Source organism: Heterodontus francisci, chromosome 1 (assembly GCF_036365525.1).
Source record: "Heterodontus francisci isolate sHetFra1 chromosome 1, sHetFra1.hap1, whole genome shotgun sequence".
NCBI lineage: Eukaryota > Metazoa > Chordata > Chondrichthyes > Heterodontiformes > Heterodontidae > Heterodontus > Heterodontus francisci.
In genome coordinates, this window is record NC_090371.1 from 58,560,457 (window position 1) to 58,704,635 (window position 144,179).

The 144,179-nt window shown below is 42.7% G+C and overlaps 1 protein-coding gene across 1 annotated transcript; it reads right to left on the minus strand.

The window, feature by feature from the left end:
- Positions 1-1,740: 1,740 nt before the first annotated feature.
- atp8b1 (ATPase phospholipid transporting 8B1) lies at positions 1,741-88,691 on the minus strand. Its single transcript, XM_068031017.1, has 27 exons — positions 88,505-88,691; positions 84,514-84,605; positions 84,186-84,299; positions 82,623-82,721; positions 79,055-79,116; positions 76,602-76,674; positions 76,453-76,523; positions 73,115-73,197; positions 71,276-71,434; positions 70,713-70,801; positions 70,419-70,615; positions 69,668-69,876; positions 66,079-66,122; positions 61,157-61,313; positions 58,814-59,002; positions 54,620-54,732; positions 47,606-47,770; positions 46,349-46,460; positions 37,079-37,154; positions 29,809-29,932; positions 26,568-26,850; positions 22,020-22,243; positions 16,045-16,128; positions 15,493-15,738; positions 11,066-11,204; positions 8,878-9,008; positions 1,741-2,903 (listed from the first exon to the last, which is right to left on the minus strand). The coding sequence occupies exons 1-27, from the start codon at positions 88,683-88,685 to the stop codon at positions 2,676-2,678; spliced, it is 3,744 nt and encodes a 1,247-aa protein (XP_067887118.1). The 5' UTR covers positions 88,686-88,691; the 3' UTR covers positions 1,741-2,675.
- Between the last annotated feature and the right edge of the window lie 55,488 nt (positions 88,692-144,179).

Sequence of the window (144,179 nt, forward strand, 5' to 3'; positions counted from 1 at the left end):
GCAACCTGGACCTGTGAATTGCCACCTTGGCCAGGCCCAGGAGCAGACCGACGAGGAGATCCTCCTCCCGGCCCAAGCCCCTCCGCACCGGGTGCCCAAAGATCAGGAGCGTGTTCTAGATGCCTGACCAACAGAAACAATCTCTCAGCTTCTACCCTATCAAGCCCTTTCAAAATCTTGTATGTCTCAATTAGATCTCCTCTCATTCTTCTAAACTCCAGAGAATATAGGCTCAATTTACTCAGCCTCTCATCATAGGACAACCCCCTCATCCCAGGAACCAAATTAGTAAATCTTCAGTGCAAATATATCTTATGTTATCCTCTCTTAAATGTGAAGACCAAAACTGCACACAGTATGCCAGGTGCGGTCTCAACAAAGCCCTGTACAATTTTAACAAGACTTCTTTATTCCTGTTCTCCAATCCCCTTGCAATAAAGGCCAACATGCCATTTGCCTTCCTAATAGCCTGCTGCACCTGCATGTTAACTTTGTGCATTCCTTCATCAACACTTACCAGTTTCACACCTTTTAAAAAATATTCTGCTTTTCTATTTTTATGACCTAAGTGAACAACTTCACACTTCACTGCATTACACTCCATTTGCCATCTTGTTGTCCACTCACTTAACTTGTCAAGATCTCTTTGCAGCCTCTCTACATCCTCCCTGCGCTTACCTTTCCAACGAGTTTTGCATCATCAGTCAACTTAGATACATTACTCTCTGTCTCTTCATCACATCATTAATATAGAGTGTAAAAAGCTGAGGCCCCAGCACTAATTCTTGCGGCTCCCCACTATTCACTGCCTGCCAACTTGAAAATGCCCCATTTATGCCCACTCTCTGCTTCCTGTTAACCAATCCTCTATCCACGCTAATATATTACCGCCAACACCATGAACCCTTATATTGCCTATTAATCTTTTATGTGGTACCTTATCGAATGCAATGTTAAGACTTCTTTAATAAAAGTTTCCAGCATCTTCCCATTGACTCATGTTAGGCTAACTGGCCTGTTTTCTCGCTGCCTCCTTTCTTGAAAAGCAGCGTAACATTTGCCAACTTCCAATCTGACGGGACCATTCTTGAATCTAAGGAATTCTGGAAAATCATAGCCAGTGCATCCACTATCTCTGCAGCTATCTCTTTTAGAACCCTAGGATGTAGGCCATCTGGTCCTGAGGACTTGTCAGATTTTAGTCCCTCAAGTTTCTCCAATACTTTTTCTCGACTGATATCAATATCCTTAATTTCCTCACTTTTTAGCCCCTAGGTTACTGCCCGTTTCTGGTATGGAGAACATCGCTCATTATTCTTAACTCTGGGGGATATAGATCTTGTCCATTCAGTCTCCCCTCATAGAAAATCCCAACGCAGTGGAAAACCTATTCATGCATTTAAACAGGGTTGCCATTGCACTTTCGATTAAGTTATGGTGGTGGAGTTAGAAATCAGCTAGAAGCAACACCAGGGAAACACCTGCCCTTTGAAAAAATGTCAGACTGAATTCTTAAAGGCTTTATTTCAGGTAATTGATCAATTTATATTACAATTGTGCTCTTTTATTATGAGCTGCTCTGAAAAACAGAGGTAGTACATGTGAAATAAACAGCTATCACAAAAGGCATTATCTGACTAACTTCAAGTTACCTCACATCTGTGAGAAGAAACTAAAGATTCCCATAATCTTTTTGACTCCCATGAGTTTCTAAAATTTGAGCAAGCAGTGCCAGTGTACTTAGTTGAAAATCTTGTAATTTTTTGGGATGTGAAGATCTGTAACAACAGCACTATGCTCAGGCCTAATGGCACACATTTGGATTTTCCAATGGCCTTTCATGATGAGTTGATATGCTGCTGGAATAATTAGCCAGAAATTAATAAATTTTAAATGTTTAATCATTCTTATTTAGTACAGAAAAAAATCCTAAAAATATATGTACATACACATATTCTTTAACTTATGACAAGGCAGAAATAATAAATTTGTTTAAAAGTTAACAAGGTGGAAAATTCAGACTAAATTTCTAATTTTGAAAAAATATGTAGAAGAACTTCGGATCCGAACATAAAAATGGCAGTGCAGATTTTTAATGTTGCTTTTTCGAACATATATTTGAGAGTCTTGCTAAAATAGTGGAAAATAAAAAGGAAATTCATGCTTTCATATTTTGAAAAGCTCCAAATAAAGGGTGAAAGGTTTAATATTCACAACTGGTAATAAAAGTTGGTTAACTTATGGAAATCTGCATCTATGTAAACGTTAAAAACACATCTCATCTGTTCAGGTATTCATTGCAAGCCAATAAAACAAAACTCAATTTTCTTTATTGCTGTTCTGTGAAAAAAGCCCTTGTAAATGAAGATCCTTAAAATGGTGCCCATATTGCAGTGGAACAACTGATGAGCAGTGCTGGAAAAGCAAGTCATCCCACTTTCAGGTTTAAATATACTAGTGGTTGGCTTCTGCAGATCAGATGGTCCTCGTCTGGTGTGCGCAAATTGGAAGGATCCTCAATCTCGCAATGTACAAATATGAAAGTCTTACATTAAATGCATTGCAATCTTCCTCCAATATAGCCTGAGAAATATATCTATTTAATCAATGTTTTCCTTTCTGTAAAGTTGTTTTTGATACAAAAAGTCTTAGCAGGCAACAGCATGGTGATGGTTTCAGCTTGCATTTGCACCTGCTGTTTCATATGTCCTACTGCTGACATCTGGTTCAGAGCGTGGGCCTTTCTTTCGGATGCTACGACCTGAAGAAATTAAATCAGCATAGCCTTGTTGATGTGAAAATGCATAGCCTGATCGACGAATAGATGCATTCCGGCGGAAAGAACTCGGCCTACTTGGCTTGGGCAGAAGTTCAATCTCATATTTTTTGCGGTTCATTTGAATCTGTCATTAAAAACAAAACAATTGTTTAAAGCACTGACACCCATTAATTGAAGAGCTTACTAAGAGATTCAGGTCTGGCAAAGCCAAGACAACCTACATCAAATATTTGCTGTAAAGTCACAATGTTGTGCACTGCAAAAGCACACAGCAGCAAGTGCTGCATAAGCAGCAGAGACAACTGTAGCAACATGGTTTGTCACATTATTAGTTCGTTTCCTTCTAACAGAAGACAAAGTTGTACCAAAACTAGGTTAAAGCTTCAGTCATGTTGGTTTCAAATGCTTGTTGTCATGCAAGCCCCCACCTGCCAAGAATGAGGCGCATTAATTTTGCCACATGGACATTAAATTTCAAATTGTTGCTGGGATGAGGAAAAGGCCTGTGACAAGGGGTTGCCAGGCGCCTGGCTGGAAAGACATTTTTGCATATTAACAGACAGTGCTTGTAGACAAAAGGAGCTATTCCCTGCTCCAATTCAATCCACAAACAGACATGGTCAGACCAGTTAACTGGCTGTTGCAGAGTTTGAACGGAGAGCCGGCAGAAAGCTGTTTTCTCCTGGATTGAAATGACCTCTCCTGGCTGGCTCGCCACAACCTCTCCTGTCTGCTCCCATCTCTTTCTCACGGAACTCCAAAATCCACTGAAAACCCATGAACCCCAAGAGAGAAAGTCTCCTACAGTGAACAAGATTTAAGAAGAATACTGGGCCCCAACAAAAAGCAAGAGCTACCTACAATCAAGGACACTACAGTGAGCTCAAAGAACTGTAACAACTCTTCAGATATTGCCTCAAACTTTTGCACTTTATTTTTGTTCTGCTCTTTCTATCCTTATCTATAACCAGGGGGCATAGATTTAAGGTAAGGGGCAGGAGGTTTAGAGGGGATGTGAGGACATTTTTTTTCACCCAGAGGGTGATTGTAATCTGGAACACACTGCCTGAAGGGGCGGTAGAGGGAGGAACCGTCACAACATTTAGTCAGTATCTAGATGAGCACTTGAAACGCCATAGCATACAAGGCTACAGGCCAAGTGCTGGAAAATGGGATTAGGTGCTTGATGTCCAGCACGGACACGATGGCTGAAGGGCCTGTTTCTGTATAACTCTATGACTCTATCTGAATGTGTGTATCACGTATGCATGTTAGCATGGGCGTGTCATATATCCATAGGCATTAACCAAATTAGAGTTTAAGTTTAATAAATTTCAACTTTTCTTCTTCAAACCTGAGAAAGCCTCTTTGTGCTGGTTTCTTTGCCTTATAATTGGAAAGCGGTGAACAAGGGGGAGCTAAAAACAGTGTGTATAAAAATAAAACCCGGTTATGGTAAGACCAGGTGAAGGCTGAAAGGGAACCCTAGACCACTTTCTCACCTGGATGTAACATTGTGCTGAGACAATCATTGGAGCAGTTGGCTTCCAATTAGCTGATGTAACATTTTGATTCTAAAATCTGAATGACTACATTTATAGGGAACAAGGATTCTTTAAGAGGTGCACATTTTAAATCTACTGGTTATCTCCACTCTCCCATCATCCTCACCACCATCAAAAATAAACTGTTCCTTCTGCACCTCAATATTTTGGTCACCTCATCACTCCGCTTATTTCGCAGAAATTCTGGCAATATCCTTTGTTTTTCAACCCGTTTGATTTTATTCATTTTTTATCCTTCCCTTTCTCTCCTTTACCCCAGCTCAATAGTTCCCGCATAACCTTGCTTTTTATTAACATATGAACACTTCATCCTTCCTTCCATATCCGAGCATCCTGGTCACTAACGATTTGTTTTTCTTCCTCCCACTGTGACAAAAGTAGCATTGTACCCATGGAGTTTGGAAACAATTATTTTTCCACAGAATTCAGGTTAAATGGAACAATTTTTTGATTTTGTGCCCATCTGAAAGTAGCATACATTGACCATGGTTAGAAATAGTGGACAACATACATTTCCAATGTGCTGTGCCAGGTAAGGTTCCTAGTCAGAAGCGCAGACTCATCAAATTACCTTTATAGTCTTTTTATCTAAACCAACTGAGTTGTAAGCCTGTACATTCCTCCACGATAGGAAATATAAGCAGATGAAATAGAACAGCGAAGCCTAAAAAAGCACAGGAAATTTTTCTTCTCCTCCTCCCCAACCAACCCCTTATAGCTATCCACCCCTTTGCAACATAGAAACAGGAGTAGGTCATTCAGCCCCTCAAGCCTATTCCATTATATCTTTTGTTAACCCATCTACCCACTTTGGCTCCATATCCCTCAATAATCTTGCCTTGTAAAAAAAAAAATCTAGAAATCTTTGAAATTTTCAATTAAACCAGCATCCACAACTTTTGGGGGTGGGGAAGATTTCCACTTTGTGGAAAAGTCCTTCCTGACATCATTCCTGCCTAGTTCTAATTTTAAAATTATGTCCCCTTGTTCTGGACTCCCCACCAGAGGCAATTGTTTCTTGCTAGCTACACTATCAAATACTTGAACCATTTTAAACACTTCAATTAGACCATCCCTTAATCTTCTATACTCAAGGGAATACAGGCCTAGTCTATGTATGCTGTCCTCAGAATAACCTTTTTAGCCCCAGTATCATTCTGGTGAACATGCACTGCACCTCTTCGAAGGCTAATATCTCCTTCTGGAGGTGCAGTGCCCAGAAATGAATGCAGTACTGCAGATACAGTCTAACCAGAGCTTTGTACAACTGCAGCATAACTTCCATCCCTTTGTATTCCAGTTCACTTGAAATAAAGGCCAACATTGATGGTCCTATTGTGTGGAAATGAAATGATGGCAGGGAGCAGAGCACTGCACCTGGGCCAATTTCTATGCCTTCCTGCCACTGTACTACTGACTGAAGACAGGAACTAATAGGTGACAATACCAGTTATGCCATAGGCACAAGTTAGTGAAAGAGGAAGAATTCCTTAATTTTCCTTGACAATACTCAGGTTGGTAGCCTCTAGTTAGGCTCTTCCTAAATTATTTAAGGCAACAACATCTTCAGGGCTTTCAGTCTCCTTTATATTCAGCCCCTCCCTTTACTGTTCTGATGCAAGGTCACAGACCTGAAACGTTAACTTGGTTTCTCTTTCCACAGATGCTGCCTGACCTGCTGAGTAATTCCAGCACTTTGTTTTTATTCCTCCCTTTTCTGGTCCTGCTGCAGTGCCACTTATTGACTGAAGCAGACTCACTTTGTTGAGCTTCGGCAACTCGCCCTGCATTTTTAATGAAGCCCAACCTAGGAAAATGTGCCAGGCTTGAGAGTGGAAATCCTGAATAACCCACCTCCAGTCACAAAACCACCCTGGAGGAAATTCCAGTAAATAAATCAGACTCAAGGGGCTAAATGGCTCCTCATATTCTTATAGTCATAGAGTCGTACAGCAAAGAAACAGGCCCTTCAGCCCACTGCGTCCATGCCGACCATAATGCCTATCCATACTAATCCCACCTGCCTGCATTAATTCCATATCCCTCTATGCCTTGCTCATTCAAGTACCTGTCCAGATGCCTCTTAAATGTCGCTATTGTTTCTGCCTCCACCACCTCCTCAGGCAGCTCATTCCAGATACCCACTATTCTTTGTGAAAAAATTTACCCCTTTGATCCCCTTTAAAGCTCCTCCCTCTCAACTTAAATCTATGCCCTCTAGTTTTAGTCACCCCTACCATGGGAACCAGACTCTGGCTATCTACCCTATCTATGCCTTTCATAATTTTATATACCGTTATCATGTCCCCTCTCAGCCTCCTTCGCTCCAGGGAAAACAGATCCAGCCGATCCAATCTCTCTTTATAACTCAAGCCCTCCAAACCAGGCAACATCCTTGTGAATCTTTTCTGCACCCTCCAGCTTAATCACATGTTTCCTGTAGTGCGGCGACCAGAACTGCACACAGTACTCCAAATGCGGCCTAACCAATGTCATGTACAACTGTAACATGACGTCCCAACTCTTGTATTCAATGCCTCAGCCGATGAAGGCAAGCATGCCATACACCTTCTTCACCATCCTGTCTACCTGTGTTGCCACTTTCAGGGAACTATGTACTTACAAAGTCTCTCTGCTCAAGAACACTCCCCAGGGCCCTGCCATTCACGGTATATGTCCTGCTCTGGTTTAACTTCCCAAAATGCATCACTTCACACTTGTCTACATTAAATTCCATTTACCGCTCCCTTGCCCACTTTCCCAGTTGATCTATATCCTGTTGTAACCTTAGACAACCTTCTTCATTGTCCCCTACACCACCAATTTTGGTGTCATCTGCAAAATTACTAATCATGCCCCTTACATTCACATCCAATTCATTAATATATATGACAAACAACAGAGGACCCAGCACCGATCCCTGCGGCATACCACTGGTCACCGGCCTCCAATCTGAAAAACAACCCTCCACTACCGCCCTCTGCCTCCTATCACCAAGCCAATTTTGTATCCAATTTGCTAGCTCACCCTGGATCCCATGTGTTCGAACCTTCTGGACCAGCCTACCATGCGGGACCTTGTCAAAGGCCTTGCTAAAGTCCATGTAGACAACGTCCATCGCCCTGCCCTCGTCAATCCTCTTGGTCACCTCCTCGAAAAACTCAAATCAAATTCCTGAGACATGATTTCCCACGCACAAAGCCATGCTGACTGTCCCTAATCAGACCATGCCTTTCCAGATGCATATAATTCCTGTCTCTCAGAATCCCTTCCAATAACTTTCCCACCACTGATGTAAGGCTCACCGGCCTGTAGTTCCCTGGCTTATCCCTGCTGCCCTTCTTAAATAAAGGCACAACATTAGCTATCCTCCAGTCTTCCGGTACCTCACCTGTGGCTTTCGATGATACAAAAATCTCTGCCAGGGCCCCAGCAATCTCCTCTCTTGCTTCCCATAGCATCCTAGGATACACCAGGTCAGGCCCTGGGGGTTTATCCACCTTAATGTGCTTCAAAAGCCTCCAACACATCCTCATTTGGAATGTTGATACGCTCCAGGATATCGGTGTTCCCTCCCTTGAACTCACTAGCTTCCCATGGTAAATATGGACGAGAAATATTCATTTAAGACCTCGCCCATTTCCCGTGGCTCCACACATAGATTACCACACTGATCCTTAAGGGGACCTACTCTCTCCCCAGCTTCCCTTTTACTCTTAATATACTTACAGAATCTTTTAAGATTCTCCTTTGTCTCATCTGCCAGGGAAATCTCATGGCCCCTTTCCGCCCTCCTAATTTCCTTCTTAAGTGTAGTCCTGCATCCCCTATACTCCTCGAGGGACTCGCGCGATCCCAGCTGCCTATACCTGACATATGCCTCCTTCTTTGTCCTGACCAGACCCTCAATATCCCTCGTCAACCAAGATTCCCTAAACTTGCCAGCCTTGCCATTCCATCTACCAGGAACATGCCGGCTCTGAACTCTTCCTATCTCACTTTTAAAAGCCTCCCACTTGCCAGACATCCCTTTACGTGTAAACAGCCTCTCCCATTCAACTTTTAAGAGTTCCTGTCTGATGCCATCGAAATTAGCCTTCCTCCAATTTAGGACTTCAACCTGAGGTCTAGTCCTATCCTTTTCCATAACTATCTTGAAGCTCAGAGTTATGGTCACTGGTCCCATAACTTCTCCCCCACTGACACATAAACCACCTGCCCATCCTCATTTCCTAATAGGAGGTCGAGTGTAGCCCCTTCTCTAGTAGGGCCATCCATGTTCTTATGAAACCTATTCTGCTGCCGCAAAGAAAGGAACATAAACATAAAGAAAATGTCAACTTAAGACTCTTTTTAAAAAATCAACTTCACAAATGAATTCAAGCAGTTGCAAACACTTATTCTAAAAAAAAAAGTGACATGAGAAGGAAACTGAATATCTAAAATGTTATTTTCTGAAAATGGATTGAAACATATTTTTCCTAAATTGAGTGATGATAAATCATAAGTTTTGACAACCAGCTTGTTACTTACTTTGTCAGTCTCTGATGGGTTGACTACCTGAATCAGGAAACGAATTGCAACAACAGGGAGGAGACTGATTGCCACAGTTAATATGATAGTCAGCCATAGGTACGGCTGTCGAAGAGCATTGGGAGCAGCACCTAAGTGAAGAATAAAGTCTAAATTACTACAGAGTTAAAGACCAAAACTAAAGTTTAATTTAAGACTGCTTTTCTCATGTTGATCAAATTGCAACAAGCCCTTTTGCTCTCGGTTAAGCGTTAAAACCTTTGGACCGCACCAGATATTTTTTAAGAGGAGGCATGCAGCCTAACAAGCCTATCCTCCAGTCTTCAATTTTAAATATTCTTTGATCCATAAAGGTAATTTGGCACCAGCCCTGATCAGTGGTGACACTAGCAGCTTTGAATCAGAGGCAGTGGGTTCACATCCTGCTCCAGAGACTTGAGCACATCTACTAGGTTGACACTCCAGTGCAGTACTGCAGAAATGCTGCAATATCAGAGCTGCTGTCTTTCAGATGAGATGCTAAATTGAGGATCCACCTGCCCTCTCCAGTGGCCATAAAAGACCCTATGGCATTACTTGAAGAGAAGAGCTTTTCCTGGTGTTCTAGCCAATATTTATTCATCAATCAATATTAGTTGAAGACGTTATCTGGTCATTTATCTCATTGGAGTTTGTGGAAGCTCGTGCATCAATTTACCGACATTACAACAGTGACTACATTTCAAAAGTACTTTGAGATATTCTTTAGTTGTGAAATGTGCTGTATAAAAGCAATTTCTTTCGTTTCTTCTCATAAAAGATAGGGCAGCACCAGAGAACCACAATTTAGGCAATAATCATGAATCATCAGGAACAGGGCATATTATTGCAGATGCAACTGTACGGTACTATCACTACAAATCTAAAATGCCTCCCATTACACTCAAACAGACATACATGCTGCAGTTTACGTTGGCACAGTTCAGGTATGGTTGGATTTTCATGCATTCCAGATCTTTGCAGCAACAAATCTGTTAGCATCCCTGCATGTATAGTAAAAAAAATTTTCTCCATTTATTTTTGCACTAAGATAAAATTAAGGTAGCGAGCCACATGATCTGAAGCCTGGGCTGAGTTAGATGATTTCAAAACAAGAAAGTTACTGAGGTATAATAGTTAGCTTCAGTGTTCCTAGGCTAGGGATGATGGTGGTGGGGATGAAATCATCCAAGGATCCTATTCCTGGTTACTGCACAGTGGCTTTTGCTGCAAGTCTGTTCATTTAGACAGGATAGATATTGGTTATTATGGCCTAAGAAGGCAAAAAGCTTGAGTATATTGAATGTTGTGGCACACATCAATAATGATCAACTGGGCAAAGAAACTAGCAACAAAAAAATCATAGGGCGGAAGATCAACTCAACAAGTAAAACTATGTGGAGCAACATCTTCAGGGGAGGAAGGAGCTATTAGTGATAAAATAAAACACTCATCTACAAAGGAAACACATTGTAATTCTCACTTGGTTTTCTCTGTAGGCAGATGTGTAAGTGCATGATAATTAGGGGGCAGGCAGCTCCGTGGGCCATGACCTGCATGGCACTACATGAACAAATTTCTCCCCCACTATACTTCATTAGAAATCTATGTACAGTTTAATTATTGTGGCTCAAATGTTGATTTAAGTTTTGGTGCATTTAGTGCACATCAATACAAAGGATGATAATACTGCAAAATGGATACTTTTCCACACCTACCAATTGTCAGCAACAGGCAACAGACCAACTGCCAAGCAAAACCCACTTCAATCTGCCTAACACTGCATTTTATCTACATCAAAAAGAATCCACTTCTCCATCCAGTATGACACTGTTATTTCCTGGGCTAAACACCCACATTACCAATCTTGGCAAAAATTGACAAAAACTACAAAGTATCAGACTGAGCCTCAGAAGGCATTTAAAACAGAATTGAGACTGTCCAAATTAATTTCTTTACACTTCCTAAAGTAACATTAGAGACAGAGACTTGTCTGGATGAGAAGTGAAAGAGAAACACCTTAAATTATTGCACCTCACTAACTGCTGTAGATATTGGGTTTTAAAAATTTCCAGGGATGGGAGGAGGCTCGCTTGGAGTATAAACACCAAAGGTATGTGTTGGGCCGAATGGCCTGTTTCTGTGCTGTAAATACTCTAACTTGACTGACCAGTAAAGGTAAAAACCGATGGGAATATGATGTGGATTCCTGCACTGTGAAGGTCAAACATGATTGCAAAATATAAAACGATACTTCCGAAAACTGAAAAGGCATTAACAAATGTCCAGTAAGACGTGTCCAGAGCAATCTGCAAGAAAGAAATTAATATATATATAAATACAAAAAGGATTACATGATATAAAGTTAGTGCATTATGTAAAATGTATTGATTAATCAAATTTACACTATGCGAACATGTCTGTCATTTTTTGTGTATAATACAATTGAAAACAAGAAATCACTGAAAGGATGAATATTTGACAATGACGTTACTCAGATCACTCCTGCAATTCATGCATTGATTTAGATTTTAATTAAGTGTGTATTGACCTATATAATATTGCTTACCTTGCAGAAAACAATGACCTGGAATTTGAGGTAGAAGTAATGGTGAAGTGATCAGCGCTTGCCGTTATTAAAGAGTAAATCAGATAGCAACATTTGGCTGCCGCACATGTGCAGTTAAATGCGGCAATCAAGAAGTTGCTGTCTGAGTTGCCCTGCTCCTCCAGAGGCTGCGCTATACTGGTATCTCACCCAGAGACTCAGCACTGAAATACACCAATGGTGTGAAGTTGCAGTACTTTTCAGACCACAGAAGGTATACAGTGGGATTCCCAGGGGTCAATGATAGGATCACTGCTTTTCTTGATCTGTATTAATAATCCTGACTTGGCTGTACAGGGCACAATTTCAAAATTTGCAGATGACAAACTTGGAAGTATTGTGAACCATGAGAACATGAGTGATGGACTTAGAGAGAACATAGACAGGCTGGTGGAATGGGCAGACCTGTGGCAGATGAAATTTAATGCAGAGAAGTATGAAGTGATACATTTTGGTAGGAAGAATGAAGAGAGGCAATATAAAATGAAGGGTACAATTTGAAAAGGGGGTACAGGAACCAGAGAGACTTGGGGGTATGTTTGCACAAATTATGAAGGCGGCAGGGCAGGTTGAGAAAGTGGTTAGAAAGGCATATGGGATCCTGGGCTTTATAAATAGAGGCATACAGGACAAAAGCAAGAAAGTTATGGTGAATCTTTATAAAACACTGGTTCAGCCTCAACTGGCGTATTGTGTCCAATTATGGGCACCACACTTTAGAAAGGATGTGAAGGCATTAGAGAGGTTCCAGTCTTCATCCAACTCGATTCACTCCACATGTTATGGATAAATGGCTGAAGGCACTGAATACTGCAAAGGCTATGGCCCTGACAACATTCCAGCAATAGTTCTGAAGACCTGTGCTCCAGAACTGGCCGGGCCCCTGGCCAAGCTGTTCCAGTACAGCTTGTAGGGGGAAAATTGTGGCCGATGCAGCTAAATAAATATACACATATATACACACACAAGATGAAAATGAAGCCACATATTGTTACAAAATGGAGTATTTACCCAAGGTATTGTGGGACAAGTTAGTTAGCTTGCAGTCTTGAGCATGGTACTGCTTAGCAAAGGCAATTAGGCTGACCAAAGAGGGCCCTTCATATCAGTGCATAAGGCAGCTGCTCTGTCTAATTGCAGACTGCACAAAGCAGCTAGGAAAGCAGGCCTGACAGAGGTAGAAAGATTCATTGTGAAGACTCAAGGATAGTTGATAAGGGGTCCTGGTAAACATCCTGAGATGGTCAAGGGCATACCACAAGCTATCCCCACAATCACATGATACCTAATTAGTAATTTTATTGGTAATGAATGTAATGTATATAATCAATAACCGTTATGATCGGATTGTGTCTAGCCGGGTTGGGCTGAGCAACTGTATATCCGTTGTGGATTTTCCTTTGTTCAGTGGAGAAGCGCATGGTAAGCCCAGCGTCTTGCTCTCCACCGGTGTAAAATAAACCTTTTGACGATTGGAACAGACCTGAGCATTGAGTGGTTCATTTTAGTCAATTCCACTTTAACACAGCTACAACACTGGCATCCACCCGACAATGTGGAAAATTGCCCAGGTGTGTCCAGTACGCGAAAAGCATCAGCAAAGTGATGGAACGGGTCATCAACAGTGCTATCAAGTGGCACTTGCTAAGCAATAACCTGCTCGCTGATGTTCAGTGTGGGTTCTGCCAGGGTCACTCAGCTCCTGACTTCCTTATAGCTTGGTCCAAACATGGACAAAAGAGCTGAACTCAAGAGGTGAGGGAGAGTGACTGCCCTTGACAGCAAGGCAGCATTTGACCAAGTATGGCATCAAGAACCCTTAAGAAAATGGAAGTCAATGGGAATCGGAGACAAACTCTCCACTGGTTGGAGTCTTACCCAGTACAAAGGAAGATAGTTATGGTTTTTGGAGGTCAATCATCTCAGTCTCAGGACATTACTGCAGGAGTTTCTCAGGGTAGTGGCCTAGGCCCAATCATCATCAGCTGCTTCATCAACAACCTTCCCTCCATCATCAGGTCAGAAGTGGGGATGTTCACTGATGACTGCACAATGTTCAGCACCATTCATGACTCCTCAGATACTGAAGCAGTCGGTGTCCAGATGCAGCAAGACCTGGACAACATTCAAGCTTAGGCTGATAAGTGGCAAGTAACATTCGCACCACACAAATGCCAGGCAATGACCATCTCCAACAAGAGAGAATCTAACCATCTCCCCTTGACATGCAATGGTATTACCATCATTGAATCCCCCACAAACAACATTCTGGGGGCAACCATTGACCAGAAACTGAATGGAGTAGCCATATAAGTACTGTGGCTACAAGAGCGGGCCAGAGGCTGGAAATTCTGTGGTGAGTATCTCACCTCCTGTCTCCCCAATGCCTGTCCCCCGTCTACAAGGCACTTCCACTTCCCTAGATGTGTGTAGCTTCAACACCACTCAAGAAGCTCAACACCATCCAAGACAAAGCAGCCCGCTTGATTGGCACCTCATTCACCACCTTCAACATTCACTGCCTTCACCAACGACACAGTGGCAGCAGTGTACCATTTGCAAGATGCACTGCAGCAACTCACCAAGGTTCCTTTGACCAGCATCTTTCAAACCCGCAACCTCTGCCACCTAGAAGGGAAAGGGCAGCAGATGCATGGGAACACCACCAACTTCAAATTCCCCTCCAAGCCACACACCAACCTGACTTGGAACTATATCGCCATTCCTTCACTGTCGCTGGGTCAAAATCCTGGAACACCCTTCCTCACAGCACTATGGGTGTATCTACACCACATGGACTGCAGTTGTTCAAGAAGGCGTCTCACCACCACCTTCCCAAGGGCAATTAGGGATGGGCAATAAATGAGGGCCTGACCAGCGATGCCCACATTCCTTGTAAGAATAAAGAAGAAAATATTTACGAGAATGGTTCCAGGATTAAGGGTCTTCAGTTACATTGGAGAAGCTGGGCTGTTCTCTATAGAGAAGGTTGAGAGAAGATTTGATAGAGGTATTAAAAATCACAAGGGGTCCAGACAGAGTAGATGGAGAGAAATTATTCCCATTGGTGGAAAACCATAGAACACCAAAATAAGGTGAATGGCAAAAGAACCAATAGCAACATGAAGAAAATCTCTTTTTATGCAGTAAATAAATACCTAGGATCTGGAATGCACTGACAGAATGTGGTGGAGGTAGATTCATATGTGGCTTTCAAAAGGGAATTGAATAAGCACCTGAAGAGAAAAAAGTTGCAGGGCTGCAGGGAAAGGGTGGACAAGTGGGACTAGCCGAGTTGCTCTCGCAGAGAGCCTGTGCGGATACTATGGGCCAAATGACCTCCTTCTGTACTGCAACCATTCCCTGATTCTACTATCCACTGAACACACCAGAAAAAAAATGAGAGCTTCAAGTGTAACAGTGTGATTAGACTTAATTCCTGCCAAACAAGCTCTCCAGCACTGACAATTAACATTTACAGATCGGAATTCTCATTTGTTCAGATTTTAATTACTGTTGGAGATATATAAAAAAAGAAATAAACTTTTAAACTTTTTCTTTTATCCTGCTCAATTCCATGTTTCTTTCCCTCCACTTTAAATATGAACAATCTCCTTGTTCTTATATTCTGTGCCTTGGCTAATAAAGGAAAGTATCCTATATGCTGTCTTAACCATCTTTTCTACCTGCCCTACTACCATCAGGAATCTGTGGACCTACACTCCAAGGTCATGCTGATCTGCTACACTTCTCAGTATCCTACCATTTATTGTGTATCTCCTTGCCTTGTTTGACCTTCCCAAATGCATTAGCTCACATTCTGTGGATGATGTCCCCACACTCGAATACACTGCTGACAAAGAATAGCCCCTTGGTTGAGGTATTAGAGGGCAGTTACATACGTGAAATCTTAAATGACCAAGGCTCCCAATCTTTGGGGGAGGAGAAAAATGGAGATGGTGGGGGTAATCCATGAAATATCTCCTTACCTGGAAATTGACAGTTATGATGAGCGATGAAGCTGTGGTGACTGCAAATGACTGGTAATCTGTTGGTGCCTCACCATCTTGACCCATTGTTTGTAGGAAGGCTCCATAAGGTATGAAGAAAATGATCATGGACACAACAATGCCATGAAGCAAGCTGACAAAGAACTTCTTGAAATTGAAGTAAGAATCTTTCTGTCCAGGTATATAAAGTGTTGGAAACCGAAGACTCAACTTGTCGGTGACATCCTAAGGACAAGGGAAAGGGAGAGAGAAAAATTGAGAAAGTGGAGTGAAACTGTAACAACATTACTAAAATAAAAAGCAAACTATACTTTGGAGAATGCCAGAAGAATATGACAGATGTGGTCCATTTCAGTCACACACTTTTTAGCTTTACGTGCCTATAAAATGAGATTTGCCTATTTGGTTTGAAAGGGATTTGGAGTTTAATTTGTATTATGCATTGCTGCACAGAATTGTCTACATGAGCACCAGTACAATTAATAAATACACATGAATTATATTGAGATTGAATGGATGAATGGAACATACCTGATCAAGCACCCCAACAATCAATACTGGAAGACTGCTGTACAGAACGTTGTATAGTGTGATAAACCAATTTTCATATGCAGTCTGTGCACGAGAAACAGATAACATTAGATTTCTTGAACTATCTAAATAATGATTTCTTTCTGAAACATAGGAATGCATATTTATAAGTGTAAAAAAACACTTCAAGAAAGGAGGTAGAGAGAAAACAGAGAACTACATGTCAGTTAGCCTAACATCAGTCGTTGGGAAGATGCTGGAAACTATTAAAGATGTCTCAAAAATGCACTTGGAAAAGCATAGTATGATTTGAACAAATCAGCATGGTTTTAGTTTAGTTTAGAGATACAGCACTGAAACAGGCCCTTCGGCCCACCGAGTCTGTGCCGACCATAAACCACCCATTTATACTAATCCTACACTAATCCCATACTCCTACCACATCCCCACCTGTCCCTACATTTCCCTACCACCTACCTATACTAGGGGCAATTTATAATGGCCAATTTACCTACCAAACTGAAAGTCTTTGGCATGTGGGAGGAAACCGGAGCACCCGGTGAAAACCCACGCAGACACAGGGAGAACTTGCAAACTCCACACAGGCAGTACCCAGAATTGAACCCGGGTCGCTGGAGCTGTGAGGCTGCGGTGCTAACCACTGCGCCACTGTGCCGCTTACTAAAGGGAAATCCTGTTCGACAAATTTATTAGAATTTTTTGAGGCTGTAACTAGTAGGGCAAGATAAAGGAGAACCAGTAGATGCAATATACCTGGATTTCCTAAAGGCATTCGATAAGGTGCTACATAAAAGATTAATAGGCAAGCTAAGGGCTCATGGTGTTGGGGGTAATAAATTAGCATGGATAGAGGATTGGTTAACAGACAGGAAGCAGAGAGTGGGCATAAATGCAGCATTTTCAAGTTGGCAGGCAGTGAATAGTGGGGTGCCGCAAGGATCAGTGCTGGGGCCTCAGCTATTTACACTCTATATTAATGACTTGGATGAAGAGAGACATGGAGTAATGTATCTAAGTTTACTGATGATACATAGGTAGGTAGAAATGTAAGCTGTGAGGAGGACAGAGAGAGGCTGCAAAAAGATATAGATAGGTTAAGTGAGTGGGAAACGAGATGGCACAATGGAGTATAACGTAGGGAAGTGTGAAGTTGTTCACTTTGGTCGTAAAAGTAGAAAAGCAGAATTTTTTTTTTAAAAAGGTGTGAAACTGATAAGTGTTGATGTTCAGAGAGACTTGGGTGTATTTGTACAAGGAATCTACAAAGTTAATATGCAGTTACAACAGGCTGTTCGGAAGACAAATGGCATGTTGGCCTTTATTACAAGGGGATTGGAGTACAGAAGTCTTACTAAAATTGTACAGAGCTTTGTTGAGACCACACCTGGAATACGGTGTACAGTTTTGGTCTCCACATTTAAGAAAGGATATACTTGCACTGGAGGCAGTGCAGGGAAGATTTACTAAATTGGTCCCTGGGATGAGACACCGAGTAAATTGGGCCTACATTGTCTGGAGTTTAGAAGAATGAGAGGCGATCTAATTGAGACATACAAGATTCTGAAAGGACTTGATAGGGTAGAAGCTGAGAGATTGTTTCTGCTGGTCAGGGAATCTAGAACGCGGGGGCACAGTCTCAGGATAAGGGGCCAATCATTCAGAACTGAGATGAGGAGAAATTACTACACTCAAAGGATTGAGAGTATTTGGAATTCTCTACCCCAGAGGGTTGTGGATGCTCCATCGTTGAATACATTTAAGGCTGGGATAGATAGATTTTTGGTCTCTTAAGGAATCAAGGGATATGGGGAACGGGCAGGAAAATGGAATTGAATCCCAAGATTCGCCATGATTGTATTGAATGGCGGAGAAGGCTCCTATTTCTTGCGTTCTAACAAAAATGAGTTGCTAGTCATAGCAATGATCTGGCAAACTTTGAAAAAATTGGAGTGTGGTAAGAAAATAAAGTAGACAAGATTAATAATCCTACCAAACAGGACATTAAGCTAGACAGTTGCCCTGTTTACCACACCACTTCGAACAGAACAATTAACTCAACATTTGAATATACATTGCTGTCATTGCAGACACAGCCATGTCTAGAAACCTGCGGCGTGAAGTTGGGATCGGTCGCAGCCTTTCTTTGGGTGCTCTCTGAAGGTCAAAATGGCATCTGTGTTCCTTGCACACAATTCTGAGGCGAGGAGCACCGAAAGCCATGTGGTAATGGCGTTAGCACATGTGCAGTGAACGGTCACTGGAAGTATCCAGCAGTGCCATTTTGGAACTCAACACCCCAGCCAATGCCCTCTCAACCTTGCACAACTGAACATGCATTCAGCAGTAGGAAGCGACCATTGACAACTTACTGAGGTTAGTTGCTGGTTAGTTTCTTATGGGTGTTGCTTTGATTCTACAAGTGTTTGATGCTTTTTATTGTTTAAGGTTGCAAGAGTGTACAGGGAGTAATGCAGCAGGTTCTCGAGGAGAATTTGCTGATTTGAAAGTTTCTGCACAAGCCAGTTGCTTCCAGACGTGCCCTAGTGGATAATATGCTTGGAATACAGCATGACTTAGAGAATAAACAAAGACTACAAAGAGTAGGTGAAGCTGCTGAAAGAGAGAGGATGAGAGGGAGAGAAGAGCACCCAACAGGAACCCATATCCAACAGGATGTTCAGGGGGCAATTCCTCAGTGAACAACAGTGTGCGCAACATCTGTGCATCACTGAAATGTGCCACTTGTTGCAGCCAGAACAACCAACTCAGAACAGGTCAAGGGCCGCATTGTAAGTGACTGTGAAGGTGTCCGTGATGATGAACTTTTATGCACCTGGCTCTTCCAGGCTGGAACTGGTGATATTTGCAACATCTCGTAGTTTGCCGTCCATTGTTGCGTGAGAGGTCACTGATGATCTCCATTCATTGAGAGATAACTACATTTCATTCCCTCATCAGAGAAGCAGGTGGAGCAAGCATACAGCTTTGGGAGAATTGCAGGCTTCAGTATGCCATTTTTGGCATATATCTCACTTTGTGGGAGCCACATGTCTACTCTACCCTGCACCAGAAATGAAAGGAATTCTTGTCCCTCAATGTCCAGATGATATGTGACCATTGGCAGAAAAAATTGTTCAGGTCAATGCCCAGTGCTACCCCAGTAAATGCAGTCTGAACTCCCCATTCAACAGTCCCACACCTTACCTTCCTCTCTGTCACTGACCATCACAGCATTCGCTTGGCCACAATGCAAAAGCCACCACAAAATAAACATTCCAAACCAAATTTATAAATGAAATCATGCCATATTACACACAAAAGTCAACTAATCATCCTTCTGCATTCCCTTTGTGCCTTTGGCTGTCCTAGTGCTCCTACACAGTGCTACCCCAGTGGCTGCAGCATGGAAAGCTGCTGCCTTTCAGTGGAGGAGACTGGGGATTACCTTGGAGGACAACCTCCTGCAGTTCTGGGCTTAGAAGGCTGGCTTCAAACTGCACCATCTCAACCTGGGCAGCAGCCTGGGCGGGCTGGCTGACTGACAGGCAACAGCAAGGGCTATAGTGGAATGGCAGTGGCAGGAAGACAAATGCAGTCATCCTGAAAGAGGACAGCAGGTTCATGATCCACAATGCCACTACCACTACCCCAGCCAGGGCTGTGCTTTAGCCATCCCAGTAATCTGTAGGACAGGTTGCTGGAGAGTGCTGTGACACCTTTCAAGCCCCTTTGCATACTGTAATCCACAACCATGATGGCAGAAAGCTAACTTTGTGTGACTGCAGTCTGAGCTTGCATGATTTCAGTCTGATCCCCTACTGTAGCTCTGAGACTTTTGGTGCAAGCTGCTTGTGCTGCCATGGGAGGCGAGGTGACATTGGTTATCAGACACTGCATCACAGTTCAGCCCACAAGGATGCTTTTGGAGTTGGCCACCACTTCCATGCTGAAAAGGATGGCCTCCAAGCTCTGCACAAGTTGGTGCTGGACTCCTCCATACTCCTTGACATTGACAGCAGACTTTCTAATGTATCAAACATTTTGGTGTGTATGCCAGTCATTGTTTTTCTGTAGGCTATCCCATCCAAGTTCTCATTTGAGTTCTCTGCAGCAAAATATCTGAGATCTCACCCTTCAGCAGGTTGGCATCTGTACTATCCTTGCTTCCTGTCCTGGCTGCAGACTACTCCTGCTTGGTGTCTCACCAACTGCAGATCCAGCCTCTAAGCTATCCTATAATTTACATGGAGTGTCAGTATCTGAGCTGGTGGCTGAGAGTGTGAAATTAAGGGACCTATGCGTCTTCATCATCATTCACTTCTTGCAGTTCTTCCACTGCCTTGCCAGGTTGGACCTCAAGTACCTGAAAAGGAAAAAGGCACAAGGGTAATGTTGTGCAGGAAGGGGTGGGGTGGGCTGGATAGGCAAGTAAGAGGTGCATGCTTACGCCATCTGCAGTTTGTAAGGAGTAGTATGTTGTTGCCAGGGTGGGACATGCGAAGCGGATTAGGTATGAGGATATCATCTTCAATGGTTTCAGTACCTCCACTGACCATGGGCTCACCAATGGCCATCCCAATAATGGCCAGCAGCATCTCCTCCGCAGGTACCAGGACATGAAGGTTCACCCGCCCCCCTCCGGTTAGCTTCTGCTGCCTCTGGTTATATGCCACCTCATCCTGGAAGGGAGGGAAATGTGTCCAAATGTTGTGCAATCTGTTTGGTAATGTGTCCATCATAGTTGAATAGTTGGTAATGTGTGCAAGCTGTGAGTGTAAGGCTTGTAGCAGTACTAAGTGTGTGAGGGTGAGATGGAGCACATGTAAGAGTCCTAATTGAGTGAGATTGTTGGTAGGCAAGTGATTGAGGAGTGGTGAATTGAGCAGTGGCTGAGGCGAGTGATAAGATTATGGCATTTAAAGATACGTTCACTGACCATGATCACTCGTGTGAGGGCATTGAACTTCTTGCGACTCTGCATCTAGCTCCATGGGGCTTGACTCCTGGCATTGACCCCCCCTGCTACCTGCACCCACAGCTTTCTGAGCATGTCTGGAGGGCCCCCTACTTTCCACCTCCGCCATCAAGACCTCCAGAGCATCATCTGAAAACCTTGGAGCCCACTCTCTCACATGTTGCACCATTCCTTGCCGATTCCCAGTCAGATTCATTTCATGCACAACTGGCAGCACCTGCTCCCCTTTAAGAGATGCCAGCTAGCTTTAACTGGTGTTTGCCATTCACGATACTGCTCCAGTGTCATGCCAATCCACAGTACCGCTAGCTCTGGCTGGATTCTAAAATCTTTTTGCAACAGCAGGTCGCAAGAAGTTGGCGTGTTACCTTCATTGCAATCAACAGGCACAGGTGAATCACACATCGCGATCTCCACGGCTGTTTTCAGAGGTCATCAAATTTAACCCCCATAATGATCAATGTACCCTCCCCACAAGTACTGCACAACTAAAATATACAGTGCCTTCACACATGTAAAACCTCAAAGTTCAATAAAAAAAATTAGGAAACACAGAATAGTTTAGACATATGTATACAAAGCATCACTTGAGTCCCCTGAAAAAAATACAGATATTTCTTTTGGGATGGTAACTTCTCACACATATTTCAACATCATGGAATTCCCTTTACTTTCTATTACAGGCATGTAAATACTTGGCCAATTAAAATAGTTACAAAGATAACTGTAGTAATTGAAGTAGTAAATATAGAAGACCACCATGATGGCCTCTCTATCCATTGGTCGCCATTATGAAATTCTTCCCTGCTTTCAAACAGCTTAATAAATATTTGTCTCCTTCTGTTTCTCCTCTCCTTCCCATTCAGTGAACTATGATTTTCACACACTGTAAAGCAGTGTGCTGGAAGTTGTTGCTACTATTAGTCATTTATTCATAATTATGACAGTCTTTTGTATCAGACTAAATAATTGCCTTTACCTGTGCAGAAAATCCATTGAAAAAAGAGTACCAAAAGTGAACCAGGGTAAATGCAAAGTTTTTGTAGAAGAAGTAGGTTAGAAACTTGCACATCCGGATGTACGACCACCTCCCGTGGACCAGGAGCAGTCTCTGCAGAAAACGAAACTGCCCAAAAGCATAGTCACTCGACATGACAGCCTGCATGCCTTCCTGTCCGCTGATCCCTACACCAATATGAGCAGCTGGAGCATGGGACAAAAGAAAATTGCTGGTCATTGCCATCTTCAAATCAAGATACCGAACCAGTTTCATTTGATGCAGTTTTTTAATAGTAAGTTAATAGCTGTAAAAACTCGTCCTGTTAATATAATTTTAACTTTGGAAATCCACGTGAAAGGCTAAGATCAGCAGACACCAACATTGAAAAGGAAAGCAGGTTAAAGTGGTCAGTTCGTTTTGTGTTGCGGGGGAGTTGCGCCAATTTTGAAATGTTCTTAAAATTCTTACAATCTGCATACCAATCTCAGCAATTTAAAAAGTACACATTAAAGTTCACTTTTTCAACATAAGAAAGCATAAAACAACAAAAGGCCATTTAGTTTATCCATTGACTTCAATGGAATGGAAAATGGAAGAGGAGTATAACTGATATCAGTCATGTAACACCACCTGCAAAAGTTAAAATTGACCCAAACCTGCTCTCACCTCCACTATGCACTGTGAGCTTAATCTACACCCATTAATCCTCAAAATGACTGAGCATAATACAGACATGCATCTCCAACAGTCTGCACCCTGATCTTGTAGAAATGGGGTCCATGGAAGAGTGAAATATTTACTGATTGCAGTGATTTTACTCTATTGTACCCGGAGGGAAGTAACGTAACCTGGGGAGATGCAACGCAGAACTAAAACAATCATATAAAGCATCCATCAGTTACCAAAAAAAACTCACTTCACTTCAGAAAGGAATAAAACTAGCTTTTTAAAAGTCAGTTCACAAAACAGGAACCTTGAGCACTTGATATAGTTAAATAGCAGATCTTTATTCATACCAGTCACATAGAAGGGGAAACTGATCTTTGACTCTAGCACAAATAGGGTAAGAACGAATCTCCAGTTTACTTTCGGGTGGGTATAAAATGAGCTGCAAATTGTCATCACCCAATTTGATGCTGCTGCTGAAGACTAATATCACCCCCATAAGTTCTTGGAAGAAAAAGACTTTGAATCTTCGGGAATAAAAACAAGAAATGCTGGAAATACTCAGCAGGTCTGGCAGGATCTGTGGAGAGAGAAGCAGAGTTAACGTTTCAGGTCAGTGACCCTTCTTCGGAACTGGCAAATATTAGAAATGTCAAAGGTTATAAGAAAGTAAAGCAGGGGTGGGGCAAGAGATAACAAAGGAGAAGGTGTAGATTGGACAAGGCGTAGATTGGACAAGGCCACAGATGAGCTGACTAGAAGGTCATGGAGCAAAGGCAAACAATATGTTAATGGTGTGTTGAAAGACAAAGCATTAGTACAGATAGGGTGTTAACGGACTGAAGATTGAACAGCAGCAAGTACAAACATGAAAAAAAAACGGTGGGTAAGCAAACTGAACAAACTAAGACGAAATAAAATAAACATACAAAAAAATGTAAAAAGAAAAAATAACTAAAAATAAAAGTAAAATGGGGGGCCCGCCATGCTCTGAAATTATTGAACTCAATGTTAAGTCCAGCAGGCTGTAGTGTGCCTAATCGGTAAATGAGAAGCTTCTCAACGCCAACTCACAGACACTTCTTCCTACCTCCCTCTGGACCGTGACCCCACCACCAAACATCAAGCGACTGTCCACAGGACTGTCACTGACCTCATCTCCTCTGGAGACCCTCCCTTTGCAGCTTCCAACTTCATAGTCCCACAACCCCAGACAGCTCGCTTCTACCTCCTTCCCAAAATCCACAAGCGGGACTGTCCCGGCAGACCCATTGTGTCAGCCTGCTCCTGTCCCACTGAACTTATTTCTTCCTATCTTGACTCTATCTTTACTCTGCTGGTCCAGTCTCTTCCCACCTACATCCGTGACTCTTCTGACGCCCTACATCATTTTGACAATTTCCAGTTCCCTGGCCCTAACTGCCTCCTCTTCACTATGGACGTCCAATCTCTCTACACCTCCATCTCCCACCAGGACGGTTTGAGGGCTCTCTGCTTCTTCCTTGAACAGAGGCCCAACCAGTCCCCATCCACCACCACCCTCCTCCGCCTGGCTGAACTTGTTCTCACATTGAACAACTTCGCCTTCAACTCCACTCACTTCCTTCAAGTAAAAGGTGTCGCTATGGGTACCCGCATGGGTCCTAGTTATGCCTGTCTTTTTGTGGGATATGTCGAGCATTCTTAGTTCCAGTCCTACTCAGGCCCCCTCCCCCAACTCTTTTTCCGGTACATTGATGACTGTATCGGTGCAGTTTACTGCTCCCGCCCCGAACTGGAAAACTTTATCAACTTTGCTTCCAATTTCCACCCTTCTCTCACCTTTACACGGTCCATCTCTGACAATTCCCTTCCCTTCCTCGACTTCTCTGTGTCCATCTCTGGGGATAGGTTGTCTACTAATATCCAATATAAGCCCACCGACTCCCACAGCTACCTCGACTACACTTCTTCACACCCTGCCTCCTGTAAGGACTCCATTCCATTCTCCCAGTTTCTCCGTCTCCGACGCATCTGCTCTGATGATGCTTCCTTCCATGACAGCGCTTCCGATATGTCTTCCTTTTTCCTCAACCGAGGATTCCCCCCCACTGTTGTTGACAGGGCCCTCAAACGTGTCCGGCCCATTTCCCGCACCTCTACCCTCACCCCTTCCCCTCCCTCCCAGAACCATGACAGGGTTCCCCTTGTCCTCACGTTCCACCCCATCAGCCTCCATATCCAAAAGATCATCCTCTGCCATCTCCAGCATGATGCCACTACCAAACGCATCTTCCCCTCCCTTCCCCCGTCAGCATTCCGAAGGGATCATTCCCTCCACGACACCCTGGTCCACTCCTCCATTACCTCCACCACCTCGACCCCTTCCTATGGCACCTTCCCCTGCAATCGCAGGAGGTGTAATACCTGCCCATTTACCTCCTCTCTCCTCACTATCCCAGGCCCCAAACACTCCTTTCAGGTGAAGCAGCAATTTACTTGTCCTTCTTTCAATGTAGTATACTGTATTCGCTGCTCACAGTGTGGTCTCCTCTACATTGGGGAGACCAAACGTAGATTGAGTGACCGCTTTGCGGAACACCTCCGCTCAGTCCGTAAGCATGACCCAGAGCTTCCGGTTGCTGGCCATTTCAACACCACCCCCCCCTGCTCTCATGCTCACATCTCTGTCCTGGCTTGGCCGCAGTGTTCCAGTGAACATCAACGCAAGCTCGAGGAACAGCATCTCATTTACCGATTAGGCACACTACAGCCTGCTGGACTAAACATTGAGTTCAATAATTTCAGAGCATGACAGGCCCCCCATTTTACTTTTATTTTTAGTTTTTTTTTCTTTTTACATTTTTTTGTATGTTTATTTTATTTTATTTCATCTTAGTTTGTTCAGTTTGCTTACCCACTGTTTATTTTTCATGTTTGTACTTGCTGCTGTTCAATCTCAAGTCCACTAACACCCTATCTGTACTAATGCTTTGTCTTTCAACACACCATTAACATATTGTTTGCCTTTGCTCCATGACCTTCTGGTCAGCTAATCTGTGGCCTTGTCCAATCAACACCTTCTCCTTTGTTATCTCTTGCCCCACCCCTGCTTTACTTACTTATAACCTTTGACATTTCTTATATTTGCCAGTTCCGAAGAAGGGTCAATGACCTGAAACGTTAACTCTGCTTCTCTCTCCACATATGCTGCCAGACCTGCTGAGTATTTCCAGCATTTCTCGTTTTTATTTCAGATTTCCAGCACCCGCAGTATTTTGCTGTTATTATTATTGAATCTTCGGGAGTTGTATAAAAAAGTACTGCTGCCAGTCAAGAGGTCCTACAAGGATATCCCAATGTCTTCAGGCACTTAGTAGAGAAAAAAATACTTTTTCTATTTCCCCCACTAACTACCGATTTAGTCTTCTCTAAGTTGTTCAATTTTGGTGGTCTTCTGCAGTAGAGCCCTTGATCAAGGTTTCTCAGTTAAAAAACAACAAAGTAATTTTTTTTTCTGAAGTAATTTAACAAATCATATTAAGTCTAATTAACATGCACTAGGGAATGTGAAAAACAACTGGAATATCATGTTTTTAAAAAGCCATTCTCATGCTATTTCAAAAGAGTTATAAAATAAAGCATTAGTTAAATCTGTTGCAGATTGCCACCATTCCTCAAAAGGATGTTGTATCAAGCCTGTTAATGTACTGGTTCGAAACTGAATCGATAATATAAAAGCTCCATTTTCTTTCTTGTCTTGCGAAAATTCCATTTCACATGAGAGATGGGCCAGTTTTTTGCTTCGGAGCATTCAAGTAGAACCGAAAGGAAAACAGCTTTGCAAGAGATCTTTATGTGAACAGCCCTCCCTGCACTTACTTTTAATCATGTTAACATCATTAGCGCCATCTCCAATTGCCAGGGTAATGGCTTTCTTGTATTTTTTCACCAAGTTCACCACCATGGCTTTCTGTTTGGGGGTGACACGACAGCAGACTACGGCAGTGCATTGGCAGGCTAAATCCACAAAATCTTTCTGCCGCTTTTCTTTAGCGGTTTCATCTTTCTGATCCTTTTCTATTTGCATCCTCTTCTCGTCCTCTGTTTTTGGCCGCCTGAACCATTTGTTTTTCCTTCTTTTCTTTTCTCGGAGTATTTCATTCTGGAAAACAAGTGCACCATGGGAACATAGACACAGGTTTCAGCCGTTTATCCCCTCAAGCTTGTTCTGCCATTCAATGAGATCATGGCTGATGTGTGACCCACCTGCACAACCCCACCTTTACACCATTTCCTGTGATATGTTTGATTAACAAAAATGCAGCAAACTCAGATTTAATATTAACAATTGACCTATCAACTGCTGTTCGCAAAAAGTCTTCCTGAACTCTTACTCTACTTTGCATGTAGAAGTGTTTCCTAACTTCACTACTAAAAGGTTTGATCCTTTAGGCTATGTTCCCTAGTCCTGGACTCCCTACTGTCCCTCCTTATCATTCAAACTTGCTATGGCCCTTGACACAATCTGGATAGTAAGGGAAGGAGCCATCAATGTTAGGTGATGTAGCATCCTCAGAAATACAAATCTACAGAAACTGGCACTGGAAATGTGAAGTGAAAACAATCTCTGCAATACAGGGATGATGTGTGGAGACAGTCTGCTTGGTGAGAGAGACAACCTTGTTCAAATTACTCAAGGCCAAATCCACCTCCCAGGATCAAGTCACCAAAGGAAACTATGCTGGGTAAATTATCCAAGCTAGATGTAAACACCAATAGCCCTCCTACCCATTTTTGTTCTAATCTCATTGGCTCAAGGGAAGAAGGTGGTATCACAGGGATAAAGTTGGCGTTTTATTGGAAAATTCTTCATGTATTTTGTGCTGACACATTGGACTGGATTTTAAAGAGGCCGCGACTTCGGGATCTGTGGCTGGAGGATGCTGGGGGGCAGTGTGGCATGAAGATTGCCCCCTGCCATCGCTTGGCAGCAGGACCGTAATTTAACTATTTAAATAATTCTACCTATCTGACTTAATTGCAAGCCCGCCTCTGCCTCTGATCCTGTTGCAATCTTTGTGCTGACGGCCAGCACTCCCGTGCCTTCTGATCCCCGTCTGGTGAATCAAGGCACCACATTGGTTGGGAGGGGGGAGCAGGTCAGTTTTTCTGTTAGGGGGTGGATGGCGGGGGAGCAGCACTAAAGTCTTCCCATTGGTGGAGGGGATGGTGGGAAGGGGTAAAGTTTACAGTTGATGCACTTTGCGGGGGGGGGGGGGGGGCGGGGGGGGGGGGGGAAGGGAGAAAGGTCAATTTTTTTTTTTAAATTCATTCATGGGATGTAGGCGGCGCTGGCCAGACCAGCATTTATTGCCCATCCCTAATTGCCCTTGGGAAGGTGGTGGTGAGCTGCCTTCTTGAACCGCTGCAGTCCATTTGGGGTAGGTGCACCTACAGTGCTGTTCGGAAGGGAGTTCCAGGATTTTGACCCAGCGACAGTGAAGGAACGGCGATATAGTTCCAAGTCAGGATGGTGTGCGACTTGGAGGGGAACTTGCAGGTGGTGGTGTTCCCATGCATCTGCTGCCCTTGTCCTTCTAGTTGGTCGAGGTCGCGGGTTTGGAAGGTGCTGTCTAAGGAGCCTTGGTGCATTGCTGCAGTGCATCTTGTCGATGGTACACACTGCTGCCACTATGCATCGGTGGTGGAGGGAGTGAATGTTTATAGATGGTGTGCCAATCAAGCGGGCTGCTTTGTCCTGGATGGTTTCGAGCTTCTTGAGTGCTGTTGGAGCTGCACCCATCCAGGCAAGTGGAGAGTATTCCATCACACTCCTGACTTGTGCCTTGTGGACAGGCTTTGGGGAGTCAGGAGGCGAGTTACTCGCCTCAGGATTCCTAGCCTCTGACCTGCTCTTGTAGCCACAGTATTTATATGGCTACTCCAGTTCAGTTTCTGGTCAATGGTAGCCTCTAGGATGTTGATAGTGGTGGATTCAGTGATGGTAATGCCGTTGAATGTCAAGGGGAGATGGTTAGATTCTCTCTTGTTGGAGATGGTCATTGCCTGGCACTTGGGTGGCGTGAATGTTACTTGCCACTGATCAGCCCAAGCCTGGATATTGTCCTGGTCTTGTTGCATTTCTACACTGACTGCTTCAGTATCTGAGGAGTCCCGAATGGTGCTGAACAAAGTGCAATCATCAGCGAACATCCCCACTTCTGACCTTATGATTGAAGGAAGGTCATTGATGAAGCAGCTGAAGATGGTTGGGCCCAGGACACTACCCTGAGGAACTCCTGCAGTGATGTCCTGGAGCTCAGATGATTGACCTCCAACATCCACAACCATCTTCCTTTGCGCTAGGTATGACTCCAGCCAGTGAAGGGATTTCCCCGATTCCCATTGACCTCAGTTTTGCTAGGGCTCCTTGATGCCATACTCGGTCAAATGCTGCCTTGATGCCAAGGGCAGTCACTCTCACTTCACCTCCGGAGTTCAGCTCTCTTGTCCATGATTGAATAAAGGCTGAAATGAGGCCAGGAGCTGAGCGGCCCTGGCGGAACCCAAACTGAGCGTCACTGAACAGGTTATTGCTAAGCAAGTGCCGCTTGATGGCACTGTTGATGACACCTTCCATCACTTTATGAAGATCACTTTCGGCTGATGGGGCTCAGCCCAGCTATTTATAAAAGCCACCGCACTTGGAATCATGGCGGCTCTTCGGCGTGCAGCCCGGGCTTCGGGGGAACCTTCATTTTGGCCCGCCACCACTTTCGGAGGTGGGCCTATCGAATTCAGCCCATTAGGTGTAATTTTAAGCCAAAGTGCTGGAGGGAAATACATAGGATTGGGTAGAACGCTGGTTTTATTCTCTCCCAAGATGATTCACTGTTGACTTCAATCAAAAATAAAATTGGGTGGGGTTAAAACCAGTATTGCACCCTATCTGGTCAGTTTCTTGATGGGTGGATTATTTGAATATTGCACCTACCACTTACCCCCCAACTATGTCTGTTTGGGCTGGAATCAGCCCAGGATTACACTGCTCACTGTTTACTTAAGTGGATTTACTCTCATTCTGAAGAAACACAAAATATTAGCAAGACTTATTACATACCAGCCAGGCACCAGTGATTACCAATGCAGGTGTTGCATTATCATGGAAGACCGTGTTTGTGTAAGAGTTAACGTCTCCTGCTACCATGTTTGTCCTGTTTCTTTGCATGGTATTTAGCATGTCACTGAAAGATCAAGTAAACAAATCTGAGTTATTGAATCGTACAATTCTGATAATAAGTAGGAAACTTTTTTTTTAAGGTCTTCTGAGGAAAGGAGTGTTCGATGACAAAAGACCTTAAATCTGGCACCAAGCTCATGGTCTACAGGGCCGCAGTTTTACCTGCCCTTCTGTATGTGTCGAAAACATGGACACTACACAGCAGACATCTCAAAGTGCTGGAGAGATATCACCAGCAGTGTCTCTGCAAAATACTGCAAATTCAGTGGCAGGACAGGTGCTCCAATATCAGGATCCTCTCTCAGGCCAACATCCCCAGGATTGAGACACTGGTCATGGCTTGTCAATTAGGTTGGACAGGCCACATTGCCCGCATGCCTGACACAAGACTTCCAAAACGAGCTTTCTACTTCGAACTCCGTCATGGCAAGAGACTACCAGAGGGCAGAAGAAATGCTACAAGGATGTCCTTAAAACCTCCCTGAAAAAATGTGACATCTCCACTAATTCGTGGGAATCTATTGCCTGAGACCACCCAAAACAGAGAAGAAGCATCCGCGAAGGTGCCAGTCAGTTCGGATAATGTCGACATGCCCAGGCAGCGACCAAATGCAAACAGCAGAAGGAGCGCATGGAAATTCAAGCATCCCATTAACTCGCCTCACCAAACACCACCTGCCCCAACTGTGGCAGAGTGTGCGGATCCAGAATTGGACTATTCAGTCACCCAGGGACTCACAACCCTGGAGTGGAAGAAAGTCATCCTTGTTCCCGAGGGACTGTCTAAGAAGATGACATAAGACTAAGTTCCTATGCTGAGTTAGCTGGAACAATGTCAAGGCCACTGGTGGGAATGGTAACATAGTGATCCCATTACCGGACTAGTAGCCCAGACTAACGATCTGGAGACATAAATTCAAAGCCCACCATGGCAGCTGAGGAATTTAAATTCAATTACTTAAATAAATCTGCTATTAAAAGGCTGCTATCAATAATGGCGACCATGTAGCTACCAGACTGTCATAAAAACCCTGGTTCACTAACATCCTTTGCACTGACACTAGCACTGGGGAAAGAGTTGCTCCATGCACTAGGGTCTACTTAAGCAAAGCTGGGAACAGTGTCCTGGTGAATTGAACTAGGGTGATAGGACTTTAAATGAATGAAGGGAGGCAGGATTCAGGAAAGGTTAAGTTCAAAAGGACTAAAAGAAATGTCAAGGCTATAGCGTAGAGAATCAATTTGGATCAAAATTAGTGTCAGTCAGGAAGGAACAAAGGTTATGGGACATTAGTGACATCAGGGAAATGTCGAAAAAAGTTGAGCTAAAGGCATTATATTTGAATACATGAAGCACTTGCAACAAAATAAATGAATTAATAGCATAGATAGAAGTAAATGGGCTGAATCTGGCTACATGATTGCAGAGTGGCCATGGTTGGGAATTAAATATTTCATTATACTTGACTGTTAGAAAAGATAATCACAATAGAAAAGCAGCAGGGGTGGGGGTGGTGGGGGGTGCGGTGTGATGGGGAGGTGGGTAGCCCTAATAATAAAGGTTGGGATAAAGACAGTAAAGAGGAAGGATCTTAGCTTGGAAAACAAAGATCTACAATCAGCTTGGGTGGAACTAAGAAACAAGCAGTTTATAAGCCTCGTAACAGTAGTTCAACTGTTGGAAAAGCAGGAAATTAGAAACACATTTAACAAGTGCAGTGCAGTAATCATGGGGGAGTTGAATCTTCAGATAGACTGGGCAAACCAAATTTGCAGTAATAGCATGGAGGACGAGTTCATGGAATGTATGACAAGAAAATAAATAAAAGTTTTCTAGATCCGTATGTTCATGAACCAACTGGAGAACAGGTCATTTTAGATCTAGTATTGTGAATTGAGACAGGGTTAATTAATAGCCTTGAAATAAAGAGGCTTCTGTAGCAGAAAGGTCATAACATGATGAATTTTATAATAGCCTCGAGAGTGATTTAGTTAAGTCCAAAACTAGGGTCTTAAATCTGAACAAAACAATTTAGGTAGGTAAGTTTGCCAAGGTAGATTGGGAAACTAGATTAAAAGCTATGATGGCAGATAAGCAATGGGAAACATTTAAGTAATTAATTCATAATTTGCAACAAATATTCCCTTAAGGAATAAAACCCCCACAGGAAACGTAGTCCAACTGTAGCTAACAATTAAAGACGTTAAAGATAATGTTAAATTAAAGGAAGAGTCTTCTCATACTGCCAAAAGGAATAGTAAGCCTGAGGAATGGGAGGATTTTAGAATTCAAAGGATGCCAAAAGGAATTGATAAAGAATGAGAAAACTGGAAATTAGAGTAAACTAGCAAAGAGATATAAAAGCAGACTGTTAAAGCTTCTATAGGTGCATAAAAAGGATGAGATTAGAAGTAGTAAACTTGGGTCCTTTATAGACAGAGACAGCAGAATTCATACTGGGGCATAAGGGAATGGCAGAGACACTGAACAAATACTCTGTATGCACCTTCATGGAGAAGACACAAAAAATAACTTTTTGTGCGTGTCTTCTAGAATTTAAGACAAAAAAATCCCGAAGCAATGGGGAAAGCAAGGGTCTAGTGAGAATGAGGAACTTAAAGAAATCAGCATAAGTAATAAATAATATTGGAGAAAGTAATCAGACTAAAAGCTGAAAAATCCCCTGGACCTGATGGCCTACATCCTCAGGTGGCCATCAGAGATAGTGGCTCCAGAGATAGTGTATGCATTGGTTTTGATCTTACAGAATTCCCTAGATTCTAGTACAGTCCCCATGGACTGGAAGGTAGCAAATGTAACCCTACCATTCAAGAAAGGAGGGAAGAGAGAAGACAGGGAACTATAGGCCAGTCAGCCTGACATCAGTAGGGAAGAAAATGCTAGAATCTATTATAAGGAATGTAGTAACAGGGCACTTAGAAAATCATATGATTGGGTCAACACCGATTCATGAAAAGGAAATCATGTTAGTTTTTTGAGGATGCAACTAGCAGTGTGGTTAAGGGGGAACCAATGGATGTAGTGTACTTGGATTTTCAAAAAGGATTCAACAATGTGTGACACAAAAGGTTATTACACAAAATTGGGCCCCATGAGATTGGTGGTAACCAATCCTCAAAACCTGCTAATGTACAAGACAAAAAACAGTGAGTAGGAATAAACAGATCATTTTTGCGTTGGCAGCCTGTAACTAGCAGAGTACTGCAAGGATCAATGCTTGGGCCTCAACTATTTACAATAGATATCAATGACTTAGATGAGGGGACTGAGTGCAATGCAGCAATATTTGTTGATGATACAAAGTTAGGTGAGAAAGTAAACTGAACACAAAGGCCAGAATTTTATGTTAGGCCGGTGGGCAGGGCCTCCACCCCAAGAGTCGGGGGCGAGTCCGCCTTCACCGGGCCTGGGAGCCATGCAGAGATTTTATGTGGCCCAGGCCCTTAATTGGCCTTTTGCAGGACTTCCGCCCCTCTGAGGTAGCAAGTCCTGCCTCCAGGAGCTGCCAGCCAATCAGCGGGCCGGCTGCTCCTCAGTACTAGCAGCGCCACCGAGAGTGGTGGCCACTGATGGGACTGCACCCAGCTGCAGGAGGATCATGGTTACTGGCGCCAAAAAATGGCTGTTTCGGGCCTCACCAGGGACAATCAGCTGGACTCCGGCGAGCGGGATGGGAGTCAATCAGGAGGAGGTACACCAGTGTGGGTGGCAAGAGCTGCTGTGGGGGTCCTCTGTGGGGCACAGAGTGCCCAATCAGGAAGCCCCCCCCCCCCCCACCGAAGTGCCCAGGTATTACTGGGCGGCTTCCACAGCTGACGAAGTCCCGTCTGCTGCTGGTAATATACGAGAAGGACTGCATGAAGATATTTCACAGCAAGTCATTTTTAAACAATTGCCCTATGAAAGAGAGATTTAAGAAATTGGGTGGAGCATTTGGGTTAATACAATGCCATCTCATGGATTTTTGCATTTCAAGAAGAGAAAAGAGGAAAAGTTCTGCAGAGGGAGGCAGGTAAGGAACTTGGCCAGTCTACCAAAAGAAATTAGTTTAGCAGAGCCACAGCAAGCATTAGGATGAGTCAGTGATAGGACTGACTGGAAAAAAATGAGTTACTTAGCCCACTGACAAGGAAAGTGGAGCATAATAAAAACAGAAAATGCTGGAAATACTCAGCAGGTCAGGCAGCATATGTGGAGAGAGAAGCAGAGTTAACGTTTCAGGTCTGTGACCTTTCATCAGAACCGGCAAAGGTTAGAAAAGAATTAGGTTTTAAGCAAGTGGGGGGAGGGGGGGTGGTGTGGTAGTGGTGGGGAAAGAGAACAAAAGGGGAGGTGTGTGATCGGGCAGAGGGCAGGAGAGATTAAATAACAAAGCTGTCCTGGGACATGAGCAGTGTGTCAATGCTTGTGGTGAAAGACAAAGCATTAGTCCAGAGAGAGAGAAAGTTCATAGTGGAATAATGAGCAGCACTGTCTACTTGAAAAATAGGAACATGGTTAAAAAAAAACTAAATTAAATTAAAATATAAAATTTTTTTTAAAAGGCCAGTCATGCTCTGAAGTTCTTGAACTCAATGTTCAGTCCGCAAGGCTGTAGAGTGCCTAATCGAAAGATCAGGTTCTGCTCCTCGCTCTTGCGTCGATGTTCACTGGAACACTGGAGCAGACCAAAGACGGAAATGTTGGCATGAGAGCAGAGGAGCATAGTTTATGACAGGGAGGGATGAAATTCAGCTAGGTTACATTTTATTTAACAATTTCCCTGGAACATTTTGACTGTAAAATAAAGCAATTTAATCATTCATATCTTGGAAGATTGCAGTTGTGCAAATGGCACATACAAGTTTATGGAAACCAGTTCACATAAAATTACGACTGAGTCACACTATTGTATAACTAAATATTACTGTCAGGAATTCACCTGTAACGTTAAGGAACACAAAATCCACTTACATGAGGGATCAATAACACTAAACCCAAGAAAATGTTTGGGCAGACCAAAGATGTGCAATTTTACATATTTATATCAGAAATGCATTTCAATATGAACAAATAGGAAATAGCATAATAGAGAAGCCTGTCCACAAGATTAGTGTAAACTGATGGATTCTGGATCAAAATGAATTTGCAAACTATTTAGAACAGCCTAATTTTCCCTTTTTAAAAAGCAATGGAAATATATTGAAATGAATAAAATGATGCATTGTTTTGCAACTCAAATTTAGCCCAATAATTATTTATTTGATCCCAACTGAAGAATTCAGGTCTACTGCTGGAAATCCCAGAGGTGAGGTGAGGTGGAATGACTGCCTTCGACATCAAGGCAGCGTTTGACAGTGTGGCAAAATTGAAATCAATGTTAATCATGGGAAAACTCTGGTTGGAGTCACACCTAGTACAAAGAAAAATGGTTGTGGTTGTTGGAGGCCAATCATCTCAGTCCCAGGACATTGCTGCAGGAGTTCCACAGGATGGCATCCAAGGCCTAACCATCTTCAGCCTACCCTCCAACATATGGTGAGGGGGTGGGTTCGATGTTCACTGATGACTGCACAGTGTTCAGCACCATTCACAACTCCTCCTTGGGCTGGTAAATGGCAAGTAACAACATAAGTGCCAGGAAATGACCATCTCCAACAAAAGAGAATTGAGCCATCTCCCCTAGACATTCAACAGCATTTGCATTGCTGAATTGCCCACCATCAACATCCTGAAGGTCACCATTGACCAAAAACTTAACTGAACCAGCCACATAAATACTGTGGCTACAAGAGCAGGTCAGAGCCTGGGAATTCTGTGGCTAGTAACTCATCTCCTGACCTGCCAAAGCCTGTCCACCATCGACAAGGCACAAGTGAGGAGTATGATGGAATACTCTCCACTGGCCTGGATAAGTGTAGCTCCAACACCCAAGAAGCTTGATGCCATCCAGGGCAAAGCAGCCATTTGATTGGCACCTCAACGAACCATTCACTTGTGCCATCACCTGCACACTGTGGCAACAGTGTGTACCATCTACAAGATGCACTGCAGCAACTTGCCAAGCTTCCTTCAACAGCACCTTCGAAACTTGCAACCTGCACCATCTAAAAGGACAAGGGTAGCGATACATGGGAACACCACCACCTGAAAGTTCCCTTTCAAGCCACAAACCATCCTGACTTGGAACTATATCGCTGTTCCTTCACTGTCGCTGGGACAAAAACCTGGAACTCCATCTCCAACAGCGCTGTGGGTATTCCTACACTAGATGGACTGCAGCGATACAAGGCGACAGCTCACCATCGCCTGCTCAAGGTGCAACTCGCGATGGGCAATAAATGCTCGCCTTGCCAGCGATGCTCACAACCCATGAAGTCAAAAATGTACTGGCTATCTGCCACTAAATTGATGTAAATCTTCATCCAATGGATGAAATTACACATTACAGTAGATTTGGCCACAGATGCTGGGCTGCCCATCTATCTTATTTTAAAAAAGAATTAAATTTCAATTTCTAACGTAAAGCTGCAAATCGTTGAGAAACCTAAAATTTGTAATGCATTCTGCATAGTAACTTACAATGGAAGAGAACTGTTTTTAAGTTACATATAAAATGGCAACTAGGTTCAGATTCTCTTGCTTTCAATATAACAAGGTATAGGAATAATATATTCTATACCTTCATTACATAGAAACTAAGGTGCCAGACCTTTGACCTCTAAATTAGGTAATGGGTTCAAGCCCCATTCCAACAACTGAACAAATAATCTAAACCTCAGTATGGCACTAAAGGAGTGCTGCACTGGTGGAAAGGCCTATTTTTTTTAAAAAAAAGAAAAAAGGTATAAAATTAAGGCCTCTTCTGCTTTCTAGGGTGGATATAAAATTGCGAAGGCTTCATTAGAAGAATATCAAGGCTAATATTTGTTCAAGCAACATTTAAAAAAAATAGATATAGTTATTCATCTCATTATCTTTTGTGGGACCTTGCTGTGTGCAAATTTGTTGCTGTGTTTTCTACATTATAACTGTGACTACATGTCTAATGTAATTCATTGGCTGCAAAGCACTTTGAGGATCGAAGTCATGAAAGATACGATAGAAATGCATTTCTTTCTGTTATAAAGATTTAAAAAAAATACTCACTTAATGTCCTCTCCACCATAAATAGTCATTTCATCAGTTAGTAACTGACAGGAAAAACCAATGTTTTCAGCAGTTTCTAGTTGAAGAAAAAAAACACCTATTAGAGCACAAATTTATATAAACAAGAACATTCAAAGAAGTTTTGATTTTTTTGTTATGCACAAGGAGAAGGATGCAACTGATGCAAAATGGAACAATTCTGATTTTGCTACCTGTTGTTTCTTGCAAGCAATTCAGGTTCAAGTTTAATGCAGGCGAAAGGCAGAGTAACCATTCCTTAGTCCTGCCCTCAATAGGTACATTTTTTAAATCCCGTAATTGGAGAAGCACTAAAGCCCCATTAAATTACTGGCCAAGGTTGTCACATTAGCTGTCTTTTCAGCCTTGCCGAGCCAGATTTACAACTGCACACTGCATTATGGACAATTCTGTCCTGTATACCAGGCTAAAACTGTCCAAACACTTTTCATTAAGAGCCCAAGAGCAGCCAGCAGACAAAATGGAGACTTTAACACCCGTTAACACCCTATCTGTACTAATGCTTTGTCTTTCAACACACCATTAACATATTGTTTGCCTTTGCTCCATGACCTTTTGGTCAGCTATGTGACCTTGTCCAATATACACCTTCTCCTTTGCTATCTCTTGCTCCACCCCCGCCTCAATTGCTTATAACCTTTGACATTTCTAATATTTGCTAGTTCCGAAGGGTCACTGACCCGAAACATTAACTCTGCTTCTCAGCTGCCAGACCTGCAGAGTGGTTCCAGCATTTCTTGTTTTTATTTCAGATTTCCAGCATCCGCAGTATTTTGCTTTTATAGTAAAATGGAGACTTTGACGCTTTCAGTCAGTGTTGCATTCAACCCAAGGTCCAGAGGTGAAAGGAACGTTCATCCCACTGCACAAATCCCAGAAATTGGCATGATGTTCATGGCTTGATGGACCAGTTATTGTAATTCATTATCCTTTACAAAGTTATTACAAATCATTACAAATCCAGAAGACCATTCTCCCACCTTCTTTCACCGATATAGAACACGAAAGACTGTCCGTTACAGTTTCTAATAATTGCAGCTTCTAATTGGTTCTGAAATGATTTCATGACTTTTGCCTCCACTATTCTGTCTGGGAGTTCATTCCATGTGCTAATCACTTTGTGAAGAGCTTCCCAAATGAACCTTCAATTAATTGTCTCCTTCTGAATTTAATTTGAAGTAGTTCTCAATTTACTTTTCCACATGGTTTACAATGGCACTTAAGGTTACTTCTCAGATTCCTGCTTCCATTTATTGATTCGTATTCTACATTGTGTACACATGTCGAGTCGAGGGTCAAGTGCTGAGCCTACTAAGACTTTTTTTGAATTCAATTTTGTCTTTAGCTAATAAAATGGTACAATAATTTTCCTGGTTTAATAGTTTGGTATTCTAAGGCAACCAACTGTCTACCATGACAAGTACACCATTCATGGGAGTTTGAGTTGCCAGTAACTCTGGTCCCTTTTCTTTCCTCTCAGTAGCAAGAACCCGAAGACATTATCTTGGAGGAAGACAACCTCCTCACCCCCAGGCTGCCACCTACTCCACATCACGTCTCCCCGCTAAGGATGCGCCATCACTCACATCTTCCATCTAAAAGCACCATCATGGAGTTTGCCACTCCGAGTGGGCTAGAGGGTAAACTGGAGATGTCTGCTGATCGTGACCCTATTCCAATTGAACTGACCACCCAACCTCCCCTCCTGCTCCCCATGTTGGCCAATATCCTAAGCAGTCCTCTATCTTCAGCTGTACGCCCTCGCACCTTTAAATCTGCTATCAACCCTCATCCCAAAAAACCAACCCTTGATCTCATCATGAAGCACTCACTACGTGTGAGTTGGAAAACAGTGATGCCAGGGACAAACCAGGAAATGGCTTGACAAAGATGAGAATTGCCAACCTTTCAGGATTCAATTCGCCAGATGGATTTTGATTAAGAGACATTGAATGTATAAGAGCCAGCATTCCACCCCACCCCACTGAGAGTGTCTGCTAAGCTTGAAGGAATCCACAACATCTCACAGGTGAGGCTGCTCTAAATAAGGAGCTAGTCACATGATTAACCTGCTGGCAATCTGGGGGTTGTTTGAACTGTGCCACAAAGAAAGGGGCAGACTGCAATTTGAAGACAAAAAAGAAGGAAGGTTTCTTCCCGTCTCTCTCTCTCTCTCGAGAAGTTCCAGGGACCCACAGAAGTAACTTAAGCCTCATGGCAGAAAACCAGCTAAACAGGTTTGAAAGTGTGCACTGGGACCCAACAAGAACTGCAAGACTTAACTTCAATCAAACACTTTACATCCAACTCAAAACCAGTAACTGAACTCCAGCTATTACTTCAAACCTTTCCCTTCCTTTCTCCTCTTCTGTCTCTATTTGTGTGCAGAACATCTGGGACCTGAGTGAACAGAAAAGGTATCTGCATAACTTCTTAACCTATTAGACTGATAGATGGTGAAATGAACATCGCAAGGACTGAGAAGGAAATTTAATGGGTGTTTATCATGTATGCATGCAAGCGTGGTCACGTCACATATTTTTAGTAGTTAACTGAATTAGAGTTTTAAGGTTTATAAACTTACACCTTTCTTGTTTAAATCTGAGAAATCTTGTCTGCTTGATTTCTTTGCCTTTACAATTAGAGAGCCGTGAGCAAGGATTCACAGAGGGAAGCTAAAACACGATGTTTTAAAAATTAAACCCTGTTACGGCCAAACCAGGAAAAAGCTGATAGGGCAGCCTTAGACCCCTGCCTCACCTGGCCATAACACTACCATCCCATCTCCAACCTCCCTTTCCTCTTCAAAATCCTGGAACGTGTTGCCACCTCCCAAATCCATTCCTATCTTTCCTGGAACTCCATATTTGAATCCCTCCATTCAGGTTTCTGCCCCACCACAGTACTGAAACAGTTATCAAAGTCACAAATGACACCCTATAAAATTGTGACAAAGATAAACTTTTCCCCCTTGTCCTTCTCAACCTGTCTGCAACCTTTGACATGGTTGACCGCACCATCCTCCTCCAACACCTCTCCACTATCACCCACCTATCGGGGACTGCTCTCACCTGGTTCCATTCTCAACTATCTAATCATAGCCAGAAAATCACCTGCAATGGCTTCTCTTCCTGCTCCCGCACCGTTACCTCTGGTGTCCCCCAAGATTATATCCTTGGCCTCCTCCTATTTTTCATCTACATCATCTGAACACAAGAAAACAAAAAATTCAGAGCAGGAGTAGACCACATGGCCCATCCAGCCTGCTCCACCATTCAGAACAATGGTGGCTGATCTTTTGATTCAACTCCACAAGCACTGTGTTAGTTTTCCCGTGTACACTGACGACATCCAGATCAAACTTACCACTACCTCTCAACTCCTCCACTGTTGCAAAATTACCAGACTGCTTATCTGTGATCCAGCACTGGATGAGCAGAAATTTCCTTCAATTAAATATTAGGAAGACTGAAGCTATTGTTTTCAGTCCATGCTCCAAACTCCATTCTCTAGCTACTGACTCCATCCTTCACCCTGGCAACAGTCTGAGATTAAGCCAGTTTGTTTGCAACCTTGGTGTCACATTTGACCCCAAGATAAGCTGCTGACCTCATCCTAGTGCCCTCACGAAGGCCACTCATTTCCACTTTTATAACATCAGCCGACTTTACTCCAGTTTCATCTCATCTGCTGCCGCAATCCTCATTCATGCATTCATTACCTCTAGACTTGACTATTCCAACACACTCTTGGCTGGTCTCCCATATTCTACCCTCCGTAACTTGAAATTATCCAAAACTCTGCTGCCCGTGTCTTAACTTGTGCCAAGTCCCGGTCCCCTGACACCCTTATTCTCACTAATTTACATTGGCTCCCAGTCAAACAACGTCTTGATTTTAACATTTTCATTCTAGTTTTCAAATCCCTCCATGGCCTCACCCCTACAGCTATAAGCCTCCAGCTCCACAACCCTCAGATATCTGTGCTCCTCTAATTCTAGCCTCTTGAGCATCCCCAATTTTTATTGTTCTGCCATTGGAGGCCACGCCTTCAGTTGTCTTGGCCCTAAGCTGTGGAATACCTTCCCAACACTTCTCTATCTCACTTTCTTCCTTTAAGAACCAACCTGTGACCAAGCTTTTGGTCATCTAACCTTATCACCTTATGTGGCTTGGGGTCATACTTTGTTTTAGAAACATAGGAGCAGGAGTAGGCCATTCAGCCCATCGAAGCTGCCCCTTCCTGTGAAATTCCTAAAATTTAGCCTCCTGAGGCGATGTCTTTGCCAGTTTGCGAAAAAAAAGCAGAAAAGCTGGAGGTTATTTACATCACACACATCATGCACTGACATTCTTGTAATACAAAAAAAGAATCAATGTGAGGGGCTGAAAGGCCTACTGCTATTCCTACAACTACATCACAGTATTATATGTTTACCAGAGTTTAGGACCCTTCCATAATAAACCAGAAGCTTCTTCTGTTAGGCCATCTTTGGTGCAGTGTGAAAAGTTTCGTCTGGCACGTATTCAGGGTCTATACTATTGACTGAGGGCACGGCTGAATCTTGGTAATAATATGATACCAGCAACTGCGGGCTGGCAGATCCAGTGATTATGCTGGCCCTGTGCTAGTCTGGCAATAACACACCCCTTTGCATGTCTGCTTGTACCTTCTTTGGCCACCTTATCTCGAGAGACAATGGATAAGCGCTTGGAGGTGGTGTAGCTATGTACAGATTATCACTCCAAATTCGCAAGGGCCATTGTTTTACTTAGGAAAATATTTGAAACTTCACTGCCCCAGCTGGAACGAAAATTATATCTCAAACACTTGCTTAAATAAGATTTATGGAATTCTGATGAATTTGAACTGGTTTGTAGAAATGCTGGATTTTTTTTGGTGAAACATATATTTTAGCCAACTTTCTGCTCACTCAGATGAGGAACGTTAATACTGGGGAACGGATCGTGTTCTATTTCATAGAGTCAGAGTCGTACAGCATAGAAATAGGCCCTTCAGCCCACCGCGTCCATGCCGACCATAATCCCTATCTATACTAATCCCACCTGCCTGCATTAATTCCATATCCCTCTATGCCTTGCTCATTCAAGTACCTGTCCAGCTGCCTCTTACGTGTCGCTACTGTTTCTGCCTCCACCACCTCCTCAGGCAGCTCATTCCAGATACCCACTATACTTTGTGTGAAAAATTTACCCCTCTGATCCCCTTTAAACCTCCTCCCTCTCACCTTAAATCTATGCCCTCTAGTTTTAGTCACCCCTACTTTGGGAAACAGACTCTGGCTATCTACCCTATCTATGCCTGTCATAACTTTATATACCTCTATCATGTCCCCTCTCAGCCTCCTTTGCTCCAGGGAAAACAGACCCAGCCGATCCAATCTCTCTTTATAACTCAAGCCCTCCAAACCAGGCAACATCCTTGTGAATCTTTTTTGCACCCTCTCTAGCTTAATCACATCTTTCCTGTAGTGCGGCGACCAGAACTGCACACAGTACTCCAAATGCGGCCTAACCAATGTCATGTACAACTGTGACATGACATCCCAACTCTTGTACTCAATGCCTTGGCCGATGAAGGCAAGCATGCCATACGCCTTCTTCACCACCCTGTCTACCTCTGTTGCCACTTTCAGGGAACTATGTACTTGCACCCCAAGGTCTCTCTGCTCAACAGCACTCCCCAGGGCCCTGCCATTCACTGTATATGTCCTGCCCTGGTTTAACTTCCCAAAATGCATCACTTCGTACTTGTCTGCGTTAAATTCCATTTGCCAATCCCTTGCCCACTTTCCCAGTTGATCTATATCCTCTTGTAACTTTAGACAACCTTCTTCACTGTCCACTATACCACCAATTTTGGTGTCATCTGCAAACTTACTAATCATGCCCCCTACATTCACATCCAAGTCATTAATATATAATGACAAATAACAGAGGGTCGAGCACCGATCCCTGCGGCACACCACTGGTCACCGGCCTCCAATCTGAAAAACAACCCTCCACTACCACCCTCTGCCTCGCATCACCAAGCCAATTTTGTATCCAATTTGCTAGCTCACCCTGGATCCCATGTGTTCGAATCTTCCGGACCAGCCTACCATGCGGGACTTTGACAAAGGCCTTCCTAAAGTCCATGTAGATAATATCCACCACCCTGCCCTCGTCAATCCTCTTGGTCACCTCCTCAAAAAACTCAATCAAATTCGTGAGTCATGATTTCCCACACAGAAAGCCATGCTGACTATCCCTAATCAGACCTTGCCTTTCCAAATGCATATAAATCCTGTCTCTCAGAATCCCTTCCAATAACTTTCCCACCATTGATGTAAGGCTCACTGGCCTGTAGTTCCCTGACTCATCCTTCTGCTGCCCTTCTTAAATAAAGGCACAACATTAGCTTTTGTCCAGTCTTCTGGTACCTCACCCATGACTAACGATGATACAAAAAGCACGGCCAGGGCCCTAGCAATCTTCTCCCTTGCTTCCCATAGCATCCGAGGATACACCTGGTCAGGCCCTGGGGATTTATCTACCTTAATGCGCTTCAAAACCTCCAACACCTCCTCCTTTGTAATGTTGATATGCTCCAGGATATCGCTGTTCCCTCCCTTGAACTCACTAGCTTCCATGACCTTCTCCATGGTAAATACGGACGAGAAATATTCATTTAAGACCTGCCCATTTCCCGTGGCTCCACACACAGATTACCACACTGATCCTTTAGGAGACCTACTCTCTCCCTAGCTACCCTTTTACTCAACATATTTATAGAATCTTTTAGGATTCTCCTTTATCTTATCTGCCAGGGAAATCTCATGGCCCCTTTTCGCCCTCCTAATTTCCTTAAGTGTAGTCCTACATCCCCTATACTCCTTGAGGGACTCGCTCGATCCCAGCTGCCTATACCTGACATATGCCTCCTTCTTTGTCCTGACCAGACCCTCAAAATCCCTCGTCAACCAAGGTTCCCTAAACTTGCCAGCCTTGCCATTCCATCTAACAGGAACATGCCGGCCCTGAACTCTTCCTATCTCACTTTTAAAAGCCTCTCACTTGCCAGAATTCCCTTTACCTGAAAACAGCCTCTCCCATTCAACTTTTGAGAGTTCCTGTCTGATACCATCAAGGTTAGCCTTCCCCCAATTTAGGACTTCAACCCGAGGACCAGTCCTATCCTTTTCCATAACTATCTTGAAGCTAATAGAGTTATGGTCACTGGTCCCAAGGTGCTCCACCACTGACACATCAACCACCTGCCCAGCCTCATTTCCTAAGAGAAGGTCGAGTGTAGCCCCTTCTGTAGCAGGGCCATCCACATACTGCTTTAGAAAACTATCATGGATGCACTTAACTAATTCTTCCCCATCTGATCCCTTAGCACTAAGGCAGGCCCAGTCAATATGGGCGGCACAGTGGTGCAGTGGTTAGCACCGCAGCCTCACAGTTCCAGCGACCTGGGTTCAGTTCTGAGTACTGCCTGTGCAGAGTTTGCAAGTTTTCCCCTGTGATCGCGTGGGTTTCCGCCGGGTGCTCCGGTTTCCTCCCACAGCCAAAGACTTGCAGGTTGATAGGTAAATTGGCCATTGTAAATTGCCCCTAGTGTAGGTCGGTGGTAGAAGAATGGTGGGATGTGGTAGGGAATATGGGATTCATGTAGGATTAGTAGAAATGGGTGGTTGTTGGTTGGCACAGACTTGGTGGGCCAAAGGGCCTGTTTCAGTGTTGTATCTCTAAATAAAATAAAATAAAATAAAATATTAGGGAAGTTAAAATCACCTATTACAACCCTATAATTCCTACACTTATCTGTGATTTCCCCACATATATGCTCCTCCAATTCCCTCTGACAATTGGGGGCCTATAGTATAATCCCATCAAAGTGATCACCCCTTTCTTATTTCTAAGTTCTACCCATAAGGCCTCACTGGACATTCCCCCCAGGATATCCTCTCCAAGTACTGCTGTGATGTCCTCCCTAATCAATAGTGCAACTCCCGCTCCTCTCTTACCTCCACCTCTGTCACGCCTGAAGCATCGGTACCCCGGAACATTGAGCTGCCAGTCCTGCCCATCCCTCAACCACGTTTCCGTAATAGCTATAATATCACAATTCCATGTACCGATCCATGCTCGGAGTTCATCTGCCTTACAGGTAAGGCTTCTTGTATTAAAGTAAATGCAGTTTAGCCTCCAGACCTTCAACACTCCCTGTCCTACCCCTGCCCGGCCTGCCTACTGGACTTGCTTGCTTTAACCTCTACATTTGCCTCAACTACCTCATTGGAGAGACTAATACTTTGGGTCCCACCCCCCTGCAAGGCTAGTTTAAACCCTCCAGAGTAGTACGAGCAAACCTCCCCGCAAGGATATTGGTCCCCTTCCAGTTCAGATGCAACCTGTCCCTCTTGTACAGGTCATCTCTGCACCAGAAGAGATCCCAATTATCTAAGTAGCTGAAGCTCTCCTGCCTACACCAGCTCTTCAGCCACGCATTCATTTGCCTTATCCTTCTATTCCTACCCTCACTCACACGTGGCACAGGGAGTAAATCTGAGATTACAACCCTACAGGCCCTGCTTTTTAACCTTCTGCCTAACTCCCTATATTCACTTTGCAGGACCTCATCTCTCTTCCTGCCTATGTCATTAGTATCAATATGGACCACGACCTCTGGCTGCTCACCCTCCCCTTTCAGAATGTCCTGCAGCCGCTCCGAGACATCCTTAACCCTTGCACCAGGGAGGCAACACACCATTCTGGAGTCTCGTTTGCTTTCCGCTAACTCGTGTCAGCATCAAGGATTTCCATGCCAGATTCAAATTTGAGTAAAACGTTCCTTACTGAATTCTGACAAGATGCCTCAGCCCACCTCAGAAAAGCACCTGTTCACCGTTGATTAATTTCCATCGCGAGCAATTCTGTGCCCTCTCTGAATGAGATTGCAAGTCTAATATTGATCATTGCCAAATTGATACGGAACTGGGATGAGACTGGCCAAAAATTTAAAAAAATTAAGAATCACATTAAGCTCTTCAAGGCACCAGAGGGAGAATATTTGTATCCGCTCAATCTGAGTCAATTTGAATCCATGTCCAAAAACTAAAACGTTCCATTTAAGCCACTTCACTCAATTCCCCCAAAACGTAAGTATGGAATTGGTTGGAATTGAAGTTACCACCATAAAAATGTAATTACAGTGAATAGTTACCTTTTTTGTCTCCCGTTAGTACCCAGATTTTAATATCTCCCCTTTTAAGGGTTTCAATGGTCTCAGAAACACCATCCTGCAGTTTATCCTCTACAGCAGTTGCTCCAAGAAGCTGGAATAGATTGCAAGCATGAATGCCATGTTGGAAAAGCAGGAAACAAAAAAAATGACCCTGAAATTACATCATAAGATACTAGAATACAAATGCGTAAGACATAGAAACAAGTCAATTGATTCAAACAGTTCATGCCTGTGTTAAGCTTCACTTCAGCCTCCCCCATCTTACTTTATCTCATCCTATCAGCATACACATCTCTAGTCCTTTCTCCCTCATGTACCTAGCTAAAATGCATCTATGCTCGTCACCCCAACTATTCCGTGGGGGAGCTAATTCCACATTCTGTCCAGAAGGTTCTCCTGAATTTCTTATGAGATTTATTAGTGACCTTCTTATAATTGACTGACTTACATAATTCTAAGCATTTCTATTTCAAAGGATGTGTTCACCCACAAGACACAAAAAGGATAACAAGTGGCATGAAAGCAAGTAAAATCATGAAAGAAGAAAGTTGAGTTTTCATAGGGTGACAAATAGAAAGCTTTTTCCCCTTCCATCCCTCATTTCCTGAATGTAGAGACTCTCAGAGATACAAGGGCTGACAGCACACCATTACCACTGAGATTCGGCCTGCTGATGACATGAATGAGCAATGAAGCCCAAAAAGTTTATTGCCCTTGTTGTTGAGATTTGAGGAAAGCATGTACTACACAAAAAAAAAATCTACATTATTGCACAAAGTCATGAAGTTTGCCAATTATAAAATAGTGCAACAGAACTCCATTCAACTTCTTAATCAGGGCTGCCTGATTTACACCATTAATAGGGTCAATATGATCTGAAAAATCTAGGCTAAAATATGTGCTGCCAGAACAGCTTTAATTAAGCATTTCTAAAGCTTGAAACAGACCAAAATGATTGCGAAGTGCCAAAAAATTCTCCATTACACTTAAGATTACAGGTTAATTCTCTAAAATACTCTTCCTCTGTATCCTACTTTAACTTGTGAATTTTGGATACTGAATACTTCAAGATGAAAATGATAATGTTTAAAAACAGACTTTGAGGCAGCAAAACTGAACTCCCATAACATTATGAAACACGTCAGACACAGACAGAAGTCAGTTTGAATGACAGGTCAGCCCATGACAGACCAAAGGCTGTCAAATATATAAAAGATATTAAAAAACTATACATACCAACAAATTCTTTTCAATTTCTTCATAGACTTCACTTTTTGCTTTATCACGATCGTTTGTGGAAACGCTGGCTGCTTGAAATTTTTTATCCCACTCTGCAAACTCTGCTTCACTAATATCCTTGTACGATAGACACAAAGTTCTGAGTGTTTCATCTGCAAATTCCTGTGAAACACAGATATGTTTAGTTTAGTTGTCTTGAATTTCTGTCAGTATTCTTTTGTTTTAAGCTCCAATGCTACTTTCTTCAAGTGGAAGAGAAAGGCAAGAAAGTTCATGAACATCTCAAACTATTGTATTCCCACAAGCTGACAGGATTCAGCTTGCCCCTCTCAAAGAACCGATACTCTGATAGTGAGACTATTGGCTGCTTTAGCCCCGTACTAGCTCATCCGCACCCAAACAGCAGAAGCACTTACAAGGAAGCGTGCTTGAGACAACAGGTCATCTGTCTCAATTACCTTCCCTCCAAAAGGTGACAGATGTGTAACTGCACCATTCATGTGCGAACAATTCAACAGAGATGTGGGGAGATAAAGGAATAAGTCATTACCACCAAGCCAGATACAGCTCCCATCTGACATCATGGGGTCACTGAGGTGCTCCACCTAAAGGCCTGGCTGAAAACACAACATTTCAGGTCTGCTTCAGATATTTCCCTGAGTTATTGTTAGTGGTTTCTGCTTTAAGCAGGCCTTCAGGATCTGGAGATTGGTTTCAGTACTTAAAGTCTAGACATACAATAGCGTAACCCGAGGGATGCAACAATGAAAAGCTTCTGCTAAATGAATGGGATAGCATAATCCTTGCACATGCATTTTCTGGAAGGCAAACTGATGAACACTTCAGTTGAGTCAAGACCGCACACAAATCATTAAAGGTACTTAATCTTACAGTGCATGTACAGACCACATTATAGCAAATGTCACTGTAATGAAACTTCAGTGTCTCTTAATAAACAACAAAACTAGGCCACATTGACCCTTCTCAGCAGTCTGAGAAATATTCATCTTTCCTGGACGGGTCATTTTCTCTGTAACCTGACCAGCTATCCATGCTCTTCTTTATCAAAGAACAAAGAAAATTACAGCATAGGAACAGGCCCTTCGGCCCTCCAAGCCTGCGCCGATCCAGATCCTCTATCTAAACCTGTCGCCTATTTTCTAAGGGTCTGTATCTCTTTGCTTCCTGCCCATTTATGTATCTGTCTAGATACATCTCAAGAGACGCTATCGTGCCCGCGTCTACCACCTCCGCTGGCAACGCATTCCAGGCACCCACCACCCTCTGCGTAAAGAACTTTCCACGCATATCCCCCCTAAACTTTTCCCCTCTCACTTTGAACTCGTGACCCCTAGTAATTGAATCCCCCACTCTGGGGAAAAAGCTTCTTGCTATCCACACTGTCCATACCTCTCATGATTTTGTACACCTCAATCAGGTCCCCCCTCAACCTCCATCTTTCTAATGAAAATAATCCTCATCTACTCAACCTCTCTTCATAGCTAGCGCCCTCCATACCAGGCAACATCCTGGTGAACCTCCTCTGCACCCTCTCCAAAGCATCCACATCCTTTTGGTAATGTGGCGACCAGAACTGCACGCAGTATTCCAAATGTGGCCGAACCAAAGTCTTATCCAACTGTAACATGACCTGCCAACTCTTGTACTCAATACCCCGTCCAATGAAGGGAAGCATGCCGTATGCCTTCTTGACCACTCTATTGACCTGCGTTGCCACCTTTAGGGAACAATGGACCTGAACACCCAAATCTCTCTGGACATCAATTTTCCCCAGGACTTTTCCATTTACTGTATAGTTCACTCTTGAATTGGATCTTCCAAAATGTATCACCTCGCATTTGCCCGGATTGAATTCCATCTGCCATTTCTCTGCCCAACTCTCCAATCTATCTATATTCTGCTATATGCTCGGACAGTCCCCTTCACTATCTGCTACTCCACCAATCTTAGTGTCGTCTGCAAACTTGCTAATCAGACCACCTATACTTTCCTCCAAATCATTTATGTATATCACAAACAACAGTGGTCCCAGCACGGATCCCTGTGGAACACCACTGGTCACACGTCTCCATTTTGAGAAACTCCCTTCCACTACGACTCTGTCTCCTGTTGCCCAGCCAGTTCTTTATCCATCTAGCTAGTACACCCTGGACCCCATGCGACTTCACTTTCTCCATCAACCTACCATGGGGAACCTTATCAAACGCCTTACTGAAGTCCATGTGTATATGACATCTACAGCCCTTCCCTCATCAATCAACTTTGTCACTTCCTCAAAGAATTCTATTAAGTTGGTAAGACATGACCTTCCCTGCACAAAACCATGTTGCCCATCACTGATAAGCCCATTTTCTTCCAAATGGGAATAGATCCTATCCCTCAGTATCTTCTCCAGCAGCTTCCCTACCACTGACGTCAGGCTCACCGGTCTATAATTACCTGGATTATCCCTGCTACCCTTCTTCAACAAAGGGACAACATTAGCAATTCTCCAGTCCTCCGGGACCTCACCTGTGTTTAAGGATGCTGCAAAGATATCTGTTCAGGCCCCAGCTATTTCCTCTCTCGCTTCCCTCAGTAACCTGGGATAGATCCCATCCGGACCTGGGGACTTGTCCACCTTAATGCCTTTTAGAATACCCAACACTTCCTCCCTACTTATGCCGACTTGACCTAGAGTAATCAAACATCTATCCCTAACCTCAACATCCGTCATGTCCCTCTCCTCGGTGAATACCGATGCAAAGTACTCATTTAGAATCTCACCCATTTTCTCTGACTCCACGCATAATTTTCCTCCTTTGTCCTTGAGTGGGCCAATCCTTTCTCTAGTTACCCTCTTGCTCTTTATATATGAATAAAAGGCTTTGGGATTTTCCTTAACCCTGTTTGCTAAAGATATTTCATGACCCCTTTTAGCCCTCTTAATTCCTCGTTTCAGATTGGTCTTACATTCCTGATATTCTTCCAAAGTTTCGTCTTTCTTCAGCCGCCTAGACCTTATGTATGCTTCCCTTTTCCTCTTAGCTAGTTTCACAATTTCACCTGTCATCCATGGTTCCCTAATCTTGCCATTTCTATCCCTCATTTTCACAGGAACATGTCTCTCCTGCACGCTAATCAACCTCTCTTAAAAAGCCTCCCACATATCAAATGTGGATTTATCTTCAAACAGCTGCTCCCAATCTACATTCCCCAGCTCCTGCCGAATTTTGGTATAGTTGGCCTTCCCCCAATTTAGCACTCTTCCTTTAGGACCACTCTCGTCTTTGTCCATGAGTATTCTAAAACTTAAGGAATTGTGATCCCTATTCCCAAAGTAGTCCCCTACTGAAACTTCAACCACCTGGCCGGGCTCATTCCCCAACACCAGGTCCAGTATGGCCCCTTCCCGAGTTGGACTATTTACATACTGCTCTCGAAAACCCTCCTGGATGCGCCTTACAAATTCTGCTCCATCTAGACCTCTAACACTAAGTGAATCTCAGTCAATGTTGGGAAAATTAAAATCTCCTATCACCACCACCCTGTTGCTCCTACATCTTTCCATAATCTGTTTACATATTTGTACCTCTATCTCACGCTCGCTGTTGGGAGGCCTGTAGTACAGCCCCAACATTGTTACCGCACCCTTCCTATTTCTGAGTTCTGCCCATATTGCCTCACTGCTCGAGTCCTCCATAGTGCCCTCCTTCAGCACAGCTGTGATATCCTCTTTGACCAGTAATGCAACTCCTCCACCCCTTTTACCTCCCTCTCTATCCCGCCTGAAGCATCGATATCCTGGGATATTTAGTTGCCAATCGTGCCCTTCCCTCAACCAAGTCTCAGTAATAGCAATATCATACTCCCAGGTACTAATCCAAGCCTTAAGTTCATCTGCCTTACCTACTACACTTCTTGCATTAAAACAAATGCACCTCAGACCACCAGTCCCTTTGCGTTCATCATCTGCTCCCTGCCTACTCTTCTCCTTCGTCACGCTGACTTCATTATCTAGTTCCTTACAGGCTTTAGTTACTACCTCCTTACTGTCCACTGACCTCCTCATTTGGTTCCCATCCCCCTGCCATATTAGTTTAAACCCTCCCCAACAGCGTTAGCAAAAGCACCCCCAAGGACCTCCCACAGAAAGTGGGCAGCTCAACCTCCAAATAGAATAGCAGTTAACATAAAAGGGAACCCAAAAATCTTTGACTGGCATGCAAATAAGAAGCGGGTAGTAGGAGTTGGGGTGGGTTCTATTAGGGACAAGGAGTGTGATATATGCTTAGAGATGCAGGGCAAAGCTAGAATACTTACTGAGTACTTTGTATCGGTATTTACGAAGGAAGAAGATGCTGACAAAATATCAGCAGAAGCGGCAATGGTAAAGGTAATGGATGGGGTGAAAACTGATAGCCAGCATTTCCACTACATCCTGCCTATGCTTGGAGTGGATAAGTCACTTGGTCTGGATGGCTTGCATCCCAGGTTGCTAAAGGAAGTAGGGGTGGAGATCATGGAAGGGCTTGCCATAATCTTCCAATCTTGCCCAGATAGGAGAGAGGTGGCAGAGGATTGGAGAGTGGCAAATGTGACACCCTTATTCAGAGAAAGGGTTAAGGACATTCCTAGTAAATACAGCCTGGTCAGTTTAACATCAGTGGTTGGTAAGGTTTTAGAAACAATAATCAGGGAAAACAAAATCAACAGGCACTTGGAGAGGTTTGAGTTAATTAGGGATAATGGATTTGTAAAAGGCAGGTCATACTTGATGAAACTAATTGTATTTTTTGATACAGTATCAGTGAAGGTCAATGAAGGGAATGCTGTCTACATGGACTTTAAGAAAGCGTTTGTTAAAGTACCACATAAAAATGCTAGTTAATGAAATTGAGGCTCATGGAATAGGTGGGTCAGTGTCAGCTCGGATAAAAAAAAAATTGGCTTCTGGATAAAAAACAGCTAGTCATGGTAAATGCTTGTTTTTCAGTCTGGAGAATGGTAGACAGTGGTGTTCCAAGGGTCAGTGCCAAGACCACTGTTATTTTTTGATATATATATATATAAATGACCTGGATATTGGAATACAGTAACATTTCAAAATTTGATGATGATGCCAAACTTGGAGGTGTGGCAAACTGTGAGGATGATACCAATTGACTGCAAGAGGAAATAGATAGGTAGCAGAATGGGCTGACAAGTGGCAGATTGAATTTAATACAGAGAAGTGTGAGGTTTTGCATCTTGGCAGAAGGCATAGGGAGAGGCATTATAGACTAAATGGCAAAGTTCTAAAGAGTGTGCAGGGACAGAGCATTGATCTTTGAAGGTGGCAGGACATAGTGAGAGAGTAGTGCAGTCGAGGGTTTTATTTGTTCATGGGATGTAGGCGTTGCTGGCTCGGCCAGCATTTATTGCCCATCTCTAATTGCCCTCGAGAAGGTGATGGAACTCGCTGGCCACAAAGGTGGTGAAAGCAGAATCAGTGTCTTCAAGAGGAAGTTTTTTTAAAATTCTTTCATGGGATGTGAGCATCACTGGTCCGGCCAGCCTTTATTGCCCGCCCCTAATTGCCTTAGAGAAGGTGAAAAGCCGCCTTCTTGAACCACTGCAGTCTTTGGGGTGTAACTATACCCACAGTGCTGCTAGGAAGGGAGTTCCAGGATTTTGACCCAGTGGAAGTGAAGGAACAGCGACATAGTTCCAAGTCAGGATGGTGTGTGACTTGGAGAACTTGCAGGTGGTGGTGTTCCCGTGCAAATGCTGCCCTTGTCCTACTAGATGGTAGAGGTCGCGGGCTTGGAAGGTGCTGTCAAAGGAGCCTTGGTGAGTTGCTGCAGTGCATCTTGTAAATGGAACACACTGCTGCCACTATGCGTTGGTGGTGGAGGCAGTGAATGGTGGATGGGGTGCAATCAAGCCGACTGCTTTGTCTTGGATGGTGTCAAGCTTCTTGAGTGTTGTTGGAGCTGCACCCATCCAAGCAAGTGGAGAGTATTCCGTCACCCTCCTCACTTGTGCCTTGCAGATGGTGGACAGGCTTTGGGGAGACAGGAGGTGAGTTACTTGCCACAGAATTCCCAGCCTCTGACCTGCTCTTGTAGCTACAGCATTTAAATGGCTGGCCCAGTTCAGTTTCTGGTCAATGGTGACTCCCAAGATGTTGATAGTGGGAGATTCAGCGATGGTAATGCCATTGAACATCAAGGGGAGATGGTTAGATACTCTTTTGTTTGAGAAGGTGCCTGACACTTGTGTGGCACAAATATTACTTGCCACTTATTAGCCCAAGCCCAATGATTTCAAGAGGAAATTGGATAGACACTAGAGAGAAATGAACTTGCAGGACTATGGGGATAGAACCGGGGAAATGGGACTGACTGAATTGCTCTGCAGAGACCGAGCATGAACTCGAAGGTCTGAATGGCCTCCTCTGTGCTGTATTGAGTCTATGACTTCCCTTGACTAGGGGAGGAATCAGTCAACAGAGCTGCCAATTCACAACTCCACCCCCATGAAGGGATGGCAATGTCTGAACAGTGCCCTCCAGAAATGACGTTAGTTCTCCCAAAGTTCAGGTGGGAATGTCTACTGGAAGTGAGATATGGAATCCTCCATGGTCCATTTTCTCATTAGCAACAGGCTCAGTGGCTGTTCATTACCCTGTTGGGTGAAGTAATTAGCATAGTCATCCCCTTTTTATCTCAACAGCTCCAGCATGCGACTACAAGTTGGATATTAAACCAGAGTGGACTTACAAACCAAAAGTAATGCTGCAAAATACATTATATTCAAATCCTTCAATGCAGAAATAATCAAAATAATCCTAAACCACAATAAAAATAAAATCACCATTGTTTCTAAATTCATTAGGCAGCCTCGGAACTTCAAGGTGATTAACAATTGATAGGAGGAAAAAAATCAGGGCTATATCCGTGATCAACAGATTAGAAATACATGCAACAAAAAGAAAATATTTGTAAATAACTTAAGTCTCTTCCTCACCATTAAAGCTTCTTCAGTCGAATCACGATTTGGGCTGTTGGGATGTAACCTCTCATATATCACCATATCAGCACCTTTGCAGTAGAGTTTAATATTACCCTCTGGCTCTCTCACTGCAAATATATCAAAATAATGGCAACAGTTTGTAACTCCCCTTTAAGCAAAACAAAAACTTAAAGCATTTAAGTCATAGTGCTGTTAATCAAGCAGTTGAACATAATTCACCAACTTTTCAACATGAACAGATATACCTTTGGCTTATTTGCGTTTCCTATCTGAAGTAGGCACTAAATATCCAATTTTTGATTTTCTCTCTTGCGTACAGATGCATCTTTTTGCTGGCCGTTTTCCACCAGCTTAACTTGGTTCCATCTACTGCTGCTTTTCCCATTGCAATCTAACTCTGCCCTACAGGTGCTTCACCCCTAACCATCGTGGAGGTTTCTGCCTAAATGCTCCATTTCCCATCCATCTCCCCGCAACACCCCAGAAGCCACTGCTCAGTCTAGACTCCTACTTGCCCAACTAATCTCCAATATTGATAAAGAGGAGATATTAGCTTTTAGAGATGATAATCCTGGTCAAAATTACCAGTCACTTGGGCATGGGTGGATTAATTAAAGAAATCCAGTGCAGATTTGTTAAAGGCAAATCGTGGTTAATCAACTAGCTTGATTTTTTTTTTTGCGAAGAGGGTTAATGAGGGTAATGTGGTTGATTTGGTGTACATGGACTTCCCAAAATTGTTTGGTAAAGTGCCACAGCAAAGTTGAAGTCCATGGGGGAAAAAAAGGGACAACGGCAGCATGGTACAAAGTTGGCAGAGTGCCAGGAAACAGAGTAATGGTGAACAGTTGCTTTTCAGACTGGTGGCAGATATATATTTGTGTTCCCCAGGATTCAGTACCATGACTGCTACTTTTCACGATACATATTAATGACATACTTGGATGCAGAGGGCGCAAATTCAAAATTTGCAGATGACAGAACTTGGAAGCGAACGGTTTAGGTATTGACTTCAGGAGGACATTGACAGGCTGGTGGAATGGGCAGATGCGTGGGCAAATGAAATTTAATAAATAAGTGTGAAGTGATACATTTTGGGAGGAAGAACAAGGAAAAAGCAATAGAAAATAAAAGGTGCAATTCTAAAAGGGGAAACAGGGACAAAGAGACCTGAGAGTTTATCTGCACAAATGGTTGAAGGCGGCAGGGCAGTTTGAAAAAGTGATTGACAAGGCATACAGGATCCTAGGCTTTATAAATAGAAGTATAGAGTACAAAAGAAAGGAAGTTATGATGAACCTTTATAAAACACTGGTCCGGCCTCAATCAGGCTATTGTCTCCAATTCTGCACACCACAGTTTAGGAAGCATGTGGAGGCTTTACAGCAGGTGCAGAAAAAATTTACAAGAATGGTTCCGGGAATGAGGGTCTTCAGCTAAGAGGATAGATTGGAGAAGCGAGTGTTGTCCTCCTTAGAGGAGAGAAAATCAAGACAAGATTTGATAAAGGTGTTCCAAATCATGAGGGGTCTAGACAGAGTAGAGAGAGAGAAACTGTTTCCATGGATGGAAGGGTCGAGAACCAGAGGACAAAGATTTTAGGTGAATGGCAAAAAAACATTGGTGGCATGAGGAAAAGCTTTTTTTTTTAAATAAATGCAGCACGTCGTTAGGATCTGGAATGCACAGCCTGAGTGTGTGGTTGAGGCAGATTCAATAGTGGTTTTCAAAAGGAAATTGGATAAGAACCTGAAGGGAAAAAAAATTTCAGTGCTACAGGGAAAGGGCTGGGGAGTTGTATAGCTAAGTTACTCTTGCAGAGAGCAGGCATGGACACAATGGACCAAAAGGCCTCCTTCTATGCTGTAACGATTCTTAGATTCTATTCTGGCGTAACTTTTAGCCAGCACCTATGACCAATGCCATGGGAGGTCAATTAATATTTTAAAAAATTAGGGCAAAATAGATAGCACTCCTGACGCAGTCATACCTACAGTAATGAAGATGTGCTTTTAAGTCGATTTTTATGTTTAGTTTAGTTAGAGATACAGCACTGAAACAGGCCCTTCGGCCCGAGTCTGTGCCGACCCAGCAACCACCCATTTATACTGACCCTACAGTATTCCCATATTCCCTACCACCTACCTACACTAGGGGCAATTTACAACAGGCAATTTACCTATCACCTGTAAGTCTTTGGCTGTGGGAGGAAACCGGAGCACCCGGCGAAAACCCACGCGGTCACAGGGAGAACTTGCAAACTCCGCACAGGCAGTACCCAGATGCGATCCCGGATCTCTGGAGCTGTGAGGCTGCGGTGCTAACCACTGCGCCGCTCTATGTTACAATACCTCAGGCTCTCGCTAGTTGCTCTTGCGCGTCTTGCATTTATAGACAGCAGAAAGAAAAAGAAAATAACAATTTATATAATGCCTTTCACAACTTCAGGATGTACCAAACTGTTAGAAGTGCATCACTTTCAGTGTAGAATAATAGCCCAAACATTGAGAGAAAAGGTGTGGATCTCAAATCTTTGTAAAATAGTTAGATGATGATAGTAAAAGCTTGGTTGAAGACATCTGTTTTGAGAAGGCCTTTAAAAGGCCAGGAGGGAGGTAGACAGTGGGTGGGAAGGGACTTTCAGAGAGTAGTGCAGAGGTGGCTGAAGCCTCTACCACTTGCATTGGAGCAGAGTTAAATGCACAGGAGGCCAGAATCAGTACTGAAGGGGAATTCTGACTGGAATATAATGCAGAGTTATGATAGAGTGAGGCCATGGAGGGATTTGTAGCTGTTACAAGAGTTTTAAATTCAATCTATTGGGGACCGGAAGCTAATTAAGATTCATGAAGATAGGAGAATGGATAAACTAGGCTCAGTTTAGCACAGGATGCTGGCAGTGGAATTCTGAACAATTTTAGTTTATGGATTGTCGAGGCTGGCAAAAAGGTGTTAAGAAGTCAAGTTTAGAAATGGCAGGCATAGATAAGGATTTTAGCGGTGGTAGTGTAAGGTACAGGCAAAGGTGGGTAATGCTGCTGAGATAGAAGCTATGTTTTGGTAATAGATAGAATATGGAATTTGAAGCAGAGTTTTTTGCTGAACAGAGTTTTCAAATTACTTATGTAGTCTGTTCATCAGCCTTCTTAGTCAGCCTGGAGCTCGGTGACCAGTGGTATTCCGCAGAGATCTGTTCTGGGACCTCTGCTATTTGTGATTTTTATAAATGACTTGGATGAGGAAGTGGAAGGCTGGGTTAGCAAGTTTGCCGATGACACGAAGGTTGCTGGAGTGGAAGGCTGTTGTAGGTTGCAACGGGACATTGACAGGATGCAGAGCTGGGCTGACAAGTGGCAGATGGAGTTCAACCTGGAAAAGTGTGAAGTGATTCATTTTGGAAGGTCGAATTTGAATGCAGAATACAGGCTTAAAGACAGGATTCTTGGTAGTGTGGAGGAACAAAGGGATCTTGGGGTCCATGTCCATAGATCTCTCAAAAATGCCACCCAAGTTGATAGGGTTGTTAAGAAGACATATGGTGTGTTGGCTTTCATTAACAGAGGGATTGAGTTTAAGAGCCGCGAGGTTATGCTGCAGCTCTATAAAGCCCTGGTTAGACCACATTTGGAATATTGTGTTCAGTTCTGGTCGCCTCATTATAGGAAGGATGTGGAAGCTTTAGAGAGGGTGCAGAGGAGATTTACCAGGATGCTGCCTGGACTGGAGGGCATGTCTTACGAAGAAAGGTTGAGGGTGCTAGGGCTTTTCTCATTGGAACGAAGAAGGATGAGAGGTGACTTGATAGAGGGGTACAAGATGATGAGAGGCATAGATAGAGTGGATAGTCAGAAACTTTTTCCCAGGGTGGAAAGGGCTATCACCAGGGGGCATAATTTTAAGGTGATTGGAGGAAGGTTTCAGGGAGATGTCAAAGGTAGGTTCTTTACACAGAGAGTGGTGGGTGCGTGGAACGCACTGCCAGCAGTGGTAGTAGAAGCAGATACATTAGGGACATTTAAGCGACTCTTGGATAGGTACATGGATGATAGTAGAATGAAAGGTATGTAGGTAATTTGTTCTTAGAGTAGGTTAAAGGTTCGGCACAACATCGTGGGCCGAAGGGCCTGTACTGTGCTGTACTGTTCTATGTTCTATACCTTGAAAGTGACAATTTTTTTTTAAACTTACCAATGATGGACATGCGTTTTCTGTTGCTGTCGAAGTCCAACATAGCGAGCACTTGGTACGTCCTTTTTATGTCAAGTTCACTTATTGTAATGGCATTTTGCGTACGTGAAAGAAGGACAAACCCCAAATTCCTGGCTGCAGTAACGAGGGCCCCTTCATCTGGAGAGGCTGCTTGATATACAATTTGCCCTGTTCACAGATGCAAAAGACAATGTGGTCCAACTGCAGTACAAAGTTTGCAACACCAAGTTTAAAAAAAAAATCAATTCCCCTCCCAATTCACCGATGAAGATCCATGAAAGCCAAGGTTTGTCAAAGTTATCATCACTGCCCCAATAACCGACAGGAGACTGAATCAAGATAGATCCCAGTGCTAAATTTCTTCCCTGTGATGGACAACTCATCTTCCATGAGGTATTTCTACCCACCAACCTGATAGAATTGAACACCTTTTAACATTTTAGACTGTGTTGAGGAAGCCTAAAGAAAATGCATTATTGTTTTCAGATCAAAAATTTATATTTATATTTTAAAAATGGAATAAATTTTACAAAAGTAAACATTATTCTGTAACTAGTCCACTTCTCCTGCTTTCTAATATCAGAAAGCCATGATAAGTGACACCTTTTTCTGAGATGAGGTACTTCCTCTGAGACTTCCCACTAAGTCACTCCAGAATTATGTTAAATTTGCTTGTGTACAAATGTGAAGTTACGACTGGTATTAACAGCTCCCAACATGGTTTTGCTGGTTACTATGGAATATGCATTAGATGCTTTGGAGGCCTAGGATGCTTTTTTATCCTGTGACGAACAGGTAGGAATTTAAGAGACATCACAGAACAAATATATCTTCAGAACCCCATTGAGGTTGATTTATTAATTTTCATAAGGCTTTTAACCTAGTGCTGCATAATTCCCGAATGAGAAGCTGGCAGCTAGGAATTATAAGGTCAAATCTTCAATTGTGTCTGGAGATCCGTCATCCAGTTGCAAAATTTGTGTAAAGGTGGATGAGGAACTAAATGAACCAAATGAAATATGCCCCTTTTCAAAAATGATATTTTGTTGTTGGCAGGCTCACTGGGGGAATCTAGTATGATCTACTCCCCATCACTTTAGTCCCAAAATGTAGTAGCAGAATTACAGCAAACACCAAATTGCTGGAAAATGCTTTAAGTAATCAAAAAACAAGAAAAAAAATAATCAGACACTTCAGGGGGCTGTAACCGTACCAGGAAATACATTTGGTACCGTCAGAGTTTGCAGTGCCTTGAGAAATATCTAAAGTCCCTGATGCAAAAATGTACTTGTCTTCAGGTTCCCTCCAGCCCATTGATAGAATTTTGCTGATAAACTCATGACAAGCACATAGCCCACTGCACTTCCATTATGCCTACTTCTTTCCATATGTCAGAAGTGAGGTCACTAGGTATCGGTTTTCACAGATAGCTAACTGAATTGTTGAATGTGACCCTAAAATACTAACACAAATACTGAAAGTCAAATTAATAAAATTGACCTCATTCAGTTGCCTTGAAGCAATTGCCTCGGTCACACATTATTATTCAAGGTAGTTTCATTTGTACAGATTATCCACTACTTTGAAATTGTTTGCCAGCTTTTCTAAGTTTTGCAATTGGCATGCATGCATCTATTGAATGATACGTGAAACTTAAGGCCCCAACTTGCCTGTTCTGGTGCTTGAAGTGGATGTTTAAGATCCTGCGGTACTACTGAAAGAGCAAGGAACCCTTTCCCTCTTGTTCTGGCCAACATTCCTCGCTCAAGCAACATCTTAATTAGTCATGGCTATTGGTCAGATCTTTCTTTCTGTTTAAAAAATGCTGCACCTTGCACATCCACTGCATTTCAAAGCAATATATTTTATGTGAAGCACTTTGGAACGGTAAACAGAAAAGGAGGCTCGATAGGGGTCAATGTGTGATCTGATCACCCCCACCACAAGCAGGATGCCACATTCCGGTACCATGGGTCAAAGCATTGGGCTGACAATATTTTAACTCCATCTCCGACCGACTCTCTGCTAGCTATTCCTGCTAGCATGGAATCATGGCTTCCCTAATGGCAGTCTGGACTGTGAAATTCCAGTTATATCTTTCTTTCAACAGCATAAACATGGCAATAAAACAATGAAACAGGAATAGCTACAATTAGTTAAACCTAGAAAAGAAAGGATTCTTTATGAAAAGATCAGGCACAGCAATCAAAAGGTACTATCAGTGCTTGTTCCCTCAGTAGCTCACACATTTCCAAGTATTTGTACCAAAACTTAACTTCATAACACTGTTCAACATGGGGCATGCCCCTGTTCTTAACTTACCATTATTATCTTCCACCATTACAGTGTGACATATTGCAATAAGTTTAAAGAACTCTGCCACTGCTGGATCTTTTCTTGATTGGATAAGTTGAGGCAAGTAATGATCATAAAATTTGAACTTCCCATCAGCATAGCTGTTCCAGCTGAAGTCCACAAGCTGCAGAACAAATGATGCTTGAATTTTAGATTGTCTTCAGCTTATTATTGATTATTTAACAAATATTTTTGGTCATCACAATGATTAACTGGTGGAAATTGCAGCTCAAGGAAGGAGGTCAGTCAAGCTGTCTGACAACAGAGATGGCAGAAGAGTCTGATGGGCGTTGGAGAATTAGAACTTGGTGTCATCATTTGGAACCTGATGCCATGTCATCAATTAACATTACCAAGGGACAGCATGTCAATGTGCGAGAGGAGGGGGCCAAGATTAGACCCTTGGGGAATTCCAGAGGTAACAATGCAAGGGCATTAACTGATGATGTTCTGGCTTGGCAAGAGTGGAACCAAGCAAGGCAAGTCCCATTAAGTTGGTCAACAGAGGAGAGACTTTGGAGAAGTATTGTGTGATCAACAATGCCAGAGGTTGCAGGTAGGGTTGAGAGGATGAGGAGGAGTGACATATTCTCAGTGTCCTGGTGCACTATCAATTAAGACTATGGCAGTGGTGCACATCTGATAGGACAGAATCAAACAGGGAGTTGCGGAAAAGATCGACACAGATTGAAAAACAACATGTTCAAGGACATCGGCGAGGGAAGGGAAGTTGAAGATGGGGCAATAGTTTTGCAAGGCCAGAGGAGTCAAGGAGGTTTTTTTTTTTTAAGAAACAAGTTATGATGCTATTTTGAAAGATGAGAGCAGTAGGCAAGGAGAAGGATCCATGTATAATGCCAGCTAGCACGGGGGCCAGGAAGGGAACTGGGAGGTCAGCATTTTAGTGGATACAGGGGCAAGTCACAGTCGGTGGGTTTCATGGTCATGAGAGGGCATGAGTTGAGCAAGGACACAAATTGAATTAAGCCAATCATCTCAGCTCCATAACATTACTGCAGGAGTTCCTCAAGACAAAGTCCTAGGCCCAACCATCTTCAGCTGATTCAATGACCTTCCAGCCCTCATAAGGTCAGAATTGGGGAAGTTTACTGATGGGAGTAGTGCTCAGTTTCATTCAACACTCCTCAGATCATGAAGCAGTCCATGCCCAAATGCAATAAGACTTGTACAACATTCAGGCTTGGCTAAAGCAGCAAGTAACATTTGTGCCACTCAACTGCCAGGTAATGACCATCTCCAATAAAAGAGAGAGTTAAACATGTCCCCTTGACATTCAATGGCATTACCATCATCAAATCCTCCACCAACATCATTTCGACGGTCATCATTGTCCAGAAATTAAATGGACCAGCCATTGTGTAGCCACTGTGGCTACAAGACCAAGTCAGAAGCTAGATATTTTTGGAGAGTGACTTATCCCTGACCTTCCACCATCTACAAGGCGTAAGTAAGGAGTGTAATGGAGTATTCTCCACTTGCCTGGATAATTGCTTCTCCTACAACTCTTACGAAACTCAACACTATCCAGGAAAAAGCAGCCAATGTGATTGGCACCCCATCCAACATTCACTCCCTCCACCACCAGTACACTGTGGCTGCAGTTCATATCAACTACAAGATGCACTGTTGCAACTCGCAAAGGCTTCTTTGACAGCATCTCCTAAACCCTCAACTTCTACACGAAGAACAAGGGTAACAGGTGCATGAGAACACCACCACCTCCAAGATTCCCATACCACCTGCCCCCCCATCCTGACATGGAACTATATCACTAGTCCTTCGCCATCACTGTGTCAAAATCCTGGAACTTCCTTCCTAACAGCAACATGGATGCGCCTGCAGCACATGTACTGCAGCGGTTTAAGGGGAACAGCTCACCAACACTTTCTCAAGGGTAGCAATAGCTGGCCTTGCTAGGGATGGGGGATTTTTGGAGCAGGGGAGATTTGATAGGGGTACAAGATAATGATGGGTTTAGATAAAGGTAGACAAAGAAAAGCTGTCCACATTATCTGATGGTACAGGTCTAGGGCACACAGATTTAAGGTTTAGGGCAAGAGATGCTGGTAGGATGTGAGGAAAAACTATTTTATGCAGCAGGTGATAATGACCTGGAACTGTCTACAAGGATGATAGAAGCGGGGACAATTAATGACTTCAAGAAGAAACTGAATGAGCACTTGTGGGGAATAAACTGGCAGGGCATTCGGGCTCGAGCAGGAGATTGAGACTGACTGGATGTTCCACAGAGAGTCAGCATGGATTCGATGAGCTGAATGGCCTCCTTCTATTCTGTAGTAACTCTGTGATGCCCACAAGCCTTAAGTGAATAACAAGAGAAAAACTAGACAGAAACATCTGTTCAGAGCTAAGGCAGGAGGAGCCTTGGTGGGCAAGGTAAAAGATCAAGGGTTCAGCAGAAGTGGCTGAATGGATGGTGTCACTTAGTGATAATCAAGTCCATGATCTCCTTGGTCATATTAAAGAGGCTGTGGAGGGGGCTGGGGAGAGAGTGTAAAGTTACGATTAGCAGTTCAGTCATTATTACATTTGCTTAAACTGCTCACAACTTCTGGAAAGTACAGGGAACAAGACCTAAGTGTTTGGTGTGGTCCATCCAGATCTGGCAATAAATATCTTAATCATCTGTGTGCCAGATACACTCAAGTTGTGCTCTTGGACTTGAGGGAGTGAAGATGAGGGGCCATACCCAAGGAAAAAGACCAGGATGAGTCATGTATGGGTTTTCCTTGAATATAGGCAAAAGTGGTTTGCTCCACAAACCACTGACCACCTCGAGGCGCTTACCCATTGTCTCTCGAAACAAGGAGGCCAAAGAAGGAGAAGGCGGCAAAAGGTACTGATGAGGGAGTGCTGCAACAGGTTGAAAGCTGCACAGGTATTGTAACAAAAGGAGGGGCAAAGGCTGGACAGCTGGTAATTTGATAGTACAGTTGTAAGTGACTTGGGGAGAGAGTTTATTTCATGGGCAGATGCAAAAGTAATTAGTCAGAGATGACCAAAATGATGGCAATAGAGAGAACACATGAGATGGCAAGGTCCAGGGAGTGGTCATGAATATGGGTAGGAGAGTTTATATGGAGAGAGAAGTTAATGGAGGAGAGAGCTCGGTTAGCTAAGATGGAGATTGAGATCACCAAAAACCAAGCGTTTGCCAGTGCAGAAGTTGTGGGAGGAAAAGAGAGGCCACCTTGATGAAAAAACAGGAAAGTCTGCCAATGCCCAATGAGCAGAAAAATTGAAGTGAAAATCTGCTTTTCAAAGGAAACATAACTCTTTCTACCCACCCTTCACCAACTTTCCCCCTCCCAAATAGTCGTCTCCTCTCATTCTAACCATGTAAGCAAAAGGACTTCTACAAATCAAGAGATAATGAACCATCATTCTTCTCCAGAAGAAAACTTGTATCCAACAATGCATGCTGAAATGGAAAATGTGACTGTGATCAGATATAAGCCAAGTATGTGTAAAATCTGAACAAGATCAGTGTGAAGGATATTAATTAACAAATTTACATTCAGGAAACGAAAAAATACAACTCAGTCTGATTGTTGGATCACATATTAAAGCCTTTACCAAGTGGTTCTTCACCAAAAACATTCCCCAAAATGAAAAAAAAAACATTGGCTCACAGACCACTAACTCTTCACTTTATAAATCACATCCCAGTGTTCAAATGCCTCCATATAGCATAGCCCCTTCCTATTGCTGTAATGTCTCCTTATCTCTAACATTCCCCAGCCAGACAACTCTGTTCCTACAACTCAGGCCTCTTATGCATACCCACTTCCTTTGTCTCACCAACCTCTGGAATTCCCTCTCCACTCTTTTGCATGTCTCTCCTTCAGAAGAAAGAAAGTCAGGGTTATGATCCCAGAAAGCATAACCATCAACTGCTGATAAACGTCTCGTATTGAACCTTAGTTTACACAAAATTCAATATTTAGCTATTTAAATTAATGAAGGAAGCATGTTTAGATAAGGTTGCTTGTTTATTTACAATTTTCATTTCAAAATCCTCTTATCTTTGATGAGCCAAATCTGACTGTCATGAGGTACCCAAGATTGGTCACCCATAGCTCATCCTACCAATTTTCTATCCCCCATCCTTTGTAAACTCCATTTGACACACCTTGGACTGGGAACAGAGAAGAGGAAAACTCAACACTTTATCCTTCCTTTCTCTGGCAAGAATTTCAAGGCTAATGCCTAATCCCGTCATGTTCCTCCTCCACTTCCTTACACTCATTATGCAATGATCAGCTTGTCTACAAATCCATCTATAGGTGCATCTATATAGCACCTGTAACATAAAATAGACACTTCAGAGAGGGTGGTGATGGTGGGGGGTGGGGGGGGGGGTGGGGGGGGGGGAACAATCTTAATTTTTCTAGAATTTAGTGACAAAGGAATTAAACAAATGTCATTTTTATCCTAGTCTTACAGAGCAGCCCCTTGTATTAGTGCATCCTAAAACAAATTACACTTGTTAAGTAGAGGTAAGATGAATGGATTGCTTTCAACTTATTGGATCATGTCCAAGGAAGAAATTCCTCTGCATGATCTTGAAAATGATGTTATTAACCTATTCAAAACAGCTTTACCACTGCAAAAAATGACTAAAATTTCACCGGAGCTCATTAACTAATCATTAAAAAAGATCAGAGGAAAATTTCTGGTCAAAGAAATATCTTGTATAATTGGACACCATCCTAAAAATTGAGAACCAACTTCAGTGAGGAATACATCAACAGAGCTGTGTATGCTTCAAATATCCGCAGCACGATTTCAGTAACTTCACCCTCACGTAACTGACATACTAAAATTAAGTAACCATTTAGGTTTACCTCTACTTTGTCAGTCTTGTCTCCCGCACGGTTGCGTAATTCACCTGTAGAAGAAGCAGAAGATTGTACTGAGAACCTGGAGCCATCAGTGGCAGTCTGCACAATGCATTAGTAATTAAACTCATTCATCACCCACGGACTTCACTGTGACGGTCCTACAGAACCCGTTGCTACTGACTGTGCTGCTTACAGCAGAAATATTCAGATGGTTATTGGCCATTTGCTTTGAGCGATCAGTGACTCCAGCCTCTCTTCTGCTAGTGGATCCAAGAACATCCAATTTGCAAAAGCAGAGGCATTGGTATCCAAATATAAAAGTTCAATTAAAAAAAAAAAGGATTGGTGCCAGATGACAGCAAGTTTCATTCCTATCTTTCAAAAGAGAAGTTGAAATAACCAAGGAGCTACACCCCAGTTCTCTTCACCTCACTGGCAGGAAAAACACTGGAATCTTCGTGAAAAGATCAGCTAACAAAATATCTGGAGACAGAGAATATAATTTTTTTTTAAATCAGCAAGGCCATGCTTAACCCAACACTATTGAATTTTTTTTTTTTAAGAGTAGTAACTGAAAGAGTATCAAAGGCAATGCAATGGATGTGGTATACATGGACTTTCAGAAGGTCTTTGATAAAGCACAATGCACTCATTGTAAAGGTCATGGTGTATTGAGTCATGATCAAGCAGCAGATTGCTTTGAAGTCATCTTTCAATCCAGAGAACCAAGGTTGGAAGGGAAAGGAATGTTTCTCAGATTGACAAAGTGGGAAGTGGTGTCCTGCAGATTTTTGTGCTGTTGTTCACCGTATACATAAATGACTTGGATTCAGAAATTGGAAACAAAGCATTGAGGTTTGCCGACAAGAAATAGGTTCAGGACTACTCCATTCAGCCTCCTGAACCTGCTGTGCCATTCAATAAGACCACACCTGATCTTCTATCTCAACTCCACCTTCTGGCACTATCCCCATATCCCTGGATTCCCTTAGTATCCAAAAACATCTGTCTTCAATACATTCAATGACTGAGCCTCCACAGTCCTCTACATACATACGTGCATATGAATTAGGAGCAGGAGTAGGCCCCTCGAGCCTGCTCCGCCATTTGATAGGATCATGGCTGATCTGACTGTGACCTCAACTCCACTTTCCTGTCTATCTGCTATAACCTTTGACTTCCTTGTCAATGAAGAATTGATCAAACTCAGCCTTAAATATTCAATGATCCTGCCTCCAATGCTCTCTGGGAAGAGAATTCTTCAGACCAACAACCCTCAGAACAATTTCTCCTCATCTCCGTCTTCATGGGAGACCCCTAATTTTTAAACTGTGTCCCCTGGTTCTAGTCTCTCCCATGAGAGGAAAACATCCATTCAGCATCACCCGGTCAAGTCCCCTCAGGATCTGAAATGCTTCAATAAAATCTCCTCTCATCCTCCTAAGCTCCAATGGATACAGGCCCAACTTTCCCTCGTTAGATAACCCCTTCATCCCAGGAAATCAGTCAAGTGAACCTTCTCTGAACTGCTTCTTGCACAATTATATCCTTTCTTAAGTAAGGAGACCAAAACTGTACACAGCACTCAGATGTGGTCTCACCAATCACCAATGTAGCAAAACTTCCCTTTTATATTCCATTCCCCTTGCAATAAACACCAAAATTCCATTTGCCTTTAATCACTTGCTGTACTTGCATATTAACCTTTTGTGATGCATGTACCAGGACACACAGATCCCTTTGTACTGCAGAGTTCTGCATTCTCTATTTCGATAATATACTGCTTTTCTATTCTTCCTGCCAAAGTGGACAAATTCACATTTTCCCACATTATACTCAATCTATCAAATTTTTCCCCACTCATTTAACCTATCTTTATCCCTTTGCAGACTATGTCTGCTTCACAACTTACCTCTCCTACCTATCTTAGTGTCATTCGCAAATTTAGCAAGCTTACATTCGGTCCCTTCATCCAAGCCATTGATATAGATTGTAAATAGTTGAGGCCCCAGCACTGATCCCTGTGGCACCCAGCAACGCATCAAGACTCCTTCGAAACACACAATATCTACCACCTAGAAGGACAAGGGCAGTAGTTGCATGGGAACACCACCATCTGCAAATTCCCCTCCAAGCCACACACCATCCTGACTTGGAACTAGATCACTGTTCCTTCACTGTCGCTAGGTCAAAATCCTGGAACTCCCTTCCTAACAGCATTGTGGGTGTCCCTACCCCACATGGATTGCAGGAGTTCAAAAAGGCAGCTTACTACCACCTTCTCAAGGGCAATTAGGGATAGGCAATAAATGCTGGCATAGCCAACGATGCCCACATCCCACGAATGAATAAAAAAAAAACTCCACTAGTTACAGCTTGCCAACCCAAAAATGACTAATTTATCCCTACTCTCTGCTTCCTGTTAGCTAACCAATCCTCTATCCATGCTAATATGTTACTCCCTACACCATGAGCTCTTATTTTGTGTAATAAACTTTTATGTGGCACCTTATCAAATGCCAAATTTCTATTTAGTGCGGTCATAAACTGCAGTTACTGTCAGGGAAGACAGCTACCCAAATTACTGCATGGGCTCAATTTCTTGGATCATCTTTTAGAACAATATACCAGTCATCTTGGATTTTTATTTTTATTTTTATTTTTTTAACATTCTTGCTTCTATTTGTACTTTCCTGTGCACACCTCCATGGTTCAGCATTTAGTAACAGTTTCTATTTATACTTCTACTTTTCTACTGCCTACCTAAGCATCCCAGAACCCACAGATTGCATTGTGAATAAATTGCATTATACAATTGGAAGAACGTAGATTGAAAGATTACTCATGGCCCTTGAGGCTCCATGATATGCAGCTATGCAGCCCACAAAGACACATATTTGGGTAATGTAGTCCGCAAAGGACTTACAATGCATTGTTCAGATTTCACTTTAGGAACCTGGTGAGAAATCAACTCAAGGCAACTTCATTTATATCACAGTGTTAAACCCAGATTATGGCCATCTCCTGCAGCAATGCTGCAAGACAAACACAATATTAGCACGTGAGATATGCAGTAAAATCTGTTTTTTTAATATTTCAATTCATTCATGGGATGTGGGCAGTGCTGGCAATGCCAGCATCTATTGCCCTTCAGATGGTGGTGAGTCGCCTTCTTAAATCGCTGTAGTCCGTGGGGTATAGGTACATCCTCAGTGCTGTTATGTCAGGAGTTCCAGGATTTTGATCCAGTGATGAAGGAATGGAGATATATTTCCAAGTCAGCTTGGTGTGTCACTTCACAGAAATGTTCCAGCACAGAAGGAGGCCATTAGGTCCGTCTTGTCTGTGCTCGCTCTTCGAAAGTGCAATTTACCTTATGCCACTCCCCCACCTTCACCCCATAGCCCTGTACATTCTTCCTTTTCAGATAACACTTGCAGGTGGTGTTCCCATGCATCTACTGTCCTTATTCCACTAGGTAACAGAGATCGCGGGTTTGGAAACTGCAGTCAGAGAAACCTCACCGTATCCAGGCGGTATTAGAGATGAACAGGTTATGATCTAGCTTTACATCACAAAGCATGAAACATACCATATTTGGTGCCATTGATACTACACTTCTTAAATGCCATGATGTTCTGCGTAAGAGTTCCTGTCTTATCAGAGAAGATGTACTCTATCTGTCCAAGCTGCTCTGTCAGTGTGGTTGTGCGTGCTTTGGCTGGAGTATCCTTTTCAGCATAATACATCTGGAGATCCCAATTTATGAAATAACTCTGACCCATGCGAATCACTTCAACACTAAGGGAGAGATTACAAAGAATGTTATGAGAATTGTCTACTTATAAAAAAAAAATCAGGAAGACAGCGCAAGCAGGTGAAGCCACTTGCATGTTATCGCTTCAAATGCAATCCATTCATTCTTTTTTCATAAATTTAGTGATATTTTAAGTTTCAACCTTTTCTTTTCTCTCGAACACACTGATTTACCACAAGTTGTTAGCAGAAAGAGGACTTTTCAAACATAGCTCTCCATGGAATCAGAAATGACAGCAAAGGAGACACCGTCTCCTTTGGATTATTAAGCCAGTAACATAACTGTTGTTAATTTGTTAGTGCAAATAAGAGAATAACCAGAAAATGGTCTCCAAGATGGTCTAGCAAGCCACTCAGTTAAAGGCAATTCGGGATGGGCAATAAATGTTGGCCTTGCCAGTGACATCCACATCCTGTGAATGAATTTTTAAAAAGGAAAGGTCATGCACTCAACCATGTGCCTTATAGGGATTCTTTCCTTTCACGCAGGCACACAAATTCAACAAAACAGAACAAGACACATTTACCTGACATAAAGTGAAATGGGTACCAGTGTATTCATAACAATGATGTAACCCCAGAAGGCAATGAAACCTCTGTATGAAGGTGGATCGTCCTCCCCATCATCAAGATACCAGGATTGGGTGAAATTGCCAAATTCGCTTTGCCAGAATGTGTGTCCAATAGCAAGGCCAGTTGACAGAAGAATGAGGAACAGAAAGATCTAGAAAGAAAGAGAATTGCACATATAAATCTCTCATTTCACTGAAGTAAAAAAAAATGCTGCTGCATAATTGCACATCAGGATAAGGTTCTTTTACCAAGTAAACTATGTAATTCATCAGCTGATCAATTTTGGTCCTTTTGAAGTTTGTTTTTCCACCATTCCTCATGATTTTGGTGTCAGCTCCTGCAAGACAGTAGTACAATAGGCTTATTATTATTCTGGCAAAGGCTATTATTCGAATGGTGTTTTCTATCTCAGCAACCTTACCATCCTAAATGCTAAAAAGGTAGCAAACTGAACTGCAGTGTCAGATATCACGATCAGTGCTTTCCTTGCACATCAAGGCCTATGGAAGGAATGGGGCTACAGTAATTATACATATATAGCAAACAAATTTATTTTAAGGCTTCAAAAAAATCCAAGGTAGTTACATGTGCCAAAAAAAAAAAACGAGCATTGGAAAACACTTTGGAACTTATGAAACATTCTGATCGATTTTCTCAGAAGCTCATAGCCCAACCTCAACTGCAGAATATTTATGACGGTTAAAAAAAATCCAGACATGCTCTAAACAAGTGGGAAAATACCAATCCAGCTTGGGGTACCTTCTCAAATCATGTTAATCCAAGAATTGCCGAAATAAACATGGTGAAATACCTGCAAATATTACGATTCCATGAGTCGCGTCTGTATTGCGGACTGTGCAGCCACGCAGTAGGATTGAGTTCACATCCAGGGCATAACTCTGGTTCCTCCAGTATAGGGTTCCTATAAATTTGTCCAGTCGATTGTTTGGCTCTTCACATTCTATTAAACCTAGAACAAACATCGTTGTTTGTCTTTAGGCTAACAGAGTACTAAACATCTTCCAAAAAAGGCAAGACCCTAAAATTACTAATTTTGTACAATGTGCAGCACAATTTAAACTGTGCATGCATGAAGCCACAACTGCTCAGGTGGAGTGTTTGTAATTTATTGAGAGCGAAACTAGCCCTCAATAAAAAGGGAAGGGAAATAGAGGTCAACAATGCAGAAACACCAAGGCAGGCTCTCAACCCACCCAAAACAAAAGTGTAATGCTCATGTCATGGGGCATCAGCAGCCTGAGTTTAACATTTGCTTTCAAATTTTGCCTCCAGAGGCTCTCTCAGAAATCCATCTTGCAACAGGCAACTATTCCTTTACATCAGAGTGCTACTTTTGAAGGCAAGGTTTCATACACATTGGCCCAGATTTTGCACTAAGAATAATGGTGAAGCTCTCAGTGTTATCATGGAGTAAACTGGACAGCAAATGTCAGTGTCCACACATGCCTTGATGTTCCACAAGCTGCACTACCTCACCGGCTGAATCGATGCTCAGTAAATTGGGCATTTATTCTCTGCAGTTTACAAGAATGAGAGGCGATCTCGCGAAACATACAAGATTCTGAAGGGGCTGGAAAGGGTAGAAGCTGAGAGATTGTTTCTGCTGGTTGGGGAATCTAAAACATGGGGGCAGAGTCTCAGGATAAGGGGCCGATCATTTAAGACTGAGATGAGGAGAAATTACTTTACTCAAAGTGTTGTGAGCATTTGGAATTCTCTACCCCAGAGGGTTGCAGATGCTCCATCGTTGAATACATTTAAGGCTGGGATAGACAGATTTTTGGTCTCTCAGGGAATCAAGGGATATGGGAATCAAGGGATATGGGAAGCAGGCGGGAAAGTGGAATTGAAGCCCAAGATCAGCCATGGTCGTATTGAATGGCGAAGCAGACTTGATGGGCCATATGGTCTACTCCTGCTCCTATTTCTCATGTTCTTCTGATGCTGAAAAGATTGTGAAATTAGTACTTATCCACTAAACATGCCAGAAAAAATTTCTGCTGGTACCTTCAGGTGTAAGTGCACTTTTAAAAGGTATGAAGTCTTAATTCCTGCCAAACAAACTCTCTGGCAGTGAAAATTTTCTTTTTAAAGTGTGGAGTCTCATTGCTGAAGAACTTATTGTTGGAGATTTTTTTTTGTTTTAAATCAATTTTTTTTTTACACTTTCTGTGTCTCTTTCCTCTTAATCCCATCTTTCTCTCACTTTATTTCATTTTCTGTACAATTAATTGAATTTTTTTTTTATTTGTTCATGAGGTGTGGGCATCACTGGCCAGGCCAGCATTTATTGCCCAGTGTCTTACTAATACTTGCTGGTTTAAATTCTGCGTGTCACTCAGAATTTTTCAACTCAAATGGCTGACGAGACCTGCTGTTGTTTGCCCGGCTCACACGATAGATACCCTGTAGAGGGCGCCTTGGTGAAAAGGATCTCTAGTAACTGCAAGTTGCCACTCAAAAGCCTGTGGGCAGCTGTAAGCATAATGAATGGCAAACACTGTTCAATCACTGCTGATCACAAAATCCGGGCCATTGATTTCAAATGTATTTGTTGACACTAACATTTCTTTTCAAATTTGAACTTCGTGTTCAACCAGTGTGACTACATTGTTGTAAACACACTCACCATCAAAAGATTCCAGATCCTTTTCTTTCTTAAGCAGTATGTCTGTAACTTCCAATGACATTTTAAACTTCAGGTTAGTTTCACTGAAAGCATAATGAAATGAGATCCATTAACAAAACTGAGTAGTAATAAATAATTCAAGCATAGGTCAATTTTCCATTTTGCAAGAATAGTTGTTTATATTCCCCAATGGAGAGCCATTGGGTAGAACATTGACTTTATACCCAGGTTCCTATGTGAATCTTACAGCTAATAGAGAGGAGATGGCATTCAACCAATTTCCTAATGGTAACAACATATGCTGTAATTATTTGGTACAGGGCAACATTAAATTGACAATCCTGCTCAGCAAGGTTGTCTTCATTTTTGTACTGAGATGAACGTAAAATGCTCTGTGTCCCAGAGTCATGGGACTCAATTTTAAAGAGCACTGGACATCCGGATCCGTGGCAGGGGGGGGGCCTGAAGATGGCCCTGGATGAGGCCTGCGATGGACCTCGATGCCAGCAGGGCCCAGCTTGATATTACAGATGGCGAGGCCTCGTGGTGGCCTTCCACTTGGCAACGGGACTGCAATTTAAATAAATTAAAATAAGTGAATTAATTTATCTTACGTCACCTCCTGATGTCCCGCTGCAATCTTCAGCCCGGCGGCTGCCGTGCCTTTGGATCCCCATCCGGGGAAACGAGGCGGAACACTTGTGTGTGGGGCAGGGAGGGGTCAAATTAGCGCCATGGGTGTAGGGGATGGTGGTAAGGGTTGTAGTTGACAGTTTGGAGGGGTGGGAGGAAGGTCAGATAGTAAAGGTAAGCATTTTGGGGAGGGAGGAAAGGGCAAATAATTAATTTAATTGTTATTGGTTGGGATGGGAGAGGAGCAAGAGAGATGTATTTATTTTAATTCCATTTCCCTATAAATATTTAAAATTTCATAGTAGGGCTGACAGCCCTTTAAAATGTCATCAGCGCCTGTGCACAGGCAACTGATGCCATTGCCGGGGATGGACAGCCAGCCCCCTCCACATGATCGGGGTGGGGGGAGGGGGGGGGGGGCACGCGCCGGTTATTTAAATGACTCACCGCGTTCGGAATTGCTCTTTGGTGTGCGGCCTGCACAGGCGGGCCACCATTCTTTTGCCCGCCATCGATTATAAACTTCAGCCCATGGAGTCATAACAGCAGAGAAAGTGGCTATTTGGCCCTTCGAGTTCATGCCTGCACTCTGTAGAGCAATCCAATCAGTCCCAATCCCCCACTCCAGCCATGTAAGTTTATTTCTCTCAAGTTCCCATACAATTTCCTTTTGAAATTGTTGATAGTATCTACTTCCATCACCCTCGACAGCAGCAAGATCCAGATCATTACCGCTCGCTATGTGAAAAAAAAAATCTTCTTTACATTCCCCCCAGCATCTTTTACCCAAAGCGTTACATCTGTGCCTAGTACTTGTAGCATCAGCTTTTCTTTATTTACTCTATCTAAACCAGTCATAATCTTATACACTTCTATCTCCTCTGCTCCAAGGAGAACAACCCCAGCTTCTCTAACAGAAACTTGAAGTGAAAATCCCTCATCCCTGGAATCATTCTGGTAAATCTCCTCTGCACACTCACATGGTTCCTTACATCCTTCATAAAGTGTGGTGACCAGAACTGGATGAAATACTCCAGTTGGGGCCTCACCAGAGCTTTATAAAAGGTTCAGCATAACTTCCATGTTTTGGTACTCTATACTTCTATTTACGAAACCCAAGATCCCATATACTTAGCTAATTACTCTCTCAATATCTCCTACCACCTTCAAAGATCTATGCACATGAACCCTTAGGTCCCTATGTCCCTGCACACTCTTTTAGAACTGTACCATTTAGTCTTTGTTACCTTTCCTCCTCCCTATCCCTTCTGCCAAAAATCATCACCCCACAATTGTCTATTAAATTCCATCTGCCATTTGTCTGCCAATTCTGCTAGTCTTATCTATGTCCTGTTGTGTACCACACCTACATGTTTGGTTACAGCAAATTTTGAAATTTTACTCTGTTTTCCAAGATCCAAGTCATTTATATACATCAAAAAAAACAATTAGTCAAGCATAATCTGCCTTTTACAACACTGTGCTGGCTGTCCTGGCTAACATTTATTTCTAAAAAGTACAAACAGATTAACTACCACATTGTATAAAGGTAAATGCTTTGAGCCACCTTAAGACAGATTAGAAAGATTCCAGGTTGCTTTCAGTAGAATCTCTCATTTTATGGATAGAAACCACAGCTATAGTCTGGAACACTGAGGGTATGCTTATGCCAAAGATGTTCAGGAAAAGCAGCTTCAGAACAAGTACATGGTCTCTCAGAGGCCAGGTCAAATTTGGTTGCAGTCCGATTATATAAAAAGGTTAAGCTAAAAGTTAATATATTTAGATTGCAACCAAATTTGCTGTGGCCACTAACTAGGGACAGGAGGTCACCCGCATGTATTTTTTAGATTGTAGAAACAAAAATCAAAAATAATGCTGAAAGCAGAGAAAGGTTTAATTTCCTTGCCTGTCTGCTGCTGGCTGCCGGGTAATACATTAGCCAGCCTACGACTCATCTATACACAGGTGGACCCTCTGCTCAAATAGTCAGCTTTTCACCTCTGCACAAGCACTAGTACACGAATTCCAGACATTCACATAAAAAAACATTGAGGGACAATTTGGGATTACTTGGAGGAAGGTGCTGTAGGAAGCAGCAATTTCAGCAGCAAACGCTGCTGAAGGTGGTTGTCAGTGTATATGAAACAAAGGCCTTGTCCATTTGCTTTGGTGGTTCAAATGGAACGGTAAAGGTCACACAGCAATATTCAAAGAGAAACTGCAAACTTTTCTGGATTCTTGACCAAGCATCCTTGTTCAACCAGCATCATTACAAGCACATTACCCAACCATTCATCTCACTACTGTCTTTACAAATGGCCACCATAAGAATCACTGCACGTTACTTATTGTATGCAAAGAGAAAAAGAGAGAAGGGCTGAACTGCATAAATTAAAGTTTAAAATCTATAATTACAGTTGAACCTCCATCCAACAAAACCAATTATAGCTATAAGCAATTATTACAGTAAAATAAAATGGCCTTTAGCAGTAAAATGAAATGAGCAGTCCAAATTAGCATCAAAATGTCAAAATTGGCAGATTATGGCACCCACGAAGCAATAAATTCAACCGGCCATTCATTAATTGAATCATGAATTAACTACTTTGCGGTATGTGCAGTGAAACAAGGTGCTTAGATTTTTCCCAAAAAGTACTCTCCCACCCTGGAATTAAAGGCTTGTTGCAAATACAAGTTCTCACCCATCAAGTTCAGCTGTTTCCACGTAACAAAGACTGTTGGGCTCTGAACTGGACAGTAGTAGTAAATCAGCCTAAATAATTAGAAAAAAAATTGTAACCCAACACTCCAGAAGAATTCAGAACATTTTTTTTCAAACAATGAAACTTACTGGAATAAAACCATCTCTCCGTAGGCGTACAATATCTCCAACTTTTATGTTTCTCCATTTTTCTGGTTTAAACCTAAAAATGTAGAAATACATCTCATTTATTGTTTTTGTAGCCCAGTAACAGAAAGAATTGACTCTTAGAAATCAAACTAACAATTTCCAACTTTCAACGTTTCACAGAAAATACACATAGGTTGGCTTGCTCCTGGTAAAGCCTGGCTACCGACCCGAATCCGATCAAAACCAACTACATGTGTCGGTTTCAGGTCAAGTCGGGTCTGTATTTTGTGTCCAGCATTCGGGCTCGGGTTAGGTCTGGACTGTACTGTTTTGTTCCGCATTGTTTTCATTTTAATCCATGAATTTTTTCTGTTTCAATAGTATGTTTGTTATTTTCAGGTCGGGTCATGCATTAATTTTATACCCAAGGCAGGCTTTAGCTTCAGGTGCAACTTTTAAGAGAAGATCTACAACCCTGCATTGCTGCATACTGGACAGTTGATTTTTTTGTTCATTTTGCAGCAGGAAAGTCACTACACCTCTGCTGAAATGGCTTTCTTTCCTTGGCAGTTGCTGTTCCATTCCAGAAAGCTAGTTGCTGAAGGTTAGAACTGGAGCCAATCTTGACACACTTCAATATTTATTTACAGAGTTACACATTGCAGGCATACGCCTCCTAACCCAACAACCACAGTTTTAGTCTGTGCCTATATATCAGGGGCTCAAGGTGAATGCCAAGTCAATGCCCATCACCTGCATACAATTAATGACAGTTAATATAAATTAACAGTTGCTATTCCAATTTTAATGGATTTTCTCAGGCACAGAACACATGAACTTCATTGAGCTGAATGCACTTCAGGCACACATTCTGCCCTAGAAGAGACTCGAGCATTTCTCAATTGTTTTATGCAGTATTTCTTGGATTACAAAATGTATGCATGATCTGGGGTTTCTTCAGAATGGAATTTTGTTGATTGGATTAGTAATTCCAGGACTGAGGCTAATGCCCTGGGGACATGGGGTCAAATCCCACCACAACAGCCGGTGGAATTTAAGTTCAATTAATTAATAAATTTAATTAATTATTTTTTTAAAAATCTAGTACTGAAAACTAGCATCAGTATCAGGATCTGGATCGGCGCAGGCTTGGAGGGCCGAAGGGCCTGTTCCTGTGCTGTAATTATCTTTGTTCTTTGTTCTTTGTAATGCTGCCATGAAATTATCAGTGGTTGATGAACCAGATGGGTTTTTACAACAATGCCCTTTAGGGAAGGCAATCTGCTGTCCTTACCTGGTCTGGCCTACATCCGACTCCAGATCCACAGCAATGTGGTTGACTCTTAAAATGCCCTCTGAAATGGCCTAAGAAGCCACTCAGTTCAAGGGCAATTCTGGATGGACAACAAATGCTGACCTGCCAGTGACGGCTACATCCCATGAAAGAATAAAAAGAACAAACCGAGCACTGGGCTTTATTTCTAGAGGGATAGAATGGAGAAGTAGGGAAGTAATGTTGAACCTGTACCGAACCTTGGTTGGACCACACTTAGGGTACTGCATGCTGTTCTGGAAGCCATATTATAAAAAGGATATTGAGGCACTGGAGAGGGTGCAGAGAAGATTTACAAAGATGATACCACAAAAATGTAGGGTTTACATATCAGTAAAGGATGAACAGGCTGGGTCTTCTTTCTCTTGAAAAAAATACAGCTGAGAGGTGACCTAATAGAGTTCTTCATTCTTACGAAAGATTTTGATGAATGGATAGAGAGAGAGAATGTTTTCACTTGTGAGGAAGAACGTAACCAGAGGCAATCTATATAAGATATCACCAAGAAATCCAATAGAGAATTCAGAAGAAACTTGCTATCACGGGGAGTGGTTTAAGCAAATAGTATAAATGCATTTAAGGGGAAGCTAGACAAGCATATGAGGGAGAAGGGAATAGAGGGTTACAATGAGATTTAGATGAGGAATGATGGAGGAGGCACGAGTGGAGCATAAACGCCAGCATGGACTAGTTAGGCTGAATGGCCTGTTTCTGGACTGTATATCCGATGTAATCATATATATTTAGGCAACGGGACTAAGCTCACCTCATTGGCTGTGATGAATGTAAAGAGAATCTCTTTTAGTGGTAGACTTGAACAGTCTAGTTTCTTAGAATACCTCAATCTTGTTAGGTAAAAAGCTAGAAACATTTCAGAATTTTTGACACATACCATTGACATTTATATAATAAAATAAAAGCAAAATACTGCAGATGCTGGAAATCTGAAACAAAAACAAAAAGTGGTGGAAAAACTCAGCAGCTCTGGCAGCATCTGTGGAGAGAAGCAAAGTTAATGGTTCAGGTCTGTGACCTTTCATCAGACCATTTATATACTGTTCATACCATTTCTTAACTTACACATAGCACCCTGTGAATAGGTTTAAAAAATTCATAATACCTGCCATCCTGTAGGACGTCACATATCCGGTTATTGACAATTCTGTCCATCTTGTGTCTTGCCTATGATATACAAGACAAATAAGCAAAATTATTCAGTGTAGACTGTAGCACCTTTTTCCAATCATGAGTTTCCTATGTCCTTTGTACCATGCAATATAAGTACCTCCCAGTAGCTTGGTGACTCAATTGCTTAGACACTGCTTGGTGTGAAATTGAGCCAAAAGGTTAATCACTAGTTTGTCCTAAATTAGATGGACAGAACAATTGGCCTTGGCACCTCTGGCTAATGAACAAATTGCAAGCTCCTGACTGGTAAATGCACAAATCGATGTCAGATGAAATCTGAAATCAGGCTTGACTGCGATATCCCGATCATCAAATAAACTTGCCAATTTCCACTGTTCTGGTATACGCAAAACATGAAGAACCACAGCATGAGTCAGCACCTCTGAAAAGGATGGAAAATTGAGGGCGAGGGAAAGAATAATTGACCCAAATGCTATTTCCATGAAAAAAAAAATGTAATTAATCATTATGATCTGGGCTTACTTTACTGGTGACTGAATAAACAACTTGGAATTTTATGGGTATTCCATTCTGCCTGACTATAATTTGGACAACAGGCTATGCTGACTAAATAAATCAAACTCCATGTTTATGGCATGACATTTTCCAAGGCTATTTTTGGTGTTTTAAGTTATTACACAATTGTATTCATTTTACCCTGAAAACTATAAATCATTGGCTTTAAGCATAGGGCTATTTCATTACCAGCACTCTAACAGATCTTCGGCCATGATCCCACCCCTCTTCCTCATTTCAAGCTCAAACTCAACCTAATGGTTCTGCTCAACTCAAAGCTGAGTCTCAAACCTGGAGTTGCCAGCTCTGGTTTAAAGTATTCCTCACAGTTTCATCACATGACCTACTGCCTCCAACTGTTCTGCTCATTCCCATCACCAATATTTTTACAACTAAAAGAACAAAATTGTCCAAAGAAAATTTAAAGTAGAACACAATTTCTCACAAGGCCTAAGGATTTTTCTCGCGGGTTGGTTGCAGGAGCATCCAGGAGATTAATTGTTAATTCCTGGAGATTCCAGGGCATCCTGGAGGTTTAACAACCCTAAGATACCCCACATCCATTCCATCAGCAAGATCACCTACTTTCATCTTCACTTCATCACCCATCTCTGTCCTCACCTTGCCCTCACTGGCAGTCAAACTCTTATCAACGCCCTGTTAACTCGGGCTTTATTTTTCCCTGACACCCTCCTGGTTGACTACGCAAGTTCCACCCTCAAGCTCCAATTCACCTTGAATTCTATCTTGCCACAAGTTCTATTCACTTATCACCCCTTTCCTTGCCAACACAAATGACTCCCACTTTTCTCTTCCTCACCCACAGCATCAAACTCAAAATCCTCATCCACATCTTCAAATCTCTCCATAGTCTCACTTGAAGATGGGAAGTCACATTTGCTACTTAACGATCCTTTGGGATTTGGCCCAAGTCCAACAAACTCTGAAAAATATCAACAATACAACTCATACGGACATACAAATTAGGAGCAGGAGTAGGCCACCAGGCCCCTCAAGCCTGATCCGCCATTCAACAAGATCATGGCTGATCTGATTGTAACCTTGGCTCCACATTCCTGCCTACCCCCAATAACCGCTCACCCCATTGCTCAAGAATCTGTCTACCTCTGCCTTAAAAATATTTATTAAAGACTCTGCTTCCACCGCCTTTTGAGGAAGAGTTCCAAAGAGTCACAACCCTGAGAGGAAAAGAAATTCTCATCTGTCTTAAATGGGCGATCCCTTATTTTTTTCAAGTGACTCCCAGTTCTAGATTCTCCCACAAGAGGAAACATCCTTTCCACATCCACCATGTCGACTCGCAAGCTGATTCTTCCATAACTCTGGGATGAAAGTTGTCAGAGCCATGAGACTTAGCCACATTAAGCTTCAAATCCTCCACAAACTTTTTAAAATATCAAAATTACACGTTTTTGCAATCTACAATCACCTTTAAAAATGTACGCAGAATTCTGCCATTTCTCTCCTCCCCTCATCTCTACTTGTACTAAAAATTTCAGACCCCACATCCCCTTTTGTTCGTGCAAATTATAATCAAAGCATTGGGAACACCAAAACACAATGAGGTGAGCTATTTCAGTGGCAAAGTCCAGGTCCGCATGTATTCCAATAACACCCAAGTATGTCTCAGTGCCACCTCTCTTCACACTGCTCATCAGTACTGGTAGGAACCAAAGACAATAAAATATTGGAAAGACCCAAGCTAATTTTCCAAGTAAATATTGGGAAGACTGAAGCCATTGTCTTTGGACCCCACTACAAACACTGTTCTTTAGCCATAGACTATCCCTTTCCCTCGCAACTGTCTGAGACTGGACCAACTGTTCACAACCTTGGTGTCATATCTGACCCCAAAATGAGCTTCCAACTACATGTCTGCTCCAACGCCACGACTGCCTACTTCCACCTTCGTAACATCATCCGACTCTGACCCTACCTCAACTCAGGTGCTGCTGAAAGCTCATTCATGCCTTTGTTACATCTAGAATTGACTAATCCATTACTTTTCTGGCTGGCTTCTCACCTGCAACCTGACATGAACTTAAGCTCGTCCACAACTCTGCTGCCTGTGTATAAACTCACACCAAATTCCATTGACCAATCACCCCTGTGCTCCTTGGCCTACAGGCAATGCCTCAGATTTAAAATTCTCTTCCTCATTTTCAAATCCCTCCTTGACCTCATCTCTCCGTAGCTCTGTAACTTCTTTCAACCCTACAACCCCGACTTCTCTCTACTCTCCAAATCTGGCCTTGTGTGAATCCACGATTTTAATCGCTCCACCATTAGCAGCCATGCCTTCAGCTGCCTAGGCCCACAACTCTGGAATGCCCTCCCTAAATCTCTCTATTCTTGGACTCCTTTAAGATGCTCCATAAAACCTCTCTTTCACCAAGGTTTTGATCATCTGTTACCAAGCCAAAGAAGGATACATTATGTTAGTTTTCTTTAGCTAACACTCCTGTGAAGCGCCTTGGGACAATGAACTATGTTTAAGGTGCCTTTGAAATCCAAGTTGTTGTTGCTGTCTTTTTTGTTATTGGGTAAGGTCAACTCATTTGTGTGCAAATGCCCAAAGCAACAAGGATCAGCATTTCCAGGCAAGTTGTACCATGATCATGTTAATCGATCCCATGGTATTACTCTGCAATTAGAAGCCATTGATTGACACCAGCATTTGATGCAACATGTAGTAGTTCTGTTGAGAAGCAGCTGAAGTGACCATTTATTAATGCCTGCAAACACACTGCTGCTAAAGGGTCAGCTATAACAAATTGACAGGCAGATGGCGCCAGCTCTCTGTGGTAGTTTAATCTGAAATCTTCAAGTTGAAGTGCCTCTCCAGTGTACAGAACATGCTGAGATGGTTTTGCTGTGTCCAGATACAGTAAGCACAAGGTTCAAGGTTATTAGCTGATGTTTTAGAATGCATGGATGGACAAAGAAATAAAGTAAAAGCTTACAATATCATCAACAAGATCCTTCACTGCTGTTATTCCTAGCACCACCACCAAAGGCACCAATGTAGTGTACCAAGCCAAGGTTGAGATCTGTGGAATGGCCTGAAGAGAAAACCAAAAAAAAAAATTCTTATAAAAGCTGAAACTTTAATTTCTCATGATAAAGGATTTCATGAATCTGAAATGATTTAGATTCCTGTTATTGTTGTTATATAACATGCTCTCTCTCACACACACAAACTTTGCAATTCGGAAACATGCTAATTTTTCCACTGGTGCAGCTAACATGTCTTTAAACAAACCATTTCAGATCTCCCTTCCCCCAGATCAAAACACTCAACTTCCAAGGAAATAATCAAATGAGTGATGTGCAATTTTCAGAAAGCTCAAAGTAGTAAAACTCCAAGCACTGGGAACCTGAAAGGAAAAAAAAAATCCAAGAAATACACAGCACCTCAAATCAGTGCCTGTGAAGTAAAAAGTATTGTTTCAGGTGAGGCCTCTCATTAGAACTCACCTCAAACATTGTCTTAGCTTTCCCTTTCAGATACTGATGGACATGTTATTTCAGTTGTAGCACTTTTGGGTTGGTTAGTTCAGTTGGTTAGACGGCTAGCATTTGATGCAAAAAGATGCCAACATCAGGTTCAATCTCGGTACTGGCTGTGGTAATTCATGAAGGCCTGCCTCCTTGCCTTGCCCCACACTTGTGGAGTGGTGGCCCTCAAGCTATACATCACCAACTGTCTCTCTCTTATGGGGAGAGATGCCTATGGTTCTTTGGAACTATGGCTAGAACAAGTTTTGCCTCTGGGTCACAAGGATTTGTTTTAAAGTCCCACTCCAGGGTTTGAGCACAAAAATTAAGGCTGAAACTCCAGTGCAGAAATGAGAGGGTGCTGCAATGCTGGTGGTGCGTCTTTCAGATGAAACGTTAAACTGAGGCCCCATCTGCCTGCTCAAGTGGATATAAAAGATCCCAAGGCACTATTTTGAAGAAAAGCGGGTGAGTTACCCCTCCCACCCCCGGTGTCCTGACCAATACTTATCCCTCAATCAACATCACACAAAAAAAAACATTATCTGGTCATTATCACATTGCTGTTTGTGAGGGTTTACTATGTGCATACTGGCTGCTGTGTTTCCTGAATTACAACAAAGACTACACATTAGCTGTAAAACGCTTTGAGATGACCTGTGGTCATGAAAGGTGCCCGTTTTTATTTCAGAATAATTCAATTTAATGACCGTGACAATTTGTGGCACATTTGAGAATTATGTTTTTTTTTTTAAAAAGCAAACCCAACATGCCTTATTGCCTCAGATTTACAATAAACATTTGCTTTCCACAAAGCACAATGGAGAGGAGAATACACAAAGTCCAAGTACTTTCAGAGTTGGCCAGAAAACTGAAAATGAATCTTTAAATGAAGCAGTGATATTTTACATATTGCATATAAATGCAACTGCTTCTAAAATATACTTTAAAAATACAACACTGAGGAGAAGAGAGATCATGTAGAAAATTTAAGTTTAGAACATTCATTTTTTTAAAAAAACACCTACTTGAAGAATGAGAAGGATCAAAAAGTAAGCATTGGCTGCCCTTTTAAATTGTTCCATCAAGTTACGTGGTATAAAGGTCAAAAAATTGTATTTGTACGTCCGGATTGCATTCCCCTAGAAATGAAATTGGACAACTGTTACAGATTAGAAAATGCATATGAAAATGCTTCAACATAATGAGACCTTAAATATTATGCCTGGACCGTGGACAAATGCATAATGATATAATATTTATTGAAAGATTTTGAGCTGTAAGGTGTGCAAAAGTTATTATTGTTAGGCAGACCATGAGTAACAAACAAAAACTATCCATGATGAGTATACTCACCGAGTATTTGTTTTTCTTAAAGCAGCCATACTTCTTTACAGTGAACTGATTACAAAAATTTCTGTCATTTGCTTTGACTTTCCATGTATATTCTGAAATAGAAGGTAGAGTAAAGGGAAAACAAAAAAGATCTTAAATATTGATAGTGAAAACAAAGACATTTAAGAAAGAGTGATGTTTAACTTTTCTACCTTGGGTTATTCAACAACACCAATTTGTAGTGCAGTTTGCTTCTTGGAGAAAATTTTTTATTTTTGCAGAGGCAAAATCTTTCTCAGATAGTAACTCTCCTATAACTCTATTCCCCCAACTCTGGCCTCTTGTATTTATCCCACTTCTTTCACCCCACCATTGACGGCTGAACCTTCAGCTAACTAGGCTCCAACTTCCAAAAATGCCCTCCCCAAACCTCTCCGCCTCTCCCTCCTCCTTAAAATCTACTACTTTGAACAAGCGTTTGGTCACCTGTCCAAATGTGTTCTTGGACTCGGTGACAACTTTTGCCCAAGTACATTCCTGTAAAGTGCCTTTAGACGATTTACTACTTTAAAGGCATTGGGGTGCGAGGGAGTTCTTTGAGGGATAGTGAGAGTCTTTTTCCTCGGACGGTGATGGCAAACACGAGGGGACATAGCTTTAAGTTGAGGGGTGATAGATATAGGACAGATGTCAGAGGTAGTTTCTTTACTCAGAGAGTAGTAGGGGCGTGGAAGGCCCTGCCTGCAACAGTAGTAGACTCGCCAACTTTAAGGGCATTTAAGTGGTCATTGGATAGACATATGGATGAAAATGGAATAGTGTAGGTCAGATGGTTTCCCAGGTCGGCGCAACATCGAGGGCCGAAGGGCCTGTACTGCGCTGTAATGTTCTACTTCTACTTCTAAAGGCACTGTATAAATGCAAGTTGTTGTTGGTGGTAATTGCAGAAATTAACAGTTAACAGTTCTGAATTGTTCCCATTATCTACATTACTGGGATGTCCTGCATGCATTCCACAGTGATTCCATTCAATTACAGAATCGCAGAATGGTTACAGCACCAAAGGAGGCAATTTGGTCCATCGTGTCTACACTGGCTCTCCGAAAGAGCAATTTACCAAATGCCACTTCCCTGCCTGCACATTCCTCTTTTTCAGATAACTGTCAAATTCCCTTTTGAACGCCTCGATTGAACCTACCTCCACCGCACTCTCTGGTAGTGCATTCCAGATCCTAACCACTCGCTGCGTGAAAAGGTTTCTCATGTCACCATTGCTTCTTTTGACAATTACCTTAAATCTGCGCCCTGTTCTCGATCCTTCCAACAATGAGAATAGTTTTCCTTATCTACTCTGTCCAGACCCCTCATGATTTTGAATACCTCTAATCAAATCTCCTCTCATCCTTTTCTTCTCTAAGGAAAAGAAAAGTCTCAACTTCTCCAATCTATCTACCTAACTGCAGTTCCTCATCCTTGGAACCCTTGCACTCTCTCTCTAATGCCTTCACATCTTTCCTCAAGTCTGGCACAATATGTAGGATGAAATGCTAAACTACTCTGGAATTAAAGAGACCCTAAATGTAACGAGTTCCATTAACAGCAAAGCATAGAACTTGCATTTATATAGCTCCTTTAACATAGTAAATATCTCCCAAGGCACTTTATAGGAGAATTACCAAAAAATATTTGATACCAAGTTGTATGAGATATTCGGACAGGTGATCAAAAGCTTGATCAAAGAGGTAGGTTTACTGGAGAGACTTAAAAGAAGAGGACAGATATGGAGAGGTTTAGGGAGGGAATTGCTATGCTTAGGAAGCTTAGCTTGAAGTTAACTTCAAATATACTGGAAATAGTGCTGTAATTTTCAGGCATTCAGACGACATATAATCCTCATTAAGTGGAATAAATGGATTTCATCTTCCCTCCTGCAGACAAATTACACAAATGGTATTTGTCTTTCAAAATTATGGTCCATGATTTTAGAGAAGGAGCATTCCAGATAAATGGCTCTGAAGCCTTACATTATTGGATTTAACCAAATCTTTAAGACTTTCACCAAAATATCAAAATATAGGCTAGGGAAGTCATTGAGTTCCTTCTTGTACAACAGTATTCTTATCGCATGATCCAGCTGCCTCTTGAATAATTCTGTAGCTTTTCCTACTGCCCCCTCCCCCCATGTCCCTACCATTCCAGATATTACTATTACTATTTCCTAATTAGAACTGAATTTGTCCTTTTACTAACTAGTCTGTACTTGGATCCCTTTATCCTTCATTTGCACTTTAAACCTAACATAGTGCTATCGGTTAATCTTTTCCGTTCAATTTATTATCTAGTACATCTCTCGCCACTCAACATCTTTCAATACTGAAGAGTCAAAGTTACTCTAGCCTTTCTTCATAATCTAATCCTAAAACACAAGGATCGTTGTGGCCCTTCTCTGCAGTTTCCAGAGCTTGGATATCTGTTGCATGTTTTGATGATCAGAACTGAACAGTGTAGTCAATATGTGCCTAACTAAAGCTTCATATAGCTGCAGAATAATGACTTCAAGACTTGTTCTGTATTGATAGGACAACCTAGCTAACCATAATGTTTACTTAAATAATTGCCATTCTGCAACATCTGACCATAAACACTACTGAGTCCTCCATTACGCCCCTTACAGTTTGACATCATTTTACTGTGACCCTATACTGCTTTACAATATGCAACATCCTATACCTGTACTGAATTTCAGGTGCCAGAATTCTGCCCGTAGTATATTCATCCAGACATTAGAGGGAGACCTAAAAGTTTTCCACGGGTAAATCATAGAAAGTGCAGAGGAGGCCATTCATCCCATCATGCCTGTGCCATCTCTTCTGTGGCGCTAGCTAAAGTACCATGCTATGATTCTACAACTTGCAACAACCAAGGACTTTTCCAAACCTGGCACAATTCCCTCAACTACTACCTGCTGCTTCTTCTCTCACAGTTCATTACTTATCTGCAGAAGGGTCTTAAGACCCAAGAGTTTAACTGACTTGTTTTTACACAAATGTGGCCTGACCTGCTGAGCATTTCCAACCTTTTCTATTTTTTATTTTAAGTATCCACAGTATATGTTTTATCTGGGATACCAACTGCCTTAAGCTGTTGTCACAGCTTACCTGTGGAAATTTATTGAGGCCTTTCTGAAAAGTCAGGTACAATACACTACAGGATTTTTGATGTCAATTTCAGATGTTACTGACTGAAAAAGTCAAAGTAGTTGGATGGGTAAGAACCCCCTTCCAAAAATCAGGTTGGCTACCAATGAGGTTGTCCTCTATTTTTTCCTAACTTTCGATTCCATTATTTTGCAGGTCTAATGGGGCTGTGTTGCTTCAGTTTTTTTTTGAAGAAAATCAACACCATGTTGGCTCATTTCCAAGCTGATGGGGATCTCCCTGTATTCAATGGTTTCACCATAATGATCTTCAGTACTTGATGAGTTTCATCCCTTTTCTCACCCAGCAACCCAAGCTATGTGCTACTTGTCCCTGGAGATTTATTGTTTGTAAGCCCTTTCAGCCCAGGAGATTGATGGACTACATTCCGCTAGCCAGTCTCATTTAGTGGAAAGCTTATCACTGCATCAATGAGATTACAATCAACTTCCTGCTGACTTATGCAGATATTCAGTTCTTTTATTGTCTAATCTCATCTTCCTAAACATTTTATTTGATACCCATCACTTTTCATCAGAGGTTAACCATGTTCCTCAGCTATCCTGAACATTATAGCTTCCAAGTGCCTGAACAGCCTCAAGTTGCTATCTGCCTTTGACTGCTTCCAGCATTCACACTCATGCATCTTTGGTATGGATTTTTCAATCTTTTCTCGTACAGATGCAAATAATCTTAATTCTTGTTGGTCTCCTTAACTTATTTGTTCTTTGGACATTCTAAGGTGGCAATAACCTAATCACAGAACATGTCAATTTAAACAATCTCCATAATTACTGATTGTAATTGAGCTTTACCATTTTTTGGTTGCCATCCCTCCTCGGTCTGTTGGTTGATGCGGTTTTGCTCTATATCTTCCAATCTTTCAGTAGAACTATCTAATTCATTGTCCGTCTCATCATCGCTATATGGCACCACATCATCAAATCTTCTGCTGTCATCGTCACCACCAATGCTGGAGACTCCATCAGTACTCATCACCTTAGTGGTCACTGAAAGAGAAAAGAGACTGAAGTCATAATCAAAAGGAACCAATAACCGCTTTTAAAAGGAAGTGACAAAAGAAGAAAACTTAAAATAACATTTTTTTAAAATTGAGATACCAATGATCTTCGATAAAGCATCATCACGGTTTTCTATTTTTAAATTTGCCTACCCATATTTACAGCCACCCCACCCCATGCCATGACTTGCTATCTTCACACACACACACACACTCACCAACAAAACGCAACTTCAAACACTTCCCTGAATCCATTCATTTCCTGCCTACCACCCCACCCTCTCCCTGCAACCCCAACTTCAAAAACTCATTTCATTCTGTGTTGGTCCTTTGGAAAAATAAACAACTGCTCCCCAGGTCACTTACAATTGCACTCTAAATCCCAATGACCTCACCTTTGGCCCAACATTTCACCACAGCAGCTATCTACATGCTTAACTGTTGCACACATATGCCTTGGATACTCTGGTCCTCAGAAAAACCTTAATTCTCTTCAGTTCTGATTGATCCACCTGGGGTGATTCACATCTCCACCCCATTTTAAGAGTCACAGACTTGAACATATAAGGATGCACAACAGATATAGCTATCTATCATCAGATCTACCTGCACCACCAAAGGGCTACTTACTGGGTCTTGCTGTACTCTGCCAAAACTGTCAATTATTCATGTTGGAAAGCAAAAGTAACCCCTAGCTTTGTTTCTCCACTACCAATCTTGGTCTTAAAACCCTTTTCCCTGTTCTCTCCACCTCCAACAAATTTGAAGAGCTCACTGACTTTTTTGTCACTATGATTGAGACCATCCATGTAGCTGCCTCTGTTGCTTCCCATTTCGATCAAGCCTATCATCTCTCCTTAGCTAGCACTAAATCCACAATGTTATCCGATTTCTCCTAGCTCCCATCATGGCGTCTCCATCTCGTCTCATCAGAAACGTACTTTCTGTCCATTGATCTCATTCTCACTAAACAGCTGACCAATTTCTCTCCCTGGCCCCTAAACTAGTTGACATTGTAATTCATTCCTTTGGAATATATGCCAAAGGGTCATAGGGATAGTGCATTAAGTTGGAGTTGAGGTAGATGATCAGCCATGATCTTACAGAAAGACAGAGCAGGAAGGGCCAAATGGTGCACTCCTGCTCCAATTTATATTCTTGTGTTTCAGATACTGTCCCTCTACTTCCAAACCGAAGGCACCAAACCCCTCCTAAAAGACAAACCTATTTCAACACCCCGCCCCATCCCCCATCTTTGCAAACTAACAACCTATCTCCAACTTTCTTCTCCAAAGTTCCTGAATATCCCAAATATCTTTCCTGCAACTTCACGTTTGAATCCCTCCAAATCAGATGTCTCAGTCTGCCATGGTATTGAAATGGCCCAAACAAAAGTACAAATGACATCCTGTGATCATGGTGCATTATCCCTTCGTAAGGTCTCTGCAGCAACGTGGTTGTCTCTTAAAATGCCCTCTGAAATGGCCTAGGAAGCCACTCAGCTCAAAGGCAATTAGGGATTGGCAACAAATGCTGGGCTAGCCCACATCCCACAAAACGAGTAAAAAAAAAAGGTACTATCCTCCTCCAAAGCCATTCCTCTGTTCTCCAGCTCAGCAGAATTGTCCACCTAGTTCCACTCCATCACAAATACTTTCACGTCAGTAACATCACCTGTCCCTGCCCCAACCTTAGCCCAGTTGCCGCTGCAAATCCTCAGCCATGCCTTTTGGCACCTCCAGATTCAACTATTGCAATGTCCCTCTGGTTCGCCTCACATCCTTGACTTACTATAAATTTCATCTCAAATATGCTCACATCCTACTCCACTCACCAATCATGTTGCTGACATATACAGTGGCTTCCAGTCTCCCTATGCCTGAAATTTAAAATTGCTTTCATGTTTTAATTCCTTAATGGCCACACCCCTCCCCATCTGTTACCTCCTCCCACAACCCTCTGAAAACTGCACTTCTCTAACTTTGGCCTCTTGTGCATCCCATATTCCCTTTACCTTATTAGCAGCTATGCCTTCAGGCACCTCAGCCCTACATTCTGGAATTCCCCCCCTAAACTTCTGCCTCTATATCTTCCCCTTTGAGACCCTCCTTAAAATCCATTCCTATGATGAAGCTTTCAGTTACCCTTGATATCTCCCTTAGCTTGGCATAGATTTTTGTCTGACTAAACTTCTATACCAATGAAAGTTGCTGTCCTACCACTATGACATCAGTGACTACACTTCAAAAGCAATTCACTGGCTTTGGGACACCCAGAGAACAAGAAAGCTATATCAATACAATTTATTTTACTACTCTTGGAGAACTTTGTGAGTAATTCCACAGTATGACTGGGTTTGATTTCAGCTAACATCGTGAGCTCAATATCTAACCTCTCACATTAGCAAATAAAAATATTGGAGTCATTAAAATTGGAAAAAGAAATGGGCGTCAAAAATGTGATGTACACTGTTAGTAAAAACACAAAGGCTTGGATTGCTGGAGATTGAAGTCATTAATTCTTAGCAACATGCAAAATTAATACCTGCACAATTGGATGTAATTGAATACTACCAGAAAAACCTTGCTGACTGAGTGAAACTAAGCAGTATTTCTGGAGGACTTTAACCAGGTAACCAACATATAGAATTGCTTTAAGTAGGTTAGGACAGCCAAAAGCATTGATCAGAGTACCAGACAATAATACACAGACATTTGAGTAGCAGAATAGTAGGATGAATATGCCAGAGAGTAACACCTTGATGCCTGTTTGGCATGGCAAGGAAGTGATACTGTACTCAGTAAGAGTAAATTGTGCAATTGATACCACTTGATTATCAAAGTTATAAAATAGATGGACTAATTTTTTTTTTTAAAACAACTCAATAGCTTCCATCTCTGCTGCCTCAGATGGATATCAAGCATCTCCTGGCAGGGCAAAATACCAAATATGGAAGTAAACCAGCATAAAGGGATCCCTAGCAGGTTTGCCTTCTTGAGTCAGTGACGACTCGGTTGGCTGGAACACACGCGCCGAATGGATGACTGCCGCATCCCCAAAGACATGCTCTATGGCGAGCTTGCTATTAGGAAAGGCGTGGAAAGAGCAGAGGTCAAAAGAAACGACCAGATGGCGGGACAGAGCGCCCGGTGAAGGAAAAAACAATCAATTGACCTTGGGCCCACGAACTTCACCTGTGCCAGCTGTGAAGGGAATGCCACTCACGAGTCGGCCACAACAGATGATGTTGAACTCAGAAGTGACATACACCCCGGGCGCAGTCTATCATCTTCCAAGACAGACGGATGCCTACTGCTAATACAAAGATAAGTGACTGGATCACAGGAACAAGATTTTCAGCGTCCCAAAATGGAATACTGGCCAAAAAAAAGTCATGGCCTGATGCTATGCTGGTCCAAACAGACACAAAGTTCTAGGTCTACATTCATATTATTCGTCTTAGGAACAGTGACTTGGTTGGATTGGATGGTATGGACATTATTGCTCTGGACCTGGAAAAATAGTAGCCAGGAACCCCATTCACAATTCTTCAATAGCTTGTGTTGGAATTATCTCAGAGATCTAGTTTGGGCTCAGCCATGTTGTCACACACATTTGAACAGCTTGCCAAGACTCACTATTTAGGATGAGAGGGGAAATATTCCTGTGCCCATTGAATTATATCCCAGTAGGTGATAATGCCAGAAATGAAGAGAGAGTTTGGCAAAAAAAAACATTAAAAATTGGACCATCATAAAAAAACACTGACAAGAATTGTAAAGGATTAAAAAAAAAATTATACTGGGTTTACGTCATACAAGTTAAGTGATTGTCTTTTTGAAATTTGTATTTTTATTCAGGCAACAACTGTAGAGCATTTGAACTGTTAGGTCAGTTGATCCTTGCAGCTGTAATATGAGTCTATGGTTAACCACTTACTGAGTTGGTGATTAGTTTGATTATGTCTATGAATTATAATTTCTTTAAGTGGATTGCTTTAATAATCAGCTTTCGAAGTGAGTAATTTGACATGAAGCTCAAGCATGATAGTTGATTGCTTTGTGTATTGGATAGATTCTGGGACGATAAATGGAAAATGACATCAATTATTTACACTAATGTTCAGCACCTGTGTATTAAAATACAATCAATAGATGCTTCCATTTGGCATGTGTCTATGATAATACTATGATAATAAGGTACAATGAGAGTTTAGCATTCCAATTATTGAAGCACTTGCAAGGAATTCATGAAGTGTATCCAGCACCACCAGAATTTATAATGCCTCTATCATTTTGTGAGCAAATGCACTGTGCTGAACATGGTGAACTAGATCAGGAAGGTTCACAGCCCGATTCCAGAGGCATTAAGACAGTGGAAGTTGGGAAAGCCAGACTTTCAAAGAACAAAGAACAAAGAAAATTACAGCACAGGAACAGGCCCTTCGGCCCTCCAAGCCTGCGCCGATCCAGATCCTCTACCTAAACATGTCGCCTATTTTCTAAGGGTCTGTATCTCTTTGCTTCCTGCCCATTCATGTATCTGTCGAGATACATCTTAAAAGACGCCATCGTGTTCGCATCTAACACCTCCGCTGGCAACGCGTTCCAGGCACCCACCACCCATTCCTGACAGCAATCAATATCCCCTTCCAGAAAGTCTGTATATATGAAAGTTGTGTAAATTCACTCTGAGGTCCCAAAGGTGGTCAATGCCAATCAAAGCATATCCCAGTGTAAGTGGAGGGTCCAAGGGAAGGGCAATCCAAGGTGAATGCTTCTCATTAAAAATGCCTTTATCACACTGAAACATCTCAGCATTTCACATTATTAATTACTTTTGAAGGGCAATGAGTGTTGCAGAGGCAAATGTGTCATCAATGCACAGGAAATTAGAAGTGATTCTCCCCCCCCCCCACCCCACAGCCTCCCACGCAAGCCATTTCCTCAAAGGGCACAGGCAAGAAACACAACCACTCCTCATAAAATCTCATTAAAAACAGTCACCTGCTTCACTCGATAACCAGACTTGGTCTATTTGGAGCTCAGCAAGTTGTGAAGATTGCTAGAAAAAAAAGGAGAGCAAGAGCAGAAATCTTCAGGAAATTTCAGTCCTACTCGTCATCATTAATTTCCATGTTACACTAAGCTTATATCTAACCAAGTGGAGGGATTAGTGTGCATTTATCTGACAAAATGCAAAGATATTGAATAACCATTCTCATGCTTATTGGACTCCAAATACCAAAAACAGCACTGTACTTAGTAAGGGAGCATTACTTCATGCCAAGTTGTGAAAGAAATTGCAATATTGCTAATGCCAAGTCCAGACTCTGTCTAAACCAGGAATACAAGATCTGCTACAGCTGCACTACAACAACCCAAAAATCTTCTACTGGTATATAAATAGTAAACGGGCAGTAAGAGGTGGAGTGGGGCCTATTAGGGATGCGCAGGACAAGTCTAGAATACTTAATAAGTACTTTCTATCAGTGTTTCCTGAGGAAATGGAATCTGACAAAATATCGCTAGAAGCGGGAAGAGTAGAGGCACTGGATGGGGTAAACATTGAGGGGGGAGGTACTGAAAAAAAAAACAGTGGCTGTACCTAGGGTAGATAAGTCATCTGGTGCAGATGGCTTCCATCCCAGGTTGCTAAAGGAAATGGAGCGGACATAGCGGAAGGGCTTGCAATAATCAGTGGATGGGGTAGCTGTTGAACAGGAAGATACAGAGTGCAGAGATCCTGTGAGGAAGGTTAGACAGTAGACAGGGCAAAGTTGCAGTCAGTATGATGGGTTGAAGTGTGTCTATTTTAACGCAAGAAGAAGTGTCAGGAATAAGGGTGATGAACTTAGAGCATGGATCAGTACTTGGAGCTACGATGTTGTGGCCATTACGGAGACTTGGATATCACAGGGGCAGGAATGGATGTTGGATGTTCCGGGGTTTAGATGTTTGAAAAGGAATAGGGAGGGAGGTAAAAGAGGTGGGGGAGTGGCATTGCTAATCAGGGATAGTATCACAGCTGCAGAAAGGGAGGTCGTCGAGGAGGGTTTGTCTACTGAGTCATGATGGGTGGAAGTCAGAAACAGGAAGGGAGCAGTCACTTTGTTGGGAGTTTTCTATAGACCCCCCCAATAGCAACAGAGACACGGAGGAACAGATTGGGAGGCAGATTTTGGAAAAGTGCAGAAGTAACAGGGTTGTTGTCATGGGTGACTTCAACTTCCCTAATATTGATTGGAACCTCCTTAGTGCAAATAGTTTGGATGGAGCAGTTTTTGTCAGGTGTGTCCAGGAAGGTTTCCTTACTCAATATGTAGATAGGCCAACTAGAGGGGAGACTATGTTGGACTTGGTGCTTGGCAACGAACCAGGCCAGGTGGCAGATCTCTCGGTGGGAGAGCATTTCGGTGATAGTGATCACAACTCCCTGACCTTTACTATAGTCATGGAGAGGGACAGGAGCAGACGGGATGGGAAAATATTTAATTGGAGGAGAGGGAATTACAATGCTATTAGGCAGGAACTGGGGAGCATAAATTGGGAACAGATGTTCTCAGGGAAATGCACGACAGAAATGTGGAGGTTGTTTAGGGAGCACTTGCTGCGACTGCTGGATGTTTGTCCCGATGAGGCAAGGAAGCGATGGTAGGGTGAAGGAACCTTGGATGACAAGAGATGTGGAACAGCTAGTCAAGAGGAAGAAGGAAGCTTACTTAAGGTTGAGGAAGCAAGGATCAAACAGGGCTCTAGAGGGTTACAAGGTAGCCAGGAAGGAACTGAAGAACGGACTTAGGAGAGCTAGAAGGGGACATGAAAAAGTCTTGGCGGGTAGGATTAAGGAAAATCCAAGGCGTTCTACACTTATGTGAGGAACAAGAGGATGGCCAGAGTGAGGGTAGGGCCGATCAGGGATAGTGGAGGGAACTTGTGCCTGGAGTCGGAGGAGGTAGGGGAGGTCCTAAGTGAATACTTTGCTTCAGTATTCACTAGTGAGAGGGACCTGGTTGTTTGTGAGGACAGCGTGAAACAGGCTGATATGCTCGAACAGGTTGATGTTAAGAGGGAGGATGTGCTGGAAATTTTGAAAGACATGAGGACAGATAAGTCCCCGGGGCCAGACGGGATATACCCAAGGATATTATGGGAAGCGAGGGAAGAGATTGCCGCGCCTTTGGCGATGATCTTTGCATCCTCACTGTCCACTGGAGTAGTAGCAGATGATTGCAGGGTGGCAAATGTTATTCCCTTGTTTTAGAAAGGGAATAAGGATAACCCTGGGAATTATAGACCAGTCAGTCTTACGTCGGTAGTGGGCAAATTATTGGAGAGGATTCTGAGAGACAGGATTTATGATTTATTTGGAAAAGCATAGTTTGATTAGAGACAGTCAGCATGGCTTTGTGAGGGGAAGGTCATGCCTCACAAGCCTTATTGAATTCTTTGAAGATGTGACAAAACACATTGATGAAGGAAGAGCAGTGGAGGTGGTGTATATGGATTTTAGCCAGGTGTTTGATAAGGTTCCCCATGGTAGGCTCATTCAGAAAGTAAGGAGGCATGGGATACAGGGAAAGTTGGCTGTCTGGATACAGAATTGGCTGGCCCATAGAAGACAGAGGGTGGTAGTAGATGGAAAGTATGCAGCCTGGAGCTCGGTGACTAGTGGTGTTCCGCAGGGATCTGTTCTGGGATCTTTGCTCTTTGTGATTTTTATAAATGACTTGGATGAGGAAGTGGAAGGCTGGGTTAGCAAGTTTGCCAATGACACGAAGGTTGCTGGAGTTGTGGATAGTGTGGAAGGCTGTTGTAGGTTGCAACGGGACATTGACAGGATGCAGAGCTGGGCTGAGAAGTGGCAGATGGAGTTCAACCTGGAAAAGTGTGAAGTGATTCATTTTGGAAGGTCGAATTTGAATGTGGAATACAGGCTTAAAGACAGGATTCTTGGTAGTGTGGAGGAACAGAGGGATCTTGGGGTCCATGTCCATAGATCACTCAAAGTTGCCACCCAAGTTGATAGTGTTGTTAAGAAGACGTATGGTGTGTTGACTTTCATTAACAGGGGGATTGAGTTTAAGAGCCGCGAGGTTATGAATTAGAATTAGAACATTACAGCGCAGTACAGGCCCTTCGGCCCTCGATGTTGCGTCGACCTGTGAAACCATCTGACCTACACTATTCCATTTTCATCCATATGTCTATCCAATGACCACTTAAATGCCCTTAAAGTTGGCGAGTCTACTACTGTTGCAAGCAGGGCGTTCCACGCCCTTACTACTCTCTGAGTAAAGAAACTACCTCTGACATCTGTCCTATATCTATCACCCCTCAACTTAAAGCTATGTCCCCTCGTGTTTGCCATCACCATCCGAGGAAAAAGACTCTCACTATCCACCCTATCTAACCCTCTGATTATCTTATATGTCTCTATTAAGTCACCTCTCCTCCTCCTTCTCTCCAACGAAAACAACCTCAAGTCCCTCAGCCTTTCCTCGTAAGACCTTCCCTCCATACTAGGCAACATCCTAGTAAATCTCCTCTGTACCCTTTCCATAGCTTCCACATCCTTCCTATAATGCGGTGACCAGAACTGCACGCAATACTCCAGGTGCGGTCTCACCAGAGTTTTGTACAGCTGCAGCATGACCTCATGGCTCCGAAACTCGATCCCCCTACTAATAAAAGCTAACACACCATATGCCTTCTTAACAGCCCTATTAACCTGGGTAGCAACCTTCAGGGATTTATGCACCTGGACACCAAGATCTCTCTGTTCATCTACACTACCAAGAATCTTCCCATTAGCCCAGTACTCTGCATTCCTGTTACTCCTTCCAAAGTGAATCACCTCGCACTTTTCCGCATTAAACTCCATTTGCCATCTCTCAGCCCAGCTCTGCAGCCTATCTATGTCCCTCTGTACCCTGCAACATCCTTCGGCACTATCCACAACTTTATAGAGCTGCAGCTCTATAAAGCCCTGGTTAGACCACACTTGGAATATTGTGTTCAGTTCTGGTCGCATCATTATAGGAAGGATGTGGAAGCTTTAGCGAGGGTGCAGAGGAGATTTACCAGGATGCTGCCTGGACTGGAGGGCATGTCTTACGAGGAAAGGTTGAGGGAGCCAGGGCTTTTCTCATTGGAGCGAAGAAGGATGAGAGGTGACTTGATAGAGGGGTACAAGATGATGAGAGGCACAGATAGAATGGATAGCCAGAGACATTTCCCCAGGGCAGAAAGGGCCATCACCAGGGGGCATAATTTTAAGGTGATTGGAGGAAGGTTTCATGGAGATGTCAGAGGTAGGTTCTTTACACACAGAGTGGTGGGTGCGTGGAATGCACTGCCAGCGGTGGTAGTAGAAGCAGATACATTAGGGACATTTAAGCAACTCTTGGATAGGTACATGGATGATAGTAGAATGAAGGGTATGTAGGTAGTTTGATCTTAGAGTAGGTTAAAGGTTCGGCACAACATCATGGGCCGAAGGGCCTGTACTGTGCTGTTCTAAGTTCTATGTTCTAATCCTCCAATCTTCCCTGGATACAGGGGAAGTGCCAGAGGATTGGAAAAAGTGGCAAATGTGACACTCTTATTCAAGAAATAACAGTTCGAGCAACTACAGGCCAGTTAGTCTAACATCAGTGGTGGCAAGGTTTGAGAAACAATTGTGTCAGGGAAATGTGCTATGTTGAATAATGATTTTTTTTAATCCACCAGATAGAAACCAAAATTAAACTTAAAAAAGGTAAAAAAGGAACAGATGGGGGAAAGATGTTGGCATAGTGGTAATGTCACTGAACTAGTAATCCAGGGGCTGAACCTAATGCCCTGAGTACAGGGGTTCAAATTCCACGATGGCAGCTAGTGGAATTTAAAATCAATTAATTAATATTTAAAAAATCTGGAATTAAAATCTTGTCTTAGTAATGATGGCAAAAACTGTCATTGATTGTTGTAAAAATCCATCTGATTCACTAATGTCCTTTGGAGAAGGAAATCTACCATCCTTACCTGGTCTGGCCTACATGTGACTCCAAACACACAGCAATGTGGTTGACTCTTAACTGCCCTCTGAAATGAGCTGGCAAGCCATTCAGTTGTCAAGGACAATTAGGAATGGGCAACAAATGCTTGCCTTGCCAGCAACACCCACATCCTATGAAAGAATTAAAAAAAGGTGACTTTGCTAGCAGCTAAAATGGTCACCGAAATTTGCATCACTACACCCAACATTCCAATGCATCGAGGTGGAGACAAGCTGTCTGCCCAATCCCCTCTAGAAAAATTACCTGGGGAATTTGAGTGAACTACCTGTCCTGCTCCCATTAGCAAGACATTAAGGCAACCACTTAGGACATTAAACTGGTGCAGTCGAACCACTCAAACTTAATTACCTGAACAATGTGACCCTCGTTGAGAGAAGGGAATTTCTAGACATGAATTGATTAAGTTGCAAGAGGGAATACACATTGATAGCCATCATGTTGAATTATTGGGTGACAGTCACGTGACAGGCCCAACATGCGTGTGTTTTCTCTGCGGCAACTGAGACAAGCAGCTAGACAGTAACAAGAGAAGGCCCAAGTGGGTTTCTCTCTCTCACTCTATTTCTCTAGTCCACCTTGCAAGCTTCAAACTCTGCCTGTTGGCCATAACCAACTAGGCCTATCACTGCTGCAGGCAGACACCAAGTGAAAGAAATCATTAGCATCGCTGTCCCCAGAGGAACCACCGAATCAGCAGTCTATATCAGCAAACCGGAAGCCTCAGGACCACCGAGTTGGGGTTGGAATTGAAATCAGGTGCCAAAAAAAGCAGAGATAATTGACATAATAGCTCAACATCTGGAAATAGAAGAAGGCGGAGAAGATGAGTGACAAGAAGGTCGTAAGTCAGAGAGTGATGCAGTAGAATTGGCTAGAATTCAATTAGAAATAAGAAAACTTAATCTTCAGAGAGAAAGTGAAAGAGAAGAGAGGAAATATAGGCTAAAAAAAAGGTGGAGCCAAGACAAAGGGGTAGTCTTGAATCCAGAGAAAGTATGGGTCAGGAAGGATCTGAATTCAGCTCAGGACCCAGCGAAAAGCTGTTGAAAATTATACAAGCTCTTCCTAAGTTTGAGGAAAGGGGCATAGAGGCATTTTTCATATCTTTTGAAAAAATAGCCAAACAGATGAAACAGCCGAAGGAAAGCTGGACACTGCTTATGCAAAGCAGGTTGGTAGGCACAGCTCATGAAGTATATGCCATGTTTCCTGAAGAAGCTTCCGCAGATTAGGAGATGGCAAAAACACTGTTCTCGCTGTGTATCAGTTAGTCGCTGAAGCTGACTGTCAGAAGTTTCGGAACCTAAGGAGATTGGCTGGGCAGAAGCATGTAGAATTTGAGGAGGGTGAAGCAAATTAATTTTGACTGTTGGATATGGGCATTAAAGATGGAAACCTTCGAAAGTTGATTCTCTTAGAAAAAAAAAAAGAGTTTAAAAACTCCATTCCTTCAGTAGTGAGAACTCATGAAGATAACCTGAAAGTTTTGAAAGCTTGGCAAGCAGTGGAAATTGCTGATGATTTTGAGATTGCGAATAAGCCAAAACCTTTTGTCCGTCACCCCTATAAACCCAAGAAGGATAGAAAGTGGGAGAGTGAAAGGAAGACAAGTAGCGGGGACAAGGAGGAACAGCTGAGAATGCCCCAGGATCACCTCCTTAGAAAGGAAGGTGCTGAGATTAGAAGTGAGGTTCGCAAGCTGAAGTATTATCATTGCCACAAAATGGGCCATCTTTGTTCAGAATGCTGGAAATTCTGAGGTAAACCCATGAGACTTGTTGGGATACGCAAAGCTAATGCAGAGGAAAAGACTCTGACAGAGTATAGCAGACCAGGCTATAACTTTAACGACAGTTGTAAAACCAGATAGTAAAACTAAAAAGAGTGTAGAGGTTAAGGATAAAATACCCGAGAGTTATAATCACCTTTTGTTAAATGGGAGAGTAACTCTATATCCTGTAAGGGAGGCAGGAAAACCCATCATTATACTCAGGGATACAGGAGCAACCCAAACACTCTTGCTGGGGAAAGAAATAACATTTCCACCAGAAAGCACCTTGAACGCTATAGTTTTAGTTAATGGAATTGGCGGGGAATATATACCCGTACCTTTATATAAAGTACACCTAGAGAGCAACTTAATATCTGGGATAGTAACTATTAGGAGTTGTCCACAGTTTGCCAGTAGAGGGAATTGATCTACTCCTAGGAAATAATTTGGATCCAAAGTATCAGTTTCTCCTATAATGACAGAGGAACCAAGTGAAATTAAGGAAATGGAGCAATTACAAAAATAAGTTCCGGGAATATTTTGCACTGGAGTGCTGACTTGGGGCTGCATGAAAGTGCTAAAGTGGGAGTTTTGTGACTGAGGGAGTTCGGTGAGGAAAGAGCGAGGAGCTCCTTTCATTTCCTACCTGCCCTCAAAGAGCGTGAGGGGAGCTGAGAGTTTCCAAAGAGCACAGCTGACTGGTGAGTAAGTCCTGGTGGGTATTTTTCAAACTGGATTGAATTGTAAGTCATTGTTTTAGCAAGACTTAGTTGATTTTTTTTTATTATAATAGTCTTCTAAAGTTTTAAATTTAAAGGGTTTAGGCATGGCAGGAGAGCTTAAAGCCGTAGTTTGCTCCTCTTGCTGCATGTGGGAATCCGGGAACATTTCCAGTTCCCGGGACCAGCATGTGTGCAGGAACTGTGTCCAGCTGCAGCTCCTAGAAGCTCGGGTTTCAGAGCTGGAACAGCGGCTGGAAACACTGTGGAGCATCCGCGAGTCTGAGAGCATCGTGGATAGCACATAAAGAGAGGTGGTCACACTGCAGCTGAAGAGACTTGAGGAAGGAAGGGAATGGTGACCACCAGGCAGTCCAAGAAAAACACAGACAGGTGGTTCAGGAGAACCCTGGAGTCCCGCTTGCAAATCTGTATTCCATTTTGGAGGCTGATCAGGCTGGTTCCTCCAGGGAGTGCAGACAGAGCCAAGGTTCTGGCACTACAAGCAGTCTGTCTGCACAGGAAGGGGGAAAGAGAGGAAGAGCAATAGTAATAGGGGATTCTATAGTCAGGGGAACAGATAGGCGCTACTGTCAACGTGACTCCAGGATGGTGTGTTGCCTCCCTGGTGCCAGGGTCCGGGATGTCAATGAACGGCTGCAGGGCATCCTGAAGGGGGAGGGTGATAAGGCAGAGGTCATGGTATATATTGGTACCAATGACATAGGCAGAAAGAGGGATGAGGTCTTGCATCAAGAATTCAGGGAGTTAGGCAGTAGACTAAAAAGCAGGACCTCTCGGATTGTAATCTCTGGATTACTCCCAGTGCCATGTGCTAGCGAGTACAGAAATAGGAGAATAGCACAGATGAATGTGTGGCTTAAGAGTTGGTGCAGGAGGGAGGGTTTTAGATTCCTGGACCACTGGGACCGTTTCTGGGGAAGGTGGGACCTGTACAAGTGGGACGGTCTACATCTGAACCAGAGGGGGACTAACATCCTTGCTGGCGGGTTTGCTAGTGCTGTTGGGAGGAGTTAAAACTAATTTGGCAGGGGGAGGGGACGCAGACTCCTAGCAGAATAGGGACACAGCTAAACACTGGAAAGTAAACAAGTCAGAGGGACTACAGCGGAAGTAAATTTGAAGGGAGTAAGACCAGGATGGATGGCCTCTACTTTAATGCCAGGAGTATTACAGACAAAACGGATGAGTTAAGGGCAAGGATTGACAGGTGGAATTGTGATTATAGTAGCGAGACATGGTTGAGGGAGGAGCAGGATTGGCAGCTCAATATCCCAGGATATAGAATCTTCAGGCGAGACAGAGGAGAGGGTAAAAGAGGAGGGGGTATTGCAATATTAGTTAAGGAGTCAGTTACTGCAGTAAGGAGAGATGATATCTTGGAGGGGGCATCAAACGAAGCATTATGGGTAGAGTTTAGGAATAAAAAAGGGACAGCCACATTGCTAGGTGTTTATTATAGACCCCCAGATAGTCAGCGGGAAATTGAGGAGCAAATATGTGCGCAATTCGCAGAGGTGTGTAAAAATAATAGGGTAATTATATTAGGTGATTTCAACTTTCCCAACATTAATTGGGATAGTCATCATGTTAAGGGCTTAGATGGAGTGGAGTTCTTAAAATGTATACAGGAGGACATTTTAGCTCAATATGTAGAGGATCAAACAAGGGAGGGTGCAGTGCTGGACCTAATTCTGGGGAATGAAGCCAGACAAGTGGTTGATGTGTTGGTGGGGGATAATTTTGGTGATAGCGACCACAACATGATATAATTTAAGCTTGTTATGGAGAAAGAAATAGATAAGTTGCAAAAAATGGTTTTAGATTGGGGGAGAGCGAATTTTAGTAAAATAAGGCAGGATCTGGCCAAGGTAGACTGGAAAGAGTTACTTGTTGGGAAATCTACAGAAGAGCAGTGGGGGGCATTCAAAAAAGGAAATGGGGAGGGTACAGGCCCAACATGTTCCCTCTAGGGTAATAGGTAGGAGCAACAAGCCCAGAGAACCATGGATGACCAGAAACATTCAGGGTACAATGAGAAGGAAAAGAGAGGCTTTTAGCAAATACAAGGAGAGCAAATCAACGGAAGCATTAGCGGAGTACAGAAAGTGTAGGATGGAGCTTAAGAAAGCAATTAGGAGAGCAAAGAGGGGATATGAGAAAGTTCTGGCTGGTAAAAGTAGGGAAGATCCCAAGATATTCTATAAGTAGATCAATGGGAAGAGGATAACCAGGGAAAGAGTAGGACCCATTAGGGACCAAGGGGGAAATCTGTGGGTGGAGCCAGAGGACATTGGTAGGGTGTTGAACGAATACTTCACATCTGTCTTCACCCAAGAGAATGAGGATGACGAAATGGAACTCAGAGAAAGAGAGACTGTGAGGTTCTTGAACAAATTGTCATAGAGAGTGGCAAGGTATTGGAGGTTTTGGCAGGCTTAAAAGTGGACAAATCCCCAGGTCCGGATGATTTGTGTCCCAGGATGCTGTGGGAAGGGTGGAGATTGCAGGGGCTCTGACCCTAATTTTTCATTCCTCTCTGGCCACAGGGGAGGTGCCAGAGGACTGGAGAACAGTTAATGTGGTCCCACTATTTAAGAAAGGTTGTAGAGATAAGCCAGGGAACTACAGACCTGTGAGTCTCACGTCAGTGGTAGGGAAACTATTGGAGAAAATTCTGAAGGAGAGAATCTATCGCCACTTGGAGAGGCAAAATTTGATTAGGAATAGTCAGCATGGCTTTGTCAGAGGGAGGTCATGCCTAACAAATTTGATTGAATTTTTTGAGCATGTGACCAGGTGTGTAGATGGGGGTAGTGTAGTTGATGTAGTTTACATGGATTTCAGCAAAGCCTTGGACAAGGTCCCACATGGGAGACTTATCAAGAAAGCAAATGCACACGGGATACAAGGTAACTTGATAACTTGGATTCAAAATTGGCTTAGCTGGAGGAGACAGAGAGTGATGACAAACGGCTGTTTTAGTGACTGGAAGCCAGCGTCCAGTGGCGTACCACCGGGGTCTGTGCTGGATCCCCTATTGTTTGTCATTTATATAAACGACATAGATGACTATGTGTGGGGGATAGGATCAGTAAGTTCGCGGATGACACAAAGATTGGCCGAGTGGTTAACAGTGAGGTTGAGTGTCTTGGGTTGCAGGAAGTTATAGACGGGATGGTCAAATGGGCAGAAAAGTGGCAGATGGAATTTAACCCTGAAAAGTGTGAGGTGATACACTTTGGAAGGAGTAATGTGACACGGAAGTATTCAATGAATGGCCTGACACCGGGAAGTTCCGAGGAACAAAGGGACCTTGGCGTGTTTGTCCATAGATCTCTGAAGGCAGAAGGGCAGGTTAATAGGGTGGTGAGATAGGCATATAGGACACTTGCCTTTATCAATCGAGGCATCGATTACAAAAGCAGGGAGGTCATGTTGGAGTTGTATAGAACTTTGGTAAGGCCACAGCTGGAGTACTGTGTGCAATTCTGGTCGCCACATTATAGGAAGGATGTGATTGCACTGGAGGGGGTGCAGAGGCGATTCACCAGGTTGTTGCCTGGGATGGAACATTTAAGCTATGAAGAGAGGTTGGATAGGCTTGGGTTGTTTTCACTGGAGCAGAGAAGACTGAGGGGTGACCTGATCGAAGTGTACAAGATTATGAGGGGCATGGACAGGGTGGATAGGGAGAAGCTGTTCCCCTTAGTTGAAGGGTCAGTTACGAGGGGACACAAGTTTAAGTTGAGGGGCAGGAGGTTTAAGGGGGACTTGAGGAAGAACTTTTTTTACCTAGAGGGTGGTGACAGTCTGGATGAGCACTTGGCACGTCATAACATTCAAGGCTATGAGCCAAGTGCTGGAAAATGGAATTAGGTAGACAGGTCAGGTGTCTTTAATTCGTCGGTGCAGACTCGATGGGCTGAAGGGCCTCTTCTGCACTGTATTATTCTGTGATTCTGTGAATATTTCCTGCATGTGTAGTCACCCGAGCAATGGCTAAATAGGATCGACTGTCAGAGGTAAAAGTGGCACCACAAACAAATAGCCAAGTATCTGAAACCTTATTTGGGGATTTAGATAATCCAAATGAGATGTTTAACAGATCGTCTATCATTGCAGCATAGCAAGCTGATCCAGAGATATACCGAATGGCACAAACAGCTCTGACAGAAGCGGAGGCAAAAGCAGTTCCAGAAGGCTATTACATGGCAAACGGGATTTTGAGGAGGAAATGGAGACCGCCTCATAGACCTGCAGTCGAAGACTGGACAGTTGTTGAATAGATGGCGGTACCATCGAAATATTGCCATGGATTATTAAGGTATTCCTTCTGTAGGACATAGGGGAATTCAGAAGACCAAATCACGCATAAACCAACATTATTACTGGCCAGGTCTTACAACGGATGTGAGACAATTTTGTAGGACATGCCAGACATCTCAAATGATGGGAAAACCACAATCTACCATAAGGTACTGTGGCTGCTCCATTAACCGGTCCGCTACAAAAAAAGAAAAACCAAGTAGTATGCTCAGATGAATGCCAGGCAGCTTTTGAAAAGCTAAAGGCAATTCTAACTAATAAGCCAGTGTTGGCTGCTCTAAATTTCACTAAATCCTTTAAAATAGTGATCGATGCTAGCGACATGGGGATTGGTGCAGACCTATTGCAAGATGACAAATCGGAAAAACCAGCGGGGTATTTTTTTTTCCAGAAAACTAAATAGTCATCAAAAAGGTATTCTACTGTGGAAAAAGAAACATTGGGACTTTTACTGACTCTCAAACTGACGATAACCCATTAACGTTTGTGGAAAAGTTTAAAAACAGAAATGCTGGAATCTTTAGATGGAGCCTGTTGTTACAGCATTATCGAAGGGTTGTACATATTTTGGGGAAAAATAATGTTATCGCTGACGCTTTGTCATGGATTTAGCCATGTTAATGTATGTAGTTGGCAATGGTATAAAGAAAATGCTGTAAATTATTGGTAGAGTGAATGGTGCATAAATGCGGGAAAAAAAAGTTAGTGTTTTTTTCCATTTCTAATTTTTGCATTGTAATGAAACGCATTTCGGAAATGGCGTTTCATTTCACCAGGGCAGAGTTGTCACGGTCTTGTTTTTTATCTCCTCTTGTGTGTGCCTTTAAAACTGTAAAAAGATCAGTGCACCTTTAAGACAGAAGTTCTGGCAGACTGAGTCTGCCAGAGTGCATTCTGGTTGCCAAGCAACAGCAGCAAGAGGTTGAGTGATTCAATGTTGCAATTTGACTTTTGAAAACTAGCTGGTACAGACTGGTTTGAGCAGAGAGCGCGTTCTGAGATTTGAACTGAAGGAGCTGTGTTATTTCTCTCAAAATTCTACCAAGCAACATGCCAAATTAATTCCCTAAGAAAATAAGAAAAGCTTTTGTTCCCGGGATGGTGGGACTGTCTTATGAAGACAGATTGGGGAAACTGGGCTTGTATTCTCTAGAGTTTTAAAGAGTGAGAGGTGCTCTCATTGAAACCTACAAAATTCTTGGAGCCAAACTGTTTCCTCTGGTTGGGGAATCTAGAACCAGGGGAGATTTGACCAACAAAAGTATTCTTCTGTCGAGTTCTTGCATATGGGTGTTCAAATGCAGCATGTGCAATACTTAACGTATTTGCTGGACTATAAGACACACTTTTTTTCATTTGATGGTCCAAAGATTACGCCCATATGTTAGCTAAATATTTCCTTTTATAATCCTGTTGCGCCTTATGTTCTGGCAAATATGGTCCTTCAGTTCACAGTTTAAGTTCAGTTTCTGACCCTATTTCTTTTAGCTAACTTATTTGGCATATTCCTCCCACTAAACATATGCTAAATCATTTATACATGAATCCAAATTTCTTACAGCTGATGAGGCATACTCCACTTCAGCAAAAGTTTTCAAGCATCATTTGTCCAGTTTGCATCAGTGAGCATCTCAATGCATCTGCCAGCATTTCCTCATGTTGCAACAGGATTTCTATGTTTTTATTCCTTATATATGTTGAAAACAAACTGGAGAATGAACCTGAACAGCTTTTCAAATTGAAGTTTCATATTTGAATAGGTACTAGAAGTTAAACACATGTATGATGGGGTGGGTGGCATGAATGGATGGAGAAAGAGAAAAAGTGACTTCAATACTAGTTTGTCTGTTCCTATACAGTTTACAATACCATAGAACTCCTCTGAATTTTGGATATTTGCAGTATTCCCTAGTACTGTTCAATGCCAGTAATTAGTCTGGTACACCTTACACACCATCTTGCTGTGCATCCTTCTTTTAAAAAAAAAAGGACAGAAAAAATAGGTAATAGAACATAATTGTCACCAAACCCCAGCATCACATTTGCAAATTCTTTTGAAAAAAGGAAAATTTCAGAGAAGCCAGGAATTTTATACCCAAAATACTTGTTAAAAATGCAGTACACCATATGATCAAAAACACAACTGCATTGTTTAATTCACCTATAGATCAAAGGATCATTGACTACATAGCAATACTGATAAAGAGTGTGTGTGTGTGTCAGAGAGAGAGAAAAAAAAATCACTTTTTTTATTCGCTTATGGGATGTGGGCATCGCTGGCTGGGCCAACATTTATTGCCCATCCCTAATTGCCTTTGAACTGACTGGCTTGCTGAGCCATTTCAGAGGGCATTTTACGAGTCACGCCTCATTGCTGTGGGTCTGGAGTCACATGTAGGTAAGGATGGCAGATTTCCTTTCCAAAAGGAAATTAGTGAACCAGATGGGTTTTTACAAAATGGTCATCATTAGACTAGCTTTTTAATTTATTTCAAATTTCACCATCTGCCATGGTGGGATTCGAACTGGTGTTCATTAGCCTGGACTCTGGATTACTAGTCCAGTGACGTTGCCACTATGCCACCGCCTCCCCCAAGAAGGTGACAGACTTTTGCTTTGTCTAGGAATGTGGGGGGGGGGGGGGGGGGGGAGAGAAGAACTTCCCAAAATATTGGACCAGTATTCAAGAATTCATCAGAGTTGGCTTTCAGAGGGGGATAAAGGATAAGACACAACTTGCATTTATATAGTGCCTTTAAGGAAAGCAAACTCCCCAAAGTGCTCCACGGGAGTGTTATCAAATTTCTTTCACAGAGCCACGAAGGAAATATTGTAATAGGTGGTTACGGAGCCAAGTTTTAAGGAGTGTCTTGCAGGAAGAGAGAAAGGTAACGAGGCAGAGAAACTCAGCGAGAGAATTTCACAGCTTAGATCCCAGGTATCTGAAGGCATGGCTGGCAACAGTGGAGCGATTAAAAGGACATGAACATACAAATTAGGAGGAGGAGAAGACCAGTCGGCCCCTTGAGCCTGCTCCGTCATTCAATAAGATCATGGCTGAACTGATTGTAACCTCGACTCCATATTCCTGCCCCCAATAACCTTTCACCCCCTTGATTATCAAGAATCTATCTACCTCTGCCTTAAAAATATTTAAAGCCCTCTGCTTCCTCCACCTTTTGAGTAAGAGTTCCAAAGACTCAAGACCCTCAGAGAAAAAATTTCTCCTCAACTCTGTCCGAAATGGACACCTTATTTTTAAATAGTGACCCCAGTTCTAGATTCTCCCACAAAAGGAAATATCCTTTCCACATCCACCCTGTCAAGAGCTCTCAGAATCTGAGATGTTTCAATCAAGTCGCCTCTTACTCTTCTAAACTCCAGCAGATACAAGCCTAGCTGTCCAACCTTTCCTCAAAAGACAACCCGCCCATTCCAGTCAAATAAACCTTCTTTGAACTGCTTCCAATGCACTTACATCCTTCCTTAAATAAGGAGACCAGTACTGTACATAGTACTCCAGATGTGGTCTCACCAATGCCCTGTAAAACTGAAGCATAACCTCCCTACTTTTATTCAATTCCCCTCACAATAAATGATAACATTCTATTACCTTTCCTAATTACTTGCTGTACCTGCATACTAACCTTTTGCGATTCATGCACTAGGACACCCAGATCCCTCTGCATCTCAGAGCTCTGCAATCTCTCACCATGTAGATAATATCCTTTTTTATTCTTCCTGCCAAAATGGACAATTTCACATTTTCTCTCATTATAGTCCATTTGCCAGATCTTTGCCCACTCACTTAACCTATCTATATCTCTTTGTAGCCTCCTTATGTCTTCTTCATAACTTACTGTCCTACCTATCTTTGTGCCATCAGCAAATTTAACAACCATATCTGGAGTCCCTTCATCCAAGTCATTTATTTAAATTGTAAAAAGTTGAGGCCCCAGCAAAGAAGAAGCAATTTATTTTGAAGACTGCAAAAATAGAGCTGTGCAAATTCCGTTAGAAGATAGTGAGGCCAAAAATGTTAAAAGATGAAGCAAGATTGAGGGTGGAACCAGAGATGAGAGGTGACACCCATGAACATGTGGTGCCAGATGATAACTGAACAACTTGCATTTGTATAGTGTCTTTAACGTACAACAACTCATATTTATATAGCACATTTAATGTAGTAAAGCATCCCCAAGTGCCTTTCTCAAACGTAATCAGATGAAAACTGACTCTGAGCAAAAGGAGGAGTTATGAGGGATGATTAAAAAGTTTGGTCAAAAAAATTTGGGCTTGGTCAAAACTTTGGTCAAAAAAGGAAGGCTTTGAAGGAGCAGAGAGATATGGATAAACAGAAATGTTTAAGCAAAGAATTCCACAGCTTCAAACTCAGACAGCTGAAAGCACAGCCATCAATGGTGGAGTGAAAGACTGTAGACCTAGACGAGGATATGGAGATAGGGAGAATTGAAGAATTCTAAGAAAAATTATTTTCATTGAATCTCACAAATTGACGAAGCAACCATTGTATTGCAAGAAGGCTAGGAGGTTATGAATGCAAGGTTTTTTCTTTTGAAGAAAACTGATGAATGTTGAGTGTAAGCTAAGATTTCAGTTGTGCTGGATAAAGAAAGGAGGAGTGGAGAAAGGACAAAGCCCAAAGAATCCTGAATGAAAGGGGGGAGAAAAAGATGAACTAACAACTCTTAACAATTTGAAAAACTAAACCAGGCATCAAAACTGCCTTGGTGGGGACCATGTGATGGAACTGAGTTTGGAATTATACTGCATCAACTGTGTCAATGACTTTGGAACTGCTAAGACAATAAAAGATAATTCATGATTGGTATCAAAATAACTAAGAGAAACTGAGCCAAGTGGGACGAGCACAATAAATAGAGTATATTCAAGTATTGACAGGTGATACAAGGTTTCAGGTCAAAATTGAAGTTTAAAAGCTTGGCTTCAAGGCAAGAAAAAAATCTTCCCCCCCCCCTCTCTATTTACTTAAGGCAGTAACTCTTATTTGGGATATAGTTCCAAGGATGCATCCCTCCAGTATCTCACTCAAATGGCCATTACTCATGCTTAAATCTCAGAGAACACAGAAGTTGTTTGATACTAGGAGCTATCAACCCAATCTGATTAACCCTCAACATTATGGAGACTTGCAGGAGGTGTTAGTACTGAAAAACCAGGAGCAGGTATGCTAGATGATTTTCTTTTGCTGAATGCAGGCCTGTTAAGAGCAAATTTATTTATCTGACTGTACCTGCTGCTGGGATCAGCTAACTTATCACTGACAAGGGATTGAGCCAAGAAGCTTTCTGGTCTCTATTACTCAGCAACTCAAGATAACCAAGATAAACTCTCGAGCCATCGGGGAAGGAGAGGGAGCTCATGTATACTTCTTTCAAAATCTAATGCCACTGCTCTATGGCATTGAAGAATTGATTTATGGGTCAACCATGGCTCTGTGGTAGCACACTTGCCTGTCAGAAGGTTGTGGGGAAAATCGCACCATAACAAAGGCTTGAGTCCAAAATCTAGGCTTTTTTTTTTTAATTGTTCATGGGATGTGATCATCGCTGGCTAGGTCAGCATTTATTGCCCATCCCTAATTGCCCTCGAGAAAGTGGTACAAGCCATCTTCTGGACCGCTGCAGTCCTTGGGGTGTAGGTACAACCATAGTTAGGAAGGGAGCTCCAGGATTTTGACCCAGCGACAGTGAAGGAACGGTGATATAGTTCCAAGTCAGGATGGTGTGCGGTTTGCAGGGCAACTTGCAGATGGTCGAGGTCCCATGCACCTGCTGCCCTAGTTCTAGGTGCTAGAGTTCGTGGGTTTCAAAGTTACTGTTGAAGGAGCCTTGGTAAGTTGCTGCAGTGCATCTTGTAAATGGTACACAATGCAGTCACTCAGCCAGTGTCCTTGAGAACATGGAGACAAGCATGTTGAAATCAACCCCAATGAGCAAGATTTTTCACTCTGCTTCAGAATAAGCTAATCATGCAGTTAGAATTAAAAGGAGTTACATCAGTTGGAAAACAAGCACAAAATCAATTATTGAAATACGAGTACTATTGTTCTTTTGCAGTTGCAGTTCAAAGCCTTAGCACCTGGCTTGGTATGGCGGAATGCCAAATGCGAAACCTTCAGAACTCCTGTTCCAGGGCACTTACTCTTACACAGTCCATCTATTTCAGCTCAAAAGGTGACTTCAAGATTCAGTCTTCATGCCAAATTAGAATGGGTAACTTAATTGAATAAGTTAACCTAAGAATTGAAGCCAAAAGCTGAAAAAGAGTCACCTTACTTGTCTTTTGATGGTGCTGTGTTTGCTCTTTCTGGTGGTTATGTAAATGGTGTCAAAGACGACGGAATGCACACCATCTTCAGAAATTTTACATAACAAAACTATTGTGGCAACTGTATATCAAATATGTAGGTAACTTGCAAGACAATTAAAAGATAAAAACAGAAAACAAATCATACACATGAAGAGGAACTACTCATACATTCAACAGCATCAAGCTACAAATTGTGCACATACGAGGTACAAAGAAGGAACTCCAAGTCACGGTAGACTTACAGTGCAGGTGTGTTGTACCTCTTTGTTTTAGAATAATAAGGTTAAGAGTGTTGCAAGCAGGTAGACAATTCTCTGTTTTCAGAGCTACAGTTGTGTAAAGCTAGAGTTAGATGACATCTGGAGTATTATGTTCAATTCTAGATGCTGCAGCTCAAAGGATATATTAGCCTTTAAGGGGTGCAGTGCAAATTCATCATAATGATACTAGGGCTAAATGAGTTAATTTATGAGAGAAGGTTGCATAGACTAAGCCAGGATTTCCCCGAGTATAGAATATGAACATGTGATCTAACTGAGATGTTTAAGATAAACATTTAATAGAGTAGGGAGAGAGGGTGGTGAACAATGTCATGTTAAACAAGTGAGGATCTAAAACTAAAACTTCTTCCTAGTCCTCAAGCAACTGACATCAATGTAACAGCAATCTACATAGTTCAGTTTCTGCAGACACATGTTCATCTTCCTGTTCTATCCATGAATAAAAATACAAAATGGGCTGCAGGCTATAAAACAAAGCCAAGTAAAGTTGTCATTGTATTCTGGGCTGAGTGATGGCTTTTGCAAACTCCTTTTACAGGGACTTGGAAAGAGGGGATTCACATGCTGCAAATTCAAACCAAGGGAAATTTTTGCTTCTTAATTTTTATCCTGGAACTAACAGCATCACACTTCACTCAGGATACGAAGGCGTTAGAGAACTTGCAGAAAAGATTCGTGTGAATGGTTCCAGGGATGAGGAAGTTCAGTTACGTGGATAGCTTGGAGAAGTCGGGACTTTTTTCCTTGGAGGAAAAAAAAAGGCTAAAATGAGATTTGATAGAGGTATTCAAAATCATGAGCAGACTGGACAAAGTAGCTATGGAGAAACTGTTCCCATTGGTAGAAGGATCGAGAACCAGAGGACACAGATTTAAGGTGATTGGTAAAAGAAGCTAGTGAGTGATTCGGATCTGGAATGCATTGCTTGAGTGTGGTGGAGGCAGGTTCAATTGAGACAGTCAAGAGAGAACTGGATTATTAACTGAAAAGAAAAAATGTACAGGGCTACAGGGAGAGGGCAGGGAAGTGGTACTAGGTGAATTGCTCCATCAGAGAGCCAGCACAGACATGACAGTCTGAATGGCCTCCTTCTGTGCTTATAACCATTCTAACAACCCAACAATGTGGAAAATTTCCCAGGTGTATATATATCTTGTCCAGAAAAAGCAGGAGAAATCTAATACGGTCAATTACCACCCAATCGGTCTACTTTCAAAGTGATGGAAGATATTGTCAACCGTGCTATCAAGTGGCACCTCACTCACTAATAACCTGCACGTTTGGTGCTCAGTTTTGGTTCTGCCATGGCCACATAGCTCTAGACCTCATTACAACCTTTGGTCTAAACATAGACAAAAAAAGCTGGATCCAAGAGGTGAGATGAGAGTGACTGCCCTTGACATCAAGGTAGCATTTGACTGAGTATGGCATCAAGGGAGGCGGTGGCGTACTGGTATTGTCACTGGACTAGTAACCCAGAGACCTGGGTATTGCTCTGGGGACATGGGTTCAAATCCCACCACAGCAGAAGGTGGAATTTGAATTCAATTAATACATCTGGAATTTAAAACTAGTCTAATGATGGCCATGAAACCATTGTCGATTGTTGTAAAAACCCATCTGGTTCACTAATGTCCTTTAGGGAAGGAAATCTGCTGCCCTTACCTGGTCTGGCCTACATGGGACTCAGATCCACAACAATGTGGTTGACTCTTACATGCCCTCTGAATTCAGTTGTCAAGGGCAATTAGGGATGGACAATAAATGCTGGCCTGGCCTGTGATGCCCACATCCCATGAAAGAATTTTAAAAAAGGAGCGCTAGAAAACTGGAGTCATTAGGAATCAGGGAGAAACCTCTCCGCTGGTTGGAATCATACCTAGTATAAAGGAAGATGGTTGTGATTGCTGGAGGTCAATCATCTCAGTCCCAGGATATCACTGCAGGAGGTCCTCAGGGTAGTATCCCAGGCCCAACCATCTTCAGCTGCTTCATCAATGACCTTCCCTCCAATGTAAGGTCATAACTGGGGATGTTCACCATTGATTGCACAGAATTCAGCTCTATTTGCAACTTCTGTTACAATGACACAGTCCATACCCACATGCAGTGAGACTTTCAGGTTTCGGCTAACAAGTAGGGTCCTATCAAATTCACAGTCAAACCTTTGCAAATTTCATGGTTACGCCATCTTAAGAATCATGAATTTCGTGATTTCACATATTTAAATTGTAAATTTCACAGTGTCACAACAAATAGTGAAAATAATCTAATTAAAGCAATAAAGACAAAATAGGTTTCTGGTTTCAAATAGCATTTATTGTATACAACATTCAGGAATGGCACAGAAGGTTGTTAAACCTCTGAGCTGCTTTTTCTTCACTGGTTGACTCTTCCCCGTAGTCGTATTATTGTTTGAGCTTCTTTGCCATACAAGGAAACGCCTATTGAGCACAGATTTTTAATTCAGCATCATAACAATGTTGTTCATTTGACTGTTCTTCAGCCCAGAACAGTACATCCATTACTTTATTGAAAGCTTTGTGGATTATGATGATTCAAACCAAGTGACCAAATTCATCAGTTCAGTTGCATTATTGGCAATCTGAACTGCCTCATTAAGCTAAACATAGTTTAGAAGGGTTACAATTTCTGTTAAAACCGGTCATAGGAATCATAGAAGCTTTACAGCACAGAAAGAGGCCAATAGGCCCATTGTGTCTGCGCCGGCCAAAAAACAAGCCACCCAGTCTAATCACACCTTCCAGCATTTGGTCCATAGCCCTGCAGGTTACAGCACTTGAGGTGCATATCCAGACACCTTTTAAATGAGTTGAGGGTTTCTGCCTCGACCACCCTTTCAGGCAGAGTTCCAGAACGCAACCATCCACTGGGTGAAAATAAAAATTCCTCATCTCCCCTCTAATCTTTCTACCAATAATTTTAAATCTGTGCCTGCTAGTCACTGACCTGTCTGCGAAGGTAAATAGGCCCTTCATATCCACTCTATCCAGGCCCCTCAAAATTTCGTACATTTCAATCAGATCTCTCCTCAGTCTTCTCTGTTCCCAAGGAAAACAACCCCAGCCTATCCAATCTTTCCTCATAGCTGCATTTTCCAGTCCCAGCAACATCCTTGTTAATCTCCTCTGTACCCTCTCTAGTGCAATTACATCATTTCTGTAATGAGGTGACCAGAACTGTACACAGTATTCATGTTGTGGCCTAACCAATGATTTATACAGTTTCAGCATAACCTCCCTGCTCTTATATTCTATACCTCAGCTAATAAAGGAAAGGATTCCATATGCCTTCTTAACCACCTTATCGAACTGTCCTGCTACCTTCAGGGATCTGTGGACATTCACTACAAGGTCTCTCACTTCCTCTACACCTCTCCGTATTCTCCCATTAATCATGTATTCCTTTGCCTTGTTTGATCTCCTCAAATGCATCACCTCACACTTCTCTAGGTTGAATTCCTTTTGCCTCTTTTCTGCCCACCTGACCAGTCCATCGACATCTTCCTGCAGTCTACGGCTATCCTCATTATCTACTGCACAGACAATCTTTGTGTCATCTGCAAACTTCTTGATCATGGCCCCTACATTTATGTCCAAATCATTAATATATACCACAAAAAGCAGGGAACCTAGTATTGAGCCCTGTGGAACCCCAATGGAAACAGCCCTCCAGTCGCAAAAACATCCAACAACTACCCTTTGTTTCCTGTCACTGAACCAAATTTTGTATCCAGCTTGCTGCATTTCCATGGATCCCATGGGCTTTTATTTTTTTAAATCAGTCTGCCATGTGAGACCTTGTAAAAAGCCTTGCTAAAATCCATGTCGACCACATCAACTGCCCAACCCTCAATATTCCTTGTAACTCCTTCAAAACATTTGATCAAGTTGGTCAGACAAGATTGTCCCTTAACAAAGCCATGCTGACTATCCTTGATTAATCTGTACCCTTCTACATGACAGTTTATCCGGTCTCTCAGAATGGATTCCATTAGTTTGCCCACAACTGAGGTTAGACTGACTGGCCTGTAATTATTGCTCGCTCCCTTTTTAAACAGAGGTACAACGTTTGCAGTCTTCCAATCTACCAGAGCCACACCTCTATCCAATGAGGACTGGAAAATGATGGCCAGACCTTCCGCTATTTCCACTCTGGCTTACGTTAACAGTCGGGGTACATTTCATCCAGTCCTGGTGATTTAGCAACTTTCAAGGATGCGAATCCCATTAATACTTCCTCTCTCCCTATGTTTATCACATCCAAACTTCATACCTCTCTTCCTTATCTACAATATCTGCATTGTCCCCCTTCTTTTGTGAAGACAGGCGCAAACTATTCATTAACTAAACCAACACCTTCTGCCCCTACTCAAAAGTGACCTTTTTCATCTTTTATGGGCTCAGCTCTTTCCTTAGTTATCCTCTTAAAGTATTGATAAAACATCTTTGGGTTCACCTTGATTTTGCTTGCCAATATTCTTTCACGCCATCTCTTAGCTTTCTTAATTTCCTTTTTGATTTCACCCCTCCACTTTCTATACTCCTCTCAGCTTTCTGTAGTATTGAGTTCTCGGTGCTGGACATAAGCTTTTCTTTTCTGCCTCGTCTTACCCGGTCAACTCCTTGACATCCATGGGGCTCTAGATTTGGCTGTCCCACCCTTTTTCTTTGTGGGAACATGTTTATTCTGAACCCTTTGAATCTCCCCTCTGAATGCTTCCCACCGTTCTGACATTGATTTACCTTCAAATAGCTGTTTCCAGTCCACTTTTGCCAAATCCCTCCTAATAATCACATAATTACTAAAGGCTCACATGCATTTATCAGAGACTTCATCTCTTCAATATGTAGCAAAACACCTTTGGTAGATAGTCCTGTCATAGTTTACTTTACACTTGGCAAGCAGATACCATTTTATAAATAAATACCTGCAGCTTGGGGTGATCAAGCTTTTCCCATGATATGTTGGTGCTTGCAAAAGCATCTGCCAGTTCCATTGTAACCAACTGACAATGTTTTGAGCTGTCAACTTCTCAAAAAGAGATGAAATCATTGCTTGTTCATTTTCAAGCAGTGTGGTGGGGGATGTCATGACCATCTCCCAACAAGAGAGAACCGAATCATTTCCCCTTGACATTCAATGACTTACCATCATTGAATTGCCCACCAAAAACATCCTGGGCATTACCATCGATCAGAAACTGAACTGGACAAATCACAAATACTGCGGCTACAAGAGCAGGCCAGAGGCTGGGAATTCTGCAGTAAGTCACCTCCCGACTCCTCAAAGCCTGTTCACCATCTATAAAAGTATAAGTCAGGAGCATGATGGAATACTCCCCACTTACCTAGATAAATGCAGCTTCAACAACACTCAAGAAGCTAAACAACATCCAGGGCAAAGCAGCCTGATTGATGAGCACCCCATTCACCACCGGTGCACAGTGGCAGCTGTGTGTACCATCTCCAAGATATACTGCAGCAACTCAGCAAGGCTCCTTCGACAACACTTTCAAAACCCACGACCTCTAATCACTTCTACCACCTAGAAGGACAAGGACAGCAGACGCATGTGAACACCACCACCTGCAAGCCCCCTTTAACTCACACATTACACGGACTTGGAAATATATTGCTGTTCCTTCACTGTTGCCGAGTCAGCATCATAGAACTCCCCAGCCTAACAGCACAGTGGGTGTACCTACACCACATGGACTGCAACAGTTTAAGGCAGCAGCTCACCACCATCTTCTCAAAGGCAATTAGGATGAGCAATAAATGCTGGTCTTGCCAATGACACCCACACCCCATGAACAAAAAGGCGGCATTTATTGCAATATTGACATTGACTGAAATGAGAAAGCTTTCCAATTTCTCCAACACCAATATCACGCACTCAAGTATGAAATTTAGCAATGGAAAAAGATAAAAGAATACCTAACTCTGGATTCAATTCACAACTCACACCCACATTAACTCACATTTGCTTTTGTATATTACAGTTCAGAAGTAATCTGGCTATAAAATGCCTTGGGCCATCCTGAAGTTGTGAAAAGCACAAGGAGTGCAACTTCCTTTGATGAATCAACATAGGGTGCAAAATACAGCAAGATCAATAATCTGCACCTTGCCTGGACAAAAGTTCAACCCAGATTTAGATACCTGCTAGGCAAAAATGATCTCTTCTTCTTCTTTGGCCTCCTTGTCTCGAGAGACAATGGGTAAGCGCCTGGAGGTGGTCAGTGGTTTGTGAAGCAGTACCTGGAGTGGCAATAAAGGCCAATTCTAGAGTGACAAACTCTTCCACAGGTGCTGCAGATAAAATTGGTTGTCGGGGCTGTTACACAGTTGGCTCTCCCCTTGCGCTTCTGTCTTTTTTCCTGCCAACTGCAAGACCCTTCGACTCGCCACTCTTTAGCCCCGCCTTTATGGATGTCCGCCAGCTCTGGTGATCACTGGCAACTGACTCCCACGACTTGTGATCAATGTCACAGGACTTCATGTCGCGTTTGCAGACGTCTTTAAAGTGGAGACATGGACAGCCGGTGGGTCTGATACCAGTGACGAGCTCGCTATACAATGTGTCCTTGGGGATCCTGCCATCTTCCATGCAGCTCACATGGCCAAGGCATCTCAAGCGCCGCTGGCTCAGTAGGGTGTATAAGCTGGGGATGTTGACCGCCTCGAGGACTTCTGCGTTGGAGATACGGTCCTGCCACCTGATGCCAAGGATTCTCCGGAGTCAGCGAAGATGGAATGAATTGAGACGTCGCTCTTGACTGACATACATTGCCCAGGCCTCGCTGCTGTAGAGCAAGGCACTGAGGACACAGGCTTGATACACTCGGACTTTTGTGTTCCGTGTCAGTGCGCCATTTTCCCACACTCTCTTGGCCAGTCTGGACACAGCAGTGGAAGCCTTTCCCATGTGCTTGTTAATTTCTGCATCGAGAAACAGGTTACTGGTGATAGTTGAGCCTAGGTAGGTGAACTCCTGAACCACTTCCAGAGCATGGTCGCCAATATTGATGGATGGGACATTTCTGATGTCCTGTCCCATGATTTCGTTTTCTTGAGGCTGATGGTTAGGCCAAATTCGTTGCAGGCAGCCGCACTCCTGTCGATGAGTCTCTGCAGACACTCTTCAGTGTGAGATGTTAATGCAGCATCGTCAGCAAAGAGGAGTTCCCTGATGAGGTCTTTCCGTACTTTGGTCTTCGCTCTAAAACGGGCAAGGTTGAACAACCTGCCACCTGATCTTGTGTGGAGGAAAATGCCTTCTTCTGAAGACTTGAACGCATGTGAGAGCAGCAGGGAGAAGAAGATCCCAAACAGCGTAAGTGTGAGAACACAGCCCTGTTTCATACCACTCAGGATAGGAAAGGAGTCTGATGAGGCACCGCGATGCGGAATTGTGCCTTTCATATCGTCATGGAATGAGGTGATGATACTTAGTAGCTTTGGTGGACATCCAATCTTTGCTAGTAGTCTAAAGAGACCACGTCTGCTGACAAGGTCAAAGGCTTTGGTGAGATCAATGAAAGCAATGTAGAGGGGCATCTGTTGTTCACGGCATTTCTCCTGTAGCTGGCGAAGGGAGAACAGCATGTCAATGATGGATCTCTCTGCTCGAAAGCCACACTGTGCCTCAAGGTAGACACACTCAGCCAGCTTCTGGAGCCGGTTTAAAGTGACTCGAGTGAAGACTTTCCCCACCATGCTGAGCAGGGAGATTCCACAGTAGTTGTTGCAGTCACCACGGTCACCCTTGTTCTTATAGAGGGTGATGATATTGGCATCGTGCATGTCCTGTGGTACTGCTCCCTCATCCCAGCACAGGCAAAGCAGTTCATGGAATGCTGACAGTATAGCAGGCTTGGCACTCTTGATGATTTCAGGGGTAATGCCGCCCTTCCCAGGGCCCTTTTCACTGGCTAGAGAATCAATGGCATCACTGCGTTCGTATTTTGTTGGCTGTTCGTCCAGCTCATCCATGACTGGCAGAGACTGGGCTGCATTGAGGGCGGTCTCAGTGACATCATTTTCCCTGGAGTACAGTTCGAGGTAGTGCTCCACGCAGCGGTCCATTTGCTTGCGTTGGTCAGTAATCGTGTCTCCTGATTTAGACTTGAGGGGGGGGCGATCTTCCTGATTGTTGGCCCAAAAGCTCTCTTAATGCAATCATATATTCCTCTGATGTTTCCGGTGTTGAAGGCCAGCTGAATACGACTACATAGGTATTGCCAGTAGTCATTTCCGCAGCGCCTGGCTGTTCTTGGTGCAGTGCTTCTGGCTGCTTTAAGTGCTACGGATGTTAACTCGCTGGGGGCTTTCTTGTAGTTCAACAGTGGCTATGACAGGTTCCAGCTCTTCAAAGTGAGATTGAAACCAGTCTGCATTCTGCTTCACACATTTGCCATAGGTGGTCATTGCTAAATCACTGATGGCGCCTCTGATGTGGGCCCACTTGAGGGGGAGGGTGCGAGGGAGGAGCTGGGAAGGGGGTGCAAGGGGTTGGGGGAGCGAAGTGGAGCTGGGAAGGGGATGAGGGGTGAGAGAAGGGGGTGCAGGGGTGAGCTGGGAAGGGTGTGCGGGGGTGGGGGGGGAAGGGATGCAAGTTGGGGGGGGGGGAAAAAAAGGTGTTGGGGGAAGGGGCTGCTAGGGGGGGGAACGGGGGAGGCGCCCGGCGGGGGTCACAACCCTGGTGAGCGGGCCAGCCCACAGCCTCCTTGATATCAGCGTCCTCCAGGCTGACGCTGCGCTCGTGGTCGCCATCCAGCTGACGGTGGAGCTTCTTTCCCGGCTCCCAGCAGTGACCGCGGAAGGACGACCAAGGCTGGATTGAGGCCCTGGGCCTCGACGACTGCCTCATGAGCACTCGAGCTGTCTTTCACATTCCTGGCCAGCGCCTTCCAGGTGGGCGCGTCATTCACATGATGGCCCCACCAGGACGAGTAGAACTCCACAATCTGGGCGGATGACGCGTTCCTCAGCAGATGATATCCAAGCAGTAACTTGCAAGCAGTAATAAGGCTGCTAAGTAATAATGATGATGCTGACAGAATTGTAGAGGGTCAATAAGAACTTGCAAATATGTCCAACTAGAGAAACTAGCAAAAGCTTCAAAAAAATTAAAGCTAACAAAGCCCCTCAAAAAATGCTCATAACTCAACTCCCACTCTGAAAGCAAGTCCTCTGACACGAACAAACAAGTTGAATGTTTAGTTAGACTTAAAGGGCATTGACACAAGTTTACTGTAAACTAAACTGTAGCCATATCAAACATTCCATCACATGTATACAGGAAAACAAAAATACAGGAAAACAAAAATAGGAGACAAATATATTTTTTGGCCGAGGTGGTTAAAGAGAAGAATGGGTCAGACAGGTACAAAATTCTGCATGTAGGAAGGAAAAATGACCAACATAAACCCTAACTGTGTTGAAATAGTTAGGGATAGAATTCAAAAGGGACCCTTAAGTATGGGGAGACTCACTCAATAGCAGCAGTGAACAAAGTTAATAGAATATTTAGCCAAGTGTCAAAAATAGCTGAATACCAGTGAAAGCATGTTGCGATCAAACTGGTCAGAGCATGCCTTAATTTTGGCATCTGGTTCTCGTCATCAAGACACAAAGGGCAATCAAGCAGCGAAGCCAGTGCTTGAAAAAAGGCCCTAAAGTGGATTCTTAGTGTTGTGTCTGGTTTGAGGAAATATTGGAGAAATGTGATCTTTTCAGCTATAAAAGGGCGGCAAGAGGTGATCTTAAAAGGTATACAAGGTCATTAGCTTATACAAGACTGCTCACATCACAAAAAAGCTTAGCACAGACCAAACATCCCTGTGGCACACCAGTTCTATGCTCTGCAATAGATGAATGTTTGATAGCATATAAATTAAAAAGGAAATGATCACGTTAACGAATGGACATATATGCGATAAAATTCTTACAAGACTCAACAAGGTTGATGCAGGAAGGATGTTTCCTCTGGCTGGGGTGTCTAGGTCCAGGGGACACAGTCTCAGGATAAGGGTAGGCCATTTAGGACGGTGCTGAGGAGGAATTTCTTCACTCAGAGGATGGTGAATCTTTGGAATGCTCTACCCCAGAGGGCTGTGGGGGCTCAGTCATTGAGTATGTTCAAGACAGAGAACAATAGATTTCGATATTAAATGATAACAAGGGATATGGAAATAAAGCGGGAAAATGACATTGAGGTAGAAGATCAGCCATGATCTAGTTGAATGGTGGAGCAGACTTGAGGAGCTGAATGGCCTGCACCTGTTCCTATGTTTCTATGTGATCCAGTCATTATAATTCTGAAACAGGAAGCATGGCACAATCTAAAAATACATTTTAAAATATTGAAACTATGTAGTGTTTTGAGTGTTTGCCAAGTGCTGCTTCTTCAGGTATGATTCTACGCCTCAGCTCAAGTAGCAATTGTGCTTACAAAAGCTAGTCGGTGTCAGCTGTGGCTCAGTTGCCTGAATCACAAGGTTCCGGGTTCAAGTTCCACTCCATGGCTTGAGCACAGAAATGAAGGTTGATATTCCAGTGCAATACTGAGGCAGTGCTGTACTGCTGGAGGTGCTGTCTTTCAGATGAGATGATAAACAGAGACCCCCAACTGCCTGCTGTTTTGAAGAAGAGCAGGGAAGTTATCCCTGGTGTCCTGGGCAATATCTATCCCTCAATATATCACAGGTGTATGTGCGAGTTCACTGTGCACAAGTAGGCTGTTGTGCTTCCTGCATTACAACAGTGACTACACTTGAAAATTACTTCATTGGCACTTCAAGACTTCAAGGTGGCTGTAATAAGCACTATATAAATACAAGTCTTCCAACAGCAAGCCTTAAATTGGATACTAATCTGATCCTCAGCTGAAGTTATGGGTAGCCATCAGAAACACACCTACACACCTACCTTAGGATCATGAAGTCAATTATAGGGCCCATATCAACACCCCAGTTGAAACTGGCTAACTATGGACAGCACTCACACCTAATAACTTGCTAATTCTGTTAATCTCTGGACAGAATTCACTAGCAAAGGTCAGGTTTACATAAAAAAATAACTCCTTTCAAATGTGCTATGAAAACCATTCACTGTCTTCATAAATAAATACAGCTAAATATCTTAAAGCATAAATCGAAGGAACACAGTCGAACTGTTCTAATTCAGCTGTCAAATAAAAATATAGAACATTTCTGCAACACTTCCAAAAAAGCAACGCATTATCAGAGATTTAAGAGAAGAAAAGGCACATTGTGAATACATCCTGAAATGACTGAATCCTATCTCTACTGATTGAAATGGAAATAGTGGTATGAAGTGAGGCAGTGCCACAATTGGCCACAATTCCTCCATCCACACTCAGCCAGGTCCCTATCTCCACACAGTGACATCTTCTGGAAAGGAGCTGTGTGGGTGCTCATCAGGTGAGGACGGCATCAGCCTTTTCCTATTGCCCCCCGACTGCCACCTCCCGCACCAGAGTCTGACAAACAGCTACTTACTTGGGGTGAGTCTGCGTACAACAGCATGAATCAGCACCTCTAGATTAGTGGGCGCAATAGAGTTATAGCTATGTGACTGCATTAATGATCTGGAAACATGAGTTCAAATCCCTGCTGGGGAATTTAAATTCAATTAAGTAAATCTGGAATAAAAAGCTACTATCGGTAATGATAACCATGAAGATACCAGATTGTCATACAAATCCATCTGGTTCATACCTTTTGGAGAAGGGAATCTGCTGTCTCTACCCGGTCTGACCGATATGAATCCAGACCCGCAGCAATGTGGTTGACTCTCAGCTGCCCTTTGAAATGACCCAGCCACTCAGTTGTAGTCATGAAGGGAGCTCACCACTACCTTTACAGGGGCAACAAATGCTGACCTTGCCATCAACGTTCACATTCAATGATTGAATAAAAAGGCAAGAAAACTGGGGTATATATACACACACACACAAAATCCTTTGAGTTTCTTAGCAATGTTAATGGTGGATACAACTATACCATCAGGCACTTGATTTCCTGTTACTTCATGCTGGATGTATATTGCTAAGAAATTTTTCGAAAAGTTGTCAAAAATTAGTGGATGAAAAGTTCAACCTCTCAAAATAAAAGGACTTGCTGGAGCATGAACTAATGCCAGGGATCATTGTACCAGCTTCTATGACACAGGCTACTTCAAGAACTGAGCCTTCCTGTGAACTCTCGTCTGTCGACAGCACAGTTTAAAAATTCAAGAAATCGCAAACCAATCCTGTAACAAGCATTGTGCTTTCGAAGGATCTAAAGATACTAAGATAGACAGAGGCTGTAATTGAATTCCAGAGTGCTGCAACACAACCAAATTTTACAGATTGACAGAGCATAATATAGCTGCCAAAAACAAAGTAACTTGAAAACTCAAGGTACATAGTTATTTTCACAGAAATTGCATGAATATGCCAATGTTTAAGATTGCATTGTCTGTTTTACACTGCCTTCTTCGAAAGCTTCCATGTGACAATTAAACACCAAACAACTCGTATGAAGTGCTCCACAAAAAAAATAGTAAAGATACCTTTCACTAATACAGTCAGGCGTTCAGACACTCAGCTTTAACTTTTAATCAGCCTTAATGCTACCAATGAGTCCATGAACCAAAATCTATAAGCTTGTATGTACCATAAGTGGCATACTATGCCATGGGACGAACAACTGCTCCCCAATTACAGTAGAAGACTGTACAAAAAACACACTTTCAGACTATTACATTCAAGCTGCAACTGCTAGTCTAATTTATTTGGAAAATTATATATAGTGTCATTAAGGCATATAACCTCGTATCTATGATACGAGGTTATACAATGTGCAAACTGCTGCAAAACATGAAAGCAAAATTTACAATGTTTTCAAGTAGCCAATTATACGATACATAGGAAATAACTGCACAGAACCACTCTTCAACTTCTCTCATATTATATATATGCTCTTGCCACTTTTTGGCCATTCAAAATCACATCTTGTCCAAGTCTACATATCTGTTAATGCTTTCAAATCTAAAATGCACATACATAGACACACACACTTGAACTTCTCTTACAACAGACCCATTTGATGGTTCATTCATTTAAAATTAATTTGTGTGTAGACTCCTAGGGCCTGATTTTAACTCACTCAAAATCCATTCACTTATTATTGGGCCCCTGGTTTCATAGTTGACTGCATTTGAAAACTTTATTGGCATGTCTTGAGATTAAGGTATATATATAAAAAAAATCTGTAGTCCTTCAAATAACCAATATTGTGATCAATACCTAGACCCAAGCTTCTAACTCAGCACACTCAGCTCTGAGAACTTGTCTATCTTATCGACAAATAGGCTCAAACGCACACTTTGAAGTTTGGTCAATGGAAGTCAACTCCCATCTTAATTCAGCTGGGAGGAAGAGGAACCACATAAGTATCTGTATGCACATGAGAATCTGTTTCAGTAAGCTTGAAAGTAATGTCAACCCAAGCTCAACTGCCTGTGCTTATTACTCCACAAATACTCTCAGTGCAATCCAACAGCAGCTGAAATCATCCAAAGATTCTGGGTGGGAGAAGGTTTCGAAACAGCAATTCCAGAATTGAATGCCAAAAAGGCTCACTGTTAAAAGCACCTCCTGGTGTAGTAGTGAGCCCTAAACAAGCAAGATGATCCCAAATATGATCCCCAGTCTGGTTAAGTTAACTAATCTCAAGCTAGAGTCACAGTAAGAGCACTAGCGTTCCCTCAGTTCCTTCAGGCACACAGAGCCACTCTTCGACTTCTCAATTGACATAATAGTGCAAAACAAGCAATTGCTCACCATCAAGTGACCAGTGCTGGGTGATTTTTTAAAAAAATATTCCTTAGTGGAGTGTCAGTGTGGACAATTGTAGTGTTATTTCAATGAGATACCGACAGTACACATGGTGTTGGAGTGTAACCTGGCATCTTCCTGCTAAGCATAGCTCGGCATCATACTTGATGGTACATACTAAGTCACCGGGGGAGTTTAGAATACCATGTCCCAGACAGACCTAGGTAATGTGAGGAAAATTCAGGGAACACAGTTTTAATTTCAAATATTGCTCTTCACAGCCTGGAATTCAAAGAAGGATCACAATTTCAAAACTCCATGTGAAAACCTCACCACATTTCCTTGTAACTTTTCTGGGCTGATCTGAATCTCTAACTGCAAGTCAGACAATAGAGAACTTTCGCTCTTCATGTGACTACTTTTAAGAATTTAGATATAAGCATAAAATTGCAATGCAGATAATTGATTATATTAGAGCTTGGATATGGTAGCCAGCTGCCCTACTCACAACTTGTCACGATTGTATGTTTTTGCTGTTTAACTACTGTGTTATAACGATCTTACATAGAAACATAGAAAATAGCAGGAGTAGGCCATTCGGCCCTTCGAGCCTGCTCCGCCATTCATTATGATCATAGCTGATCATCCAACTCAGTAACCTGTTCCTGCTTTCCCCCCATATCCTTTGATCACTTTTGCCCCAAGAGCTGTAACTAACTCCTTCTTGAAAACATACAATGTTTTGGCCTCAACTACTTTCTGTGGTAGCGAATTCCACAGCCTCACCACTCTCTGGGTGAAGAAATTTCTCCTCATCTTCGTCCTGAAAGGTTTACCCCGTATCCTTAGGCTATGACCCCTGGTTCTGGACTCCCCCACCATCAGGAACATCCTTCCTGCATCTACCCTGTCAAGTCCTGTTAGAATTTTATAGGTTTCTATGAGATCCCTCCTCACTCTTCTGAACTCCAGCGAATATAATCCTAACCGACTCAATCTCTCCTCATACGTCAGTCCCGCCATCCCAGAAATCAGTCTGGTAAACCTTCGCTGCACTCCCTCTAAAGCAAGAACATCCTTCCTCAGATAAGGAGACCAAAACTGCACACAATATTCCAGGTGTAGCCTCATCAAGGCCCTGTATAATTGCAGCAAGACATCCCTGTTCCTGTACTCAAATCCTCTCGCTATGAAGGCCAACGTACCATTTGCCTTTTTTACCACCTGTTGCACCTGCATGCTTACCTTCAGCGACTTGTGTACGAGAACATCCAGGTCTCGTTGCATATTCCCCTCTCAGTTTATAGCTGTTCAGATAATAATCTGCCTTCCTGTTTTTGCTACCAAAGTGGATAACCTCACATTTATCAACATTATACTGGATCTGCCATGCATTTGCCCACTCACTCAACTTCACTCGTCTAAATCACCCTGAAGCCTCTCTGTATGCTCCTCACAAGTTACCCTCCCACTCAATTTTGTGTCATCTGCAAATTTGGAGATATTACATTTAGTTCCCTCATTTAAATCATTAATATATATTGTGAATAGCTGGGGTCCTAGCACCAATCCCTGCGGTACCCCACTCGTCACTGCCTGCCATTCAGAAAAAGACCCGTTTATTCCTCCTCTTTGTTTCCTGTCCGCCAACCAAACTTTCTATCCATCGCAATACACTACCCCCAATCCCTTGCGCTTTAATTTACATGCTAATCTCTTATGCGGGACTTTGTTGAAAGCCTTCTGAAAGTCCAAATAAACCACATCCACTGGCTGTCCCTCATCAACTCTACTAGTTACATCCTCGAAGAATTCTAGTAGATTTGTCAAGCATGATTTCCCTTTTGTAAATCCATGCTGACTCTATCCGAATCTACGACTGTTATCCAAGTGCTCTGCTATAAAATCTTTGATAATGGACTCTCGAATTTTCCCCACTACCGACGTCAGGCTGACTAGTCTGTAATTCCTTGCTTTCTCTCTACCTCCCTTTTTAAATAGTGGGGTTACATTAGCTACCCTCCAATCTGTAGGAACTGTTCCAGAGTCTATAGAATCTTGGAAGATGACCACCAATGCATCCACCATTTCTAGTGCCACTTCCTTAAGTACTCTGGGATGTAGTTTATCAGGTCCTGGGGATTTATCAGCCTTCAATCCCATCAATTTCCCCAACACCATTGCTCTACTAATACTGATTTCCTTCAGTTCCTCCCTCTCACTAAGCCCTGTGTTCCCAATATTTCTGGTATGATATTTGTGTCCTCCTTTGTGAAGACAGAACCAAAGTATGCACTTAGTTGGTCAGCCATTTCTTTATTCCCCATAATAAATTCCCTAGTTTCTGACTGTAAGGGACCTACATTTGTCTTCACCAATCTTTTTCTCTTCACATACCTATAGAAACTTTTACAGTCAGTTTTTATGTTCCCCGCAAGCTTGCTCTCACACTCTATTTTCCCCTTCTTAAATCAATCCCTTGGTCCTCCTTTGCTGAATTCTAAACTGCTGCCAATCCTCAGGTCTGTTTTTTTCCTGGCAAATTTGTGTGCCTCTTCCTTGGATCTAATGCTATCTCTAATTTCCCTTGTAAGCCATGGTTTGGCTACCTTTTCCGTTTTACCTTTGTGCCAGACAGGAACAAACAATTGTTGCAATTCATCCATGCGCTCTTTGAATGTTTGCCATTGCCTATCCACCGTCAACTCTTTAAGTAACGTTTCCCAATCCATTATAGCCAACTCGCGCCTCATACCTTCGTAGTTTCCTTTATTAAAGTTCAGGACTCTAGTCTCAGAATCAATCAATGACGTCACTCTCCATCTTGATGAAGAATTCTATCATATTATGGTCGCTCATCCCCAAGGGGTCTCGCACAACTAGATTGTCAATTATTCCTCTCATTACACAATACCCAGTCTAGGATGGCCTGTTCTCTAGTTGGTCCTTCAACGTATTGGTCCAGAAAACCATCCCGTATACACTCCATGAATTCCTCCTCTACGGTATTGTGACTAATTTGATTTGCCCAATCTATATGCAGATTATATTCTCCCATAATTATAGATGTTCCTTTATCGCATGTGTCTCTAATTTTCTGTTTAATGCCATTCCCAACATCACCAGTCTATATACAACCCCCACTGACGTTTTTTTCCCCTTAGTGTTTCTCAGCTCTACCCATAGAGATTCCACATCGTCAGAGCCAATATCCTTCCTCACGATTGCGTTAATTTCCTCTCTATTCAGCAATGCAACTCCACCGCCTTTTACTTTTTGTCTGTCCTTCCTAAATACCGAATACCCCTGGATGTTCATTTCCCATCCCTGGTCACCCTGCAGCCATGTCTCCGTAATCCTGACCATATCATACCCGTTTACATCTATTTGCACCATTAATTCATCCACTTTATTGAGAATGCTCAATGTGTTAAGGCCTTAAGGCTTGTCTTTTTAACATTACTTGTCCCCTTCCCACTATTTTTCACTGTGGCCCTGTTTGATTCTGGCCCTTGATTTCTCTGCCTATCACTTTTCTTATTCCCCTTACTGTCGTTCGTTCTTGTCTTTGATCCCCCCACCTCTGACTCCTTGCAAAGGTTCCCACCCCGCTGCCATTTTAGTTTAAGCCCTCCCCAACCACTCTAGCAAATACTCCCCCTTGGGCATCAGTCCTGGTCCTGCCCAGTTGTAACCCATCCAGTTTGTACTTGTCCCACCTCCCCCAGAACCGGTCCCAATGTCCCAGGAATCTAAAACCCTCCCCCTCACACCATCTCTTCAGCCACATATTCATCCTTTATATCCTGCTATTTCTACTCTGCCTAGCACGTGGCTCTGGTAGTAATCCTGGGATCACTACCTTTGAGGCCCGACTTTTCAACTTACTTCTTAACTCCCTGTATTCTGCTTTTAGGACCTCATGGCTCTGACAGAGCATAACCATTGGCAAGGATCTTTTGGGCTGAATGGACACTCTCTGTGGTGTTAAACAGAGTGCAATAGATGATGTGCATATGGATTTTCAGAAGGCATGTGACAAAGTGCCACACAGAAGGCTTGTTATGATAAACACTGAAATTAGGGTAAAAAGGCGGTATGGATATGGAACTGGCTTACTGACAGGAAGCAGATGCTGGTGCTGGCTGAAAACTTGCTTTCATTACCCAAACTAACGTATACGTAACTCGAGTTCAACACCAATGTAGTTGAATCTTGCCTGTTTTCTGAAGTGGCCTTAGCAAGCCATTCAGTTGCATTTCTGCCTAACAGCACTGTGGGTGTACCTACCTCACATGGACTGCAGCAGTTCAAGAAGGCAGCTCACCACCACCTTCTCAAGGGCAATTAGGGATGGGCAATAAATGCTGGCCTCGCCATGACGCCAACATCCCATAAATGAATAAACAAAAACAAAACAATGAGCAAAATGATGCATTCAGTGTTTACATTGCAGTGTTTTGTATTCGACAAAAATAATAAATGCTGGAAACATGCAGCTGATCAATCATTATCTGAAAAGAGAAGATATTTCTGAGGGACAGTCTGATGTCTCGCCTTTTCAGGTGCTGACAGCTGTGTATTTCTAGCATTTTGCTTTTGTATTTCTATATCTAGCATGACCGTTGCTTCCAGTTCAACTGACATGCTTATTGTAATACAGTGAATTAAACCCAGTCAATGCTAAGGACTCTATTACTTATAATAATGAATACAATTTGAATTGATGGTGATATGCGAGAAGATGATTGAGCAGTATTGTCTATTAGCATAATGAACCTGGCAAGCAGTGCTGCACAACCGGACACTCTGACGTCAGCCTTTCTGTATCAGACTAAAACATACAAAGAAGCCAGAACTCTCGAGGCTGGAAAGCTAATATTCAGTAAGCTTGCTCATCTCAATCCTTGCTACGAATGTCATGGATCACTCATGCAAAAATATGACACTCATAAGATTCAATTAAAAGTAAAAAGCAAAACCGATGATACCAACAAAAATACCCTCCATTCCGAAGTGTTTCAAATTCAGCAAAATAACTCCTGCACCCAAGAGAATTCCCTACTTTAGGGAGCCCACTTTAAATGGTCGGAGGAAAATAAATATCCAGAACTCAGTCAGAAAGTTGCAGGTTCAAACCCAACTCCATAGACATGACACATCAAGGCTACTGTTAGACCAGTGCCTCTGGAGTCCCCCAAGGATCTATCCTTGAACCCCCTCTTATTTCTTATCTACATGCTGCCCTTCAGAAATCATCCAAGGATATGGCATGTGGTTCCACATGTACGTTGATGATGCCCAACTCAACCTCTCCACCATCTTTCTTAACCCCTGCCTATATATTTGGGAATTCAAAGTTAGGGGGGTGCATTCCGTTTTTCCTCCCTCTGTAACCTCCATCACGACATCACGTGTCAACCTTTGTTAGCTTATAATGGGACATTTTTCTGCATTGATTATTTTTGGGAAAAACTCATTTTATTCATGAAATTTGTAAAAATGCACAACATAGTTCAAATTTGATATGACATAAAATGCAACAGTTCAGTACAGTAGATAAAATCACAGAATTGGTGCAGCAGAGAAGGGCCATTCAGCCCATCGTGTCTGCACCGGCTCTGAATGAGCAGTTCACCTAATGCTATTTCCCTGCCTTCTCCCCGTAACCCTGCACATTCTTCCTTTTCAGCTAACCGTCTACATTGGGTGTCTCACTATATTTGCAGTGTACATTTACATTTCCTGTCAAACATTCTCTGGTGCCTGCAGCCGGAGGTGTTTTTACAAGGGTTCCAGCCCCTCTGTATACTATGATGGGAGGGCCTTACACAGTGGCCTTTCCTAATTGAGCCTTTGCAGCGGCTGCCTCTACCTTTAGTGCATTCCTCAGCACATAGTCCTGGACCTTGGAATATGCCAGTCTGCAACACCTGGCCGTTGACACCTCTTTGAACAGGATTTTTTTTTTCCCTAGAAATATACGTTATTCATAAAAAAACTTTAAACAGAAATTACACACTAATTCAAATTAGACATTTGAGAAAGTGCAATGGAGATCAGAGTCCTTCGATACAGAACATGAGTTGCCTCACAACTCTTGCCATTCCATTTTATATGCAATGCACATTTGCATGACATAGCAAAAATATTTTTAGTGCATACAGCCTAAGCGTTTTTACACTCTTCTAGCCCCTTGGTGTACTATGGCGGGTGGATCGAACACAGTGGCTTTTTCCCACTGAGCCTTTGCGGCAGCTGCCCCAAGCTTTATTGTATCCCTCAGCACGTAGTCCTGGACCTTGGAATTTACCAGTCTGCAACACTCAATCGTGGACAACTTGCACTAGATTATAAAAATGCGAATAGCTGTTAAGATTTTATGCATGCTTTCACCTACAGCATATTTGGACAGTGTGATGGGTATACCCTTTTTACTAAAATTGACGTACAACATTTTGTTCCACACAGCTGAATTTGATTTTAAAGATATTTTGTCGTACATTTAAAAATGCCATCAGCGCAGAGCACTGTAAAAATGTTTCAAATTTTTTTTTTTTAAAAAGACAGCTAGGTAAGGGCTTAAGACCCACAGTGGAAAATGTTATCAAATTTGAAAGAGAAGGGAGGCGGTGGCGTAGTGGTAATGTCACTGAACTAGCAGTCCAGAGCCCAGGATAATGCTTTTGGGACATGGGTTCAAATCCCACCATGGCAGATGGTGAAATTTGAATTCAATTAATAAATCTGGAATTAAAAAGCTAGTCTAATGGTGACCATGACACCATTGTCGATTGTTGTAAAAACCCATCTGGTTCACTAATGTCCTTTAGGGAAGGAAATCTGCTGTCCTTATCTGGTCTGGCCTACATGTGACCCCAGACCCACAGCAATGTGGTTGATTCTTAACTGCTCTCTGAAATGGCCAAGCAAGCCACTCAGTTGTCAAGGGCAATTCAGGATGGGCAATAAATGCTGGCCTAGCCGGCGATGCCCACATCCCACAAATGAAATTTTTAAAAATCCAATTATAATCATGTACTGAAGCTTGGGCTTTAAAAATTTGGATTAAAAATCAAGAATACATCACTCTTTAGGAACTCAATTTGATGTGAAATGGTCTCCTGGAAGAGATTCACACTGCTGTATGTTTATCTCTTGAGATGTACCAACACTTTTGGGTGACTGTATATCATGAACTACTTTGCACTAATAAAGGTGGCAGCTGAAGTGGCATCTAAGGGAACTAAAGAACACCAGCTTTGAGGTCTTGGGTAGAATGAAATAGAATAGGAAATCACTTATTGAATTTTATTTCACTCAGTGACAGACAATGAGTTATCTTCCCTTTTTAAGTTTTTTGTAACAAATTCAATTAACTTTTTGAAATTTAACTAACAGCCTACCTCTATTTCAATTATGTATATTAAAAATGTTAAATTCAACAGGAAGCAGCAAAGCGATAACTCAGTGCTCCCAACAATTCAAATTATGAGCAGCATCCCAATATATACACAAATGCAAAACATGATTTCTCTAGCATTATCTCATGGGAGACGACAAACCCCGACTGCATTTGCAACGGGCTGAGATTTGAGATGTCAATTAACAGAATTAAGTGAAAACAACTAAGCAACCAAATAGCTACATTAGTCGATTTGTAATTCTGAGGAACTCGAGTGTTGCTACCCTCAAATATCGATTGCAAAATGGAACAAAAGTGCCTTACCTTTCTTTAAACCAACAGAGAAATAAAATACAAGCCATTAAAAATAGCAATAGTTTGCTGCAAAACCATCTTCTTATCCATACAAGGTGAGGCATGAGCAGACCCATCAATCTTAAACTTATTCATTTACAGTTCCACTTCTTTCATCATGTCTCAAGAGCAAACACACCTTTGCACCTTCAAAAGGAACTGTGCTCAGCCTTAAAAAAAAATAACTCACAACTAATATTTCTTTGATGTTAGTGGCTATAATAAACAGCTCAGTCAGTCATTCGGCAAGCACAATTACATGCTGTGTGATGAAAAGGAGTCTCTGGCAATGATACCCGGTAGGCCTCAGGTAAGCAACTTTTTTAAAATATATATTTAATGTGGCTGCAATGCCAAGTCCCTAGTTATTGGACAAGTTGAGATAGCACTGCCTGCCTTCTGCAATTTATGTCAAACCAAGCCTGATTCAAATGCCAGCTAATAATGGACATCAACCATCAGCATTTCAAGTTCTGTGGGGCTGTCAAAGATATTTTGGCCAAAGGTTGAAAACAAGTGCTAAATGGGTGCAGTGCTAATAAGACAAGCAGAACTGCTAGTTCAAAAATAGCAACACATTTTCGTACTCAGTGATTATCAGAATTTAAACTTGCCTGAAGGTGCAAACGAGAAACCTGCAGGTTTACTGCTCACATGCTTAATAGATGTAATTTGCATAGCAGTACAAAAGAAAAGAAAGAAACACTTATTTTTTTTAAGTTAACCCCCCCCAAAAAATTTTTACTATAGTGTTGGACAAACAGGTCAAGGTTCCACACATCAGTTGGAACACATGATTATGTTCATGACCATCAAATGCTGGGCTGGTTTCATTTTGCTTGTATACAAAGATGCATTTTTTTTCTTCTTTTTCTTTGGCCTCCTTATCTCGAGAGACAATGGATACGCGCCTGGAGGTGGTCAGTGGTTTGTGAAGCAGCGCCTGGAGTGTCTATAAAGGCCAATTCTAGAGTGACAGGCTCTTCTACAGGTGCTGCAGAGAAATTTGTTTGTCGGGGCTGTTACACAGTTGGCTCTCCCCTTGCGCTTCAGTCTTTTTTCCTGCCAACTACTAAGTCTCTTCGACTCGCCACACTTTAGCCCTGTCTTTATGGCTGCCCGCCAGAGATGCTTTACCATACAGTAATTGGGCAAGAGACCCACACTGAAGAACGATATGAAACATCAAGTAGTAAAAGTTGAGTGGTGAGCCCAGACTGAAGGCAGATTGTCAGGCACATACAGAGCACGAAATATCTACAATCTGTGCTTTTCTGCACTTAAAGTGCACATTGATTTCTATTTTGCAGTTAAAGGTCTATTTTGCAGTTTGCAAAATAAAAGCTCTCAAATTCAGAAGAGAATCTTCTTCTTTGGCCTCCTTGTCTCGAAAGACAATGGGTCAGTGCCTGGAGGTGGTCAGTGGTTTACCAGCTTGAAATTACTGTTAAGAATAGTAGATGAATGCTTAACATATGTAAACATTCCTCTATCCTCTAGTTGAACCTCAGCATTAACATGTTTATTTTAAAAGGGTTAATGGCTTCATCAGTGCAATGTCCATGCAAGCATTTTAAGAATCTGCCCACTGTTTTCACCAACCAGGGATGTTTTGAACCCAATATTTTAAAAGTTTATAGAAACAAAAAATTGAAATACACAGCAAATTAATTAGCATCTAAAAGGGGAACAGCAGATGCAAATTTCAGCAGGAAGCTTTAATTAGTACCTTCTTTAATAATGATTTCAATAATGCCGACTCACGCTGATCACGTCAAAAAAATTTAAAGAAAAATCAGTTAAGAATTTATAGGGTGCACAATGGATCTTATCTTCCGAAGAAGGGTCACTGACCCGAAACGTTAACTCTACTTCTCTTTCCACAGATGCTGCCAGACCTGCTGAGTGAATCCAGCATTTCTTGTTTTTGGATCTTATCTTGGGTTTGCATCAACAGCCACTCCCATAAGTAAACCTTATACCGGATAAGGCAACACCTATGCAGTCATATTCAGCTGGCCTCAGACACCGGAAACATCAGAGGAATGTATGATGGCATGAAGAGAGCTCTTGGGCCAACCATCAAGAAGATCGCCCCACTCAAATCTAAATCGGGGGACATAATCACTGACCAACGCAAACAGATGGACCGCTGGGTTGAGCACTACCTAGAACTGTACTCCAGGGAGAATGCTGTCACTGAGACTGCCCTCAATGCAGCCCAGCCTCTACCAGTCATGGATGAGCTGGACATACAGCCAACAAAATCGGAACTCAGTGATGCCATTGATTCCCTAGCCAGCGGAAAAGCCCCTGGGAAGGACAGCATTACCCCTGAAATAATCAAGAGTGCCAAGCCTGCTATACTCTCAGCACTACATGAACTGCTATGCCTGTGCTGGGACGAGGGAGCAGTACCCCAGGACATGCGCGATGCCAATATCATCACCCTCTATAAAAACAAAGGTGACCGCGGTGACTGCAACAACTACCGTGGAATCTCCCTGCTCAGCATAGTGGGGAAAGTCTTTGCTCGAGTCGCTCTGAACAGGCTCCAGAAGCTGGCCGAGCGCGTCTACCCTGAGGCACAGTGTGGCTTTCGTGCAGAGAGATCGACCATTGACATGCTGTTCTCCCTTCGTCAGATACAGGAGAAATGCCGTGAACAACAGATGCCCCTCTACATTGCTTTCATTGATCTCACCAAAGCCTTTGACCTCGTCAGCAGACGTGGTCTCTTCAGACTACTAGAAAAGATCGGATGTCCACCAAAGCTACTAAGTATCATCACCTCATTCCATGACAATATGAAAAGGCACAATTCAACATGGTGGCTCCTCATCAGAGCCATTTCCTATCCTGAGTGGTGTGAAACAGGGCTGTGTTCTCGCACCCACACTTTTTGGGATTTTCTTCTCCCTGCTGCTTTCACATGCGTTCAAATCCTCTGAAGAAGGAATTTTCCTCCACACAAGATCAGGGGGCAGGTTGTTCAACCTTGCCCGTCTAACAGCGAAGTCCAAAGTACGGAAAGTCCTCATCAGAGAACTCCTCTTTGCTGACGATGCTGCTTTAACATCTCACCCTGAAGAGTGCCTGCAGAGTCTCATCGACAGGTTTGCGGCTGCCTGCAATGAATTTGGCCTAACCATCAGCCTCAAGAAAACGAACATCATGGGGCAGGACGTCAGAAATGCTCCATCCATCAATATTGGCGACCACGCTCTGGAAGTGGTTCAAGAGTTCAGCTACCTAGGCTCAACTATCACCAGTAACCTGTCTCTAGATGCAGAAATCAACAAGTGCATGGGTAAGGCTTCCACTGCTATGTCCAGACTGGCCAAGAGTGTGTGGGAAAATGGCGCACTGACACGGAACACAAAAGTCCGAGCGTATCAGGCCTGTGTCCTCAGTACCTTGCTCTACGGCAGAGAGGCCTGGACAACGTATGCCAGCCAAGAGCGACGTCTCAATTCATTCCATCTTCGCTGCCTTCGGAGAATACTTGGCATCAGGTGGCAGGACTATATCTCCAACACAGAAGTCCTTGAAGCGTCCAACACCCCCAGCTTATACACACTACTGAGTCAGCGGCGCTTGAGATGGCTTGGCCATGTGAGCCGCATGGAAGATGGCAGGATCCCCAAAGACACATGGTACAGCGAACTCGCCACTGGTATCAAACCCACCGGCCGTCCATGTCTCCGCTATAAAGACGTCTGCAAACGCGACATGAAATCGTGTGACATTGATCACAAGTCGTGGAAGTCAGTTGCCAGCATTTGCCAGAGCTGGCAGGCAGCCATAAAGACAGGGCTAAATTGTGGCAAGTCGAAGAGACTTAGTAGTTGGCAGGAAAAAAGACAGAGGCGCAAGGGGAGAGCCAACTGTGCAACAGCCCCGACAAACAAATTTCTCTGCAGCACCTGTGGAAGAGCCTGTCACTCCAGAATTGGCCTTTTTAGCCACTCCAGGCGCTGCTTCACAAACCACTGACCACCTCCAGGCGCGTATCCATTGTCTCTCGAGATAAGGAGGCCCAAAAGAAATACCCGATATAATCACCTTTGCTAAATTAAACAATACCACAATATGGAAAACAGAACAAGATGCCTTGTTCAACATTAAACAAAAACAAGAAATGCTGGAAATACACAGCAGGTCTGGCAGCATCTGTGGAGAGAGAAACAGAGTTAATGTTTCAGGTCAGTGACCCTTCTTCAGAACAGACATTTCTTGTTTTTATTTCAGATTTCCAGCATCCGCAGTATTTTGCTTTTATTTTAGTGCTTCAATCACTGCCACTTCTCTTCCTTGAGGAAGTTCTGTTCTCTCCGACAGGATTTTCATTTGTCTTTTACCTTGTTCACCTTCATTGCTTTCTATTTCCCTCCTGGTGTTTGATAAAGCGTCTCACTGTGACCTTGTCCTAACAACACCTTCTCTTTTGTTATCTCTTGGCCCCTCCCACCCCCGCTTCACTTGCTTAAAATCTTTTACATTTCTAATATTTGTCAGTTCTGAACAAGGGTCACTGACCTGAAACGTTAAACTTTGCTTCTCTCTCCACAGATGCTGCCAGACCTGCTGAGTCTTCTTCTTTGGCCTCCTTATCTCGAGAGACAATGGATACGTGCCTGGAGGTGGTCAGTGGTTTGTGAAGCAGCGCCTGGAGTGGCTATCAAGGCCAATTCTAGAGTGACAGGCTCTTCCACAGGTGCTGCAGAGAAATTTGTTTGTTGGGGCTGTTGCACAGTTGGCTCTCCCCTTGCGCCTCTGTCTTTTTTCCTGCCAACTACTAAGTCTCTTCGACTCGCCACAATTTAGCCCTGTCTTTATGGCTGCCCGCCAGCTCTGGCGAATGCTGGCAACTGACTCCCACGACTTGTGATCAATGTCACAGGACTTCATGTCGCGTTTGCAGACATCTTTGCTGAATACTTCCAGCATTTCTTGTTTTTATTTCAGATTTCCAACATCTGCAGCATTTTGCTTTTATTTTATAGCCTTGTTCAATATGTTGGCAGGATTATTTTCTCAGGGTGGGGGTGGAGTGTGGGGATTTGTTTGGATACAAGTTTAAACTAATGAAAAAGGTCTTTTAAAAGTCTATTGTTCTGAATAGGAATTGCACAATAAGGCTCAATTATAAATATTACTTCCATTCATATAGCAATCCAAGTAAAGCACATGAAAAAACAGTCCTGTCAAACAAAAATTCAAAAGCACAAAGTACCATATGGTTCCAATGAAGTTTAAGGATAACCTCTCATCTTTCAATTTGACACTTAGACCATGCTGGGCTCATTGAGGTCAACAATTTCAGATGATAATGTCTGCCCCCATTTTTTGGGCAGCAATCGTCAGTGATAATTCTGATATTCCCATTGACACCTCCTCTAGAAACATCTGTCGTTTCTTTGCTTGACCCATTATCATCTCGCTTGGCCTTGCACCATCATTCCTGTTGCTATTTCATCTCTCCTGCCTTCCGCCCCATCATAGAACTTCCCTTTTGTTCCCTGCTCTTTTCCCTTCCTCTGTATTTGCTTAAAATCTGTTACATCTCAACATGTTCCAGTCCTGACAAATGGCCACCGACCTGAAACTTTAATTGTTTCTTTCTCTATAGTTACTGCAAGACTTTGAGTCTTTCCTGCATTTTCTGTCCTTATTTCAGATTTCTATCATCCACAGTACTTTGCTTTTTTATCTGCTTATGCGTTGCCACTCCATCAACAACTTTGCTGCTAATCACTGCAATTTTCTGCTAGATATTAAGAAGCACAAGCCAAAGTAATCTGTTTTCACTGGTCAAATTGCAGAACTGGCTTGTTCTGACTGAACAGCAATTGTTTATTCTGTCAAGTGATCAGATGCACATTCTTAAAAAGGTGTGGTCCAATTCAGACAAAAAAAAAAGACCTGAACACACTGTTGCTAACATCAATGACTTTGTCTGTGCTGCAATCCCACACGAGCCATTGTGTTCTTCTATCCCAATGGAGCACAGACTGAAAAGGACGATATGAAGTTGTAGCCGATCGTGTAGACAATATTCATTATAAGCCCACCAACCCCCCCAGCGTCCTCGACTACACTTCTTCACACCCTGCTTCCTGCAAGGACTCCATTCCATTCTCCCAGTTTCTAAGTCTTCGACACATCTGCTCTGATGATGCAACCTTCCACGACAGCGCTTCTGATAAGTCTTCCATTTTCCTCAACCGAGGATTTCCCCCACTGTGGTTGACAGCGTCCACGACTGTGTCCAGCCCATTTACAGCACCTCTACCCTTACCCCTACCCCTCTCTCCCAGAACCACGACAGGGTTCCCCTTGTCCTCACTTTCCACCCCAACAGCCTCCACATCCAAAAGGATCATCCTCTGCCATTTTTGCCACGTCCAGCGTGATGCCACTACCAAATGCATCTTCCCCTCCCCTCCCATCAGCATTCCAAAGGGATCATTCCCTCTGCGACACCCTGGTCCACTCATCCATTACCTCCAACACCTCGTCCCCTTCCCATGGCACCTTCCCCTGCAATCACAAGAGGTGTAATAGCTGCCCTTTTACCTCCTCTCTCCTCACTATCCCAGGCCCCAAACACTCCTTTTCAGGTGAAGCAGCGATTTACTTGTACTTCTTTCAGTTTAGTATACTATATTTGCTGCTCATAATGGTCTCCCCAATGTAGAGGAGACCACAAATGCAAATTGGGTGCCCCCTTTGCGGAACACCTCTGCTCAGTCCGAAAGCATGACTCCGAGCTTCCGGTTGCTTGTCATTTCAACACACCCGCCTGCTCTCATGCCCACATATCTGTCCTGGGCTTGTTGTAATGTTCCAGTGAACATCAACGCAAGCTCAAGGAACAGCATCTCATTTACCGATTAGGCACGCTACAGCCTGCCGGACTGAACATTGAGTTCAATAATTTCAGAGCATGATGGCCCACTGCCTTTTTATTTTTAGTTATTTTTTCTTTTTTTTTTTAAAATATGTTTATTTTATTTTAGTTTGTTTCATCATCCTTTTTTTTTACCATGTGCCTACCCACTTTTTTTTTTAATGTTTGTGCTTTGGGCCAAGGCTGTTCATTTTTCTGTCAATTAACACCCTCTCTGCACCAATGCTTTGTCTTTCAGCACACCATTAACATACCGTTTGTCTTTTTTCCCATGACCTTCTGGTCTGTTATTCTCCGTGACCCTCTGTCCTATCAACACTTGACTTTTTGTTGTCTCTTGCCCCACCTCTGCATTATTTGCTTAAAACCTATTATATTTCTAACATTTCCAGTTCTGATGAAGGGTCACTGACCTGAAACATTAACTCTGCTTCTGTCTCCACAGATGCTGCCAGACCTGCTGAGCATTTCCAGCATTTCTTGTTTTTATTTCAGGTTTCCAGCATCTGCCGTATTTTGCTTCTATTGCACTTTTTATTGACATTATTCGAGGTGAATCATGTAAACTAACATGATGCACCTATACGTAGACCATTGGCATCAGTTAGCAAAATAAACACATTCACAAAGGAACACATTCATAAATTAGCACAAGAACAAGAGGAAAAAGTTAGAAGAAAAAGCTGCTAGAAATCTGAAAAATACAAGTTAGATCGCTCTCAGTCAGGCAGCATCAGTCCCAGAGGTAAGTTGTTTACATCTGAAACGTTAACTGACAATTTTTCCAAAGATGTTGCCTGATTTGCTGAGTAATTCCAGCTTTTTCTGTACAAAAAAATGTTTTTTTCAACTCACCCAAAGGGTTATTAGAACATGGAATATGTCACCAATAGTGGTTATTGAAACATAGAAAATAGGAGCAGGAGGAGGCCATTTGGCCCTTCGAACCTGCTCCACCATTCATTATGATCATGGCTGATCATCCAACTCAGTAGCCTGTTTCCGCTTTTCCCCATATCCTTTGATCCCTTTAGACCCAAGAGCTATATCAAACTCCTTCTTGAAAACATACAATGTTTTGGCCTCAACTGCTTTCTGTGGTAACGAATTCCACAGCCTCACCACTGTCCGGGTGAAGAAATTTCTCCTCATCTTCGTTCTGAAAGGTTTACCCCGTATTCTTAGACTATGACCCCTGGTTCTGAACTCCCCCACCATCGGGAACATCCTTCCTGCATCTACCCTGTCAAGTCCTGTTAGAATTTTATAGGTTTCTATGGGATCCCCCCCTCACTCTTCTGAACTCCAGCGAATATAGTCCGAACTGACTCAATCTCTCCTCATTCGTCAGTCCCGCCATCCCAGGAATCAGTCTGGTAAACCTTCGCTGCAGAGAGAGAGAGAGAGAGAGAGACAGAGACAGAGACAGAGACAGAGACAGAGACAGAGACAGAGACAGAGACAGAGACAGAGAGACAGAGAGAGACAGAGACAGAGACAGAGACAGAGACAGAGACAGAGAGACAGACAGACAGAGACAGAGAGACAGAGACAGAGAGAGAGACAGAGAGAGAGACAGAGAGAGAGACAGAGAGAGAGACAGAGAGAGAGACAGAGAGAGAGACAGAGAGACAGAGACAGAGACAGAGAGACAGACAGAGAGACAGACAGAGAGACAGACAGAGAGACAGAGAGAGAGAGAGACAGAGAGAGAGACAGAGAGAGAGACAGAGAGACAGAGACAGAGACAGAGAGACAGAGACAGAGAGACAGAGACAGAGAGACAGAGAGAGAGACAGAGAGAGAGAGAGAGAGAGAGACAGAGAGACAGAGAGAGAGAGAGAGAGAGAGACAGAGACAGAGACAGAGACAGAGAGAGAGAGAGAGAGAGAGAGAGAGAGAGAGAGAGAGAGAGAGACAGAGACAGAGACAGAGAGAGAGAGAGAGAGAGAGAGAGAGAGAGAGAGAGACAGAGACAGAGACAGAGACAGAGACAGAGACAGAGAGAGAGAGAGAGAGAGAGAGAGAGAGAGAGAGAGAGAGAGAGAGAGAGAGAGAATACCACATTCTATGTGCCACAGTATTCTAGATAGGTCTAACTCTACATTTGTCTACATTAAATGTAATTTGCCAGATGCAGGCCTATTCCCATGCAGATCAGATTTTATTTTTTTTCCATTATGAATTCTGACAAATCTCCAAGTCAAACTCAAACCTCTGGTCATTAATCGTTCATCCAGATCATTAGTCTAGAGTGCAGAAAGTGACAGTCCTAACACTGATCTCTGCGGAACTCTACTTGTAACCAGTATCTATGTCGAATCACTACCATTAATGACAGTTCTCTGGCTACGAGGATGAAACGGATTCACTGTCTAGCCCTTCACTTCCACTGGACTCTACCTTGTAGAATAACATATTATGTCGCACCTGGTCAAAAATTAAAAAAAAACAGATCATCTCTACTCGGCTATTGACCCATTCAAATGTCGTAGCCTATTGAAAGCTTAAACCAGAAAATAATGACATGATCTTATCCAGAAGCCACATTGAGGAGTCTCTCACAGCACCTTATCTGTCAACGTAGTTACAGAGAATCCCGAATGTTCCTTTCCAATAACATTTTTAAAATTGACAAGAAGCTTATGGGCTGATAATTTACCGTTTTTGGCTTCTTGCTTTTGAACATTGGCACGACATAAGCCTCCTGACAGTCCCTTGGAATTTCTCCCCTTTGCTCAGCTTGAGTTTCAACACCCATCACCAAAACTGGGCGCAAAATAAAAGTCTACACATTTGCTCTTTACTTATAATTCTAGATCTGCTCATGATTCATCATGCTTAAATTGAGAGTTTTTCTGACAATACACATGCACTTAAAAGGAAATTACTATCGGCAAAAAAATTGAACTGGAGAAATTATTGGGACTAAAAGCTGACAAATCCCCTGGACCTCCTGGGCCTACATCCTCGGGTTTTAAAAGAAGTGGCTCCAGAGATAGTGGATGAATTCATTTGGATCTTCCAGAATTCCCTAGATTTTAGAATAGTCCCACAGTTTGATAGGCAGTAATAGTGACCCGGCTATTCAAGAAAGGATGGTGTTGTTGTGGCAGGAGGGGTGGGATGGTGAAGGGAAGGACAGAGAAAAACAAAAACAAACCAAAACAGCTAGCCTGATATCAGTAATAGGAAAGATGCTAGAATCTATTCGGCACATGGTAACAGGGCATTTGGAAAATCCCAATATGATTATGCACACTCAACTTGTATTTATTAAAGGGAAATAGTGTTTGACAAATCTGTTGAAGAATGTTTTGATTCTATAACTGGCAGGGTATATAAAAAGGGGGGGGGGGAAAAAAGTGGATGTAATATATTTGGATTCTC

Excerpts from the sequence above, each read along its gene's own strand:
- atp8b1 (XM_068031017.1), bottom strand. The coding sequence starts at position 88,685 with ATGAGTACTGATGGAGTCTCCAGCATTGGTGGTGACGATGACAGCAGA. Across the intron at positions 15,739-16,044 it reads TTGTTGGGGTGCTTGATCAG|GATGTCACCGACAAGTTGAG; the intron begins GTATGTTCCATT and ends CCTTGTCCTTAG. Across the intron at positions 11,205-15,492 it reads TCATAACTGTCAATTTCCAG|ATTGCTCTGGACACGTCTTA; the intron begins GTAAGGAGATAT and ends TCTTTCTTGCAG.